General features: G+C 36.9%; 5 protein-coding genes and 1 long non-coding RNA gene across 13 annotated transcripts; 4 read left to right on the top strand and 2 right to left on the bottom strand.

The window, feature by feature from the left end:
* Positions 1-9,186: 9,186 nt before the first annotated feature.
* Positions 9,187-40,734, top strand: gjc2 (gap junction protein gamma 2). Of its 2 annotated transcripts, none has more exons than XM_065267758.1 (2): positions 9,187-9,349; positions 36,698-40,734. In XM_065267758.1, exon 2 carries the CDS (start codon positions 36,727-36,729, stop codon positions 37,969-37,971), a length of 1,245 nt encoding a protein of 414 aa, XP_065123830.1. In that variant the 5' UTR covers positions 9,187-9,349; positions 36,698-36,726; the 3' UTR covers positions 37,972-40,734. The 2 variants fall into 2 exon arrangements, with proteins under 2 accessions (XP_065123830.1, XP_065123819.1); XM_065267747.2 differs by lacking the exon at positions 9,187-9,349 and adding an exon at positions 30,395-30,601.
* On the top strand, positions 18,355-23,517 carry LOC135749214 (uncharacterized). Of its 5 annotated transcripts, none has more exons than XR_010532321.2 (8): positions 18,356-19,049; positions 19,139-19,693; positions 20,241-20,317; positions 20,634-20,721; positions 20,827-20,941; positions 22,881-22,919; positions 23,014-23,070; positions 23,235-23,517. It is a non-coding gene; the product is annotated as an uncharacterized lncRNA (long non-coding RNA). The 5 variants fall into 5 exon arrangements; XR_010532316.2 differs by having other exon boundaries at positions 18,362-19,049; positions 19,139-19,287; positions 19,498-19,693; positions 23,014-23,517; XR_010532318.2 differs by having other exon boundaries at positions 18,355-19,049; positions 19,139-19,689; positions 23,014-23,517.
* A 3,197-nt stretch (positions 40,735-43,931) lies between the features above and the next one.
* Positions 43,932-47,965, bottom strand: LOC135747296 (uncharacterized). The gene is made up of 6 exons (XM_065265913.1): positions 47,860-47,965; positions 46,306-46,596; positions 45,923-46,210; positions 45,318-45,407; positions 44,235-44,315; positions 43,932-44,066 (listed from the first exon to the last, which is right to left on the bottom strand). The coding sequence occupies exons 1-6, from the start codon at positions 47,903-47,905 to the stop codon at positions 44,014-44,016; spliced, it is 849 nt and encodes a 282-aa protein (XP_065121985.1). The 5' UTR covers positions 47,906-47,965; the 3' UTR covers positions 43,932-44,013.
* A 5,116-nt stretch (positions 47,966-53,081) lies between these two features.
* On the top strand, positions 53,082-55,216 carry iba57 (iron-sulfur cluster assembly factor IBA57). Its single transcript, XM_065267712.1, has 3 exons — positions 53,082-53,521; positions 54,023-54,372; positions 54,627-55,216. Exons 1-3 carry the CDS (start codon positions 53,187-53,189, stop codon positions 55,016-55,018), a joined length of 1,077 nt encoding a protein of 358 aa, XP_065123784.1. The 5' UTR covers positions 53,082-53,186; the 3' UTR covers positions 55,019-55,216.
* Positions 55,217-55,336: 120 nt separating this feature from the next.
* jmjd4 (jumonji domain containing 4) lies at positions 55,337-58,698 on the bottom strand. The gene is made up of 6 exons (XM_065267701.2): positions 58,115-58,698; positions 57,741-57,906; positions 57,442-57,567; positions 56,871-57,138; positions 56,536-56,682; positions 55,337-55,778 (listed from the first exon to the last, which is right to left on the bottom strand). Exons 1-6 carry the CDS (start codon positions 58,365-58,367, stop codon positions 55,470-55,472), a joined length of 1,269 nt encoding a protein of 422 aa, XP_065123773.1. The 5' UTR covers positions 58,368-58,698; the 3' UTR covers positions 55,337-55,469.
* Positions 58,699-58,891: 193 nt separating this feature from the next.
* On the top strand, positions 58,892-71,755 carry snap47 (synaptosome associated protein 47). 3 transcript variants are annotated; one of them, XM_065267676.2, is made up of 6 exons: positions 58,892-59,180; positions 59,920-60,443; positions 60,805-61,355; positions 62,937-63,052; positions 69,480-69,673; positions 71,148-71,755. In XM_065267676.2, the coding sequence occupies exons 2-5, from the start codon at positions 59,950-59,952 to the stop codon at positions 69,624-69,626; spliced, it is 1,308 nt and encodes a 435-aa protein (XP_065123748.1). In that variant the 5' UTR covers positions 58,892-59,180; positions 59,920-59,949; the 3' UTR covers positions 69,627-69,673; positions 71,148-71,755. The 3 variants fall into 3 exon arrangements, with proteins under 3 accessions (XP_065123748.1, XP_065123740.1, XP_065123757.1); XM_065267668.2 differs by having other exon boundaries at positions 58,893-59,180; positions 69,480-71,755; XM_065267685.2 differs by having other exon boundaries at positions 58,894-59,180; positions 60,805-61,307; positions 69,480-71,755.
* Positions 71,756-103,907: the final 32,152 nt, after the last annotated feature.

Genomic DNA, 103,907 nt, shown 5'->3' with positions numbered 1-103,907 from the left:
AGAAACATGTTGTGGCATACCTAATTATACGGGAAATTCCTGATTTGCACTTCCTTTTTCTTTGACAGTTTGCACTGCAACATCCTGTAAAGAGGTATAAGCTTTGAAGTAGACACTCTGTTCCTCCGACAATTCTGTGTTGCTTGTTTAAAAGGCTGCAATAGTGTCAGTGTTTCTTGAATCATTTCTTACTTCACACTTGACAGTGGAGCAGTATTACCAGAAAATGCAACATCCACTGGCTCTTATTGCTCATACAACTATAACAAATAGGAAAAACAAAATGATGTGTTTACTATCTGACAACTGGGTAGTTATATTTAGGCATTAAAATAATTCATAAAATAAAATAAAGTTTTATATTTATATATAAACAGCAAATCAGTTTTTTTACAAGTAGTTGTGATATGCTGGCACAAACCTAAGTCTTTTAAGAAGTACTGACTTTCAAAACAGTTTCCCACACACTTTGTGATTTTAATTATGTGTCAAACAATGTATAGCTTGCTTAGAATGCCCAGCAGTGGCAGTAGAAGGATAGAGGGAACGTTACCATCCTCTGCATTCCCCAAAAGGTGACATTGGTGTTTTGAATCATACTTTGTGACCTGACATAGGTATTTCGAATCAAACATTAGTTTCAAATCAGCCATCCCAAGATCAAGATTGCTGCTAAAGAGCTGAATGTGGATCTGTTCCTCGCAATCCTATGAATTTTAAAGATACATATTTTGTGAATTTAACCTGTTTTGGTATAATTATAGTTGCATAAGAAAATGGCCTTTTGTGTGTCATAGAAAACAAATAAAATATTACAAAATGGTTCAATGATTGCAGAAATGTTATTAATTTTAAGGTTTTAAAGTGTAGTCTTGTTTAATATTTTGCAATTCTCTGAGAGTCATAAACATTTCATTAAGTAAATGAGTAAACTATCTTAAAGGGACAGCATGTAGGATTTTAAGTGTAAGGATCAATGTCTTTATTCATAAATATGTTCACGTTGGTGTCAGATGACCTCTGCCAGTGATCTGACTTTTCTTTGTAAGCTTAGAATTTCTTCTCTTTACTTACATTGAAGGGGTAAGTTGATAAACTATAATAGCAGAGAGGGACAAAAAGCACTAGCCTACCAATGCGTTACCACAACGCGCATTTCATTCAGAACAAGTGAACCAGCTGACACGGACAAGGAGATCAGTACATAACGGCTACCGTAGCTGCAACACGCATTTGGAAAGGCGAGGCGCTATAGAGCACTGTTCGTTTGAATGCAAAATACAATTTCACCACTAGATGGGGGTAAATCCTACTTATTGTCCATTTAAATAAGTGAGAAACTCAGCTGAAAACATGTCATTACCTTAACGCCATTACCTTTATGAATAGGAATACGAACAAATCTATATCTCTGTAAAGCTGTAAATACGCAAATAATTAATGCAGTCCTGTCAATACATCAATATTATACATTTCAGTGTGTATAAAACTTAAATGTACACATGGTACAACCACACGTTATGTAAAAATACCAGACTGATCTCACGAAAAGATTGTGTTATAGTCACGAAAAATTTGATTAATTTATTTGTGTCCATGGAACGAAATTCAGTCTTTTTCGTGTCACTTGCACAATTTTTTTATAAATAGTTTCTCGTGTCCGTTGCACGACTATCTTTTTAGTTTCATTTTATGTATTTTATGCATCTCCAATATGTATTATGTAGCGAAAATGATTTAAAAATAGGGGGAAAAATGAGAAATCAATAAATAAATGTCACGTAAACAAAAAACTATTTATAGAAATTTGTGTAAGTGACACGAAAAAGACATTGGTGCTCAAGGCATGAAAAAGCAGAATTTCATGCCATGGACACAAATAAAAAAAATGTTTGTGACTAACACGACTTTCCATGAGATCACGTTGAAAATAACCTAATACGCAAACATTTTTCACAATGAAGGCTGGAAAGTATATTTTATGTCATTATATGTATCTGGTAGATTTGTAAATGTCTGGTTTATCTGGACTCGATCGGGGTTACTCAGTCTACACACTAAAATTATAAGACAAATAAAATATGAATTATAAAATTTTTATTTAATTTAGAGCTTGTTTTACATATTGTAATCACAAGATAATGGTAATGATACATTATTTTATTATAAAAAAACAAAAATAATAAAATATGCTATTGCAATATACACATATGTAATACTTTCATCTGTTTCAACGCAGAGTAAAGCACCATTTCATCTTACACACAATCTTTAATAAAGAAAAGGTCACCACCACCTGTTAAATCCTTTAGTTTAGCTGTAACTGAATGTAAGATGATTGTCTCTCTGAATAATTTATTCATTGAAATCACATGCACATCATTTTTTAAATGATCTATAATTCAAGTAAATGCAGCTATTGAAAGTTATTTGATGAACAGTTATTTGGCAGCAAGCAATGAACTTAACCTTTACTGCATGTCAAGTACTGCAATGAGATTTCTCTTATCTAAGTGATATGAATAACCTTGATCCATTCCAGTTACCAATGAAAATGGCTACAATTATACTGAACTTCACTTATTAAAGGGCACAAATAAAGCCCTTTTCAATTATTTTTTGTGGTTTACCACACTCTACTAAATGTTGTAACAACAACCCAACATGGTTAATTACCCAACAGTTGGGTTTGTTCATTTTTCTACAGTATTTGCATAGTTGCATAAAGTTGCATTTTTCTCAACTTTGTTGAGTCACTGGACATGCCAACTTCCTGTCACCAACAGTCACTGTCAGGGGTGGACTGGGATTAAAAAGCGTCCTACCACACCCTGCTCGCAACACACCATACTGTAGCACACTGGCCCAACACAAATCCTACTTATACTTTTAAGGAAATCAAAAGCATTTGAACTGTCTGCCAATGACATCCTACTAACAATGACATAAAACGGAGTTAAACTTGAGGCTTGACTTAGTTGGGTTTTGCGTCAGATCTGAGGGTGATGATCTCTCACTTTAAGTTTTATAAATCCTTATTGAGAACAAATTTAGATTTTTTTTATTTGGCTGCACAGTCTTTCATGGCTTGCCAATGCATTAGAATGCATTTAATGCGTACAGTGGCGTGTTTACCCACCACGCAAACCACGCAATTGCTTGGGGCCCCACGGGCTTGGGGGGCCCCCTACTGTCCACAAGCGGTTAACTTTTTTAATGATTTTTTATTTAATGATTGCAGAGTTATAAAAAGTCTGCGTGGTAAGCATTCCGCTTTTTTCTTATTTTTTTTTTTAAGATCACACACTGAAGTTACAGTACTGTATTAATTACATCATTTTAAATACATCCTATAAGGAATTTGCCAGCAAAGGATATATCTGAGATAGGCTTAGAAATATTTTTCTGTACAAAAGGGAGGCCTTTTGGAAAAAGTTTGGAAACCACTGCGGTAAAACCAAAACCTTTATGTTTTTGACAGATGATGATTCTTTATTCTTTTGAATAAGACAATGGGCACTATTTGTATTTTTAAACCAAGAATTTTTTTCTTAATGTTGGGGCATGGGGGGCCCCAGGTCCTTGGACTTTGCTTAGGGCCCCCAAAATGGTAAACACGCCACTGAATGCGTAAAATAAGTAAGCAGGACCAAGTGCTTGTGGGAAAAAAGAGGGGGTTGCATAGGTTGGTTCTTCTGTTGTGTCAACCTTCAACAATCTTAACCCAAGGTATTGCCTGTTTGAACAGACATTGATTACATATGAAAGAATATACACAAAATCCTTCAATCCCCCATTTGATCAATTAACTTTCGTTTTAAAGTTGTAATCATGTGGACTTGGAGGATATTGTTTTGTTCTGTTCTTTGCACTCTGCTGAGTCCTGTTCATCCCTCTGTTTTGCTAAATCTTTCATCAACAGCATTTATTCTCTGGAGATTTCATTTTCAACTTGCTTAATGTCCGCTTGTGCACCCCTCTCCTTTACGGCTCGATTATCTGCTGGAGCATCACATTCTGTTGTTGAGGTTTCTCTGTGAAATACCACTAGCTGGTTCTGTAGAGAGGTTCCTCAGTTTCCCTGAAGCGCAACAGCTTTAAGTACAGTCTGTTTTTGATTTACTGTCAGATGCTGAAATCTTCTATCCAGGTGTGGTCCTTACCAAAAAATGTATCTCATGCTGCAATCTCGAATACAGTTTCTTTCCTTGTTGCAATACCTACATCTTCCATATTTGATGTTTGCACTTGAGTGTCTGTGAACTCTCTTGTTGTTCCTCACAGATTTTGTTTGCAAGGCTCTTAGCTGGAATTCCTGTGTTGTTTTAATCTTTGTTGAACGTACAACTAGCTGATTGAAAGCAACACCAATGCTGTCCCAGTCATCACACACATTTTCAGGGCTTTGGAGATCTCTGGTTACAGTTTATTTACAAATGCAGTTTTTAAAGGCGTACCAGTGTCCTTGTCAAAATCCTCACTGTCATTCAAACCAGCATGTTCCAAGTGCCAAGTTTGTTTAAAGGGATCTTCAAACTCTGGGACACTTTTACCCCAATAAATCTCTGCAGGTTTTAATTCAAAAACAAAAATGTCTTTACAGCTTCCTATCCCGCATCAATGTTTTCTTCAGACTCACCAATTTTGATTTTGACACTTTCAGTTAGCCTGTTTTGGTCACTGTCCCTCAAATTGACATTGAGAATTACTGCTCCATCTAATGGGTGTAGTGCGTAGATTTTGTGCAGTCGCTCAAGAACTTGCCAAACCTTCTGTGGATGCTTGTATACATCTGGCAGTTGCCTTGATCATTTGTCAATCTGCTCAGGTGTTGCTTGCTGGTATGTTCTACTGTATGTGAAACATATTTCTTGACTACTTTTGTCACTTGACTCTCCATTCTCCTTATACTCCTCCTCATTTTCAACTTCAGTCCTTCTGTTTTTGACAATCGCAGGAGCGAGCCTGGTCATAGATCTGCTCTTTGGGACATTATCATAGGTGTGAATAGGTGATTCAGCCTCCCTATCTAATTGACCACTTTCACAGTGATTATGTGGTAGCTCTTAGCTGAGTCATGCTGTTGATTTTCAGTAACTTGTTGTTTAATCAAATGCTTGTTGCAACTACTTGTTTCTTTAGTTAATTATGAAACAGTATTTTGATTCAATTTGTTTGGAAATCAAATTTAGCAACTTCTCATTGTGGTTTAACGGTTGCTTTTTATATCTTTCTTTCCATTGTGCAGTTGTTCAGCTAATGCTCGAACCTTAGCCTACTCAGCTTCAACCTGACGTTCAAGTTTGTCCGTCTTATACTTCTGTAGGCGCTGTCGAATTAGTTTAAGCAAAATCACAGACCATCCATCTTTCTTGGTGTTTGTGCTGTGTCTTTCGATAAGCCATTTTGGCCCATTGTCCACTCTCTGAGTGCTTGATATTGTATTTTCTACAGATGTCATTATGGGATGTCCTTATCTCCAGCCTTTTTTCCAAATATGCATTCAGATTTGCAATAATCTGATCAATGGTTACATTTCGAGGTTCTGTTCCATGTTCTGTAGTTGATCTCAGGTGGGTCCACAACCATTTATTTCATATGGTGCCTTTTCATTGCATAGTAGTACCCCCCCCGGGTCAAGTCGTGTCAGGTCATGTCAGCTTACTTCACTTTGGCTTGGTTAGCTTTTCCATAAAGTTTAGTATCACTTTAGAGTGGGAGGGATTATAGGCGTATGCCTACTGCTGTGACATCATACAAGCGAAAGCATCGTTGGAATGCTGTACATCCCCATACATTTATTTCTCAGTCCGCCACAAAATCAAAATTGACCACCACAAATAGATGTTTGCACATCGCGTTTATCACTACCTCACGCACAAAGGTAAAGCTATTTTGTGCTTAGCGTTACACTTTAGCAGTGGCTACAATTTCTAAATGAACGGATTAAATTGTTTAACAATTTCTACAAGCTCCAGAAAAAGGACCAAGTCTAAAATTATAAACAATGCTACACTATGAACATCGGTCTGCTTATTTTTGCTTATTAAGTTGTTCTTTAAGAGAGCTAAAAAGTTTCACTCACCAAATGAAGATTTTTAAGACAAAGCCATCAGAGAAGCTGCTTCCACAAACACAGTCGATTTATCTTCAGTAATCTTCATCTTAAACTTGAATCTTCAAAATTCTTCTGGTCTCTTCTTGTTGCAGTGATGAGTGCTCTTCTTATCTGTCTCTCCTGGCTGGCTTCGCCAAACTGTTCGATTTTCTTGAATTTGGCTGCACAGTCTTTTATGGCTCGCCAATGCATCACAATGCATCTAATACTTAAAATAAGTACTGTAAGCAGGACCAAGTGCCTGTGGGGAAAACGGTTTTAATAGAGGTGGTTACATAGCATGGTTCTTCAGGAGCGATGTTGTTGTGTCAACCTTCAACAATCTTAACCCAAGGTTTTGCCTGTGTGAGCGGACCTTTATACATGGTACACAAACAAAACAATGGCACCCTTTGGAGAGCCACTAATACTTTAATCTCTGAAGTGACAATGACACCCACAAATAACCTACGAGAATGTTACCCAATAATGACCTGAGGAGCTAATAGATCAAGACACATCAAGCTTTACGTGATCTCACTGTCAGCAGCATCTTTTTCATTTAACACATTTTAAGTTATTTGAACAAACTATAATAAACATATTAAACTACTATTACATGTATTCAGTATTGTTTTCGTTTTATGAAAAATATTATTATGTAGTAGATAAGACATGAGCAAATAATATGAAATTATTTGCTTATTTAATAAAAAGATTATTTAAAACATAACAAAAGTATGTGCAAACACATTATTAACTATTATAAACATGAACTAATAAGCAGTTTATATCATTTATATTCTGTACTGTAATCGCTTTTTTAAAATAATTTATAGTAGCAGAATTAATACTGCCCAACAAAGGCTAAGTGCAGTAACTACACAAACACTGAAAAACTGAAAAAAATGCCCTTAAAGTTTTTTACACCAGCCAGTCAAAGATGTTACTGCAATTTTCGCACACACATTTCTATGAAATGGGACAAAATTGAACAAGGAGACTATGTCACAAGACACAACAGATCTCACAAAGCCCATTTTAACCCTTAACTAAATTTTGACCAAAATCCTTTTTTAAGTAAAATTGACTTCTTTTTTTAAAGTACAACTTACACACTAAAATCTAATAAAATCTACTTAATAATGTTAAAAAAATATTCAGGCGCAAAGATTGTGGGTATTCCTTACAGCATGTCCAAATAAATTAAAGCTCATTTTACTTGAATGTTTTAGTTTAATGGATTTTATACGCTTAAGTTAAAAGAACTAAAGTTTTTGATTAAAATTGACTTAATTATTGTAGGACTATGTGCTGTTACTAAAAAACAGTTAAATAATACAAGAAAATCTATCATTTATTTGTATCATGTATTTATCATCATTTTACTTATAAATGATACAATAAATTACATAAAATGGCTGGAATTTGCGCTCGTCTCGAGAAACACCCGACTTCTTTTATTTGATTGGTTGAAATTCTTGCTCGGCATGTAATTTGATTGGCTGTGAGTCTGGCTTCTGCACTCTAAAAATAGCTGGGTTATTTTTGACCCATAATGGGTAAATATTGAACAGAACACATGCTTGGTTAAAAATGACCCAATGTTGGGTTGTTGTTATGAAACCATGGGGTTTAATAACCCAGCAGTTGGGTTAAAACAACCCAGCATTGGGTCATTTTTAACCCAGCAATGTGTTCTGTCCAATATTTACCCATTATCGGTCAAAAATAACAATTTTTAGAGTGTGTGAACAGAAACTCCCACCTTCTTTAATTTTGATATGTCAACGGTTTGACACTGATGTGCGCTGTCCACTGCACTAAGTGAGTGTGTTCTTTGAAGCAGCAAATCCAGCAATAACAGCAGTGAGTTACAAGTGAGTCCAAAGAAAAAAAACAGTATTGTAATGGTTATTATTATTTACCAGCGCACTGGCCCTCATTTCCACTGGGAAAACTCCCAATGCAAGATGGTCAATCCACCCATGGTCACGGTTACCTGCCGCCAGAGGTAGCCAAACTTCTAATGAATGCGATGCCTCACACTGCCGTTGCCACTGGCGGTGTGCACACAGATTACCAAGGTGTTTCAGGGTCTTAACAGTGATTGGCTGTTACCTGGTGTAGAAAGGGCCCAACCTTTTTGCCACTCTCTGCTGTTCTTAATGCTTTCTCCACTCTGTTGTCAGTCCCACAATGCACCTGGTGAGTGTGAAGCTGAACAGCCTTATGAATGAATAAAAACTGCTCATTTCACTTTTGATTTCTTTACTGATTTGTTCAGAAACATTGGGAGAGAAACTTTGTTCTCTTCTGTTTTGTAAAACTGGAAGTAATTATTAATGTCATCAATGCCCCATTGTTTGCAATTGTACAATCTGCCACAATACCGGGTCTTGTCTGCAGTCAACTTTAAATTGCCACTGATGTTAAACAGCTTATGTCAGTTTTCTTCTAGGTTCTACATTGGGAATTGCAGGATTATGTATTTACCGTATATATGTAATTGCCCAATAATGTAAGTAAATGCAGTTATTGAAAGTATTTAATTGAGGCAGAACAATTTGGCAACGCCCTTAAAATAGCATAATGAACCAAGCGCAACGAGCCACTGACTTTAGACTAGTTTTTTTTGGTCAGTGGCGCAATTGTTTTTTGAAACTGCAAAATAGCATCAGGGATGGTTTGCGCCGCAACATGCCTCCTTTTTCTCCTAGTTCATTCCCTAGTTTGCCGACGTGCGTCTGTGGAGGGAAAAACCTGTGCGCCGGTGCAAAATACGAATGATACATGCGTCACTGACAAAGTCAATTGCGCTGGGTGCAAGAAAGGGCCCTATGTTTTTCGAAAGATTTAACTATGATTGTATGATAAACTGTAGCATACTGACAAGTATCTGTAAAAACATACGCTGTACAGCTTTCTTTAGTAAGACCTTCCTACATTTTCAGTTCTCCTATCGGCTTATCGCTGGCTTCAAGGTGTAGCAAAGAAAGTAGCGCAGTGACTGAATCTGGATGAAGAAAGCACAATGAAAGCCACACACAAAGATGGCTGGAGAACAATGCATCTATTGGCCAGTGGTGTCTCCTGAGTGTCACTGCTTGTACTTGGTGGTGAGGGGTTTTGAGAAAAATGATCCATTGTCCATCTTTTCACCCTGCAATGGTGATCGAGGTTCAAAATCCATTCCTGGCAGTTCTACAAACACATATCCTGTTGATACTGATCTGCCTTCATTATGGAGAGGTAGGTTTACTTTTCGGTCTATTTGTCTATGTTTGATGTGCATGTCAACTAGTGTCTTTTACAGTTGTTGTTGTTGTTTTTTTTTACGTGTTAAATCATTCTGGTGATGCATTTTTTTTTTTAATGCACAACTCTAGAAGACTATATAAATCTATTTACTTTTAGTGTAAATGTTATTTTTCAATGCAACTAGATTTTGAAATGTTTGGAAAATACTTCATATAAAAACTTGAGTCAGTTCTGGCATGCATATATGATGGTTGGAAAAATATGCTGTCACAGATCAAGAATAGATTAGATCTGATCCATCTCAGGCTTACGTTTGTCACTGTGCCCAGATTCACACAACACAAATTCACAAGGATCTTTGGTTTCATTCATTTCCTGTGACTCAGTAGCACTTGCTATTCTCCTCTCGCTCTCTTTCTCCTATACGCTTTACAACAGATTTATACATGTTGTAGACTCTTTAATTCAAACAATTTCAAGTGCAAGGTAGGATTTAAACCCATGACCTTCGTTTTGGCTAACACAATGCTGAGCTACAAGAACAAATAATTAGCTTGTTTAAGATAGAAACTCTTAAAAGATAATGTCTATAAAACATATTTCCCAAGTGGATAAATCAAGGTCATGGCTTCAAATGCCAGTAAAGACGCAAAGTACAAAAATGTATACAGTGAGTGTGTAGTCATGTTCTTAATATTCATAGGGAAATCTGCTAAGTGCTGTATTCCCATGACTTTATAGATCATTTTTATGAGGTGAGATAACAAAAGACTTTAAGTTACTACAGGACATTAACCTACCTGTCACCTAAATTCTTTGTTTTTTAGGGTTAAAAATTGACAAAAAATATAGGCTACCAACTCAATGCAAAAGGAATTTTCAAAGTTTGGCAGATAGCAATAAACGTTTTGCCTGTTAAATAAAAGTGCAAAAAATAAAATAAAATCAAACATAGTATATTAACAGGGTAGAGTTAAGACTGAGCTGTTGTATGGGGTGTTACCCACACATTTTTATATATATATATATTTTGTTTTATTTATTACGTTGCTGAGGTCTACATATAATGTAATGCTATGTATCAAAGCAATTAGTGTATTATGACCTCTCTCTCATTCACAAGTAAATGCCCTCTTCACATGTGAAATGAGTGACATCATGTGCAGTGGTTAGCAGGCTTTTGTGTTCACTATTCTTGTGGCACCCATAATGGGCATACTGTAATTTTTGCACCACTGTCTTTGCACATTTCTCATGCATATATTTCGAGCATGAATTGCACCCTGAAGTGCCCCATCTTGAGACCAGCACAGATCTTTTTATACCTCTTTTATCAGGTAGCATTAGCAAGGTAATAAAACAGTACTGTAGATATGACACAAACTCACATACTGTCACACATCATCCTGTATTGACTGCACCTGTCTTCATTTTGTTCTAATTAGTCTTATCCACCTGCACCTGTTTATCTCCCTCATCGCCCTGTGTATATATACTCCCTGTTTAGTTCCTAACTTTGTCAGTTATTGTTCATTGTACGTTCCTGTGTATGCCTTGTTGTATGTTTAAACCTCAGTAAAGTATTAATGTTATTTGTATCCTCGACTCCTCGTCTTCCTCACCTGGGTAATGTTACACATACATTTTGCTACATACAGTACATCACATTAAATATTTATTTTTTGCTTTATTGTATGTTTTAACAGCTTAAGCTAACCCAGTATAACCTTAAATAGCAACTGGTGTAAACATCAATGACATAGCCTATATATAATTGCATGCATTGTAGCTGTTTGAAATGTCTTTCTTTAGAAATGTATTTATTTTTTACATGCTTGGTTTGCATTACGTGCTATTAATATGCTAGTTACTAACCTGTGTAAGCAAAAGGCAAGCTATATACATAATGTTAGCTAATAGTGATCCCCAAAAAGCTATTGTTTAGCCAACATTTGTTATCAAGGTTTATAGCTGTTTGACAATAATGTGTTTTTGTTTGACTTTACGTGTTCCAAACCCTGTAAGAAATAACTCATGTGTTTAATATTAAATACAAAAAATGCAGGCATGTTGTTTTGTAACTTATTTGTTACATCAGTAATTTATTAAGACAGTGGTTCCCAAACTTTTTCAGCGTGTGGCCCCCCCTTGTGTACGGTGCATTCCTTCGCGGCCCCCCAAAGAAAATTTGCGACAAAAAACTGTTCTAAAACTCAACATTTTAATAAAAAAACATTAAATTATACCAAAAAGTGGTGCTTTTGTTTAGTAGCCTTTTTTAGGTTTAATTACACAGAATTCATGATAAATTAATGTATTTCATAAAATGTCATAAAACTGTGGCCCCCCGGCACCATCTCACGGCCCCCAGTTTGAAAACCACTTAAGGAGATTTATTGTGGATATGTGGCTGATAATTTAATTTTAAAAATCTGAATGACTGTAAAAAAAAGGTGTAGAGAGATGTAAGGAAGTCTCACTTATGGATTCTTCTCATTTATATTATACAAGCCTGCCATCTAGTGGTTGAAGTAATAGATAAATAGATAATAATAGATAAATCTGGGATTGGGAAAGATGGGATGTAAAGCATGTTATTCGGTTTTGCCTTATTTGTGCAAAAAAAAAAAAAAAAAAAAATAGTTTTAATAACATAACATTTCCTGAGGTCTCATGTGTCATTTGTCTACCATAAAGAACCATGTACTGCCCTAGCTCAATTTGTAGAGTATTGAGTACTTGGGAAGTGACTTTTGCATTTAAAGCAACACTATGTAGTTTCCATGTAAAAATGACTTACAGCTCCCCCATGTGGTTGAAAAGTGCAACAGTGCCTGGTATCAGACACTCTTCTGCAGGCAGGGGGAGGGGCGGGGCTGTGTTTCCTACCCTCCACCGCCACTTTCAGAGTGTGCTTGTAGCAGCTAGGAGGCTGCTTAGGTTGCAGCAACAGTACAATTTGTCCAGTTACAAATTGTTCTATCACTGAAATAATTTTAGAGACATTATTTAAAGGTACAAAAACTACATAGTGTTGCTTTAACCCATCCTAGTGAGTGGTAAACACATGCACTGCAAGTCGTGAACACACACCCAGAGCAGCTATCTCTCCAGCGCCTGGGAACCAATTAGGGGGGAAAGATGCCTTGCTCAAGGCCAACCTGCTGTTCATGAGAATCGGTTGCAAGCCTGAGTCTTTAACCATTAATGCCTCCCAATTGCATTTGCCCACATTGCATTGCAAAGGTAATGGGTTTAAATCCCATGGAGTACTTAAGAATTGTATCGTTTGAATGCACTGTAAGTCACTTTGAATAAAAGTGTCTGCCAAATGCACAAATATGTATTATACTTTCTCATTACTGTAATATAACCGTCAAGAGACAAACATTTGCACGTGCATGAAATACATTACTGCATAAATGCCCTACACTTAAATATTTCACAAACTAAGAGAATTAACTTAATTAGCATCATACAGTACCATGAGCTGTTCAGTAAACTCTCATCGTGAGACTATGACCTCATCAACATGTATGATCGCCTGAGCATAATGATCTTGGTCAATGATGGCAATTATTACTGTCAGAGCTGAAGTGGGGAGGCCGGGGGCATAAGTTGGCCCAGAACACTGGGGCTCTGGCTCTGCTTGTACAGACTGGGGGCCTTTGAGGAGGAGATGTGGTCCTGTGTTGCCATGGCAACTCTGATGACCGAGAGTTTGGAGAATCTCTGAGGCTATGCTTTGCCCCCCACATGACATGGAATTTTTGACAAGATCATGGGAAAGATTAAAAACCGCAGGCATCCTAAAGTTAAGTGTTGAAAACAACTTGATAAGTGTGCGCATCTGAATTTATGTTCCTGCATCTGTATGTTTTTGTGTGTTTGCCGATTGCACATAGCATGAGCAAATTAGAGTGGTTGGATGCTCATTTAGGTATATTATAAGGGCCATTATTAAAGGATCATGACAAATATAAACATTATGCATGAAAGCATTTTAGAAGGGAATCATTTCAGCAACACATTTTAATAAACAATAGGGCAGTTGTAGTCTAGTGGTTAGAGTATCGGGAGAGTTGCCGAGAGTTGCCGGTTTGAGGTTCACGACTGGCCGGTTGCGACTGTAGCGCCCTTGAGCAAGGCACCTTTACCCCAATTGTTCCCCGGGCGCTGCAGTGACAGCTGCACACTGCTCCGGGTGTGCATGTGTTCACTGTTCACTGGATGGGTTAACTGCAGATATTACATATACGTTACCATACAATGACAAATATGTCACTTTTACAATGTTGCTTGATAAAGCAAAGGTCATAATCTTGCCATCATGAAATCAAAATTGAAAAATTCTGGCTTTCAGTGGAAATTTGTTGTGGTTTTGCAACTCAATTCAACCTACAATTTTAAGTTTTGGCTTGTAAAAAGTTGACATAACTTATAAAATCAAGTTGAAATTGTTTAACCCATTTTTTTAGATATAGTAACATAAAACTATATGTTGGTTTTTACAAAAATGCTGAATATTTTTTACACTGTTTCTATCGAAAAAATTCCAATTTATTCAAAACTTAGTCTCTTCTACCAATATACAGATCAATGATTTTTATGACATCATTGTGCACTTCAGCATCTCATAAAAATTTTATGCTGTGAGGTAAACTAAACGCTATTGGCTACTCCAAAAGGCGGAGGAGCCTTTTAAAATGTCCCAGCCTAACTTCCTGTTACGGTATAGAAATTACGCCAATGCGTCAAACAAAGCTGCACATTTCAAGGCATTTTTTCAAGATTAAATTCTTTAAATTGTGCAGTTTGTTGAAGAAACACATGCAATTACTTTTCTAAGTGATCTGACTACTATTTTCGACTGCTGGATAATAAAACACACTCATAAACATTCAGTGCTGGGTCAAAATGGGATAAACTAAACCTGTTTGTAGGGCTGTGCAAAAAATCGACTGCGATTATCATGTGCGTGTCATCAGTAAAGCCGGTTCCGTGATTAGAAGTAAATCGCCATCAGCTGCTTTCAGATGGAGCGGCATTTATTACACAGACCCATAATTCACCGAGAAGCTAGGCAAAATCGCATAGAAAATCGGAATCGATTTTCCTCGATTATGAACCCGATTTTGCCTAGCTTCTCTGTGAACTACGGGTCTGTGTAATAAATGCCGCTCCATCTGAAAGCAGCTGATGGCGATTTACTTCTAATCACCGAACCGGCTTTACTGATGACACGCGCATGATAATCGCAGTCGATTTTTTGCACAGCCCTACCTGTTTGGTTGTAATTTAACCTATTTTGTAATTTTCTGGGTTGTTTTAACCCATAGTTGGGTCAAATATTAAAGGTCCTGATCTTTCTGTGTTTTTAAAGTTTTTAAAGATCGTGTTTACAGTGCGCAATATAACACGTGTTCATGTTTCACTTGTAAAAAATACATAATTTTTCACACAATTTACTTATCTCTATACTGACTGCCGTGACCTTTAAAGGGGCCATGGCATAAACATTTTCCGTGTTTAAAGGGGCAATAAGTAGGATTTTAAGTGTTTTATTAATCAAAATAAATGTCTTTATTCATAAATATGTCCTCGTTGGTGTCAAATGACCTCTGCCAGTGATCTGACTTTTCTTTGTAAGCTTAGAAATTCTTCTCTTTACTTACATTGAACGGGTAAGTTGATCAACTATAATAGCAGAGAGGGACAAAAAGCACTAGCCTATCAACGTGTTTCCACAACGTGTTTTCATTCAGAACACGTGAACCAGCTGCAACAGACAAGGAGATCAGCGATTACATAACGGCTACCATAGTTGCAACACGCATTTGGAAAGGGGAGGCGCTAGAAAGCACTGTTCGTTTGAATGCAAATTACAATTCCACCACTAGATGGGGGTAAATCCTACTTATTGCCCCTTCAAGTGCTATGATTGGGTCCCCAGTGCTTCTATCAACCTAGAAAATGTGGAAAAAATCAACCAAGTTACTTAAGCACTATTCGGACGGGATTAGTTTTCCAAACGACGTTTGAGTTTCAGCGTGTCCCCCAGGACGTCTGTGATTTTATGTACCGATTCGGACGGGATTAAAATGATGCAGGCTATTCCAGAGATGGGAGTGTCTGTTTCATGCATTTGGGCGTTGCAGTAGCACGTGCTCTGGATACGCGTGTTTGTTATGTTAAATATTTTTCTTTAAATGTAAAATCATGACAGAACATGTAATTTATTAATTTAATTTTAACAAATCAAAATAAAATATACAAATCCTACTAAAGTAACATTAGCCTACGTGTTTTATATAACTGTCTGCTTATAACAAACACAAAATAATGAAGAAATAATGATTAATACAATTTAATATCTTTATTAATTAACATTACCATTCCGGAGTTGAACAACTTTGAACGGAGTTTCTTATAATGTTAATGATATATCAGTGTTTAGTCTTAACAGTGTATGATATTCAGCTCGTCTTGATTTAATTACTTTATTTTGCCGAATGCGAAAAAACATCCATATCTGAATGAATGGGACTCAGGAAATACAATATAGCCTAAGCGCATTAGTAAGACCTTACGGCAGATCAAGTTGGCCAAAACACGAAATGAACCGCGTTTTCAAAAGATATTGCGGGCAAACACAGACATTTGCATCCGGACGGGATTAAATATCTCAGAGGACCTCTGAGTTCGGCGAAAAACAGTAGGTAAATTGCTCTGGAATTTTTACGGAGGTCGTCAGAGAAAAACACAGACATGGGCGATTCGGACGGGATTAAAAACACAGAGGACCTCTGAGAAGCACGATTTTCTCAGAGGTCCCCCTGTAAAACTAATCCCGTCCGAATAGGGCTTTAGTTTTGGTAAACCATTCTCTACAAGCACATGAAAAAGTAGAGCTCCTTATGATGTCATTAGGAGCTCTTGTTATAATAAAACCACCCCTTAATCTCCACAATTCAACCACAGCACTGCCATTTCGTACAGAAAGAAAGAGGGAGAGAGAAAATAATTCACAGCACAATTGAGTTTCAATTGCAACAAACCACCATCATTGTGAACAGTGTTTGCACTTCATCTGCTCATTTGCATTTTAAAGGACACACCCAAAACAGCACATTTTGCACACACCTACAAAGTGGCAATTTTAACATGCTAATATAAATTATTTATATGGTATTTTAAGCTAAAACTTTACATATGTCCTCTGAGAACACCATAGATTTATTTGAGATCTTAAAAAAAGTCTTGTGACATGGCCCCTTTAACATGCACTCAGTAAATATAACCCAAAGGCTGGGCTTTTCTGACCCAACGGTGGGTTGAAAATAACAAAGCATTTTTGAAAAGAAGGGACTCGAATGACAGTGAGTCTTGTATGGGCAAACACTGTTCTAATATTCTTCAGAACATGTAAATATATTATATTATATATTTAAATGCTGATGTCTCTAAAATGTCATATTACTGTTATTATTAAATCCAGCTGGCTATCCAGTTATGCTCTGCTGTTTATAAAACAGCGTTCTCTTTTTAACTGGGCCAAAGGAAATGGAAAATAGACTATTATCTGGAAAACCTCTCACATTTTTTTTCTCTCATCTGACATATGCAGATGTTGAGTTATGACAAAATGTTCCTAACTACCAGAATATTCTGGGAGATATATATCTGTTCTGATTCTATTTTACAGTTAATTTTTAACAGGAGGTCATGTCTGAAATACGATGATAAAACAGTAACAAATCAGTCTTATGAAGAAATCAGTTTCAAAATAACATTTTACATTTTTCAATTTCCACATTCATAAATCATTGGACTGAAAAATAATTTTTCCTTAACAAATCATATTTCCTTTTCTGCTCTGTGAGGACTTCATCTTTGTAAAAAAAAATAGCTTATACTTACTGAAACAACTGGGGAAATTGTGTTTGACCCGGTGATGAGAGAGACCTGTCGGTAAAGTAAAAAGGTCACGCATGACGTATGCGAAACTACGCTGTTGTATGTGGAATGGTACCAATTCATGTCTTTGTATCAATTTATTGTTTAAAATGGTCCGCAAGTGTAACGCCTGACCTTTCGAATAATATGTAAGGTTGCGGTGGCGCGTCACACAGCTACACTGTAAAAAAATTCTGTAGAAATTTCAATGTTATTGCATCTGGGTTGCCGGTAATTTACCGTACATTTAAATTTATGTTATTTACTGGCAAGAGTTTGTTCAAAGTTAAATAAATTTTAAATATTAACAAGTCTTTATCTTTAGAGAATAAAACTATACAATAACAGCCTCATGCAAAGCATTCTGGGAACCAGAAATCATCATCAACCTTTTTCTGTTTTTTGCTTCAGATTTTGTTTCCCAGAATGTTTTGCTTGATGCTGTTTTTTTATTTACTCTATAAAGACAAAGACTTGTAAATGTTTAATGTTCATTTAACTTTGAACAAAATGTTGCCAGTAAAAAACAAATTTAAATCTACGGTAAGTTACCGGCAACCCAGCTGCAATTTCTACGGAAATTTTTTACAGTGTAGTTTAATTATTTTATTTTTTGCGCAAAAATGATGATAATTTCATTAGATAAGACCCTTATGCCTCGATTGGGATCAGTTAGAGCCCTTTGAAGCTGCATTGAAACTGCAATTTTAAACTGCATTAAAATTGTGAACGGTTAAGGTCCACTAAATTCCACTATATATAGAAAAATCTTGGAATGATTTTTTCAAAAAACTTCATTTTGTTTCGACTGAAGAAAAAATAACAATAAACATTTTTTAATTAAAAGGATTTTAAATTTGTATGTGGTAATCCTTTAACATCCATGCTATTGTTGTTTATGAATAAAAATGTTTTTAATGCTGACAAACATACATTGTTGTATACAGAATTCTTACACTGTAAATAATTTTCGTTGTTTTCACAGTTTTTTACTGTTTTTCTCAACAGTTTCTTACTGTATAAGTTGTTTACAGTTTGTTACTATAGATTTGTTGTTTCCACAGTATTTTAATGTATTTTCAACAGTTTTTTACTGCATAAGCTTTGTACAGTAGGCTACTGTAGTTTTCCAAGGCATTATGGGAAATATTACTCTGAATACAGTATTACCAACCAACTGCAAAACACAATGACAAACGTCTATTTATATCTTAAATGCTTAATTTTTTTGTGAGATATTTGGTTTAATGTCTGTTTTCACATCAGATGCTCGGTGTGTTCCTTTAACATAAATCAGGTGCCTTTTCTGAGGCTTTAATGAAATCACCAGCCAATTCAATAGACATACCATCAGTTCTTAATATTGTTGCCTCTGGGTCACAAAATGTATTTTTAAGATTAGTTTTGGCGATAATATATATGTATAATCTTCAAATAACAGTCGATTAGTTAAAAAAGCGCTAATTTTAGAATTTGATTAAACAAATGCGGAGGGTTCAGGCGCGAGTCGGTCACGTGATGTGCTCCTCAGTTCTGTCAGTAGGGGGAGTGGGAGAACGCGTGTGTGTCTTCGTATCTGTTCTGCTCATCTAGCGCGTATTTCTTTATTAATATCTGCTGGGTGAATATTAATACGTATATGCTAACATTAATTTTGTGACCACAAAATGACAGCGAGCTATTATACGAGATATTGTGTCGTCGTGTTTGTCTTCACTCACTTCATCATTATCTGGTAAGTGCTATATGCAATATCTGGTATGAGACTTTATTGGCAGTAAAGGGTTCTTTCGGCTAAATTTTACTTAATTTCTGTCATAACAGCAAACAACTTCTGCAACTACACAATGATTGTCTGCCTGTGTGCAAAATAAAGCACGTTCACTGTGTAAAACCCCGCGCAGGACATTTTCAAATTAACGGTCAGGGCGAGTCTGAGCTTATCGTGTTGTGTTGACAGAGACTTTGCTGAGGTAAGTAAGAGAAAGAAATTAATGTGTTAAATAAATAACGTTATAAACTTGAATTATGTTGTGCCAGAATACGTTGTTTAATGAATATCTGTGGAATAGGTTTAAAATAATACATTAATGACTGAACGTGAACTTGACTGAACATTATGGCAGCTAGAAGTATTGAAAAGACGTATAATAGATTTAACAATGTTTTATCTTCTTTATTAGTGTATGTAAATCTGGGCTACAGTCCACGACAAATTTTCTACGGTAGTTTTACGCCTGCATGCTGGTCCTTTCGTCTATCGCGGGGATATCATCACTTCAGCGGACATCGCACTGAAGAGATCCTTCCTGTGCTTGCGTGGCGGTGTGTTTGTGTGCTCACTTGGATTGAGACCAGCAGTGCTTTTTTAAACAGTGGGTGAGTACTAACTTATTATTGTGTAGTTTCATAAAAGCCTTACTCTTTTCAGTCACATAACTTTTGTTCATCTGCTAATAATAGGACTATCCATACACAAAGATGTATTGTGGATTTAAGTAATATCTGCGAATATTTATGTGAAAATGTAGCCTATTAGTGTTCTGCTGACATGAGATCTGAAAATGTGTTCTAGGACCTGATATGGATTAATCCAATGATCAACGTTTTCCTTTGTATCCCTGTTTTGTATACGCTGCCATTACATGATGGTCTTATGTCCCGGGTGATCGGGAGAAGTCACGTGGTTCAATTATTATTATTTTTTTACGTGGTTCAATTATCTGTTAATAAAATTTTTTTACCATGCATTTAGCATCAGGCAAAGCCTGCAATCAATCTATTAAGACAGAAACAATATCTTACTTATTATTATGTTGTTATGACAATATCATGTGATCATCTGAGTTAGAACAAAATCTATTCATTTTCAGGTATAACTGTGCAAGTGCCCTGAATCATTCTGTTGAAATGTTATGTGTTTAAGATTCTTTATGACATCAAGATGTGGTTTGGGAAGGACCTTCATCTAAATCTGAAGACAGGACATACTGGCTCAAAAAGGTATAATTTTTTTTATACCCAATTTGAAATGTTGAACAATTACTTTACTTTACTTTACTGTACTGGACTGGTCAAGCGTTTGGTCAGGAACTGCCTATACACTTGAAAAATGCACAGAACTGGAACAGCACATCAGTTGGGAGCACATTAACAAGGATGAAATTTATCCAATAATTATTTTAATATTTATAGGTAAGCAACTACTTGCTGAGTGTATTTAATGAGTGTGTATTAATCTCTTACAGCTCCCATACTTAGTACAGTATATTTTAATCAGTGTGGCAATAACTTGTGTTTTATTTTTATGTTTACACAGGTGTTTCTGATATGGAGAAAAACCCTGCACTGCTCATTTTATTTCTTCATCTTGAGAATACAGCAAGTTTACCTTTTGTCTGGAAAATGTAAGTTTTGAGTTTGGCTAACAATAGAGGTTAGATTTTGATGCAATTTATTACTCATCTCTTTAACTTGTATTTTTAGTTACTCAGTACATGTTATTTTCACAGGATTCAGCAAAGCTAACACCAACAACAATTTTTCATGGCACTTTAAACCACCTTGATGTGAGGAGCCAGCATCAGAATGGATGGTGTCAATATCCTGAAAGTGGAGGTAACAGAGGTACTGTATCTCTTTTTTGTCTCCTTCAGTGTAGCATGTCCAAACCCATCATTGCACACTAAACGTTAAACATTTTTGGTGACTACAAAAGACAGTCTATAACACTTCTAAAATTGTACAAACAACGTATTTCTATAAATTGTTTTGCCATAACAAACCTTACTTAGTGGTAATTGGTTCGTATATAGTTTTGTGTAAATTTGTTCATTTAACGTCTTAAGTTTGGAATGGTCTATACGGAATTAGTTTTGTGTTTATTGATAATAATTATTATAGTTAACACATTTATTTATTTCATACACCAGTTATTATTAATGGGTAGGGGTGTGACGGTCATTATATAACCGTGAGACCGACGGTTATAGTTGAACACCGTCATTAGAACTCTATAACCGGCAAAACCGTGTTATTAAAATATTTTTAAAAACATTTTTTATCAAAGAATTTTAAAATACTAATTAAAAACAATTGTTAACAGTCTGTGTTACACGCCCCCTCATGTTCTCACGCAGTGAAAATACAGAGCGGAGCAACACTGACAACGCGCTGACATACAGGACAAACCAGGTTACTTTTCGGTTACTTTTGAGATTAAACATATTAAACAAAGTCTCACCTTTCAAATCATCTCTTCCGTCAGTACACTCCGCTTTTCAAGTTCAAATCCTCCCATGCTAACCTACTAACTCTCCTGAACGCACATTCACTGCTTGCTGTTAATTTTAAAGAAACGTAGAGCAAGTAGCTAATCAGTGCCTAGTTTATTCAAACGCCGGGTGAGCACTGTGCAGCGCGTCTGTGGAGAGCGTTTGCTGCGCATGGCCATTGTGCTTTTACACCGGTTGCGTTTGCAGCGCATAGTGTGCAGTTTAATAACAATCTGAAGTTCACATTACTTTCTTTTACCTGCATTTATGAGCAAAACCTCTTCAATACGCTTTAAATCCACATTGTTTTTGTGCTGTTCTGTACTGACAGATATATATAGACACAATTACAGACATAAAAAGCCCATGGCACAAATTTGTTTCTCTAAAGATTATTAAGATAGATGATAGATAGAGGATTAATTTATGCTGGGCAGAGAGTGACAGCGCAGTCTTCTTGCAATAGTGTGTTTTTTAAATATTTCATTGCTTTCTGTTAAATTGTTCAACATTATTACTGTTTGAAACACACTTGGCATAACATTCATGATTTTATGGTAAAATGACACTTTCCCGTCAATCCACGAGCATTTAAACGAGCAAAACACACCCCACCGACAGTTATGGTACGAACCGTCACATTTGACTCATGTCATAACCGACATCACCAATTCTGAAACCGGCACACCCCTATTTATGGGTAATATTTGTGTCATGTTTTAGTCACTGAAATGTGTAAAATCGTGCAAAAATATTTAATAGTCTACCTGTGGTCTATTAAATATTATTTATTCAAAATGTAATTCTACTTCGCAGTGGTGGCTGGTGACTTCTCTCCTAAGTGGTGCAAATTCAAAATATGTGTTCAGAGTGTAATGTGTGTTGCTCATCATGTCAAAGTATGAGTTCGTTGTGTCATGTTAACCATGTGCATCTTGCCTTATGTGAAAATACGTGCCTGCTGTAAAAGCGTCAGAAGGGTTTATGATTTTATGACACTCACTTTCACAAAATACTCGCAAGACACTAACTTAACACTAAACTCTGATTACACATGAGATTTAGCGAGATCGTTTATAATAAACCCCTTTGAAGCATCTGCAGCAGACACGCATTTTGACATGATGCGTGATACACATAAGTTTACATGACGCGCTAAATACATGTTGTGACAAGCTTTGCATCGTGCACCCTTGAAAAAGAAGTCACCAACCAGCACTGCGACTGGGTTATTTAAGCTTTCAGTAATGTTATTGTAACATTCTCCGTAATATTTTCTCTGTTCTCTCAAGGTGGATCTCGAGACTTGGCCATGTTCTAGATTATAACTGGTGAGCTCAAAGTACATTATTGCTAAAAACAAGCATTTTAGATGATAAGTTAATTTTTTGACTTATTATTAATTTGTTTTATCATTTGTTACAGGATTATCACAAGTGCTGTCGCCCCTGCTGTATATGACGCCCCCACCACCTACACCAGGTGTAGGAAATGTCGGTCCTGGTGTGCCGTTGTCCTGCAGAGTTTTGCTCCAGCTCTAAACAAACACACCTGAACAACTAGATCTGAAGAGTCACCAGAAAACTACAGGTAGGCGAGGTTTTATCAGGGTTGGAAATGAAATCTGCAGGATTTCGACACTCCAGGACCGACGTTGCCTACTACTGACCTACACCTTCATCCTGCCACCACCACCCATACTACCTACAAAAAACTGTATTGTAATTATGCTTTTCACTGTATTGTATGATGTGGTTTTCTCATTTAGGGTAACTACACTATGGCAACAATTGGATACATTGATTGCTGACTGATTTTGTTATTTTTTCTTTACTTTTTGTTTAAAATCTAATCATTTTTTTTGTTATTTTTGTTAATATTGTTACAAATATACAGTTAAAACTGCACAATAAATTTTCTGCTTTTAAAGATATAGTTGTTGTCTTTATATTTAACATCAACCAATAAAATAACAGTATTTAATTTAATCTAAAAAAATACAGTAGTATATATTTTACACTGTAAAATAAATAACAGTAAAATTGAAAAAATACAGTAGTATATATTTTACACTGTAAAATAAATAACAGTAAAATTGGAAAATACAGTAGTATATATTTTATACTGTAAAATAAATAACAGTAACATTTCCAGTATAACAGTAAAATGCTGTATGTTGGATCTTACAAAAAACAGTATAATACTGTACTTCATTTTGCAGTATCCTTTAAACTACTGTCATTCTTTCTACAGTAATTTTACTGTTGTTTGAAATACAGGAACTACTGGATAATTGTTGCCAGTAAGTTACTGTTAATTTGACAATAAACTTTTTACAGTGTACTTCAATTCCAGATGGATAAAATCTATTTTCATTTCCTATTAATATCCTGGTTTACTCAGAAATCCATTGGATTATGAATTAAATATTGATTGTTGGCCATGATGAATTTAACAGTTCTTGTTTTAGGAAGCATAAGTCAAATAGTCCCTTTACCAATAAATAAAAGGTTGCATTCTTCCTGATCCCGTTTTTTTAAACCCTAGTTAGTGTGTAATGCCAGGCAATACATTTTCTTCAGAATTCGCCTTTCAAAGCCTACAGCGAACGGCCGGTTTGGACTACAGCCCTCTACTTCCTGCTTTAATGACGTCAGTAGAACAATTTTTTGACTAAACTCTGCCCACAGGAATACATCAGTTGCCAGCTAAGCTAACGGCAAGCTAAGCTGCTATTGAATCACAACACACTAAAAAAACTACACAATCAGAACTCGTTACGTATTTCTGAAGAGGGACTTCATTGAACAAGGCTATGCACAAGGCTATACACAACAAACAGCGCTATACAGATAAGTAGATTGTGTGAAAAATACTGCATTTTTTACATGTGAAACATAAACACAGGTTATCCTGCGCACTGCAAACACAATCAAAGCTTTAAAAACACAGAAAGAACGGGACCTTTAAACTCTAAGGTCACAGATCTTGGATATGAGGATGCATTTCAAACCAGTGACCAAACTTTTTATCACGTTCCAGAAATGTCCTTTCATACTTGATTCAAGTGCTAGCTGAACAAGAGACCTCACTGAGAGAAGTATCTCTGGCAATGTTGGCATAAACCTCTGGGCACTTGTTCCAAGTCACCTCAGTAGACTCATGTTTTCATCAAACTCTATACAAGGGGCATTGACTCAAAGGCAGGCTCAACGAAAAGATGTAAACAAATGAGACTGACACTACACAAACTGCCTATAGGTTAGCCCCTACGCTTGCTAATAGGTCCAGGCACAGCGTCTGAGTCTGTGTGCATTTGTCTGAGATAGACAGTATGGTCTTTGGAGTTCCTTGTGTGTTGTTTAGATGGGTGTCTTCAGTCACATGGACGCTTCTTAATCACATGGGTGAACTTGATCTTTTACATAACCCCAGACATATGTGACCACCAATACCATCAACTTAGGGGAAACTACATTAGAGCGAGAGAAAATGTTCATTTCACACGGCAGTTTGAAATAATGAACAGTATTAAGAAAACACAACCAAATTTAAATTAAAAAGACAGTATTTGTTGTGACTGGGATTCAACCCACAACTTCCTGCCCTACCAAGTGACTTACAAACACATCTCTATGTAGAAGTGTAGATCATGTTATATAAAGGTCAAAGATTTTGCAGCAATGGCATCTGTGCCTTCATATCTTAAAGAGAGGACACATGGAAGGGTAGCTGGACCCTAAATGCTATGAAGGTCAAGTAGAGATGATCATCTTGAGAATGACCCAACAGATTCTGTCATAAGCACACTGGCATGGCCTCAGGAAGACAGACACCGAAGGCTCAGCTGAATGGGTGCGCTGTAGATGTCCAATAGTAGCTTTCTGCTCACTGAACATACAATGCCCTCTTACAACACCATGTCTAAAGCAAAAGTAATGGTGGGCACTCCCCCTAGACAACTGTGTGTCTTCTTCAGAGCACTGCTGAGTAAAACTAATTACAGAAGACATTGTGTAGTGTATAAGCTACAATTTACTATTCTTCTACTCTTACACTGTCTATAAAACTATCCCTTTTCAGTCATTTTTGAGCCTTGATAGGTATTCAACACATTGAACTGTGGTACCTTTTGGGGTACGATATTATACAGACCTATTGTGTGCCTTTAAAGTTCACATAACACACCATTTTTGCCAATCTAATGTTAATCTTGGTTACCTACCTATATAGAGTAGTATTTCATCCTTCATATGTCCAAAGAGTCTTTCATGTTGTCAGATCATTAAAAGACAAGAACGGCCATTTCGGGTTTTGCCAGAAAAAGCCGAACACTTGAAGGATTACGGTGGGCGGAGCTGAAGAGTTATGAGTATGTGCAGCCTTTGGATACTAATCAAACTTAAATAAAACTATATCTTACAGTCAGATCGGCCTTACACATATGATCCAGAATTGGATACGGAGTCAGTAATTGATCAACAGGAACAACAGCAGCAATGATTACAGCAGGACGTCTCTATCTGGCAATTAATCCTTGTTTGTTTATCCGCTATTTTGATTAAAAAAATGCGTAACCGTTGTAAGTGCCAACTGAGGCGGAAAATGTTTGCTGTTGTTGGTGTTGTTTATATTACAAGCACGTATGCGGTGATTGCAAACAAAACGTGAGATTTTGATTTACTTACGCCTGTGGTTGCGACTCCTAAACAGTGTCTTTTAAAGTTCATCAGTTGTAACAAGTGGCAAATCCGCCATCAAACTGAGCCTTGTTTGTAAAGCAATCCTCTCCGAAATGCAGCCAGGGAACAAGCATAAACCCATTCGCAAATACGTTGCTATCCGGGAAAAATGAACTGCATCCTGTTGTCCTAAGACATGGAAAGTTAAATAAGGTTTTTTTCTCCTTACATTTAAAAACCCTTCTTTTGTCAAACCATCTTGATAAAACAAAGTTGTTGCGTGCTGTGTAGTGATACCGATGACTTCTACTCAACGGAGCAATGCACGTTCTCGCTCTTAACTTTTCTGCAGGTAAATGCACTTAATAGGAATATGGGGTCAATCAGTCGTAACGGATACGCCCGTTCAAAAAAAACTTTCCGAAACTTGTAGGAAAGAGGCGGCTTATGTTTAGCATGAGGGTTACAACTCCTAAACTGTTAATAAGTCAGAATGCATTAACCCCCCCCAAGACCAATTTTGTACCAGTAAAATTTGAAAGGTACAACACATTTAAATGTACCTTTAAAGGTACACATAAGTTACAGTAATGTACCCAAAAGGGTTCTAGCATAATCTAGAAACCAGATTATCACAGAGCACCAATATAACATACAATACACTGTCAGAAATAAAGGTACAAAACTGTTCCTTTTCTGTCACTGGGGCTGTACCCTAAGTTTCTGTTTGGTACCTTTACAGGAATACAAAACAGAATACAATTTTGGGTAGATTACCGTACCTTAAGGACCTACATTGTTAGAAAAAAGTCAAAATATGTACCCTAGCTGTCAGTGGGGCAGCACCTTTTAAGAAGGTAATTGTATGGACCATTAGGTACAGATATGTAAACATTTAGTACCAGTATGTACCTTTGAGATACTAATATGTATTTTTGAGGTACTAATAAGCTCTCTTTAGTCCCAGCATGTACTTCTGAGGTACTAAAATAAAATCCTTAGGTGCAAAGCTGTACTTTTTGAAAGGGTACAGCCCCAGTGACAGAAAAGGTACAGTTTTGTACCTTTATTTCTGAGAGTGTATAGGGACATGTTAATTGCGCAATTTAAAATAACACTGTGCATTCTGCAAGTGAACCGTGCCCGAACACACCTCTGCAAGTCGGCCAGGGTGCGATTAACCAAACCACGCCCGGGAACGGTACAGAGAGAGAGATCACACAAGTCAAACGAACCAGGCTTTGGGGGTGAAACGCTCTTGTGCAGTTTGGTTGGGATAATGTGAGCGTGCCTCTAATTTTCCCAGGAGGTCTCCCATACAAGTACTGACCAGCCTCAACCCTACTTAGTTTGAGTGGGCAGCAGTCTTGGGCTACAGAGTGATATGGCTGCTGGTATTACTTAAATAAAAAATAAAAAATAAACAACCCAGCTTGGGTTATATTTAATATCACACAAACTATATGAACTACAATATTATATTCCTACAAAAAATAAACAGAAATGGAACATGAGAAATACTAATGAGTTAATCTTACCAAACTGAGAGTCCTAGAAGAACAAAAAGGGCAATTTTCACAGACCAAGAAACCAGCTACATTAATACTTACAGAGCTGCAGAGCTATTAAATTGAAGAAACTGTCCAGACATCAACAATCTCTTCAGCACTTTACACATCTTTGGTTAAGTGGTTCCAAGAACATAGCTTTTGAGAAAGAGCAAATTTAAGTCATGCCTGGAGTTTTCTAGAAACTGTGACAACCAGAAACTTAGGGAAAAAATATAACAGCCTGACTAAAGTTGACCTGAAATACACCTAGATACGTTGCTTTGATATTGACATCTGGTCTTTTTATAAATATTAGCTTTCAATGTGGATTGTCTGGAAAGAAAAGCTAAAAATTACTTTAAAATTACTTTAATATGGATTATATTGTGTCTTTTTAAAGGAATAGTCAAACTGAAAAATTGAATACAAAACTTAAAAGTATAATAATAAAATACCCCATAACTGAATCAGTGTTTAGACCAGTACACAGGGTTCCACGGGTCCTTGAAATCTTTGAAAGTTTGTGAAACTTGGGGGAAAAATTCAAGGCCCTGGGAAGTTTTTGAAAATATACATACATAGATACAGGTCATTGAAAGTGCTTGAATTTATTTTATGCAAGAAGTTTTCTGGAAAAAAATCCATATAATTCCCTGTGTAGTGTAGGATAATATCATTAAAATTCTAGACTTTTTAAGCACGGGTGCTAAACTATTCAATGTTCGAACGTTGATTCATACCAAAAAAGGCTTTTTTGCAAGTTGTATTTAACACATGAAAACGTCTCGGATTATGTATGTAACTGTTGTTCCCTGAAAAGGGAACTCGCGCTGCGTCTCCTTTGCCATACTTCCTGCGTCCCTGTAACGCCGTCTTTGGAAATTTTTCAGATAGCGATATACTTCCTGGCTCTCATGTCACCCTGTCTTTGTCGTTAAGCCTCACCATTGGTTGAATTTGATATACCCCTTCAGACACTCTTACCCTTGGAGGCGTCCCCAATGTGTCACCGCAGTGACGCAGCGCGAGTTCCCTCGAAAGGGAACTGTAACAATGTATCTTAAAAGGTAACACGACATAACCTTGCTCTCCCTTGAAATGTGTCCCCACATTTAGTCCTTGAATTTGAGGGTATTGGACCTGGAAAGTCTTTGAACGGTCCTTGAATTTAAAGTTAACTAAGGTGTGGGAACCCAGAGTACATTTTGGTATTGAAACACATATTCCCACATCCCTACTCTACATTTCAAAAAGAATCAAATTACATAAAGTACACTTCTTTTAAAAAGTATGCTACTGACCTGATTATGCAAAAAGTTGCCTTACAGGGGACATTTTACAAGACTTTTAAAATTATCCCCTTCTGACATCACAGGGGAGCCAAATTTCAATGACCTATTTTTCATATGCTTGCCGAGAATGGTTTACCAAAACTAAGTTACTGAGATCTTTTTCACATTTTCTAGGTTGATAGAAGCACTGGGGACCCATTTATAGTACTTAAACATGGAAAAAGTCAGATTTGAATGATATGTCCCCTTTGAATAGTTAACCTCTTACAGCAAAACATTACTTTATTGTACTATATTCTGTAGTCCACGATACCATACGATTGTGGATTTCATGTATGAACTCTAAATTGCAGTTCACACTGCTGTTTAGTGTATCTGTGATATCTCAATGTACAGTAAATGAAGAAGATGACCTCTCATAAACCCTACCATGATACAGAACTAAACACTCTAGTAATTACCAGAGGAAAATATTATTTTAAACTTTAGAAAAAATATAAACATAAACAGAATCTCCATAAACAAGTCCAAGTGCCCATCGCATGCAGTATAAGAACCTGTGCCAACACCCTATTACAGTGTTCCCTGGAAAGAGAAACCCCAGTGTAAACCTCCAAGCACTATCTTGGGAAAGACACGGCACAGCGCTGTGCGTGTCTCCATCCTAACCTTGGCTCCTCGCCTGGGCAGAACTTCTAAATATTATGACACAAGACATGACAGAGCATACCTGGCAGAAACTTTCTACACTGTGGCAATGCGCTTGGTCCAGCATGGCAACTTATAGTTTTGTAGAGATAAGAGAATGAGGCAAAACCTCAAAAAACCTCAAAAACTCAAATCAAATCCATCTGACAGACGCTTTTAGCCAAATCATCCATAAAAAATCTTACACATTTATTTTGTGTGTGTTCGATTGAATTAAACCCATGACTAACCCTTACTTTTAAACTATAGGAACATTTCAAAATAAACCCTATATTTAGGTACTTACTAATAAGATTTTCATCTTTGAAAAGGTCAGTTTTGGATTTTAAACCAATATTATTTAATTGGGAAATGCACAGCACTGAGCATTGCAATCATGACCCTGCCATATTTTTCAAAGATGCATGTTGTGCTGTTTCACACCAGTGGTCAATCTTGCAGTTTGAACCTGTTTTAAGGTCATTTGCTGTAAGAACTTTCCCTCTCTGTTTTATTCTCCTCGTCTTTCCTCTGCCGGCTGAAGGGAGGTGTTAAACAAGCCAGACTCAAAGAGGACTGCATGAGACAGATGTGCGATATGGGGAGCTCTGTATCTAGCTCAGACTATCGCTGTAACGGCTGTTAGATAACAATGGAACATCATTTTATTTGACTGTGGAGCGGCGGCCACATCATAGAGCTCACCTGAAAGGGAATGTTGAGAGGCCGCCGCGGTGCTGGAAGTTATGGCCGGATGGATCGCACGTCTTCTGGAGTTGTTTCCCTGCTGCAACTTCCCAAGGTCTGTGTGTGCTGTGTCTGCAATGTGAACAGGAAGAAATTAGTTACAGTTCTAAACAAGTTTTTCTCATTAGAAATATTTTACCTTTAATGTGCTTTTATTTTGTAATAATACAAATGATGTGATCATTTGTATTTAAGTTTATTGCTCCTGATGCTCTGTTATCCATAAGTTAAGAATTTCCAAAAAGCCTGTGTGTTTGCAATGCTTTTATTTTATTAAGAAAAATAATATAATTATCTGAGATTTAGTTGATCACAAAAGATTTAATTTGCATATAAATCTTTTAATCTAAATGTGCTACTTGCTTCTAGACAAGTGGTGTGCGAAAATGCAGGCTTTTCATGACCTTGTAGAAAAACAGTTTACTTCTGCTTAAGTGAAAATGTTGTTTGGATTCATCAAGGCATAACATCATGTACATTTTACAGAACAAATATATAATTTCCAAATAACAATAATAAGACATATGTAAATATTTACAACAAAATCACCTAACCAAATTTTTCATATCCCAACATTTGATATTTCAGTTAACTTTTTATCATCTGCATTAAATGTGGATCATTACACTGTAAAAAGTAAAAAGTTTAATCAACTTAAAAAATACTTCAATTGATAACACTTGAAAAACTTGAAATTACACTTTAGGTAAAAATTTAAGTTGATAAAGTACATTTTTAGGTTTTACCAATTGAAGTATTTTTTTTTTTTTTTTTTGATCCAGCTTTTCTCCTTTTTTAATTTTTTGTAAAGCCTTGTTTATTTATTATCTTAATTCACTATTCACTATTTTTCTCAATAAAATTTAAGCACTTAAACACATTTAGAAATAATGGAAATGATGTGGAAATTCAGTACCGCTGGATTTTTTTTGGGTTGTTGTTAACATAGCAAACAAGGTGATTCAAGCAACAATTACATACATTTGACAGACATTTAAAGGGATAGTTCACCCAAAAATGAAAGTTCTGTCATCATTTACTCATTCTCATGTTGTTACAAACCCCCAAATTTATTTTTGTTCTGATAAACACAAAGGAAGATATTTTGAAGAATGTTTGTAACCAAACAGTTAGTGGACCCCATTGACGTCCATAGTAGGAAAAAAGAATACTATGGAAGTAAATGGGGTCCACAAACGGTTTGGTTACAAACATTCTTTAAAATATCTTCCTTAGTGTTCATCACAACAAAGAGTAAATGATGACAGAATTTTCACTTTTGAACTATCGCTTTAAGTTGATATATATGCACATGTGTATAACTTGATAACAGAAAAACATTACTAAGATGTTAGATGTGTACTCTACAACAGGGGTTTTCAAACTTTTTGATAGCAGGTACCCCGACATGGGACCCATTTCCGTCCATATTTTTTGTAAAGAAACATTTAAACTGTGTTAGATAGTTACTGATATTATAAAGACAACAAATTGTTTACAAACTTAAATAATTTTTTTTACAATTTTTGCTTCATCTATTTTCTCTTTAAATATTCTATGGTACCCCTTGGAACCTTCTAGGACCTTCCCCAGTTTGAAAACCTCTGCACTACAAAATCCTGTGACAGAATTCTTCATTTCAGACTCACGACAGCCTAATTACATTTTCCTTGAAAATGACCACTCAAGCAATCACCTATTGTCCCTGAGGTGTCTCAGGCTATAAGGGTCCACGGTCCAATAGTGAGTGCCATCTGTTTCTAGTTATCTTTACTTTCCTCTGTGATACACACAGTGAGCCTATGGCAACCAGCAACTCTCATCTGTTCAGTTGGGATGAGAGATGGCATGTCCCACATCAGGGAATGCCGTGCTAAAAACATTAATAAAGGCTAGCTCATTTACTCTACAGGGAAAAGCAGTTGTTTTGCAAACATTACCAGGTTATAAAAAATACAACTATGTTTGAGATGACCCCTCACTACCACTTGGATTAGAGATTGCTTAATTTAAATTTATTTCCAGTGCTTTTCACAGTTTTGCAGTACAAGGAAATATATTAAATAAATTATCAACAGTATTAATTAAGTATATTACCATAATCAACTGCAAAAAAGACCATTATACTCATAGTGCTATCAAATAAGCCTGTATGTCAAATTATTTATATTTTAATTACTATTTATACAGTGTAAGTGAACAAAACCGTTTCTAACGTTTCTTTAATAAAGGCCCTATTTTGAATTAAACCAATGCATAAATCAGTTAAAATTGTTTTTGTCTTAAATTTACTTGGCAGATGCATAGATTAAGACAGTGTATTAAAGCTACTATTATTATTATTATGTATGTGCCTCAGGAATCAAACCCATTTCCTTTGCACTGCTAATTCCCATTCTCAATTCAAGAACACATCTTGAAGCAAACATAGGTGTCGGTAATATTATACAGGCTCACTAGGGAGTGAGAAATGATGAAAATAATAATATTGTCTGTATCCAAATCTGTTACATTTATGAGTGCCACTATAAAAATTATAAATTACATTTAAACATACCGTAATAACATTTATTCTTTTTATTTACTATTATGCAATACATATATGTTTAGAATGACATCATTTTGGTTTATACTATGCCATCACTTTGTTTTATTTATTATCTTCAGACTCACAGTTACAATTGCCAGATGTTGTTCAGAATGTTTCTCGTCACATTAAACTCATGCCGAGCTTTGACCGTCAAGAGACTTTGTGGCATAGTTCATGTCTTCAGGGTCACATTAGGAAGTAAAATGAACTATTTTATTTTATTTTTTTTAAGATATTGATGCCATGATTTGTGTGTATAATATGTGTAAGGAATGGTACACCCAGGTGTGTAATGTGTATGCTGCTTCATTTCAAGAGAAAAAAGCACTGCACATCATGTTATCTGCCAGGGATGTTCAAAGACATTTTATCTTTACCAAGAGGTCAATGAAAGGCTTTGATAATGAAAAAGTGTTTGGGGATAAAAGTTCAATTTGAAAGTGAACATTACTTTGCCCTCATGAAGTAAATAAAAATGTATAAAAGGGTCTAAAACAGTCTTTAACGTGGAGCACTGTAAACTGTTTAGTTTATTCATAAGTCAATCGCCTCAGTAATTCCCTTTAATTACCATGAATTTACCAGAATTCATAAATACAAAAATGTGCTGTTCATACACGCATTGATATTCCGTCTTTTTACCAGTAAGACATAATTCACACATCGATATCAAAATACCGTTAAACCTGTAGAAAAGCGGAAGTTACCTGTGGCCGGTGTCGCGAGCTCAGCGTTGTATTTTTAAATAGTGATGAGCGAGTCACCCGAAACTCGGATCATTTAACCCGATCCCTAAAATGACTCGAGAACCATGAGTCCTTAGTGACCATTAACCCGAGTCAGTTGAGTCCTCTCAGATTTTGCATTAAAAATGAGAAATTGTATCAAACACAAAGCTCTTCAAATGTTTACAACAGAATTACAACAAATAACTCTACATAAGCTGACATAGGTTCTATAACTTGCAACAACGAGTTAATTTACATCACCAAATGTCGACTGGGGGTACCGAGTGAACCAAAAGCTGCTATTCCGGATCATTATTTCTTGCAGCTCCGAGTCCGAGTACAAAGGGATGCGTGCGCGCGACAATGAGTTGGTCGGCGGCTCGGGGATTCACACAGAGAGTGACTCAACTCATGGAGCTTGAATCCTGGGCTAGGAGAAACCTTGCTCGTGTTGTTAACCCACTGACTCATGTAGGCTAATCTGTTGAAATATTTGACTGGCACAATGTTTTGGGTAGAAGCTGCAAATGTTTAACATTTTTACCCGTGGACCCGTGCAGGAGCGGGCGAGCGGCTCTGTCTGGGACTCACTCACAAGATTAACCGAAGCCTATCGTGGATCTTTTAAGTCAATCTGAAACAGGACACGTTCCTCTCACGTCCAAGTCAACCAAGCCTGACATCTTCTAAATGTGGTGTTGATATATTTGTCGTTATGAAATGAAACTAAACACACCAAACTTTTACAATTTTGTTATTGATAATGTTACCACGGGCATGCATGTTTTTTACGAGTTCCTCAGGTCACATAAGCCCTTTTTTGTGAGCAGAGGAGTCATAAACTCGTAGCTGCACGCGTGATCCGAGTTGCTTGGTTGGCATTAGTACTTAGCGATTGGAATTGGGAGATTTTGACCAAGGGACTCAAGGGACTCGAGTGACTCGCACAACCCGGATCATATTAGTGAGTGACTCAGAATAACCCGAATCCTTAAAAAGATCCGGGTTGACCATCACTATTTTTAAACAATGGCGGGTTATGACTTCATATCCACAGTCCGTATTTTGTCGTTTTCACATCTGTGGCACCCGCTGATGGTCGCGAAGTTGCTCGTGAACAAACAACTTTGCGTTACAGGCGACGTCAACCGGAACCTGAGTTTGCAAGTAGGCTTTACCAAGGACGTCGACAATCCGGCAAATAGATGGTAAGCTGTTTTAAACAACTTGTAGAAGAAATGTAGATGTTAACTTCAGGTGTGCTCAACGTTTAAGCATCATGTGTGTGGAAACGTCCGTAAACAGTGCGGCGTAAACGCGTCATCTGAAAAAACCCGTAATGATTGGGTTGAAGCTTTCAGCGCGGTCTGACGTCGTCCGTTCTAAACAAGTATCGCTGCAGCCCGGAGACTGCAGGTAGGAGGACCTTATGCCGCAAGTGGGAGGAGCTTATGCCGCAAGTAGGAGGGATTTCAGAAATGTACAAGTAGGAGGAGTTTACGCTTCAAATGGGACGGTGGTGAATCCTCTGGAAGTTTGTACAGCCCACTTGCGGCTAAAGCTCCACCCACTTGCTGCTAACCCACCCATTTGCAGCTGGCTCCGACCTCCGTTTATACCCCTTTCGTTCTAAATGCCCGTAATCTATTTTTTTGTTCACACATAGCGCCTACCGGTAAATTACTGGTAATCTTACAACCTCTCTTATTACTCGTAAATTGGCAGCACTGATTTACCAGAAAGGTTCTGTTCACACATGAACTGTTAACTGCAATTTACCAATAAATTACCAGTAAAGACTGTATGTTAAGGTGACAAGATTTTTTTTATGAAAATCGGGACATTTCCTAGTTCAATGGTCAAAATATAATTAAAATCTCATTTGTTGTTATCTATGAATTAAAACAAAAAATATTGAACTGAAGTGATTTTGTGCATAAAACAAGCTAAAAAATTTGCCAATGGGGTAAGATTTTTTGCTCGTTTTAAGCACGAATTGGATATTTTTTTGGTCTAAAAACTGTTAAAATTCTACTGTTTTAACAATTTTTTAATACTTGTACTGAAAACACAAAAAAAATACTAAGAAAGTAATCGTTTTAGTGTTTCTAATTCAATTAATTGAACAATTTCTGTAGCCTAAATTTATTTTTTTTGTTCCGTGCACAAATATGACATACCTTGTCAAAACTTATTCTAAGGTACAACTTCAGCTGATTTCATAGCATTGTAAACGTGAAGAACAGAAGGAATAATGCAAAATGTAAACATATTTAGCCTACACGAAACAAATGCTCAATACCATGATGTGTTCAGTTCACTTTATTGGTTTATTACTTTAATTTAACATGAGTAGTTACCTTAACCCCCGATAACTTTTACTGTTTTCATATCTTGATTGATGATAACTTGATGACGCTTTCATATGTGTCTCGTAGTAAATTTTTCTTCGCTAAATCAGTGGCGCGCAACCAAGAAATCAGTGTAGCTCGCGGCACCCTCTGCTGGTGGAAATAATCATTACATGATTGCTCCGGTCTGGTACCACAAAGGCTACATGCTGATTGGGTTTTTCAGGGTATTTGCTGGTTGTTTTGGACGTGATGTAAAACGGGGACATTTCCAGGGACTGCTCCATTCGTGGACAGAACACCAAAAAAACGGGACTGTCCCTGGAAAACGGGGACGTCTGGTCACCTTACTGTATCTGTCAAAGGGACTATTGCAACTTTACTTGGGAAAAATTGGCTTGATTTTATTTCATTTTATTATATTGTATACAGTATGTGTACACTTTCTCTGCTAACCTTTCTCTCCTTTCCTCTTATTACAGATCATAGGTAAAAAGTCTTTATCACCAACATGAGTTGGAGTTTTCTCACTCGACTTCTGGAAGAAATCCACAACCACTCCACGTTTGTGGGGAAAGTGTGGCTGACTGTGTTAATCATTTTCCGCATCGTGCTGACAGCGGTTGGGGGTGAGTCCATCTACTCGGACGAACAGACAAAGTTCACCTGCAACACCAAACAGCCTGGGTGCAACAACGTATGCTACGATTCCTTCGCCCCACTCTCGCACATGCGTTTCTGGGTGTTCCAGATCATCATGATTTCCACCCCCTCTGTCATGTACCTGGGTTATGCCATTCATAAGATCGCCCGTTCCTCAGAGGAAGAGCGGCGCAAACACCAGAGACATCAGAAGAGAAACCATCACAGCCGGTGGAGAGATGGACACCACCTTGATGAGGTTTTAGAAGAGGAGGATGATGATGCAGAGCCAATGATTTATGAAGACAACACTTTGGATGCACAGGAAGTCAAACCAGATGTGGATAAGGCCAACGGCCAAGATTCAATGAAGCACGATGGCCGCCGTAGGATCGTGCAGGAAGGCTTGATGAGGATGTACGTGCTTCAGCTTTTATCCCGTGCCATCTTTGAGGTGGGATTTCTTACGGGTCAGTATCTTCTCTATGGATTCCGTGTGAAGCCCTCCTACGTCTGCACCAAGATCCCATGTCCGCATCGAGTAGATTGCTTCATTTCACGACCCACAGAAAAGACCATCTTTTTGCTCATCATGTACGTTGTGAGCTGTCTTTGTCTCCTGCTTAATGTCTGCGAGATGTTTCATTTGGGAATCGGCGCCCTACGTGACACGCTTCGTAAGCGTAGAAACCACGACAGACAACCTTCGTATAGCTTCCCCTACTCGAGGAACATTCCTGCATCTCCACCAGGTTACAACCTAGTGATCAAATCGGACAAACCGGGTCGCATTCCCAACAGCATCCTCGCACACGACCAAAACAGTGTGGTTCAAGAGCAACATTGCTCAAGCCCTGATGAGAATATCCCATCTGACCTGGTCAGCTTACACCACCATTTACGCGTTGCTCAGGAACAACTGGACATGGCTTTTCAAACATACAACACAAAAAACGCTCAAGCTTCCAGAACCAGCAGCCCTGTGTCTGGTGGCACAATGACAGAGCAAAACCGAGTCAATACAGCCCAGGAGAAACAAGGTGCTCGACCTAAAGCCAGCACTGAAAGGGTTGGGACAATACCAAAAAATGGAAAGACATCCGTGTGGATATGAATCCACAGTGGTAAACTATTACTTGACTACTCATTTGTGGACCATCATCTTTGGATCACTGTTCATAAAACATATTACCCCTGCTAAACTGCTGTAGTTAGGCCCACTGTCGTTTTAATCCTGAAGTAAAACATACTAGTCTACTTCAAGACCCAAGATTTTGGATTGTGTTCATTTCTGAAACTGTATAAGAACTTGCTTTGCATTGCTTTACCTGTGCTCACCCATTCCCAGAGCATTTCTAACTGTGCATAAAATATATTGTGATGTTTTTTACATTACAATGCATACAAGTGTATTGACCAGATTGGAAAAAACAACAATTTTGACCTCAATTGATCATCCATTTAATCACTACAAAAGAAAGATAGCCGTCATTTCACCATCTAGGTTACTAGACCCGATAGCCTGACGTTGTCATACTCAATTCTATTCCGAATTTGAGTCTGATACCGCTCCATTGGGCTATGATTATGAGGCGTCTGCATGTCTCAACCGAAAAATGCCTCCGCACTCAATTGGATAAACCTATGACCAATCAGAGCAACGGAGTGTGTGACGTATGTTGAAATGACGTCTTTTGCAACAATACGCATTACATTTGCATGAACAATATCGGAGCTTAGCATGTCCCTCCTCTTATTCAGCAGCCACGATTCCGGAAAGAAGCTGGCAACGACCGCTAATTAAATCCATCTCGAAGTGCACGCCGAGTTGCATCGCCATGATACCCATTTCAGTTGCTTCTTTAACTTGGTCCTCCATAAGTGCAATCAACTTTTGCCGAATCCCGTAGGATGGACGGCAAAAACATCTTTCCGATCAACAAATGCCTTGATCGCGTTTCTCAGTTCCTCTTTTAAAATCAATGCTCTCTCGATATCTTTTAGAACAGACTCAATGTCAGAATCCACACATCTGAATTTTACAGCGGCAGCCATTTCGTTGTAAATAGATTCAACAACACGCGCTCTTTGGTGACGTGGTTGATTACGTTACTGTTGATCATCTGTCCATCATCGTATAAAGCCCGCCCTGACAATTTGATTGGTCGACCAGCTTTGGGTTTCCTCAACAGAGAAACCCCAGACCGATCTTCCCGTCCTCAAAATGTTGTGGGCGGGGCTAAGATCGGCTGGCACCCAGGCTATAGACCCGATATAATCCAGCGATGAGTTACACACTTCTAGCCAAAATAAACTTAGACAAAAAATGACGTAACCAAATTTATCTTAAGAGATTTATGATATTCCATCATGTCATGTCAGCAAAGTCAACAATGATAACAAGGCGTTCAAGGTTTATTTTATTTATTTATGGACGATGGTAAAGTGTCCATTAAATTTTGCCTTATTTTACATGTCTGGTCTGTGTTTTGATGACTACTAGACGTCTTTTACAGTAAATGCAAAATTGCCGGCTGGGAATCTTATTCATCTATTCCACTTAAAATAAAAGGCACAAATCACAAAAGAAAGCCAGACTGACTCTTGTTAGTGATTATATTTTAGTGCTGATGTGCACTGTACATTTTACATGTTGGTTGCAGTGGTCTTACTAAATGGTTATGAATATATCTTTATGATGTATTGCTTTCTGGCCCATGCTGCGGAACAACTAGCTTAAGTTTGTAAACATCCTAACTACTGGCAAAATTTATGCAATTCAGATTGATTGTATTCAACCTGAAATGAAAGAATCCAGATTTCAGACCTAAACCAAATGGGTTACATAACTGACATGCTGTTACTCTTGACAGCTGGCTTGTTGACTGTTCCTGCATTGTTTCAAAAGTGACAGCAGCTTCTCAAAGTTATTTAAAATTAAACGCATCTCGGTGTTAAAATATGGTGGCCAAAATTGTTCCATTATAAAGCTCGGTTTATTTGAACATGGGCACATTTTCATGTTTTCCTTTTTCATTTAGAAAGTAGCAAAATAAATGCTGCCTCATGAGATTTCTCACACTGCATTGCCTTTATGCAAAAGGCAATATCAGAATGCATTTCTAAAAATATTTCATACAAGATTATAAAAATCTAATTATGTTGATTATAAATATACTTATCTATATATGAAGAGCTCAGATGTAGAAGCTGCTCAACACCACTATTAAAAATTAGATAATGACATTGACCGAAAATGCTTTCTGTATGCACAATGCAATTACAATTGACCAAATAATATAGCATGTTCGTAGCAGTTGATAACTGTAAATTCAAACTCTCTGTGAAAATCCCCCTTTGGTAAATTGCACCTTAGTCCTGCCCCAGAATTAGACCAATATTTGGAGCAAATGTTGGTATGGTGAGTAATCAAACTTCCTTATTGTTGTCCCTGCATATCAATCATCAAGCATACAATAGTTTTCCTTATAATTACAAACTTCACCCTTAAAGTGGGATGCATGTTTAACTTCTATTTTTTTATAAATTTCTGAAATCTATTATGCAAACATTTTCACCAAGCTGTTCTGTGAAACTTGTGTACTGTTTATATAAAAAAACTTGATATCATGCAGTAGCAACTTGAACTTTCATGTGTAATGCACGGTCAAAATACTCAAACCATGTTTAATTTTTACCACAACTGAAATTTTTATGATTAATATTTATTATGGTTTCAAAGACTATGTGTTTGTTCAAATATTTTTTTTAAATTTAATTTTAGGTTTCCTTGCCCAAAACGTGCCTTTATTGTTGAGATTGTAATGATGTTCTTTAATTTATGAGTCAGAATAATAATAAATTTAGAATTAACTTATCAAGATGCCTTTTGTGAGAGTGTTTTATATCATCAATCAATCAATGAACGCTTAAGAAATATCATGCATTACAGTATGTTGGATATGACAAATTGAATGCAATTTTTAGATAATTTTTATCCGAAAAAAGTTACAAATCTTAAAGGTACTATAATATAATAATTTTGAAATATGTCAAATTATTCAAATGATACATACACATGATGTCCTGTATATCACTGGCTCAAAAATAACGACCTCATAGGTTGTTTGTGCAAGCACCTTATTACGACATAAAGTGACGTATTAAGGGATTACTGTCCCTAGTGGCAGAAGCTTATACCTGTTGTTACGCTTAAGGTACTTTTGCATCTTTTCTTCAAATAAATGTATTGTTTGACCTCGGTACACTTGGAATATTTTAAGTATATTTTTTAAAAGTTGTGAGTGTTTTGTATGCTGTGTTTATTTCATATAATAAATAATTCGGCACGTTATTTGCCCTAAATGCCTGAATAGTAATGTGTAATAAAATACAATTAATCCTGGCGGTTTAAATTGAAAATCTTATCCCCGTTGATGTCATCATGGCAAAATTATACTCCCAAATATCATTTTATACCCTAATATATTAAGTTTCACCTCCTGCCGGTAGAGGCGCTAAATTTAGTAAATGCATCTATTGGTCGTATTTGGTGAAATGGAAAAACTACCAAAACAATCGTATGAGTTGGAGGATAGGTTGCACATTTACTAATAGCTTGTGCCAGACTCACAATGAGTGGCTGATTTCACTTTTAGAAATGTTTATGGATCTGCACTTCCGACTTCCATCATTTCTGGACATACTAATTCTAAATACTAGTGCGAGTATGCAGATATGGGTACAGGGTTTGATTTCCTTTATGTGCACGCATTTATTTGTTTAAATAAAAATATTTTTTTATTTAGTTCAATTTTTTTTTATCAAGGGTTGAATTTGGGGATGGTCCTACTACGAGGACATAATGTAATGCTGATCCCGTGGGGCATTTTAAATTTAAATTAATTTTGTCATCAATTTTTGTTTGTCCTCATGTTGTTGTCATATCATATGGCCTAGAGGTTACTTTTGCATGAACCTTATTTTCAGACACAATTTCCTTCTAGCAGTGTGTTTTGGAAGGGATGAGGGTGCTTGCTGTTTTGATGGTCTGCAGTTAAACGAATCATAAACACAAATCCTTTTTATTCAGACAGGCATCACGGACACTATGTTTTAAAGCTAGACTTTCATTTTAGACAAGTCTGACAAGCCCCAAGCTAGAGTTTACACTGATTCACTCTGTAAGGCTCAATGGCTGAACTCATTCTAATATTTAGAGAATGCTGGAACTCAGTTTTTATGTTAGTGTAACACAATGAAAGTCACCTTGTAAATTCACGCCATTCTTTTGCTCTTTATTTGACTTGGTTCTTGAATAACCGAAAGCATATGGCTCTAGAATTTAAGAATATCTCCATAGATAATTTGACTTTTAACATTAACAACATGCCAGAGGAACTTCCTTTAAAAAGAAAATGGTACTGTGCCTTTTTAATTGAACTAAAAACAGATGACGAAGAACAGACTGACAGGATAGCAAATCTTTTTTAGTGATTTTTTATGTAGAGAGAGCAGTCAGACCGACCCAGTCTCGTGTCCGTCTTATTTCCCTCACTAAAAAGTTCAACATTCGAGGCCTGGTGAGTTCAGTGTCCCCCAAAGAATAAAGACAGGATGTACAGGAAATGCTTTAAATAAACGATGCAATTTCCTGTAATGGCCAAGTCAGAATCAAGCTCACAATTTTGAAAATATATGTTGGTGCTTTATTTGAGGCTAGATTTGAGACTTGGTCTAGTATTATGCAAATTATTATTTTGTGTTTAACAATTAATACATTGGCCAATTTGTAGACATGTATTTTATTTCATTCTATTAATTCTATTTTACATGTTGATGATTTTGATTCAATATAAAAATGTATTTTTGATTCACACTTATGCTACTTCATATTTTTCGGGGTTTTTTTCACACATTCACATGCCCTCAAACACATCAAAATGTTCACCAGAAGGCTAAAAATGATTTAAAAGGTGCTGTAGAAGGAATTGTAACCCAACAGTTGGGTTTGTCCTGTTAATGTAAGCCACCTACACTTTGAGTCTCTGATATTTTAACATTTTACTTAATGGATCAAACTATGTCCACGTCCAAAATTGTTAGATACCACAGATCCAAATTTATAGATCTAGCTCACTAGATCTGTCTCATGTAGGGAAAAATTACTCAATCCGTTACTCAATAGTTAACCGTGTTGTAAGTTAATTCACAAGATACAGAGATGAATGAGAAAACATCAGACAGCAGAAAAAGTGATGTAATAATAAAATAAAATGGTTTTATTTTTAAAGCATCTTCTCAATGGTCTGTCTGACTTCGTCAATAGTTTGATTAACTTTGACGATGGTTGTACAAACTTTGTCTGACTAATAGAAGATTTAACAGGTGGTATTATACCAAACAGCCAGTGGAAATGTACTCTTCACATTCTTGTGACCTTGAGATGGAGACCATTGGACACTCATATCAGCATTAAAAGATAAAACATTAAACAAAATTAATAAAGTTATGTAGAAAAACAAGAAAGAATAAGAATGAATAATATCAAATAAAAATAAAGTGAATGATACAATAAATGAAAGATATAATTGAATTGATGATAAATTTAATGATGCAATTTATAGAACACAAATGTTTCTATTAAAAAAAAACATTTAAAAAACTATGATGACTATCATGCATAGTTACAGATATATTTTAAACAGATCACAAATGGATCACTAGAAAATCACATAGGCTATAACTCAGCAGGTAAATATTTGTTTGTTAAATCTTTATATAAAATGTTGATTTTTTTGTAATTATTTTCTTTTTAAAGGGATAGTTCACCCAAAAATGAAAATTCTGTCATTATTTACAGTACTCACCCTCATGTTGTTACAAACCTGTATACATTTCTTTGTTCTGATGAACACAAAGAAAGATATTTTGAGAAATGTTTGTAACCAAACCGTTTGTGGACCCCGTTTACTTCCATAGTATTCTTTTTTCCTACTATGGAGGTGAATGGGGTCCACAAAGGGCTTGGTTACAAACATTTCTCAAAATATCTTCCTTTGTGTTCATCAGAACAAAGAAATGTATACAGGTTTGTAACAACGTGAGAGTGAGTAAATGATGACAGAATTTTGACCTTTTTTGGTGAACTATACCTTTAAGCATTTGTATCATTATTTCCTCTAGGCGTTTTAGCCTTTCTTTTGTTATCTGAAAAGAAAAACATAAATCTGTCAAAATGTTTGGACAGAACTTTCTACATAATTAATTTTAGAGATCATTAAGTTTAGTTGCAACTATTTAATGTAGCTTATACTGTATGTATCTTTCTGTTTAAAGTTCTAGATTGTAGTGAATCGACGGGTTTGAAAAACTCACCAGCTCTTCTTTCCAAGATAATCTGCAAAAGCATTGCAGTAGGAGCAGTTAACACTGTAATCTCACCAAGAAATATGATCACTACAGGAAAGAAGAAAGATTCAGACAGTAAAAGATCACAGTTTTATCTTTAATTCTTACCATACAGTATTAAATCATTAATCCAGTATGCTGTTAAAGTAAGAGATAAGGGCTCTCTTGTTTATATTAACCAATAAACTTTCTTTTTTTGTTTTTAAAGGGGCCATGTCACAGGACTTTTTTAAGATGTCTAATATATCTTTGGTGTCCCCAGAGCACATATGTGAAGTTTAAGCTCAAAATACCTTATAAATAATTTATTATAGCATGTTAAAATTGCCACTTTGTAGGTCTGTGCAAAAATGTGCCGTTTTGGGTGTGTCCTTTAAAATGCACATGAGCGGATGAAGTGCAAACACTGATCACAATGATGGTGGTTTGTTGAAATTGAAACTCAATTGTTCTGTGAATTATTTTCTCTCTGCACTAAATGGCAGTGCTGTGGTTGGATTAAGGGGTGGTTTTATTATAATAAGAGCTCCTTATGACATCATAAGGAGAGCCAAATTTCAACGACCTATTTTTTCATGTGCTTGTAGAGAATGGTTTACCAAAACTAAGTTACTGGGTAGATCTTTTTCAAATTTTCTAGGTTGATAGCAGCACTATAGGCTAAAAAAACAAACGGTGCTATATAGCACCAAAACAATTGCTTTGGATCGTAACGATAGAAGAACCATTTTAGTGCCATATAGCACCGGTGAAGAACCAGTGAAGCACCAGTGACGCACCAGTGTAGAACCATATAGGGGCCATATAGCACCACATATGGTTCTACATAGCACTATATGGTTCTACACAGGTGCTTCACTGGTGCTTCACTGGTTCTTCACCGGTGCTATATGGCACTAAAAATGGTTCTTCTATCGTTACGATCCAAAGCAACTGTTTTGGTGCTATATAGCACCGTTTGTTTTTTAGAGTGTAGGGACCCAATAATAGCACTTAAACATGGAAAAAGTCAGATTTTCATGCCATGGCCCCTTTAATAAATATTCTTACCTCTTGCTGGAGTTATTGATGCTTCGGAAGACGAATCTCCTTGACATTGTGAGGTGGTAACATTTATTGGTGAAGCGGTTGGAGCTGCAGCTGCAGAGAATGCATATTAGTTCTGGTATAAATTGTTGCAGACTAAATCCCATTACATCATCAACATTATGATACTTGATACCAAGTTACAATTCTAGTCTCTGTTATTATTTTGTTCTATAAATGTTTTTTTGGGTGTGCATATAATTGTGTTTTGAAGACATGAAGCCCCACATTGACATTAAACTCATTAACGGGTAGACTTGTTTTGTGCACATAAAAAAACAACAACAAACAAATGACACGACTGTGGGTATATGATGACAGGTTAAGATGGGTATGCAGTATGATCATGTTATTAAAGGAAATGTTCTGCATGTGTATAAAAATGTTCTGCAGAAGGTGTGAAAAACATTTTCACAAGTGAGATAAACTTTTTACCATTATCAAAGCTTAAAATAATTTAATTCTATATCCGGTGAAATCAGCATTCATGTATGATAGAATAATAACAGAAATCATTTTTAAAAAGCATGAATAGTAAAACATATAGGGTCTTGGAAATAGGGTCTTACCTGAGTATTTGACAGTAAAGGTGTCTGACGTCTTAACTTCACTTCCTTTAATAACCTGACATCTCAATTTTGTGTTGTTGTCTTTACTAAGAAGTGTTGTAGTCAATATGCTGCTTGAGTGTCCCAAGGATGTTATCCGATATCTGGGGTCTGTTTGAAAAGCAACACCTGCCTGATTCACCCAGACCAGCTGTACTTTTTCAAAATCAAAAAAATGACCATACAAATGACAGATGAGAGTCAGAGAGCGCCCTGGTCTGATCTTAGTATGTGTGGATGCTATAAAAACTGAAAGAGAAATTAGGACAGAAATAGCATATGAATAGGAGTCTGAAAGAAAGTGCTTGTTTTAAATTGATCATATATTGAATGAAAAATCTGACCGTAAAGAACATGCAGCAAAACACGAGTTTCTTTTTTTTCTCTGATGACGCAGGGGTAAATTCCATAGTCATCTTTTGTTATGTTTTTGATGTTCAGAGAGCAGTCTGATGCCAGACTCAGTCGCTCGTTGTCACTTTTTATCTTTTCATCATTGAACAGGTCAATTGTCAGTGTACCCCCAAATGTATGCCATGTGATATTAGTGCAGTCAGAAAGCTTTTCATTAGCCGGTAGACTGACATCATCTCCACATTTGCCAAAAACATGTATGTATTCCACTCCACTGGTACCTAACAAACAACAGATGTCGTACAGTAACAAATTATATTAGTTAATAGTTAATGGTGAGACTAAATTGTTTAAATATAGTATAGAAAAAATGAAACAAACAAAAAATCCTTCCTTAAAGTTGCATTAGTGCCAAACAGGTCAAAAGTTTACAATCACTTGACTAATATGTTCTCAAAAACCTTTTGATCTTAGGAAGCATATAAATGTTTAACATTAGATGAATAAGCACAATAACCTTTTTACCCATTACAGCAAGGTAATTCATTTCATTACGACACTAAATTTTTATTTTAATGATGAGTAGCAGCCAGTCAAAGCCCAGCCTTGATGGGGACTTCTTTACTAATAAAAAAGCATAACAGGGTGATACAAAAGAAGCTGGCTAAAAGGTTGATAAAAATGTCACAACCTAGATTTTGTTTTCACTACATAATTCCCATAGATTCATTTGTGTCCCTGGACCACAAAACGGGTCATATTGGATGGGTGTAATGGGTAGAAATTAGGGATGGATGATATATATTGGGGGATTTTCATGCGTGTTTCATCGCCAGTTCCTTGGTTAGAAGGAAATCGCCATCAGCTGCTTTCAGATGGAGCAGCATTTACTACATAGACCCATAGTTCACTGACAAGCTGGGCCATATTGCATTAATTATTGCAGGCAATACGTCCTCGATAATTAATGCGAAATTGCCCCGATTTTAAGCAACTACAGCTCTGTGTAGTAAATGCCGCTCCATCTGAAAGCAGCTGATAGCGATTTACTTCTAATCAAGGAACCGGCTTAACTGATGAAACGCATGAAAATCCCCCAAGATCTATCGTCCAGCTACCCATTACACCCCTCCAATATGACCGGTTTTGTGGTCCAGGGACACAAGTGAATCTATGGAAAATCTATTCTTATTAATATGTGTTGCTAAGGACTTAATTTGGACAACTTTAAAGGCGAATTTCTTAATATTTCATAATACTTAATATTTTTTTGCACCCTCGGATTTTTCCAATTTTATATCTAGGCATAGAAACAACGGAAAAAGTATTTATTCAGCTTTCAGGTAATGTATAAATCTTAATTTTATAAATTGACCCTTATGATTTGCGGTCCAGGTTTTGTGTGTGTGTGTGTGTGTGTGTATTTCATAGTTTTAATGAGTTTACTTTAAATACAAAATGTCTGTTAAACAAAGCCTGCAGTATTTAGAGAAAACAACTTTACTAACAGTAGAAAAATGTATATACGATATAAATCTGCTTACCTTTCAGAAGGAACAGAAAAATCAGTTGCATCAGATACACACACATTTTCTGTCTATTCAGGCTTTCTCCTCTAGTACATCACTCTTTATAAATTATTTGCACCTCCTCTGGTCATTACTCAACTTCCTGTGATCTAACGTTAAATCCTGTTCAAGGCTAGGGTTTAGTGGTACTAAACAAATCTACAGCAATTTACAGCAATTCAAATGAATTAGATGATAAAGGACACGATTCATTTTACCATATGAACCTCAGAGAGTTTCTCTCACTACAGTTCACTTTTCACACTCACTGGGATTGTAGGCAATAGGTAATTAATTGTAAAGCTGCTATTAAACATAATAAAGGCTGCAGTACAAATACATTTAAGTTGAAAATGTTTTTCTTAAGATTTATACAACCCCCAATTATAACGAAAAAGTTAATCTGTGTAGTGTGCATATGTCACGCCTATTGTTATACACCAACGGGATGTGTGAATTGTAAATAGCATGTGTCTCTATACTACCTAGCTAATGTCAATAAAACAGAAATTCACATCACTGAGTTCAACTTATGCTTCCTGGCTGTGTCTAAAATAGCCCCCTACCTGTACATGTGAAGCTATGTCAAATCATGTTGCATTTAGCTAGTGTTAAAGAGGACATTTCACAAGACTTTTAAAGATTTAAAATAAATATTTTATAAAATAAAAAATAAAATGTCCACAATTGGTCCCCACAATGTAATAATTACCAGGTACACACACACACACACACACACACACACACACACACACACACACACACACACACACACACGTACGCACACATACGCACGCACACACGCACGCACGCACGCACACACACACACACACACACACACACACACACACACACACATATTCTATAAACACATATACTTAAAATAAAGTAAATGAAACAATAGCAACATTCCTACAAAATGGTCATTGCTATGACAAATTACCACTTGATGTTTAAATGATCATGAATAGATTTAGTTACTGGTGTCTGTTATACATTTACATTATGTAGTTGTGTAAAATTATAAAACACACATTAAAAGCAGAATAGAAGTGTTACCAATATAAAAGTATTGACATTTTTTGTTAAATTATCACAGAAGTCATGGCAAACTGGAGACCTTTTTCTGTAGTCGAACGCAACACAGTCTCACACCCATGGCGTCAATATTTGACGGCACTTGACCATGCGTCAATATGTTGACGCGGAGGGTATACCTTTCGCGTCACTTTTTGACGAACTGGGGACTTCAATACTATCAGGTACGCGAAATTAAACAGTTGTCAACTGACATTGGGGTTAGGGATAGGTTTGGGTAGGGATGTCATTATGTAAATCTAACCCTAAACCGACGCGAAAATGGTAGAAAATGGTAAGAAAATAGGAAAGAGAATTTCGCGTACCTGATAGTATTGAAGTCCCCAGTTCGTCAAAAAGTGACGCGAAAGGTATACCCTCCGCGTCAACATATTGACGCATGGTCAAGTGTCGTCAAATATTGACGCCAGTGATGGGCAATACAGAAAGCAATGATTTGCCTCAAACAATAGGGTATCTAATACGAGGTCATAAATACCTGAATACTGCAGGCACATTTATAATGTTTTGCTAGTGAATGTGAATGGTGATGACAGGAAATTACAGATGTGTGAGGTGAACTTAACCACAAGGTTGTTAAAGACTAAACTTATCACCTGCTTATGAAATACCAATTGTGTGTGGGATATTATTTTATGCATACGATTTCTCACTTTTTTTTACCACAGTAAAGGGCGATTTATACTCGTGCGTAGGTCCTACGGCGTAGCAGCGACGGCGTAGGTTCCGCGTCGGTTTTCATTTATACTTGTGCGTCGCCGTCCGCGTCGACGTGCAAAGACACGCGAAACCGCTGGTTGGCAGTAATCACGCGTGTAACCACAGTAGCAGCAGAAGTCGTCACAGAAGAAGAAGCTAAGCAAGTTAACCCACAAACGAAGAAAAAATAGCAACTTGTTGTGTATAATTTGAGAAGACCAGCAATGATGTAAGTAAATAAACAGCGACTTATGTTGCAGTTTTAGTTAAATCACTCCTCGACTTGGCTCATCTTTGTTTTCACCGTCTCAACCGGAAATACCTATGACGCAGTTTTTTTTACCTGACGGGAGGGGTTCTGGTGGACCAATCACAGAGCTTGCGGTCCGCGTAGGTCCGACGCGCTGTTAGGAATTTTGTGAGGTGCGCGTCAGGCTACGCAGAGCTACGCACAGGCTACGGATAGCCTACGCCGTAGCTACGGCGTAGCACCTACGCACGACTATAAATCGCCCTTAACACTGTGCTCTTCTATATAAAAAATGTAAGCTTTTAAAAAATTCAACAATTTTAAAAAGTAGGGGAAAAAAATAAAGTAATATGTAACGCAATCCATGTAATGGAATCTATAACAATAAAAAAGTAATTGTATACCATACTTTGATTACGAGTATTTTAAAATGTATAGTAATTTGACTACAAGTACTTGATTTTTGGAATCTGATTATGTAATCCAGATAAGATCTAATCTGTTACTACACAGCTCTGGCTATAGACGGTTTTATGGGACGCACACGTAATTGTCGCGGTTATGCCACTGAACTGAAGAGAACTTCCGGTCTGTATTTATTTATCGTCTGGCTAAACTAATCTCTGAAACTAATCTCTTACATGACAAGTATACCTTGTCGAAAATAAAATGTTTTGATTTGCTAAAGACAAGGGGAGATGATGAGCGTGAACTGTGCGGAGATATTTGGCAGCCAGGCAAGACCTGTAGGTAACATTGTATACATTAACTTTACACAGTAATGTTAGCTCATAGTAGTTTATAAGTGTTAGCCCTGCTGAAAAAAAACAATCGAACCATTACAGAAAATTCTAATGGTTCCCATTAAAATACCAATAGGAACCATTAGCTTTTACCATTAAAACCACTTCACTGTAGTGTGTTTTGGGTCATATTCCATTAGAACTAATAAATATTTCATTAGAACCAATACATAGAACCAACAGAACCAATACATACCATTAGAGAACAACAAAAAAACAATACACTGTATGTGTTTTGGGCCATATTCCATTAGAACTAATAAAATTCCCAATAAAACCATTAGAATTTTCTGTAATGGTTTTATTGTTTTTTTTCAGCAGGGAGATATGATATTTGAATGAGGGTAATTTACTTGTCATTTATTTCCCTTGTTATCAGAAATAAGTTTCAGTTAGTGTTACTGATTCTATGTGGAAGTCTACCGTAAATTGCATTTAGTCCAGCTGTTTGATTATGTTGTTGCTGCTGAAACCATCTACTGTATATAAGAAAATAGGGGGCTATTTCGTACATAGACATTCTTATGACAAGCAATGTATTCCTTCAAAATCAAAATGTTTGCCAAGCAACACAGACGCAGTAGTTCAGTAATACTCTGATGTAACATAAGGCCACAGACGCACTGTATGTTACTGGCAATTTACAATGCTAAAAAGTGTCCCAGCCAATCATAATAAAGAAACAAAACTATAAGAGGAAATTGATCGATTGTGATCTATTAAAGTACAAGTCAAACGTCAGGCTACTGGCGCCCTCTGCAGGTTAAGAAATTAATCCACAATTATGACTACATTTGCAACATATATTCTAAAGCATATATGCCTCTTGAATATATTATTATGCATTTTAACATAGTTTTGACACTTTTTGTAAAATTATTGATATATAATATTATAATATATATAATATATTATATAATAATTTTAAAGGCTAAATGTTACCTTGGTCTATTTTTAATATTTATTACTACAAAATACTTCAAAATAATTGTCTGATTAATCGATTACTAAAATAATAGTCAGTAGCAGCCCTCAGAAATGTACATTTTAAGTATCTTTATAGCGGGCAAGTAACTTTATACTCGGACTACTGAATGACAAATTTAATTGTACCCGAAAACAACCACATGACAATGCTTAATGTCAAGCCTTAGTTCAGGTTTTACGGCTCAGCTCATGAATATTAATGTAGCACTGCGTTTTGCCCAAAGGCTTTAATTTATTAAAAATCATACGGATATGCTCATGAATATTAATAGTTTGCGTGAATAATATTTGTATATACTATTAATAGTTTTAATATTAATACAATATTACTTTTATTCGTTTTTCACAGTTACCTAATTAATATTAATAAGATCAACCTTCACCATAGTATGATCAACCTTCACCATAGTAAGATCAATATACACAGACTTACACCAAAGAGTATAGAAGTACAAGAGGGGAAACTCTCCTTCGTTTTTGGCATCAGTCACTAGGTGGCGCTTCAGTAGCGCGGCCGCCATTTTGGAATGAAACTTCTCACAGCCAAATTCATTCTCAATTCATTCTCAGCGAATCTCACAGCCAAATCAGAAGCGCAGTAGTAAGTTTCTTAAATAAAAATTTTGTTCACTTGCTACACCTACACGAAACGCTGTATTGTCTTGTATGTATGTGTTGATTTGTTGTTGTTATCAGTTGTGGAATCCAATCATTAAATAGATACACATTTGAGGTATTTTTTTCTTGCTTTATTATGTAATTCTATTTTATGCTACTTTACACATTTACTACTATTATTAGTTACCAACTCCACTAGGTATGAAATATATTTTGTACACATTAATCCCCTGGATCCCGCTACAAACATTATAATCTTATAAAACATGATGCATTGTTCTGTCTGTTATCCTATAATTGCCACTTTTGGACAGTGGCTGTGTTTTTTTTAACTTAATCCATTTCGAGCAATTCAGATGTATATGTGTGTATATGTGTATGTCTATGGAGCCTAAATATTATGTGTGGATGAGTTTATGTCGGTGTGTATCTATGTAAAATTAGCCTATATAAAAGTGGAAGACTTGTCTAAATATCTGAAACAAGCTGTAAAAAGGGATTAATGATCACTGGTCTGATTGTATGTTATTCTGTGTAATCATCATTCAGTTTGAATTTGATCTTTTAATGTACAAAGTAGTTGATATTGCCATTACTTCTAGTTGACTCCCGATTCGCTTTCATTCCAAAATGGCGGATTCGTGGGACTGCTTCTGGGCGCTGGTGATGCAATGGAACGTTCTATTGAGTTTCCTCTCTTGTACTTCTATACTCTTTGCTTACACAAACAGAGTAAACGCAATGCAGTATGGGAAGCAAGATGGAGGAAGAAAGGGCAAGAGAACATCAACCCACCTCGTTTAGAGGAACTTTAAGCCTTTAGGCTTTTTACTGTAGCAAACAACACGATGCATAAGGTGGCTTTGTTTGCAGGCGCTTTTAGAGGGGTCCTGGCAGGATCACGCGGACTTCACGGGCAGAGTTTACTTCACTTCTGCACGAGACATGAGACTCAGATGGGAAAACACACTGAAGATCAAACCAAAAACACTACGGGCCACTTTACCTGTTACAGTCTGCAGCACAGGACTCTCATCAATATATCTGGACATGACACCAGCTCATTTCTTCAAGGAATAATCACCAATGACATGGGTCTTTTAAGTGAGGATGGGGTCAAAGCCATGTATTCGCACATGTTAAATGTCCAAGGCAGGACATTGTATGATATAATCATTTACAGGTATTATTTTAAATTATTTACTATTTCAGTAGTTTGACTTTTAACTGATCGCGAAGTCGATGTAATGTTTTAGAGACGCTGGAAATAGTTGCCTTCGAGTTGATAAGGCACTACGCATATTAAGCGGCACGTGACATAAAAGTATCGCGATAGCGCTTTGAAAGCACGGACCTCGATTCACTCTCGCGGTACTTTATTATAATAGTCTGTGCAGCTGTGTAGAAACACCTGGGCGTGACCTTAACATTTATCTAACAGTCCCACCTTGGCCTGTTTGAACTGCAAATAGATAAACAGTTGTAGAACAACAAAATAATAATTTTGAGTGAACCAGAAAACAAAATTACGTACATAATAAAACAAAAAAATACTCCAATTATTTGTGATAACTTGCTTTATGCTGACACATATTATGAAACATGATTTAATGTTTGGGGTATATGCTAAACCTGTGTCAACAAATATAGATCATTGTATATTATAAAAAGTTCTGTCTTTTAGTTTAAAGGAAAACCCGAGTGGACTTAATGGTGTGCTTCTGGAGTGTAATGGCTGTGTACAGGAGTCCATTATGAAACATCTGAAAACATACAAGATACGGCGTAAAGTCAACATCAGCACATGTCCCAGTCTCTCGCTATGGGCTTTGTTACCTCAAAACAAAGATGATATGACGAAGTCCGAGCCAGATGTTAATGCAGCAGAAAACGTGATAGTGTTGGAGACAGACCCAAGAACTGAGCTCATGGGATGGAGACTGATCACCAGTCACGGGGTCAATCCAGTAGACATTATTTCGGCTTGTCACCAGGGTATGACTGAAGAATACCACCAACATCGATATGAAATTGGTATTAAAAACTTTTTATTATTACAAGATGTATTATGTTCCAGTCAATTCCAGTCTCGGTTAACTTGATTATTCTTTCCTGCACAGTAAAAATAAAGAACATCATATAGAAAGCAAATAAATTTTTTATACTTACAAATTCTATTTTGAGACTTTATATAATTTGTATTTTTACAGATTATTTGTCACACAACAGGACTACTTAAATAAATTAACTAATCCTAATTTATTTTGTAATTGGTTTTCTTTTATTAGGAATACCTGAAGGCGTCCAAGATCTTCCACCAGGTGAGGCCCTTCCACTGGAGTCTAATCTGGTCTACATGCAGGGAATAAGCTTCACCAAGGGCTGTTACATCGGACAGGAACTAACTGCCAGAACTCACCACACCGGTGTAATACGGAAACGCCTAATGCCTGTTAGCATGTCTGCCCCGGTGAAAAACATGGACCAAGAAACTGCTCTGATGACTGAGGGTGGAAAACCAGCAGGGAAGCACAGAGCAGGAATCGAACACCTGGGTCTGAGCCTTGTACGCTTGGCTCACGCCAAAGAGCCACTAAAACTTAAATTGTCTGATAATACGACTGTGACTTTACAGGCTAAGGTGCCTGACTGGTGGCCAAAAAACACAAAAGATAAGTGAATCTTCTAGCCACTTCTACTACATTTGTTGTTTTTAAATGCTTGTCAAACTGCTGTTCTTGCATTGTAAAGCATATTTATTTATATTTGGAGTTCAATTAAAACTTAACATGAATCACTATAGCCTTTATTTATACATTTGTTGGCGACATGCTGGATGAACCTTGAAAATAAAATAACTTAATATTATACAACTTATTGTGTTTCTAATCCAAATTGTGTCTGTATTACATATTAAGGAATGAAACATAACATCCCACAGGGAAAAATTTAGGACATGACTTTATCTGAACGAAAGGACAAAAAGGAAAAAGTAGGGTAAAGTTTGTTAACATGTTTCCTGAAAAAAGTCCTAAAAAAACCCTCAAAAGATATACCATTGATAAAAGGATTTATTAACACATTTCCTTTTTTGAACTTGTACAATAATGGTATATACACAATACCATGTATTATACAATAGTACGAACAGCATCTCTAATCTCCTGAAGTAAATCCTCCGGTTTGAAGCTCAGGGATGTGGGGTCCAATCTCTTAAAGTCTTCGTTGCTCAGCATGCTTTCAAATATATATATAACTCTCTGCAAATCAAAAGCTGCATGGTGAGGGCCCAATGCAAACAGATTTTCACCAAGGTGACCTTGGCAATTGTCTGCATTTCGAGGGCATGAATTTAAAAATGATATTCGATTATTTGCAATGGTCTTAAGGAAAGTGGCAAACTCCCCATAATCAATTCCTGTACATGATTTCATGATCACCTAAAAAGAAAACAAAGACTATGAATTATTTAGTGACTCCTAAATTAATGTATGTGAACAATAAAGCTACAAATAAAATACAGGTATATGAATTTCATTGCATTATAACATTTAAAACTGAGTTTGTTAGGTTAGATTAAAAAGTAAGACACTTATTGGTTGTCAAATTTTGGAAAATGTCAATAGTTCCTAATATGAGTTTAATAGTGACCACAAAAATGGATCAGCAAAGCATAAATTGTTAGATGATGGCTTTAGTTACAATATTGTTACTTGATGACAGTCATACATTTGGAAATACTTGTCACTGCATAAACGATTAAAGGGGACATTTCACAAGACTTTTTTTAAGATGTCAAATAAATCTTTGGTGTCCCCAGAGTACATATGTAAAGTTTTATACCATAAAGTAAATGTATTATAACATGTTAAAATTGCCAGTTTTTAGGTGTGAGCAAAATGTGCTGTTTTGGGTGTGTCCTTTTAATTGTAAATGAGCTGATATCTGCACTAAATGGCAGTGCCGTAGTTGGATAGTGTGGATTAAGGGGCGGTATTATTCTGACATCACTAGGGGAAACAAATTTCAATGAGCTATTTTTTCCACATGCTTGCAGAGAATGGTTTACCAAAACTAAGTTACTGGGTTGTACTTTTTCACATTTTTCAGGTTGATTGAAGCACTGGGGACCCAATTATAGCACTTAAACATGAAAAAAGACAGATTTTCATGATATGTCCCCTTTGACACAGTTACCTGACAATGTTGATGCCAGGTGTCCATAGTATCACGCCATTCCTCAATCTCTCTCTGGACAGAGGAAAGTTCCTCCTGTAGAAACTGCCACATGATGTCCAAATTACAGCCATTCAGCCAATTATGATTGATTGAGATCGTATCCTCCTATCATTAAAGAGATTTTTTAAATAATATAGAAACACTTGGAAATCAAAACATTTGCAACCACTTACAAAATGCAAAGACAAGCTTTTGTTATATAATGACTTAATAATTGAAAAAATATATATTTTGGTTAGTCACAGTAAAGATTAAGTAAATTTTGAAAGAAAATGTGAATCACGGTCACTTACCAAATTGTAAACTTGATGATGCCAACCACTTGGAACAAAGATGATCTCGCCAGCTTCTTGAATGATCTCTAAAGGCTGACAGGCTTCTTCAAACTGTGCATATAAACCTTTGTCTTGAAGTACAGGTGCTGTCACATCATAGGCCAAGTTGCCATGACAATCCCGGAGAAACTCCTCTTGTCCTGGAGGGTACAGGAGCCATTTCTTACGTCCGCAGATGTTGGCAGACCAACTGTAAGAGCGAAACACGTCTGCATGGAAAGGTGTCCTGAAGAAAAACAGAGAAAAATATCATCATCATGGGTTAATATAGTAAATAAATCTAATCTTGACATCCTTTATATTAGCAGTGTTTAACTGTTAAAAGAAAATAATAAGAAAACTGCAGAAAATAAAATATTAACCACAAATCTTGCTTAATTCCCAAAGTGCATTATTTTTTTTTACTGCAGAGCTTGTTTGATCTACATTTCACTTGTAACCTTGAAGATGCAAACCACTTGGAACAAAGAAAATTTGGCATAAAGTCCAAATTCTTTCATGCAATTACATCATAAGGCCTCTGATTTACCATGACCCTTTAGGTCCCATGTAGACAAATCGATAATCATCCACTTCAATCGTGTCCCAATATTCATTTAGCCAATCAGATGAGAAGTAGATTGGGGTCTTGTAATTATTGTGGTCAGGAAAGTTCCTAGGATGAACATGAAACAAACACCATTAACATGGAGAGTATTACAACTTTAAATTATACATTTTTCTATACTTTAAATTGTGTTTTAATACTATTCTTAAATGCAACATTCAAATTTCAAAGTGGGTACATATTAAGCAAAATAATGTACAATAGCTAAAAACGAGCTGCACCTGTGAAGATGCCAGTCCTTTAGGTATAAGCATCCTTTGGGTGAAGAATGTCCATTCTGTATGTACTCTCTCCAGTACTGGATAAACTCCTTAAAAGACATGATCTGCTTCGGATTTGAGTTATATTCTTTTGCATTACAGTTTGCAACTGGAACAGGAGCCTCATCTGTTGAAATGAAATTATGATAATTTAAGAAGCAGTGCTTTTTTGTTGTATATGTCTTAGATTCAGACAGTGGTTCTCAAACTTGTTGGCGTTGGGGCACCATCTCACGCCCCCAGTTTGAGAACCACTGGATTAAGAGGAGATCCATTTAAAATGTTCAATTTATAATGCATGCCAAAAAATTGTAATGGTAACATGCTTTGCTCACCAAATTCATGCAGAAGTCTCTGGAAATTGGGTTTCCCTTCATCTGTAACCCAGTTTTTCCTGCAGTTCCAGTCTTCAGTGAATTTTTTGGAGAACATGCAGGGATGGTTAGGAATCAAGTAATTCTTGAAAAATTTGGTGTATGGTATTTCTTTCTCTATATAATCAATAAAATGCGAGGAGCATTGTTGCTGCTGCATCTGTCTGGGCATTTTGACCAAACTACAGCAATTGTGAAAAGTTTCCCTATCCATGTCATGCCAAGATGAAACTCAGCACTGGTTACTTACTAACATAACATAATAATACTATATAGTAGAACTTAAAAAATTAAAAATCAGTGCCTATGAAAATGACAACATAGGCAACTAACGTTAGCACACGCTGCAGAAGCCTCATGCCTCTAATATGACAGGCTTGAGTGGATATGTTTGACCAATAGAAAAGCAACAGTTCGACGATTTAACGGCACGACTAGAATAAAATCTTAAAATTAATACTTTATCATTTTCTATATTCATATAATACTGACGAAATCATTGGTTTTCTGCGCTCGCCTTGTGTCATGGCTAACCGGTTGCCCACCGGAAGAAATACATGTGTGCACCAGTAAAGTAATTGGACCGTTGTTTTTAGAATTAACGTTATTTTGAGTACTGTTGGGAGTAATACAAATAAGTATATTCAATTAAATATTAAATAATTAATAAAAAATAGATAATAATCTGAATAAATTTGACACTTCATCGTCATTAGAGCGGAACTTTCAATTGGTAATCTTTGCACATCGGACTGTAAACATGAGTGAGCCAAACAACCACTGCAGCATTCAGCTGTGTTTACATCGCTCAAACACAGCGAGGAACTGATGCACAATTTCTTCATTAAATCTTTCAAGTAAACACTAATTCAAACAGTAAATGTCTCGTAAGTTACGCGATTGGGATGTTTTTCGGAAACACATGTAACATTAGGCATTTTACGATGTGAATGGATGTTGTTTACGTTAGTGCGTCATATATGTCACACCCTGCCGTTGCTGTCTAAAGGTGAAATTCATCAGAAAGGTATGAAATAAATTATGATCATTGCGTTTGTATGGCTTTTGTTGAGAAAAATCACACGTCACCATCTGCTGTTAAATCCCGTCAAATATAACGTTCATATAACGTTAATAGTAATATACGTGACACTGACAGTCTTTATAACCCATCAGCAAAACTGGATGACCATGGCGCATGTTTCCACTTTAAAAAGCTTTTAAAATCATCCAAAAAGCTTTTGAAAGTGTTGATGGATTCCATAGACTAACATTGTTAGCACATTTCACCCAGGATGTCCTCTCTATTGGACAATAAGTCTGTTAATAATGTCTGAAATGCTAGACTTTTATAAATAATTATAAAAAAAACATCTCAACATAAAGTATAACTGTAATATGTTAATGTAATGGGATTTACAAGTGTTGTGTGAACTGGGGTCCCATAGCCATGATAACCTGATAACCACATGATAGCCACAGCTTTTTTTAATAATGTCTATTAAATCATGTGTAAAAATACCTATCTAGTAATCATGAACCACTAGAAAAGTTGTTTGCATGTTTGGTTTGACTCTTTAGGCATTTTCTTCAAAACATTTACCCCTTACGCACCTAATTTCCAATGTACCCTGAACTGTGCTATTGTATTTAGCCAGGCTGCCAATGGAAAACCTCCTTAATATGTGCACTGATGCTTCGAATTAAAATGTCTCCAAAATGTCCATGTACTTAATACCTTATTGTTTTTACTACATCATTCACAGGTGGCTGGTGAGCCGTATCACCCCATCAAGATGAGCCAAGATGTCCCCATCCATAGTTGGCCTGGCTCTTATTACATCAACAATGAAAAACGTTGGGTCAGCGGCACCCTTTCTTTAACCCGCACAACTCTGCGATTCACCTCTGAGCAGAACCAGGAGAGTCTGGCTGGTTTGCGGCTCTCACGCATCATGGAGATCAAGATGGAGTCCTCGAGCTTCATTTTCAGTTCGCTCACTGTGTTGGAGCAGGGAAACATTAAGCACTGGTTCAGCTCCCTTAGGCCCTGTCGTGCGACTGTTTACCATGTGCTGGAGCACTTTTGGAGAGAACGGCTGCTGTCACCCACAGCACCCCAGGGAGCCGAAGCTCCCCTAAGTAAAGGCCAGGAGCTGATCAACCTAATATCTGGAGCTCAGCGGAGGCTTGATGACACTGGAAAAGTTCTGTACCACCAGGGAGAGCAGTTTGACAACATGATTCAAGGCCTGGACAAGATTGATTCAGATCTGAATGTGGCTGATAAGTAAGTTTTGTTCAGTAAGTTATGTTTGAGACCGGAAGTTAACTTCGGGCCAGACGTGTAACCGCGAAAACGCGCCTGTTTCCGATGATACCATCTATGGATAATGAGTACATACTTTTAGATAGCAGGGTGAGAGATTAGTGTCATAACCAGTGAATGAATCATGGGTAATATATCAATTATGCAGTATCCACAATATGTGTACCTTGTTTTTCTTTTTTATTTAAAGTTAAGTGTTTATAACTAAATTAACTAATTGAGTCAGAGTGTTCACTGTTATTCATGTTGTAAAAAATATGGAAATGTTAACTGTCAAGCTGCCCATACACTTAATGATAATCTGTTTATCTTTTGCATGCAGACTACTCACTGAACTTGAGTGCCCGTCTTGGTGGCCTTTTGGCAGACTACCATGGAAGTGCCATCAGGACGCCAAATCTGAGGCAGCTGCCAAGTCAGCCTACACCAAAGGATCAGGCAAGGGCCAAAAAATCATAACCAGCATTCCAGCCATCGTCTCCCATGGTGGGAACTCTGGGGACATGAAACCAGGCAGCCTGACGGTGTTGGTCTCTTCCCTGGAGGTTCGAGAAGCAAACGGACAACTCCTCCATCGCTTTGAGAGAGAAGAGGTGGACGATATCCGCGTACACAACCCCTACGAGATAAGCATCCGACAGCGCTTCATCGGCAAGCCTGACATCTGTTATCGAGTTCTGTCTGCCAAAATGGTGGAAGCTTTGTCTGTACTAGAGATGCAGTACAAGAAGAAAATTGAGTTTACCCGGGACTACGCCGCGTTTCAGATGACCCCAGCGACGACACCAGGCAGCCCGGATGGTGCAGGAAACATCTGGAGTGCAGGTACAGAAGGAGGGATAATTTCTTTGAGTTTCAAGAACATATGCTACAGTAAGTGCATTTTGATAACAACATAGATGACATATATAATAAACATATGAACAGTTCAGATGCAAAAAAAGTGCATCTGATGTGTTTTCTGGTAAATAAGCATTTTTTTATCAGACCCTTTATGGATTCTGCCAACAAACTGGTATTTCTGAATAGCCTGAGGCCAGGATTAGGTGGATTTGAAGGAAAGGTGTTTGATGAACGACGTATAATATATGTATATAACATATCTACCTTTCCATAAATATATAATATCCATAATATCAGTTTTTACCAAAAGTTTTTAACCATAATGATTAGGGATGCTCAGATCGATCGCCGTGGACAATTGCATCCTCATGCCGACGTTTATTATTTGCATGCGTTTTAAAGATTTGATAGTTTAAACTTTCATTTTCCTCACAGCTGCTCTCTTCTGTGTACATCCAACGCGCACAGCAGCCTGTGATCAGTGCACGTGAACAGAGCGATCTCTCTCTCACGTCTTAAAGCTACAGTAACCTAATTCATCTCTCGATAAAATCACTCTTTGCTCTTCACCGAAGAACTGTTGTACTTTTTATGAATGTGTGTGTATTTAATTCATACAGTTAAGACTGTAAAGTGTTTTATTTTCATTACTTTTAACAGAAATAAACCTTTTTAAAGACATTAAATTTCTCTTTGAAGAAGAAATATTTGTTGTGCTAATTTATTTGATCCCCTATTAAAACAATAATATACCCAATTACTGCAAGTAATATAACAAAGGCAACATCTGTGGTATTACTTCATCTAAAAAAAATGTTAACAGTTACAGTCATGAAAGAGCTTGAATATCAGCTTGAAAAATCATTGGCATTGGTATCGGCCGATCAAAAATCCTGATCGGAGCATCCCTAATAATGATATCTCAGATGTCAATATTTGGTTGCTTAAATAATAGTGCAAGGTCTCTATTTAAGTCTTTTTACTGTTTTGATTATCCATAGTTACTGTAAGTAAACAGAGCTTTTAGAATTGTAACATCCATAACAGAAAAATGTGACATCTATGTTTCTTTCTTATAAATGCGTATGTGAAAGTTAAAAAAATATTATTTGTTCTTTGAAGAGCCATTCTCTATTTCATTTGTTGGGTATTATTGCTTCTGGTATGTGCATTTTAGATTCTTTATTGTCATATCCATGAAACATGTATATTTTCTATTCTTCACAGTTGTTGTTGTTGTTTTAATGGTGAAGACCCTGTATATAAAGAAGTATGATCATTTATATCTGCCACATGGTGGCAGTCAAGCTTCAACATCTGATTTTAGTATGATGTGAACCTGCTCATCATGACATTTTCCCATTTTTATTTCTCCATTGTGAGCTTTTTTAAATGCTTTTATCAACATGTTCAGCTATATTATCTACTTATGTTCACTTTAATGTATCAAGGCATTTCATACTCTCATACTTTTATCATTTTTGTCTCTTATACTTAGTATTACCTAAGTTGCTTACAAATCCTTTGTAAGCAACTTATTCTTATTTTGATTCTTATATATCTTACTGTCATTCGCTGATATGTCTGTGTTTTTCTATCTTCTGTCTTCAGGTCATGGGCAGGAGACAGATGTACCAGTGGAGGTGCCTGCTGGTGAACTGACTCAACTGCAGCTACAAGTGCTGCAGCCCACTGTAACCGAAGCAGAAGCACAGGAGCTCAAACAGGTCAGCTGTAAACTATTTTTTCAAAATAATGTTGAGCAGTCAAATACACTAGATGGCTATAACTACTTGTTAACATCATGAGCAATCTTGCTAGCTCCTTCGGTAAGAATTAAAAGTAAACACAAATCTGAGTTGTACATGACCGCATTACACATCCCCTGGCCCGTAGTTTAGTATTTAATGTCACAGGAATGGGCCGTCAGCTCTAGGCATTCCCCCACCACACACAGATACAAATTCTCAGTATCATCGTCTCCAGACGACTGCAGTGCCAGCTGTAGTAAAACCCGCGGAGCACTCAGCTGAGGTGTTGCATGGTACGCAGCAACCAGACATAAACACTGACGCAAAAACCTTAAGCCATTTTTCACTGAGTGCATTATTATGGGGTTGTGCAGAACAGCGCTCTTTGCGTTGAACCATTTCAAAACACAATATTAGTACTTTGAGCAGAAATAATTAATGGTTGGTCAACCATCGCAGATATCACTTTTCAAGATGGTTTTGGGGTTGAGAAACACTAAAAACAAACATGTTAAATGCCATGAAGATATGGTAAAGACGTTTTTTAAAGAGATGAGGTCTTGTCTTTGGCAGGGCAGCATGTCTTACAGAGGCCTGTAATGCATATACTGTTTATGTGAAATCTTTCAGTCTCAACAAAAAGGTTTAAAGAGAAGAGAACATATATAAAATTACACATTTTTAAAGATTATTTCAACAAGGGACAGTCAATACATAATCACAATGTTGTAGGCCTTAGCCGTTTTAATGATATTGTTTAAATATTTCAGGATGTCTTTAAAAAGTGTGTCCAAGATTACAATAATGGTTTGAGTACACTTTATACTTCTTCACATACCCTACAGCGAAGCCTAATGCGAACGTTTTAAAAAATGTAACAACACATTGATTCTGTGCGGACAGCAAGCACTGTGATTGGTCCTCTAGAACCCCTCCCTCAGGTCAAAATAATCTCTGTCACATTTCCTCATACACATTTCTGCTTGTGACCGTAAAAACAAAGATGGATCAAGTTGAGGAGTGATATTTAACAACTCAAGCTGCAAAAAAATCTTTACTTCCATCACCGCTGATGCTTCTCCAACAATGTACACTTTAAAGGATTAGTCCATTTTCTTAAAAAAAAATTCAGATAATTTACTCACCACCATGTCATCCAAAATGTTGATGTCTTTCTTTGTTCAGTCGAAAAGAAATTATGTTTTTTGAGGAAAACATTCAAGAATTTTTCTCATTTTAATGGACTATAAGTGGCGCTGTCCCGCTCACGGGACACCTAAGTTTACGTCAATATTTTCCATAAAAATTTTATGTATATCACAACAAACTATATATTGTTGGAAAGGTCTAAGCCTCTAGAATACATATATCAACAGTGTTTTATAAAATAAATTATGAGGGGAGAGTAATTGATTCAATTTTAAAGAGAGTGTGCCCCAAAACATTTATAAATGATAAATGTCACTGTCCCGCCAGCGGGACGCCAACATTTACTTCAGTGTTTTGCATGTGAATTCTTATCCAATCATGACAAACTATATATCATTTGAAAGCTCTAAGAGTGTAGAATTCATTTATTATCACTATTTTGGTAAAGAAATGACATAGTGAGAGCTATTTTCTAAAATGCCACGGGTATACAGGTGGGCCCACGTTGTTGTTATATATTTGTAACACTAATACCCTGTTCCAAACCTAAACAATCATGACAAACTATATATCACTGGAAAGCTCTAAGAGTGTAGTTTTCATATTGCATCACCATTTTGGGAAAATAATGATGTAGTGAGAGTCAGTTTCTAAAATGTCACACTGCCACAGTTGGACTCAATTTGTTTTTGCATATGTATAGCACTACTACCCTGTTCTAAACCTAAACAATCTTGACAAACTATATATTGTTGGAAAGCTCTAGGTGTGTAGTTTTCATATTTCATTACCATTTTGGGAGAATTATGACGTAATGAGAGTCAGTTTCTAAAATGTCACGGGGCCACAGGTAGGCCTAATTTGTTTTTATGTATTTATAAGACTAAAACCCTACTCTAAACCTAAAAAATCATGACAAACTATATATCACTGGAAAGCTCTCAGAATGTAGTTTTCATATTTCAAAGTCATTTGATGATAGAAATAATGTAGTGACAGTTTTTAGTTACATGACCCCACCCCCCATAGGAATGCATATTAATTTTATATATTCATAATTCTAATATCATATTATAAATCTTCAAAAATGTTGATAAACTATATATTGTTGGAAAGCTCTAAGAATGTAGTTTTCATATTTCAAAACATTTTTGCAGTAATAATAATGCAGTGATAGTAATTGAGTAATTTGCGACAAGTGTATGCTGCAAACCGTTGACACCTAGTGGCCGTTGTTGGCAAAACCATTAAAAGTGTGACACACACCTCATTTTTTGTGATTTTAACTTGAAATTTGGATCAGAACTACTTGAGACATATGGCTTCATGTTTGCATTATTACTTTTGTGAAACATTTACATTTTTATAATTTTATTTATAAAAATAATATGTTATGGAATTATTTTTATTTATTAAAACAAATATAAACTGCTATAACAATGTAATTATTTAATATGTTCACCTCCTTTCACCTCTGTGAAAACCCCCAAAGGGTCTTCTTTAAAACAAGACCAAGATTAGGCTTCTAGACCAAAAAATGCCAGAGTTATATTAATTTGAAGATCTATATCACAATTTCACCCCCCACTCTAAAGGTATTTGCACCACCTAAGGGGTTAATAGACACAAACACTTAACAGTTTTAATGCAGTTTAAAAATGCAGTTTCAAAGGACTCTAAACGATCCCAAACGAGGCATAAGGGTCTTATCTAGCGAAACAATTGTCATTTTTGGCAAGAAAAGAAAATGCACTTTTAAACCACAACTTCTCATCTTCTTCCGTTCCTCTGAAGACCCAGCGCGACCTGACGTAATTGCGTAATGATGTAGAAAGGTCACGTGTTACATATATAAAACGCACATTTGCGGACCATTATAAACAATAAACTGACACAAAGACATTAATTATTATCATCCGACATACAACAACGTCGGAGTGGTCCTCTTTCTCCACACTTGTAAACACTGGGGCATAGTTTCGCATACGCCATCCGTGACCTCTTGACGTGATGACGTATTACATGAGGTCACGCTGGCTCGTCACACAGCCGGAGGAAGAAGAGAAGTTGTGGTTAAAAGTGCTTTTTTATTGCCAAAAATTACAATCGTTATAAGACCCTTATGCCTCGTTTGGGATCAATTAGAGTCCTTTGAAACTGCAAATTTTAACTGCATTGAAACGGTTAAGTGTTGGGGTCCATTAAAGTCCATTAAAATTAGAAAAATCCTAGAATGTTTTCCTAAAAAAACATTATTTCTTTTCGACTGAACAAAGAAAGACATCAACGTTTTGGATGACATGGTGGTGAGTAAATTATTTCAATTTTTTTAAAGAAAAAATCAAATCTATCAAAAGTCCTTCACAAAAATGGAATTACCTCGCTTTTTGCTCAAAATTTAGTATTTTTGAAGAAACCTACCCATAATAAGAGGTGATAAAAAGAAAACAAATGAAGGTGGGATGAAACAGTTTGAAAGCAGAGGGTCTGTTCTTTCATTATACATATATTGTATGTTTATTTAAAGAAGAACATTTTCTGGAAGGCATAAAATTTTTGTGAAAATCATGAAAAATGCTGGCGCTAGCTGGCAACTTAAAAAAAAAACGCTGGCGGTGAAAGAGTTAAAGGCACAATATGTAAGAATTTTTCTTTAAAATATCCAAAAACTACCAGCACAGTATTATATATTTTGTTTACATGTGTACTTGAATTATCCCAAATATCTGAAATGTTTTTAACAATGTTTGTATTCAGAGAATTAAAAGGGCTTATTTCGTCATAGCAACTGGCTGCCTGTACACTATCCCACTTATTACATGGCTATTTACCTCACAAGTACGATAAAGAACATTAAAGGGGACATATCTATAATTGGGCACCAACCCAGAGAATGTTAAAAATGATCAACACAGTAACTTAGTTTTGGTAAACCATTGTCTGCAAGCATGTGAAAAAGTAGGGTATTGAAATTTGGCTCCCCTTGTGATGTCAGAAGGGGATCTTATTATAATAATGCCACCCCTTTATCTGCACTATTTAACCATGGCACTGCCATTTAGTGCACACAGAGAGCGAGAGAGAAAATAATTGACAGCACTGTTGAATTTCAATTTCAACAAACCACCATCATGGCAATCAGTGTTTGCATTTTATCAATGGTCCCTTTAAATATTGATTTGATATATTTTATTTAGGGCCGGGACTCGATTAAAAAATTCAAAATTAATCTAATTAATTAGAGGCTTTGTAATTAATTAATCTAAATTAATCGCATTTTAATCTCATATAAATATTTGACCTGAGAACATTAAGAAGTATTTTTACATGGATTTTTATGAATAACGACTGAATACATAAGCTTAACAAAATATTGTTTATTTTTGTTCAACCAAGTCGTTGTACCCGGAGTCCACGCTAGCTGCTGTATGTTTTGCATTGAGATGATACTTGAGGCTCGATGTGCTGCGGTGATATGTGAATTCCTTGTTGCATATCTTACACACAACCATGCTCTTATCGACGCTTACCAGTGATGCGCGGGTCAATGTATAAACAACCCGCCCGCAAATCGGACCGCAAAGAAAATATATACCCGACCCGCTTCCTGGCCCGCATTTCTTAAAGTAGTTTGTTTAATATTGCAGGGTTCGGGACTTCTCAGGTTTTGACTGTCTGTGTTCTGGTACCTATGTGCGCGGATGCCCCACCTCGCGTATAAAAACAACAAAACATAATATACTATATAGCCTATATTAAAATTAAAATATATAAAAATGTGCATAATATATTTTTTAAGTTGCACATCGTTTATAGGTTTCTTAAGTGAGATTCGGATGTGAAAAGCGCTGCATAATGTACGCGCCTTTAGTGTTACCATTGAAACTTAACTAAATTAAAAAAATAAGAGGTGATATATAGCTTTAGCCTACATAAATGCTTATTGCTTTAATGTTGCGAGTTCCTCTTCGACTTTTCTTGCTGTTATGTTTATAATAGTTCATTGTTCAGAGTTCATATTGATGATCTTATAGTCAATTTAAAAATGCTCTTACAAACTGACTCTATTCGTTTAACTTTTTTCCTTTACCTGCCGTCGCTGTTCTCTGTGTGTGTCCTCCGTCAAAGTAGCCTATTAAAATTAATATGAAGTTGATTTTTAAAAGTCTTAAGCACACCGCAAATCAAACGTGCTGCTACAGTATGCTCTAAATGCGCGTGTAAATTTAACTTCTGGGCACTGCCAGGCTGATTTTTTGAAAAGTAAGTGATATAGGCTAGGCTACTCACTGCATGTTTTGGCATTCGGTAGCATATGCATCAATGAGATGCAAGGTGTTGCTTTTAATGTTCTTTTTAATTTATATTCACAAAACCTAACAACAAAACATTGTTTATAATTACGAGACAAATTATTTGAAACGAAATTCGTTTTAAAGTAGCAAACAAAACTTAAATTAAACTCGTAATAAACTAATTAAATTGAAACAAAACAACATTACAACAATATTTAAACCCAACAATACTCAAACATTAACATATAACAGACATTACGATACATGTTAAAATAATCTGTAGTTTGTTGGTAGATGTTTATTGGGCAAAACCTGCGTTGCAAACCTCCATTTACCAGAATAAATCATTTTTACTTTGAAATTGATGCGTTGTCACGTTAAAATCAGCTGTTCGTTTAGGTTCCGTCTACTTTTATTTACACTGCATCACAACCCCGGAGTTCTCGAACTAAAACAGGGTCTGCAGCATTTACGAATGACTCTATTAATAAGTGCGATTAAAATGCGTTAAAATGTTTAACGCGTTATTTTTTGTGTAATTAATTAATCTTAATTAACGCGTTAAAGTCCCGGCCCTAATTTTATTAGCTTATTTTTATAGCGAGGAAAACATTTCAATTTTAGTTTTAAGATAAGACAAGATGTTTAGGGGTCACGAACACACTATTTGGCTTAATCATTTGTAAATATAGCGTCATATATGTTATTAAAAAACATTTATACATATTTTTTGTAATATTAAACTGTACCGTGATTTGAAGCATCCAGGTTACCGCAAGTTATTACTTTTGAGTGGTTGTTTTTTGGGAATAATAAACCTGTAAATGTCGTGACTGTCTAATCAGAATCTAGCATTCCAATGAGCTGTGTAATAAGTTTTTAAAGCCCAGAATTAAAGACATAATCCCCATATATTTATATTTAATTCTCATGAGTTTGTTGTGTGGTGTTTTGTGCAGATGCTACAGCAACTGAAGACTCTGGCCCTGGAGGCTGAGACAGAGCTGGAACGACAGGACGAGGCTCTTGATGTACTGAGCTCTTCTTCTGATCACGCCACCATGAATATAAACAGACACACTCGCCGCATGAGGAAACTGCTGTGATCTCCTGAACTTTTGGTCACGCGATGAACTGTAAGATATATACGCAGGTACACAATAATATAAAAAGGCAAATATTTCCCAGTAGAAGAGTACTTCCGCTTAATAAGTTAATAGTATTCGTTTCATCTTTATGAGTGAGGTGTGGCTATTCAGAAAGCTGCACTTGGTCACTGATTTCTGATAGCAATACTAAACATCAGCCGTAATGCGAGCTTTGTGTTAAAGCAGTGATGCATTTTAGAGGCTAGATAACAACAGTCACCCAATGAGAATGTGTACTCTATGTGTAGCGATTGAGTAAATCACTACTAAACCGTAACATAAAAAATTCAAGATGGTGTAACATCAGGCTACCTTGAGACTTTAATAGCCTTTTGTGTGTTGAAAACAGCATGATAGCATGTTACTCATTTGTTATAAATTTTGAAAGCAGTATGCATCAGAGGTCTTCACGGGTCCACGTATAACCGAAAACCTGAGGTCCAACAAGAGACCCCGAGCAGGTTCGGGTCTAAAGCTGCATCCCAATTCACCTACGAATGCTATGCCCTAATAGTATGTAGGGTTGTATTGATAAATTGCGTGTCCCATTAAAGGGCTAGTTAGGCCAAAAATGATATTAAACCCATGATTTACTCACCCCCAAGCTGTCCGAGTTGCATATGTCCATTGTTTTTCAGACAAACACATTTTCGGATATTTTAGAAAATGTTTTAGATCTTTCAGTTGATTAAATGTAATGTTACGGGGTCCACCCATAGTCCACGAACTTCAAGTCCAAAAAAGTGCGTCCATCCTTCACAAAATAAATCCAAACGGCTCCAGGATGATAAACAAAGGTCTTCTGAGGGTAATCCGCGCGGTGTTGTTGTAGAAATATCCATATTTAAAACATTATTAACGAAAATAAATACCTTCCGGTAGCGCCGCCCTCTTAGTCGCGTCCGCATAAATTTTTTATTTTTAAATGTTAGTTCCTTGAGGGCTTAAACAATGATTGAAAATTGTAGCGGAGGATGAGAAAATTGGTCTTGGACACATTTATATTCCTTATTATTGTCTCTACATTTACCAATGATCACCAAATAGCACATGTTTCTTTACTGTAAATGTTTATAGTATAACATGCACTGAAGCTTTTTATTTTTTAGATTTTTTAATTAAAAGTATTTTCATGTCAAAGAACCCAAATCCAGTCATGGACACGTTGCGGTAATGAAAATTTCCCCATAAATGTGGAAAAAACAACAAAAATTTTTTGTATGATGTCATTTGAAATCATGTGCAAAATATTACATGAAAAGATGTTTGTAACTGTCTGCTTCTTATTTTGATACTCTTACTTTGCATTTACTTTTTTTATCAAAATGTTTCATGACACCTTATAAGTCTAATTTCGCGAGAATCACCCAAGAGCACTTGCGACGTCATGTGACTTAGCGGTAGGTTAATTTTCGTTGAGCTAGACTTGTTAATCAATTTTTAATGCAAATTGTAATGGTACCTTGGTGTCATCATCAGCTAACAAATGGAGCCGGAGGCCAAATTGGTTGCGAGGCCACCGGGGTTTCTTTCTGTCTGCCTGGTGCGTGCCGGCCTGAAGACTGCACACACATCTGTGCCATGTACATACCGGCCACTGGGTCAGGTTGGACTCGGGTCTAACTTTGTCAGGTTTGTCTCGGGCCTTTAAAAAAAAGAAAAGATTTATGCACATAGGTTCGGGAAAACAGTAATTTGGGTCATTTTGGATCGGGTACCCGAGAAGACCTCTAGTATGCATAGTTTATTGTGGTATAGGTGTAGTTGACAATTGGCAATGAAGCACATGTTTACACAATGCTAAAAAATAATAATTTTCTGCATCACATTTTGCATGGCCTCTATTCTTTGAAAAGAAACAAGAAACTGTGAGCGTTATGTTTATATAAAATCTGAATGTTTCATATATGTTTTTTTGTTCGATTATGCACTTTATCTCAGGCGTAACCCTGTGTAATTACATGACAATTACATGCGTGCTGAATTTAAATTACATTGTTGATTCCCATAAACCCATAATGCTGTATTTATTTACTGTATTCTTTGTGATTAAGGCAACTGTATAATAAACTAAAACTTATATTTTTTGTTATCGTTCTTCTATGAGGCCGGGGAATTGATTTGATGATAACAAACTTTGTTTAAACTTAAGTCAGCTTAAACAAAACCACAAAGGAGGACAAACCCAAGCCCCACCCAGTCTTCCCTCCACATCTTGATTCGGCACGTCAAAACATTTCCCGGCTGGAGTCGGAAGCTCTTTACAATAACAGCGCTTGATAGTGCGGAGTGAAGGCTTTGTAAACAGTTTGACACACTTGTGGGGGAACCCTGTCATTACAGCATCCTGTTGGCACAAGAAGTTAAGCATCTGCTCACCACCCCGGCGTGCAGTTTTCACGAGAACGAGAGAGACCACCGTGCGCTAAAGGCGCAGATAGGTTTGATTTGGCGAGGGCACTGGGTCCCCTGGAGTCTCCGATGGAGGAAGACCTGGCAGAATGGGTGATGATGGCTGTAGCGTACAGGGTTGCATTTTGATGTAGTCATTGGAAAGTGTGCTGGATGCAGGAGTCAGTCAATGAGGCATCGCTACATAGTTTTTAGATCCATTTCCTTTGGTAAGGTTTTACCCGGCTCAGCCAAAATATGTTCGACTGACCAGGGAGTTTCTCCTGTGGTCTGCACCCTAATAACCATGTTATCCCTGATCAGGATTCGGTTTCTCGAGAGACATCCGCGATTTTCTCCAAGTATCTCACAGCATTGGTAAGCTGTAGTGTGACTCGAATGTTCCTTATTTGCTAAAAATGTCTTAAACATTCTGTTTACTCGAGGATCCTGCGCATGCGTGAGATTTACTGCTTCACTGCTTTCTTCTAAGTTGCGTGATCAACAGATAGCTAGCGTAAACTCTCGACACATACATTTCAGCTACTTGTATTGGGAACCCTAAAGACACGGAGAGAATGAATACATAGTGATGTGGTTAGAAGCAGCCATGCAATGCGAGGAAGTGGCGGCGGTCTGGGCCAACCACAGTCGCTGTACATGAGATCCGGCTCTGCCTTCCAACGGATGGTGCGGAGACACCAGTGATTTTTACTGGCCTTGACTCACTGGTCTGTTTATATGATGGACTTGTGGTGGGAGAAGGGGTGTCTGTATTGATGGTAAATCAATCAGCTTTAGCCTCAGTCATGGGAAAAGGTTGCTGAGGGCATGAGCTTTGACTTTGTATAGTTGCTTTACTTGACTCCAGAGTACAGTATGGATGACTGTGGAGATCTTTATAGCTTATCGCTTTTCCATTTATATTACTTAAATTTCCAAAAAAAAAAAAATTTATTCTGTACATCCATATTAAAGATGTTTTGATTGTGCCACATCCCATATAGGGGCAGTTTTCCGGACAGGATTTAGATTAAAGGGATAGTTCACCCAAAAATGAAAATTCTGGAAATACTCCCTCTCGTGTTGTTACAAACCTGTTTAAATTTCTTTGTTCTGATAAACACAAAGGAAGATATTTTGAGGAATGTTAGTCAGGGTTCCCACGGTTCCTTGAAATCCTCGAAACTTTGTGAATCTGGGGGAAAAGTTCAAGGCCCTGGGAAGTTTTTGAAAATATACATACATAGATATACAGGTGCTTGAATCTATTTTATGCAAGAAGTTTCCTGAAAAAAAATCCATTTTTTCCTGTGTAAGTGTAGGATAATATCATAGAAATTCTAGATTTTAAGCACATGTTCTAAACTGTTCACTTTAAATGCTTATATCTTCTGCATGTGAATGTTGATTCATACCAAAATGCTTTATGCATAGTTGTGTTTGACACATGAAAACGTTTCGGGTTACGTATGTAACTGTTGTTACCTGAGAAGGGAACAAGACGCTGCGTCTCCCTTGCCATACTTCCTGCATCTCTGTAACGCTGTCTTTGGCAATATTTCAGATATTGATATACTTCCTGGCTCCTGCGTCACCCTATCTTTGTCGTTAAGCCTCAACATTGGTTGAATTTGATATACACCTTCAGACGCACTTACCTCTGGAGGCGTCCCCAAAGTGTCACCGCAGTGACGCAGCGCGAGTTCCCTCGAAAGGGAACTGTAACAATGTATCTTAAAAGGTAACACGATGTAACCTTGCTCTCACTTGAAATGTGTCCCCACAATTATTCCTTGAATTTGAGGGCATTGGACCTTGAAAGTCCTTGAAAGGTCCTTGAATTTGAAGTTAACTAAGGTGTGGGAACTAGGGATGCTTAACGATTAATCGTGATTAATCGTTAGCAGAATAAAAGTTTTTGTTTACATCATATATGTTTTTGTGAACTGTGTATAATAACTTTGTATAAATAAATGTACACACATGCATTTATATGTTTTAGAAATGTTTACATGTGTATATACATTTGTATATTTATGTATAATTTATATTATATATAAATACTTAATATATAATTTTTTTTATTATACATGAAGGTGTTCATATATATATATATATATATATATATATATATATATATATATATATATATATATATATATATATATATATATATATATATATATATATATATATATATATATATATACACATATTTATTATACACAGTTTACACACATATGTGATGTTAACAAAAACTTTTATTCTGCTAACGATTAATCGCGATTAATTGTTTAGCATCCCTAGTGGGAACCCTGGTTAGTAATCAAACTGTTTGTGAGCCCATTTACTTCCATAGTATTCTTTTTTCCTACTCTGGATGTGAATGGGGCTCACGAATTGTTTGGTTACAAACATTCCTCAAAATATCTTCCTTTGTGTTTATCAGAACAAAGAAATGTATACAGGTTTGTAACAACATGAGAGTAAGTAAATGAAGACAGATTTGGGTGAACTATCCCTTTAATCCAGGACTAGGTCTTATTTAATGTTTTAACAATCAAACCTTACAAAAACAATACTGTGGTATACAATGGCACTGATATATTTTAAGATATGTCTGTACAAGGTGTTATTAATTTGAGGCAGCTCAAACATGCATTTTAGTGTGGGACTAGGATAAGCCCTGTCTGGAAAACCCATAATGACTTATTATTATTATTATTATAAGTGGTCATGGCCAAGTCAGCAATATTATTTTAATATTCTTTATATCTAAATATTTTGCTTCTGTTATGTACATCTCACTCACAGCTAGGCATTCAAGCCAAGTCGAACTCCATTGACCATGAAGCATTTGATGCATGTGCACTACAACTGTTTTGTGTTAGTCAACAGTGCAGTTAACTGTAAGTGCATTCTCAAATGACAGGCACACATGTTCACACGTTTACAAAAATGTGGCTTCACACGCACAGTCCGCAAAAACAAGCATACTTTAGCCTTTAGGGTTAGGGATTTGCTATATATCGTGGCTTATAGAGAGGTCTGCTATTACTTTAAGTACGTTTAAATTACATTCAAGCAGTTGGAGGACGCTTTTATCCAAAGCGACTTAGTGCATTCAAGCTATACATTTTAATCGGTATGCATGTTCCCAAGGGATCAAACCAATGACGTTTGCGTTACTAGCGCAATACTTATTGATTGACTTAGCCATATGAATATATACAGTACTGTGCAGTGATGTGTGGTGGACAATGAAATATCCTAGACTTGCATTAAAAGAGGAATGTCAGAGCCAAGTCTAGAGACCAGACTTGGAGCTTTTGGAGGTTTTTTTGGTTGGGGCCCCTAAATAAACACCTAGCAACTACACAGCAACGCATTCAAGAAACAACCAAGTAACCACATAGTAAGCACCTGGCAACCACCCGCAAAATCAGCATCATGGCAAGCACCACTCACAACAAGATCTACTGAAACTGATCTGTGCAGTCTGAGACTTTTATTTTTGTCTGTGGTGCTAATTCGGGCAAAAAGAAATACACAGCTTGCACATGAGAACAGCCCAATTAGAACATGTCTGAATGTGGAGCCTGACTCATGTGTTGGCGGCTCCGGGCTCGCTGCAGGTGTTGTTTCCTCTCACTCTGGTTTGCTATGGGAGGTTTGAGTTACAGGAAATAAGCCTTGTTGCTTAATGTTGGACCTCAGTGAAGAGAGCAAAAACCTTGTGGAAGCCATTTGTGTGGCAGTGCATTCTGGGAAAGAGATAAGTCTACTTAGTAAAACGTGTTTGCCTAAAAACATCTTGTTGCGTATTTGCTGTTGGTTTTGCATCTGGCAAGGCCTCGCGATGAAGCTATGACTTCAGTGTTGTAAGCAGTTGGATAATATGCTTTAAATTAAACGACAGCAACTAAGTAATAAAATAAGCATTTTATGTACACATATATACCAAATACTAATATTATATTTTACATGACTCAACCTCAAACCTACATTTTTGGCACTTCTTGCTTTTTCAACACTCCATTTAGCCCAAAAATAACAGCCTCATGAGGTAAATGTATACCTTGTGATATTTTATACCTCCACCCTGCATATATGCAGGTGGACTGTTGCTGTATTTGCATTGGATAGGCAACCTGTACATAAGGATATATAAGATGTTTTGCCATCTTCAGACTGTTATGCTGGGTGCCACATTGAAGTAAAAGGCTTTTTGGATATGAGTTGATCAGCTGAACCTGAGATCAGTGATCAGGTAAGTAGCATGGCGTGGAATAACACCTTGCAAAGATCTCCGTCTCAGCATGAATGTCCTCAATTTGACTGTAATGTACATTCCTAAACATTGAATGTCCATGCAGAGATGAACACGATATCATGAGCAGTCTGCAGATATTATTGTTATTGTTTCTTTGGTGGTGAATGGGCCTTTAAAGTTTCTTTAGAGATACACTTGTTTGACTGTTGCTAAGCTAATCGCCACACAACCCCAAACTAACAAACAGTGCTCACCTCATCGCAAATATCTTCAATTAGGGCTTTTTTTGCCTGCCAATGGCTGGTGACTTGAGAATAATTACTGGCCATAAATATTTTTTTTTTTCAAACTACATCTGCACTAACAAAACATATTTTAATGGGATTTACTCACCCTCAAGCAATCCGAGATACATATGTCCATCACTAGCTTAAGGTAACAGCGCCATCTTGGACGTGTTTTAGCGTAGTGAGCATTCGTTGCCATAGGTACATTGCGCAGTGACTCTTGTGAATTGTGTGAGTTCAAGATGGCGTTGTTAGAAGCTATTATAGTTCATCAAGTTTAAAATATGAATATTTTTCTTATAAAATCACATCAGTTACCCAGAAGACTTATATTTACCCATTCGACCCATGTGGATTACTTGGATGGATGTACTTAACAGGGTTTACATCAAAAGTTGTTCCCTGATCCCTGTTTTTTACCGTTAGAAAACATGGAAGAGCAAGGACATTTACTAAAATAACTAAAAAATGTGTTTGTCTGGAAGATGATGCACATATGTATCTCGGATGGCTTGAGGGTAAGTAAATCATAGGGTAATTTTGATATTTGGCTGGAGTATCACTTTAAATAACACTATGCAATAAGGTACTATGTATTTATACTGTTTAGCTACATTAGTTAAACTTAACTGCTGATTAGGACAAATTATTTATTAACAGTAACATTAATAGCACTAATTATTACCAAAATCTTTTTAAAGAGGTTGTGTCACTGCGCCGCTATGTTTGCAACGCTTCCAGGTCTTGCTAACAAAGCCCCTCCCTCAGATGATGTCATTCTTTTATGTTTGACAATTGGCTCTTTTTACTAAAAGGCGAGACTTTGTGGCAATATTGACTCTTGCGATCTCCCTATTAAAAGAAATAGTACTGAATCGTCTTGTTAACTCTTTCTCCGCCATTGACAAGGTTTTTTTACCTTAAAATATCATTTCCAAAAAAAGTTTCAGTCGTTCATCCACTCGAAACAGGGTGAACGGCACTTTCACATTTCGCTTTGCAGCCCTCTATCGGCCAAAACCACACTAAAGAAGTTTCCAACCGTCGGGTGCTTTAGGGCAGACCTACAATCCAATCACAGCCAGCTTTGCTGCAGTAGGCTAAATTATTTATGACAGTTGTAATGAACAATTCCGCTTCCAACCTGTAGGGGGAGCAAAGAGCAAAAACTCTTTAGTGTTGCTTTAAGAGAAAAAGCTTCCCTGCCAATGACGAGTAATTCCAGCAATCCGTAATACCACTATTATCTTTCACAATTTATAAAACTCGGAGGTATAGCCCTAGTGCAAACAGCTGTATGGCCGTGTATGTTTTGAGGATAGTTCTGAATCTGATCTCTAGCAAAATTTCTTCACAAAAATGGAATTATATCAGCTTTTTTATCAAAATTTGGTATTTTTGAATTTTGGTACTTTTTTTTAAAGCAGAGGGTTTGTTCTATCCTTTGATATATTGTATGTTTATACAAAGAAGAACATTTTCTGGAAGGCATTAAACTTTTGTGAAAATCATGAAAAATGCTGGCACTGGCTGGCAACTTTTATAAAAATGCTGGCAGGGAAAGAGTTAATCTTAAATATCTTTGTTATTACTGAAATTCTTAATATGAAAATACAATAAAAGCACTTAAACAATTTTTTCAAAGTATGTGACCCTGCCTTTGAAAATCCAGCTGTGTGTGTGTGTGTGTGTGTGTGTGTGTGTGTGTGTGTGTGTGTGTGTGTGTGTGTGTGTGTGTGTGTGTGTGTGTGTGTGTGTGTGCGTGTGTATTTTGAGACTTTATATAAGATTTTACAGACAACAAATAACAGCTTGAATTTGATTATCACACCAGCCTTAGCAAATAATGAATTTTATTTAGTTTCTAAGTAGCCTTCTAAAGCTACATTATACAGTAAGAGCAAATACTTCACACATCCAATTTTTCATTTATACCAATGCACACATATACAGTAGTATGCTCTCTTGACAATGGAAAAAGAATCTATACTCATATATTTTTGCCTTGAAATATGATGATACAGTGGGGCAAAAAAGTATTTAGTCAACCACCAATTGTGCAAGTTCTCCCACTTAAAAAGATGAGAGGGGCCTGTAATTTTCATCATAGGTACACTTCAACTATGAGAGACAAAATGAGGGAAAAAATCCAGAAAATCACATTGTCTGATTTTTTAAGAATTTATTTGCAATTTATGGTGGAAAATAAGTATTTGGTCAATAACAAAAAAGCAAGATTTCTTTCTCTCACAGACCTGTAACTTTTTCTTTAAGAGGATCCTCTGTCCTCCACTTGTTACCTGTATTAATGGCACCTGTTTGAACTTGTTAGCAGTATAAAAGACACCTGTCCACAACCTAAAACAGTCAGACTGCAAACTCAACTATGGCCAAGACCAAAGAGCTGTCAAAGGACACCAGAAACAAAATTGTAGACCTGCAACAGGCTGGGAAGACTGAATCTGCAATAGGTTAGCAGCTTGGTGTGAAGAAATCAACTGTGAGAGCAATAATTAGAAAATGTAAGACATACAAGAACACTGGTAATCTCCCTCGATCTGGGGCTCCACGCAAGATCTCATCCCGTAGGGTAACAATTATCACCAGAATGGTGAGCAAAAATCCCAGAACCAGATGGGAGGACCTAGTGAATAACCTGCATAGAGCTGGGACCAAATAACAAAGGCTACCATCAGTAACACACTATGCAGCCAGGGACTCAAATCCTGCAGTGCCAGATGTGTCCACCTGCTTAAGCCAGTACATGTCCGGACCTGTCTGAAGTTTGCTAGAGAGCATTTGGATGATCCAGAAGAAGATTGGGAGAATGTCATATGGTCAGATGAAACCAAAACATAACTTTTTGGTAGAAACTCAACTTCTTGTGTTTGGAGGAGAAAGATGCTGAGTTGCATCCAAAGAACACCATACCTACTGTGAAGCATGGGGGTGGAAACCTCATGCTTTGGGGCTGTTTTTCTGCAAAGGGACCAGGACAACTGATCCGAGTTAAGGAAAGAATGAATGGGGCCATGTATCGTGAGATTTTGACTCAAAACCTCCTTTCGTCTTTCAGTATGGCAGTGATCCCAAACATACCACCCGGGCAAAGAAGGAGTGGTTTCGTAAGAATAATTTCAAGGTCCTGGTGTGGCCTAGCCAGTCTCCAGATCTCAACCCCATAGAAAATCTTTGGAGGGAGTTGAAAATCTGAGTTGCCCAGCGACAGCCCTAAAACATCACTGCTCTAGAGGAGATCTGCATGGAGGAATGGGCCAAACTACCAGCAACAGTGTGTAAAAACCTTGTGGAGACTTACAGAAAACGTTTGATCTCTGTCATTGCCAACAAAGGGTATATAAAAAAGTATTGACATAAACTTTTGTTATTGACCAAATACTTATTTTTCACCATAATTTACAAATAAATTCTTAAAAAATCAGACAATGTGATTTTCTGGATTTTTTTTCTCATTTTGTCTCTCATAGTTGATGTGTACCTTTGACAAAAATTACAGGCCTCTCTCATCTTTTTAAGTGTGAGAACTTGAACAATTGGTAGCTGACTAAATACTTTTTTGCCCCACTGTAATATATGCAACATATTTTAAAAGTGAAAGTAATCAATCTAGGAAAGTCCCAGTTGCCTTAAAACACTTTCCCCTTAATATCCCATTTATTTCGCAGGGGCTGCAGTCAGGGGCTGCAATATCACAAAGCAACATTTAAATGGTTTACTTGATTCCAAAAGTTATGGAGTTACTCAAAATTAGATTAGAATATTTCTTCATAGCTGTAGGATCTCTTCTCATGTTATGAATTTCCACCAAAACAAAATAAAAACAAGACTGGTGGCTACCTAGACAAGAATTACTAGTGCTTTATTTGCTCTACCAGCAAAGTTGCTCTACTTTATTTGCTCTACTTGGGAACTGATGTATTAAAATGTGAAGCTGACTATTATGTTACAAAGCTATTAGACTTCTTGTTTTGAATTGGCAAATATATAAAACTGAAAAAAAAAACAATCTTAACAGTGAAGATATTTAGATTACATTGCATTGGTTCTTAGAACTTTTTTTGCATACTTCTATTGCATTGTGAAACACCTTTATTTGTAGACAGGCACCACAGGCACACCAAATCAAACTCTGTGTAATAATGCTCTGATAAGTACGCACTAGAGCGTCTGTTTGTATTATCACTGTATTATGTGTTCATTAAAATCCAATCTATACGGCTCCCCAAACAGGTTGTCAGGCAAGCAGCCAGTCCCCACCGCATCAGTATTTTACGAGAGGGCCCCCCAGAAACCCAGGCCCTGCTTGTTTTTAGTGGCCCTGGCTGCAAATGGAAACACTTAGCTCCCACAATAAATTTACTCGGCCTCTGTGATGCCATACTGCACACGGGACCTTCCACCTATGCCGGGCCACAGGGTGAGTCATAAAGCAGCTAGGAGGGGGCTGCACAGTTATCAGCAGAAGGGTGGAGATAAGGTTTCAGGCCAGATCTTCCCCTACAAGGGTGGAGGAGGTATTCTTACTAGACTCTTAAATGTAGCGGTGGCCCTGTGGAAAGTGCTTTGAGCTTGATGTGTGGAGACTCTGGTTTAAGGTGTCGTTTCGTATGGAATCTCTAATAATCTTTACTAAGTAAGGAAAAATGTCTAGGAGAAAACCAGTGAACCAAATGAACACCATGAATCATTCCAAGCCATTTCAAATATCTCCACCCAAAGGGAAACTGCATTGCTCAATGGTTGCTCTTTCGTAGCTCAGATTTGATGGAGTTCTCAGTCGTGATTCATTTAAGTATCAGCTTACTCTGATATATTGGATTTGGGTAAATTTGATGAGAAATGTTGGAGTTCATATTGAAATCTCTAATTATATTGACTTTCGATTGCAGTCAATATAATTACCCACCCAGATTGGGTGTTGCACATGGACAGCTTGAGAACACCCCACGAGCACATACAGCGGAGATTACACGAGCAGTAGAGAAAGAAATTAAAACATAATAAAAAAATACATCTAGAGCAGCCCTGACTAATTCTTAACTCCAAGAAAGCAAAATACACTTTGGGATGCTCTTCCTCTGCCTTTTCACTGTTCAGTGAGTGGCAGGGAGAAAGCGTTTCCCAAAGAATCAATTCATGAGGGTCCTAATTTTCCACCCCTAATGTCTGTTCACTTGTCAGAGCGTCGTCTGTCAACTACATTCCACTTGAGGAATGCACTAATAAATTAAACTCCGTTCCGCTTATCAGCTACAGCCTTGACTTTCAGTATTTTGGGCTTAATTGATTTGTCGCGCACTGGACCTCCCGCCTACCGTGTTTTTGACTGCTACGGTGATCTAACCAGTGACTGATACAACTACCAAGTCTCACAAAATGATGTACCTATATTTAGAGCCCTGCACGGGCCAAAAACTCCAGCCCTAACCCGGCCCTGGCCCGTAGTGTTCAAGCCCTACCCGACCCCAGCCCGACAATGCCTGCAATTTTTTCAGCCCCGAACCCGAACCTGACCCGAGACCAATATCAATCTCTTTTAACTAAAGTTTACAAGATTTATGTTATTTTTAGTTGGTCATGTAATATTAACATAAGGGGGATAACGTTTGTTAACCCTTAGTGCAGAGTTACAAGTATTTAAGACAGATAGGCTAATAAAGGTATGATTCAACTGAACCAATTGAAAGCATTTCAGAGATGCACACACACTAAAAACATTGGGCTAAAAAAAATTTAAATGGATATCCATTGTAATAATTCTGTACCTGATCATTTTGTATTTACCCAGCACATTCCTGGCAGTGCTACATGTCTCAACACTGTTGTTTTAAGCGTTGTGTGTTACAGGGCAATGAACATTCACTCACAGCGAACTCCATCAGAGTTTACATTTCAGCAAGAAGAGAGCGCATGCAGCGATCGGGTGGGACTCGGGAAAGTCCTCTCTGTCTGACAAAGGCCCCTGGCACAGGGCCAGCATGGTAAGCAGAGCTTCCACTGGGCAAAGATGTGAAGTCATTGTCCAGATGCACAGTGAGACGCTCCAAAGAGAAGGGATCCAGAGCAGCACACCCACCTGGAACCGTAATGAAGTTAATGCGGTGCAGACAAGCGGGTGAACTCCAGGCCTGGCAGCGAGGGGCTGCAGGGTTCACACACCATCAGCACTGGACAGAACACAGCTAGACGTGCCAGCGAGACGAAAGACTGTGGCTTGGAAGGAGATCATCTCGACATGGAGCGAGAGGTCGTCTGTGGTGCTTCCATTGTGCGGTGATGAATGAAGTTCGCTGTTCCAAAATCTCAATGAAGATTAAGTGGGAATTCAGTAAGGAAGTTTTAAATTTAAGAATCAGAGAATCGGACCATCGTGTTGGAGACCGCTGTTATAGGTGCTATAAAAGCTTCGTAGTTCATACAACGTGTGTGCTATTACCCAACACAACAAACTATTTAAATTAACAATGCAAAATCCCTTTGGTTCTCACATATTGCATCCAACTTATTGTAACCAAGTCTGAATATTTAAAAGTACAAACAAGATTTCTGTGCTAGGTGGCAGGGGATTTTAACATAAGACTTTAATAGAAAACACCTAAACCTAGACTTTCTGATCAATCTGGCTTATGAAACAAATACGTAGAAAGGTGTATGTAGAAAGTATTAATGTTACAAAGTTCTTTGGATAAATCAATTTATTGTGCTTCTCACTTTTATAAGTCACTCTGGATTAAGGCATATGTTAAATGTAGATCATATGGATTTAAAACAACATAAAAGTAAATGAAAACAGATTTTTATTTCTGAGCGAGCTTTTAAACTTCACACTTTCTTTAATTTTGCAACAACTAAACCCAAAGTTTTGGGGTGACTCGAGGTGACATGAAATTAGGTCAGCGACAAAAAACACCAGGCATGATTTTGTGTGAAATAATGTTCAGACAGAGCCATTCGTAAAATATGAATAATAAAGGAAAATTCACATGCAAGATAATGAGTTCCAATTCCGACTGACATTTTCCGAGAAGCGATCGTAGCATCACATGGTCCGCACACAATGAGAGGATGAGAGTCACAGACATTTTCTTTGGGTTTATTTCTCTAACTGCATGGAATTCGTGGACAACACCTATTTTGGTGGAAAATCTCGCTGCCTTCCAGATCATTTGTCCACGTAAGGCAGTCTGTAGTTTTGAAACTGGAGATGACGGTGCTCCACTGAGAACACAGACCAAGGTCTACCGAGCCATCAAGGAGCGCAGTCAAAGATTCCCAGATGTGGTGAATAGCACGCTCCAGCATGTGTTAAGCAGATACAGATCTCCGCTTCGTACGGCAAACGTGCCAGAGACGAAGCGAGCGTAAACCCGCGACTCATAACAGGTGAAAATCAAAACATTGCAAGTCGACTGTTGATGGTGTGCCTAATGAAAAACAATGACGTCCGTGCGGGACCGTTTTCCTGGCGAGAGAAACGTAAGCGTTCCTAAGGATATCGCCCAGGAATCCCCTGCACAGAAGGGAAAGCACAGCGCAGTCAAAACAGCGTGCCATAATCCCGCAGACTGGTTTCAATTATAGCATAGAATATCAAAGTTAATTACTCCTTTTTTAATGCGCCTTTTTCCGCTTTTCCTCTTCCGCGCCCAGTTTAGTTGGACTGAAAATTTGTGGGTGGAGCCCTCACTAATTGGTATGGAAAACTCGCACCCGTGGTAAACCGATGTTTTGAAAGACTTAGATGTTGAATATTTGCGTGTGCGTTCAGCTTGGTGAAGTTTGGATCCAGCCCATAAGACCTTTAGAAAGTCCTTTTGCCATGCTTGAGGTCTTTCCTTTTGTTCTGTTATACATTTATCTGGAATCTCTGCTTACTTAAAGGATATAACAGACAGCTTGATGAATTTAATACACTTAGTTTAACAGTCTAATGATGAAAGGGGAAAAAGGCAAGCATGCCATAAAAGCTAAACTTTGTTATCAAAAGCTGCTGATTGTTTGCTTTTAAAAATCTCCTTCCTCATTAGCATGCAGCGACATAAGAAGTTGCATTGTTTCTATTGTTATGTCAGTGGAAATAAATTTTGGTGTTCAGCTGATAAAAAATGGGGGTTTATAAAACATAAAATGTTATCAGATGACTTCTTCTATTAATTCAAACTCTTCTCTTAAATATATGGTTGTGCTGTGTTCATTCGGAAAAACTACAATTGTATAATTAGTGAAGTTCTACTTTTATGGGGTGGTTTCCCAGACTAAAATGCATGTGCAATTTTTAGGTAAGGTTTGTTTGTAAAAACTTCTTACATGTCCTAATATAACTAAGGCCTAGTCCCGGTTTAATCTAAACCCTGTCCAGGACACTTCCCCTATATAAATTAACTATGGTATCTAATACACACAACAGATTGATTATTTGGAAACAACATTTTATTATTGGCCACTGTTTGATATCTTTAACTTTTTATTAAACAAATAATTTTTATCAAGTAAACTATATAATGGTCTATGGTACTCAATATATTATATACACTCACCTAAAGGATTATTAGGAACACCTGTTCAATTTCTCATAAATGCAATTATCTAATCAACCAATCACGTGGCAGTTGCTTCAATGCATTTAGGGTTGTGGTCCTGGTTAAGACAATCTCCTGAACTACAAACTGAATGTCAGAATGGGAAAGAAAGGTGATTTAAGCAATTTTGAGCGTGGCATGGTTGTTGGTGCCAGACGGGCCGGTCTGAGTATTTCACAATCTGCTCAGTTACTGGGATTTTCCCGCACAACCATTTCTAGGGTTTACAAAGAATGGTGTGAAAAGGGAAAAACATCCAGTATGCGGCAGTCCTGTGGGCGAAAATGCCTTGTTGGTGCTAGAGTTCAGAGGAGAGTAATCTGGGCAGACTAATTCAAGGTGATAGAAGAGCAACTTTGACTGAAGTAACCACTCGATACAACCGAGGTATGCAGCAAAGCATTTGTGAAGCCACAACACGCACAACCTTGAAGTGGATGGGCTACAACAGCAGAAGACCCCACCGGGTACCACTCATCTCCACTACAAATAAGAAAAAGAGGCTACAATTTACACAAGCTCACCAAAATTGGACAGTTAAAGGCTGGAAAAATGTTGCCTGGTCTGATGAGTCTCGATTTCTATTGAGACATTCAGATGGTAGAGTCAGAATTTGGCATAAACAGAATAAGAACATGGATCCATCATGCCTTGTTACCACTGTGCAGGCTGGTGGTGGTGGTGTAATGGTGTGGGGGATGTTTTCTTGGCACACTTTAGGCCCCTTAGTGCCAATTGGGCATCGTTTAAATGCCGCAGCCTACCTGAGCATTGTTTCTGACCATGTCCATCCCTTTTTGACCACCATGTACCCATCCTCAGATGGCTACTTCCAGCAGGATAATGCACTGTGTCACAATGTTTGAATCGTTTTAAATTGGTTTCTTCGACATGACAATGAGTTCACTGTAGTGTCACCAGATCTCAACCCAATAGAGCATGTTTGGGATGTGGTGAAACGGGAGCTCCGTGCCCTGGATGTTCATCCCACAAATCTCCATCAACTGCAAGATGCCATCCTATCAATATGGGCCAACATTTCTAAAGAATGCTTTTAGCACCTTGTTCAATCAATGGCATGTAGAATTAAGGCAGTTCTGAAGGTGAAAGGGGGTCAAACACAGTATTAGTATGGTGTTCCTAATAATCCTTTAGGTGAGTGTAATTATTACATTTAAATATGTTGTTGATATCCATACATTCCCCAAACTTGTAACTGATGAAGATCTTTAATGACTGAAACATTGAAAGTTGATTTTTATTGAGGGAAATCTACAATGTTTTTGATTTTTTTATTCTGTTCCTGACTGAGATAATGTGGATATATGTACTTTCTATTATTCTTGAGTTTATTTTTAACAATTATTTAAAAGAATCGTGGTTAAAAACAAGTGTGGTGCTGTATGACAAATTAAAATCTTCTAGTATGGCTATTTTTTGACACTATGAACCTTTACTGTGCGTTCACATCAGCCGCGGTAGAGGCGGCAAAAACGGTAGTTGGATGCTGAACAATTTGAGTTTACTCGCTTCATCCGTGCGTGAAATTCTAGTCATTCGAGCGTACCTCACCGCAGGATGCCTATTCACGTCTTCCCTTGTTGCCTCTTCCACATCTAGTGTGAATGCCACATTAGAGTATGATATCAGGGAATGATCAAGGAAGCATATCAGCAAATAAATAACCATAAATTTGTCACAATTGTATGCAAGCCTTTTGATTTTAACTTATTAAATTCAACTGTGGTGTGAACTACAGTTTAATCAATTCCTCTTCCTATCATTCCAATTCAAATTCAGCATCCGGTAGGGCGTGGGCAATTCATCTCATGAAAAGCCCAATTTTTTCGACCTCATTCACCCCTTACTGTTTCCATATAAAAGATCTCAGTTGAATTCCAAAAAGTTGTTTTTGTTTTCTTCTGTTTGTATTTGGTTTCCTTCTCAGTTTATATTTAATTTTTTATTGGGGGACATTTCCAATGTTAAAATTGATTCTTTCCAACCAAAGGTAACATGGACAAGTATCCCATCTAAATAAAAACATGACATGCGTCATGCAGTGGCGATCCCTCCTCTGTAGCTCTGTGGTTTTTGACCCAAAGAAATCTCTATTCTAGTTTAAGGGTTTGTGGTAGCGTCTAATCTACAAATTAAAGATGGAAATTGAGCAAATATTCCACACATCTGCAAACAGGATGGAAAACTGACAGAAAAGGAAAGCAGAGAGAGAGCGAGAGAGACCAGTGGGAGTCACTCAGCTCTAGGAGAGGAACGCTGGAACACCATTGTTTATTTGCCCTCTTGACCTTTTCCTGTCAAACATGATACTTCTACTTACAGAGGACCTGTGGTAGACTTGACCATGAGACTGGCACGGTCAAGCTCTATTTCAAATGCACACTTTCTTAGTTTTATGACAGTTCCTGGTGATTATTGCATTTTCGTTTTTACTGACTATCATGTGGCAGCTTAAGCTCATAAATTACACAACTCTGTCAAGTTCTGCATTTTAAATAGGGGTGCACAGTTAAATCCCGATATACACTATGTGGCCGATAACTATTCTGAATCGCACAGCTGATATTATACACCGCATTTCCTGTACTACGGCTTTTGATCAGTAAGTCCTTATCGATCTGAAATCACTGTTAGTTTGAGTCGTTTATAACATGCATTTAAAAAAGCAACACTTGTCAAACATAATCATTATACTGTACATATTCTTTATTATCATGAAAATACATGAAAAGGTTTGAAGAAAAGCAATATAAATATATCCTTAAGACATTTCCTGGAGCTGCGTGTCATAGGTGCGTGTGTATGGTTCTTCATCTGCAGTGCATGTTGAGTTTCTGCATGAGAGCGCCCTCTGGCTTTTGGATGTAGCGGCATTTCACCATAATTCATTAAGAAGCATAGCAAGCATCATCGGACGATATATCAGTGCACCCCTAATTTTTTATGTGTAGCGCTGCTATCCAAACTGTTTTCACATTCCCAAAAATCGGTGTTAAAACAGTCGATACAAAATAGTAGCTCAATTCCTAGAGCATTGTGCTAGCAATGAAAAGCTCATGGGTTTGATCCCAGGGAACACATACTCTTCACTCTTTCCCCGCCATTGAAGAGTTAACTCGTAAATTAAGAGAAAACGCATCCCTGCCAATGACGATCTGTATTTCCACTGTTATCCACCTTACCCAACTTATAAAACCCAGAAGCAAGCCCTTAGGTCAAACAGTAAGAACTCCATGTATGTTTTGATTATTGCTCTAAATCTGATCTTTATCAAAAGTCCTTCACAATAGTGCAATTATTTCAGCTTAAGCTGAATGTTTGGTATTTTTTAAGAAACGTACCCATATAAAAAGAACAAATGTAAGTAGGGACGCTTTTTTTATGCAGAGGGTAGCGATGGGACGATAACCGGTTTCATGATTAACCACGATAAAATGTCCTGACGGTTAGTATTATCATTTTTAAATTTTATTATCATTACAACCGTGTTTGATTACCGTGATTTTGAAAACTCGCGGTAAATCCTGTCCAGCCAGAATCAGTTTGACGCAGGCGCTCACATGCAACATATATTTTATGGGATAATTAGGGCTGTGCAAAAAATCGACTGCGATTATCATGCGCGTGTCATCAGTAAAGCCGGTTCCGTGATTAGAAGTAAATCGCCATCAGCTGCTTTCATATGGAGCGTCATTTATTACACAGACCCGTAGTTCACCGAGAAGCTAGGCAAAATCGCATAGAAAATCGGAATCGATTTTCCTTGATTATGAACCCGATTTTTCCTGGCTTCTCGGTGAACTACAGATCTGTGTAATAAATGCCGCTCCATCTGAAAGCAGCTGATGGCGATTTAATACTAATCACCGAACCGGCTTTACTGATGACACGCACATGATAATCGCAGTCGATTTTTTGCACAGCCCTAGGGATAATGTATTATATTCATTCACGGTAAACTTATTAGACAGATTTATTTATTTTTTTACCACACAAATAATTTCAGGGACATGAAATATTAAATTATGATTTTCAAAGATAAAACTTTAAATGTTTTTCAGAGTTCTTTTTTAAACATTTTTATCTCATTTTAACAAAACCATGATAATATTGATAATCGTGATAACTTTGGTCACTATAATCATACTATGACATTTTCATACCGTCCCATCCCTTGCAGAGGGTCTGTTCTATGATTTGATATATTGTAGTTGAAATGACTTAATTTTTTTAGGTGTTTTCTATCAAAGTAATTTTTTAAGTTGATCCGATTTTTCACTTTATACAGTGCATGTATGAATGTTTTTTTGCCAAATGGTTCCATAAAGAACCTTTAACATTCAATGAACCTTCCTGTTTCACAAAAAGTTGTGAATTTCTTTTTTTATGGCATCACTGCAAGCGTCTAGCCTGGCTAACACCAGACCTGATCTCACAAATTTTCCGTGGGATAGTCACAGAATTTTTTGCTCATTTTTCCGTGGCATTCTCACGGATCTCCGCATTTTTCTGTGGCCCTGCAACGGACTGTCTTTTTCCGTGGCATTCTCACGGATTGGTTACTCAACTAATTTGTCCTATTTTCTTACCATTTTCGCTTCGGTTTAGGGTTAGATTTACATGAAATGACATCCCTACCCAAACCCAACTCTAACCCCAACGCCAGGCGACAATTGTTTAAAATTTAGAAAATATAAAAGAATAAATCAGAAAAAATTGTATAAACCAATAGTTAAAGTGACATACTAACGCAAACACCAAATCTAACCCTAAACCGAAGCGAAAATGGTTTGAAAATAGGAAAAAGCGGTTGAGTAACCGTATCCGTGAGAATGCCACGGAAAAAGACAGTCCGTAGCAGGGCCTCGGAAAAATGCGGAGATCCGTGAGAATGCCACTGAAAAATGAGCAAAAAAGTCTATCCCACGGAACTTTGTGAGATCAGGTTGCTCATAGAGAATGAGACGTGGTCTGGGAACCACATGTTAATTTACTCGTATTTGATGCGTGGTTTACGAATGCCCAGAGCCGTTTATTGGGCACTACGAATGTCTATCACAGTGGTTCTCAACTCCAGTCCTCGGGCCCCCCCTTCCAGAACATTTTAGATGTCTCCATATATAAAACACCTGATTCAGTTCATCAGCTTGTTAGTGTGTTAATTAAGGAAACATTTTAAACATTCTGTCAGGAGCCTGATGAGTGGATTCAGGTGCTTCATATAAGGAGACATCTAAAATTTTCTTGGAGGGGGGGCCTGATGACTGGAGTTGAGAACCACATGTCAAATGCATCTGTACGTAGCTCATTGCCAAACAATGGTCCCACAGACGTCGTCATCGTCTTGCTGCCCCCTCCCCGTTCTGTGATTGGTTCCCTATTTCAGGCGAAAACTTGGGCCATGGTTTCCATGCTAGACTTGCAGCGTGAATAAATTTGCGCGCAAGGCAGCATGGGAAAAACCCAGGCTAGCAAGCATCTTTATTTTTAAGAATGTAGCTTGAATTGTACTTGCTTTAGATAAAAGCATCTGCCAAATGCATAAATTTAATTTGGTGTTGGTAGCTTATTTTGCAACTGTAATTGGACATATTTAAAAAATGCAACAAAACCATGTGGGACAATTCATTGTATAATGTAAGGTGTAAAAAGTTGTTGAAGTGGAAGAGTTTCGTAAATAAGAGAGATTTGGGACAAAAGCAGGTAGTTGGAGCTGTATAAGATTGAAAAAAATATTTTCTTCTTTGTAAAATTGTTACAGTGTGTACGATGATCAGAAACATTTATTCAGAAAGCTAGTGTTGATTTCATGTTGACTTAAAAATGTAATCAATCATACAGACAGCAGCGGTGTACCTTTGGGATTTTCAAGCGAGACTATTGCAACAGTGCTGCTTGCAATGATGTAAAACATTTTGCTTATTTATTTGTCCAGTTAAACATTTGATTTTCCAATTCTGGAGGTCAAGGCTCATTATCTCTTTAGTGACTTATCTGATATTTTCTGTTAAAACAGCATCATAGGCCCTGATAAAATCAAAACACAACACTCTCGTAATTCCCTAAAAGTCCGGTTTTAACAAAAACGTGCTGTCTGTACAATTCTTGAATTGGCCGAGCAAATCAAAACTGGAACAGATCTGGAATATGATTGCCAGCAGTATATGAAGTAAAGCCTGGGGTGACTTGTAGTATTATGCATAACTGTACTAAGTTATTGTAAAAATGTGTGTGAGGTGCATTGGGTGGCCTTAGTGCAAACAAAAAATGCTACTGTCAATCAATTCGACCTAATATCTACTTGAATCTCTACTTTAATTTTAGAAAGTATAAGTACAACTGTACAAAATGCATTTATAGCTTATGCAAATAAAGATATGTACATGCTACTATGACTAGATATGATTTTAAGACAAACTCAAAAAAATTCTGGGTGACACCAATACAGGCATTGTAGGTTGCTTGATATTAAAGCGTTAATTAAAGGATTAATTGGGGAATAAATAATAATTATTCTAAATACTGCATAGTTTGGTCACTAATAAAATAGTCAAATTACACTGAAGTTGTACTGCAATACCAAGAAGGTGGACTGCATGGGCACAGTTTAAGAAAACACAGGTTTGTATTAAAGTCTATTGCAGTAAGATTCTACTCACACAGTGCAAGGCTCCTATCAAATATCTGGGGGAAACAGGCCCTCTTGAAATTGAAGATATGGCACGCTATAACAAAAAGAAGTCAAGAACCATTGAGTGTGCGACTCAATAAAAATGCATTTATTACGATTTTGACGTGGGCCACTTAAAGTTAATGATACACTTCCTCTTTTCCTGAACATTCAAGTAGGAGAGGCTGTTCTCACCTTATACTTCAATACAGTCTGGACTTAGAAAAAGATGAGGTTATATCATGCAAACAAAAAATTTGCAGTCCTGTTGGACATATTTGTTGTAATACTCTTAAAACTAAAAATGCTACGCAGTGCCATAAAGGAACCATTTGTGGCTGTATGTTTCCATAAAGAACAATCCAAAGAGCCTTTCTGGTTCTTGTAAAGAGAAAGGTTCTTTAGACTACAAAAAAAGAGGAAAGAAATGGTTCTATTAAAAACTGACTAAATGGTTCATTGGGGAATTAAAAATTGTTCTTCTATGGTTCTTAAACCACCACAGAAACCACCACAGAGGTTTATCAATGTCATCAAAAGTATTCTTTTGTTTTGTTTGTTGATCACGAAGTACAAAATAGATGAGGAAAACTAGTATTTCATATATAAAATGGACCAATAATTAACCTAGCAACTACACAGAACACTTTAGCTAAACACAATGCAATGCACAGAAAACCTCTTACAACACTGTAGCAAATACATCACTGAGAAAAATCATCTGTATATGGTTGGTGTGCTAAAATAAAGTTAAATGCCTTAAGAAAATAAGACATCTATTATCAAAACATTTCTAAGCGATTGAGAGTAACTCTGTCAGTTTACACAATCGGACATGACAAAATGTAGTTTATACGATTGCTTGTAATGTTTTCAATACACAGCAAAGCGTGCAGAGACATAGTTTGAATTAAAATGGCACAGCTCTCGTTTGTCTTTCGTCTGGTCCAGCTGGTATCACCTCAGCAGACTGAGAAGGTTCCTGGAACCACTGCTCGTGGGAAAGCAGATCTGCTACTTTTGAGAATGGAAACAAAATTTTGGCAGTCCAGTCCACTACAATACGCTTCGGTAACACAGTGGAAATAAGGTGTAAGACTTAATACTACTAATATTGCATGTAATGCCAGAAGAACTACAATGTCTTCCTGGAATTACGGCGCACACCCACTGACACACGTCCCAGCGGTTGATTTGTAGAGGTTTCGGGTTTCATAATGCAGTAACTTGGACACAATAAGTTAGGTCTGAACAATGACTTTTCCAGAGCAAATCATATCCTTGGAGTCGACAAACATATAGGTTACACGTAAGACTATGACTGCAATGTGTCATAAAAGCAGCAAATATTCTCAATTATTACCCTCGGGGTCCAGCGCAAAGGATAGGGAAAGAAATGTAGTCTCTTCGTCAAGAGACTAATAAGTTAAGAATTATGAGGGAAAACCACAGTTGACACTTCACTTCCAAAACACAATGTAATTTATAATCAACAGCACACTGAGGAGTTCAAAACTGAAGCAGCTTTGGATTTATTATAATGGAAACTGAATGCAAAATTGTGACATTTGGAAATGAAGACCGCCCGATGCATTTTATACAGAAGACTTTTATTATAAGCTGCTGAAATTGGCCTATATGATTTCACACCTGCACAAAACTACTGCATAACCAAATCCAAGTTAGGTAACACTTATGCATATTTAATAGTGGGATACTATTCACCAATATGGTATCTCAAATATATTAAAAATAATTCAATGAATCTGTCAGTGTTTGAATCGGTCCACACAACACGTATTGAGAAATTTGGCCTACCATGTCACGTTGAAGCAAAAATTGAGAAAGTAGGGTAACCATGTCTACTAACATTAAAAGCACAAACAATCAGAGTAAAATGAGGTAAAGTTGGTCAAACCTTGTGCCGCTCCGGGCTGCGTTTACCACGTGTCACTTTACATTTCCTTCTGTACAATCCCAAAGTCACAAGTGAGCGACTGAAGTTTATTTTACAGTTTCCCTAATCATTTCAGTCTGATCTGAACTATTTGTGTGGCACATTTCAGTGCAGATTGTTTTGTGAACCCATCACATTTAAATGTGAATACCATAGGTACACTGTAAAAATAAAAGAGAAAAAAAACAAAAATTTTAGATGTTACCGATTCAATTCAGTTTCAGTTTTATTTCTATAGTGCTTTTCATAATTGTTTAATTGTTTCAAGTTTGCTAAGATTAACAATACTAGCGAGTGTAGTAAAAATATAACTTATGTAAGAGGGTGCTAAGTTAAGCCAATGTCAGCAGACTCCCCGGGGTTAAAAAATCCAATTGAAGCAATTTCTTTAATCAGACTTTCAATTTTTACAGTGAATACCAGTGGTGCAGAGGTGGGTAGAGTACCCAAAATCTGTACTCAAGTAAAAGTACAAGTACTTATACAAAAATGTACTCAAGTAAAAGTAAAAGTATCAATCTAATTATTTACTTGAGTAAGAGTAAAAAAGTATTAGATGAAAAAACTACTCAAGGAGTTAGTTTCTCGTTACTTCCGATCTGATAGAGAAGTAGCGCAAAAGCACTGAATTTCAGACTACTTGGAGGGTTTTCACAAACCTCTCCTTAAAAGTCTCATTGTTCTGCTTATATACAAGTAAAGCAGTCCTAAAATGGGTACATTAACATCACATAACGTGTCATTTGAGAAAAAATCTCAAACACACACACACACAGATGTTTTTCTGACGGTTAACTCTGTATTTATTTAAATGTTCACAACACAAACTTGTCAGCATCTGCTTTTAAACATGCAAACAGTAAACAAAAAAGAACGTGTGTGTCTGTTTGTTATCATGTTTTTATATGAATAGGTTATTTTCATTGCCATTAAAGTGCAATTACTGAACATTAACACGAGCTTAATAAAAATGATCATTTTAGAATTTCATATGGAACTTATCTGTTTGTGCAAATCAACTTTACATTTATTATAATATATAATACATGTTTCTTTAAAATCAAACTTTATTCTTTTATTTTTATTCATTCATTCTTTAGGAAGGATTTAAATAAAATACAATCCCGTTTTTATTTGAATGTATTTTCTACACATTAGTGAGGTGTCCGGATTTGTGTATAAATGCAAGACGTTGTTACGTTCAGTTTGTTTAGTTTTGTGGGGAAATGATATGGAAATGTGCAGATGTGAACGTGCTGTTTGTATGGTTTAACTTACACTAGGTTGTGTCATCGATTGCACAAGAGTGCATATGGCAAAAAAACTCGGACAGTGTGTGAAATGACCATTAATAGTGTTCAAATAGACAATACTGTGACACTTACTTCAGGTTGGATCTTGAATTCCTGTACACTGAGATGTCAGCTCGTTTACTGAACAAAGCATGCATCGCATTATGAAACTATTCTTTTTGACCTCTTGGAGTGAAACCATAGACCGAACTTGAAGCCACGCATAATCTGCCTCCGATATCTCGCACAACGCACATGCGCCCTCATCTGCTTCTCCTATCTACGCGCGGTCTCGCGCGCTAAAGAGTGACCGCGCGGTCGCGCGCTTAAGAGTGACGCAGCTGATTCGCGAAACTTTCGAACACGCCCTATAAACTTTAAAAAATATATATATTCATTAATTATTACCATTTGAAAGAAGCGCAGTAACGCCGCCGAATGTAGCGAAGTAAAAGTACATTTTTTTCACTAGAAATGACCTTGAGTAAAAGTAAAAAGTACCCATCCTTAAATTTACTCTAAAAGTACTAGTTACCCCAAAAATGTACTCAAGTAAATGTAACGAAGTAAATGTAATTCGTTACTACCCACTAGAGGTCTTCACGGGTCCACTTAGATCCGAAAACCCGAGGTCCGACCCGAGACCCGATCGAGTTCGGGTCTAAAAGTTTCACATGTGCCTCGGACATGGGTCGGGTACAATAATAGCGGCATCGGGTCTCGGGTAATTTAAAAATGAATGAGTTATCGTCTCCAACGTAAATCTCTTTTCTTGAAGAACAGCAAACACACAGACTGTAGACACCAGTTTACTTCCTGACGGGCTTGTTGACGTAGACAAGACCGACATTATCATAATTCCTTCCGCTTTGGACTCACAGCCTGTAAGTTAACTCTTGTTAGCATTGCATTGTGAGCGAATCTTTCAAACATGGTAAGGAGCATTACATTTCCGGCTGACGTCAGAGGTATTCAGGCCAATCACAACGTACAGATTAGCTGGACAATCAGGAACACAGCACTTTTCAAATCAATGACTTTTGTACAAAATCAGTGCGTTTGAAAAAGTAAGGGGTATCTGGATCTACAAAAATGTACAGTGTGTGGAAAATAATGTGTTTTTCGAACCATAAACCACGCAAACACATTGTTTATCCCAAATACATAAAATAATGTTGTTTTCTAGCAACGAAATGGGTGCTCATGGAAAGATGAGCGAGACGGAGAAAATGTCCCATCTACATCAGAGTCTGTTTCAGCTTTCTTCAAGGAGACCGCAAGTGAAGCGGGTCCTGAGGTTTTCCATTTACATGACACAGACTCACATATTTAATCACAGGAGTGTAGCGGTGAGATTTCTACGACACAATGCCAAATGACTTTAAAAGACAGCATGAGTTTCCCAGAAGGAATTGTTGCTTTTTCCCAAAATGGTACACTGAATTTACGTGGCTTGAATATAGTCCAACAAACATCTACACTCACCTAAAGGATTATTAGGAACATCTGTTCAATTTCTCATTAATGCAATTATCTAATCAACCAATCACATGGCAGTTGCTTCAATGTATGTAGGGGTGTGGTCCTGGTCAAGACAATCTCCTGAACTCCAAACTGAATGTCAGAATGGGAAAGAAAGGTGATTTATGGTTGTTGGTGCCAGACGGGCCGGTCTGAGTATTTCACAATCTGCTCAGTTACTGGGATTTTCACGCACAACCATTTCTAGGGTTTACAAAGAATGGTGTGAAAAGTGAAAACATCCAGTATGTGGCAGTCCTGTGGTGAATGCTTTGTTGATGTTAGAGGTCAGAGGAGAATGGGCCGACTGATTCAAGCTGATAGAAGAGCAACTTTGACTGAAATAACCACTCGTTACAACCGAGGTATGCAGCAAAGCATTTGTGAAGCCACAACACGCACAACCTTGAGGCGGATGGGCTACAACAGCAGAAGACCCCACCGGGTACCACTCATCTCCACTACAAATAGGAAAAAGAGGCTACAATTTGCACGAGCTCATCAAAACTGGACAGTTAAAGACTGGAAAAATGTTGCCTGTTCTGATGAGTCTCGATTTCTGTTGAGACATTCAGATGGTAGAGTCAGAATTTGTTGTAAACAGAATGATAACATGGATCCATCATGCCTTGTTACCACTGAGCAGGCTGGTGGTGGTGGTGTAATGGTGTGGCGGATGTTTTCTTGGCACAATTTAGGCCCCTTAGTGCCAATTGGGCATTGTTTAAATGCCACGACCTACCTGAGCAGTGTTTCTGACCATATGGTGTTCCTAATAATCCTTTAGGTGAGTGTATTTTGCTGTATTTTGCAAAGCAATTCCTTGTTTTGCATAGAAAATAACAATTAAACTAAACTAATGTTAGTCTGTTAGGTAAAAATAAATGTATATTTATGTTTTTAAATTAAAATGATTTATTTTTATATCACTGCTATTTTGCAGCAGAAGAGGAGACAACCACGCATATGTCAGACGTACGAACTAAATGGTATAAGAAATACCACTTATTCATGCAATGATTTTGGCAAGGTGTTAGCGATGCATATGCATGCATGCACACACCCACCCTTCCTCCCTCTTTATATATATGGTTGTCCCCTCATTTGAACGTGGGACCCCCTAAAAATGTCATTCTTGCTACACCCCTGTAAATACATTTATCATTTGCCATTTGAAGGCAGCATTTAAAATGTCTTTGAATCACAATAACAAACAACTACAAAAAACCTGTTAGATCCGTTTAATTCATGGGATTCAAGGGTTTAAGCGAGACTTTAAAATGGTCATGTAGAACAAAATTATGACTGTTTTGGACTTTGACTAAAACTAAGTCCCAGGGAAAGAATAAAAATATGAATGATATTACATCTTTAAGGCATCGTAAATGTTTAAATCAGTAATTGAATACTGGGTCATAAATTTTAATTGCTCTAATTCGCCAAATCCTCCACTTTGATCTACATTATTCCCAACTTCCTATCTAAAAAACAGATATAAGCCACATTTTCCTAGTTATCAGAGCTTGCACTTGTCCACTGGTGAATTATAGTGATTTCCACCACATTTATTCACAGTTGAGAAATCTTTAAAGTCCTCAAGAATAATTTCAAAACAATATTCAACCCACATTTAATTGACCATATACCCTCTCCGTCCAATAAAACGCCATTAAAATTGTTATTGTCGAGATCTCTCCAACTGGAGTCAATTATAATGTGCTTCAGCTTGAATACAGATGGGAAACATCGCAATGCAGGTCGATTCCTTCGCAAAATTTCCCAGCTGTCTAAGACCCCCGAGCACATTGGTGAAGTACTTTACCAAATCTCTTCTCATTTAGGCTTCTGCTATAGGCTCCAGGTCTCTACTGTCTAACGCTCAACTTTACAGATGCTTATGAACCCAATAACCAGTATCTGCAGATCTTTCCAAAGCTGTCAGAGGTAGATTTACAGTGAAACGATATCCTGTCACATTACTTTATCAGATGCTCATTATTTGAGAATGAAACATTTCGGGAATGAACGCTACCCAGCGTGCATTTAATCAGGATGGAGTTTGTCAAAGGACATCACATCAACCGTACCGTCATGACAATTTGATTTACATTCAACTGTTGAATAGGGAGTTAAAAAAGTTAAAGACTGATGAGGACAGCGAGTAGGCACTTTCCAATGTCAGACGCTACATTTATTATGTTGGCTGGGCTATCTGAAGAGATCTCCCAGCAGCAGGCAGTAATTTATGACTTGCCACTGGTGGTGGAAAAACAGAAGGTGGGCCCAGATCTCATCGGATCGGGACCACACTGTAGCCAATGCAGCTGAGTATCAGAGCGCAGAAGAGCTTTACCTGCTCATCCATCAGGATGGAGAACACATTTCCTCCCCTGCATTCTCTGTGAAGACACATCTCATCCGGTGGCTGCTCAATGGATCTTTGTCTTGCCTCACTGCTTTACTTTTCTATGTTTTTCAGCAGTTTATTGTTACCTGGTCTGGGACGATTAATCGCGATTCATACTAATAATACCTGTCTGAAATGATTCTGAATCACAAAGGTGAAATAATGCACAGCTCTTATATGTCCTATAGCTCTATGATCAGTAGAAAAGTTATTATCCACGTAAAACTACTTTATAACATGCGGTAAATAAACACTCCTCAAACATTATCAATATAAATATTATAATATATATGAAGAGTTTGGTTCCAAAACGCAATAAACGCCATTTAAAAAAATGAGTTACCGCCAAAATCAGTATTGTATCAGGTCAGTATTAAAACGTAAATTCTTAATTTTACACAAAATCCAATATCCGCCGTGTTATTCATGTTATCGTTTAACCCTTTTTCCCAAAACACAATAAACGCCACTCCTCCTTTTCTGCAGAATGCTATAATTCCACTCGACAAATCACAGCGCACCATTCCACGCATTGTAAACAATAATGGAGGCGCGTTGAATATACAGAATCCTTGTTTTCCTCATCTACTTTGTACTTTTCTGTTTTAAACTTTCACATAGCATCTTTAGGTTATACAGTAAATGGGCGTGTTCGCATCCACTTTTGCTAATTTAACGACAGGAAAAATGGTTTGTGCGCCGAGAACATGGTTGAAAAGGATTGGTCCTATTTTTGTAATGAGTAATGGGAGTGTTTTGGGCGTAACCAATGAGAGTCTCAGCTCTCATCCCCTTTAAAAGCCAGTTGCGCTGGCGCTATGTCTAATCCCTATTTAGATGACGGACTTTGTAAACTGAAAAACTAAGCGGAGGAAGAAGATCCCCAGTTTAAGATTAATGTTAAATAATTGTGTTGTTTTTCACTTGTATTGAAATTGTTATTTTTTATTATATAAAACCTATTTTCTTTTAGTCATGGAAGTAAAAAAGCAGGCATTTAATTGCTTTAAATGTATGGCTACCTATCCAATATCATATCAAAATTATTTTCAAGTATGTAAGAAAAGGTTTGTACTGTAAAAAAAACTTTATTTGTAACAAAAAGGAGATAAAGAATTTACAAACGGCTCTCCGCAAGGTTCAGCACTTGGACAGCGTCACAAGTTTTTTTTAAGCATTACTTAAAAATGTTTCTCATCTCAACATATCCACAGGTAGAGAGTCATCATATACAATAAATCCGTGAGGTAGCATTTAAAAAAAACCTTTAAAAACAGATGCATTTGTTTAAAGCAACGCATTAATTTTTTTTACCAGGCTGCAGGTGAAGCTGCTCTTTTTGTCTTCTAACGTCTCATAATTAGTCCTCATTTATGTCCAAGAGACTCAATAATAATAATCTTTTACATTCAATCCTTTAATCTTTCATATTTAAAATTCCTTTTTGTGCTGCTGCGCATTCATGTATGTGTTAAGCAAACCCGCGTTGTCGTCCCGTTTAGGCGCATATTACTAATGCGCTTTTTAAATAACAAAAAAACTGTTCAGTTTGGCAACTAGTCAGACCATTTAAAAAACTAAAACCAGAAGTAAAGTTCGGACCAGACCCGTATCGCGTCACCACACTTGCGTCCGCTGAAACCGTCTATAGAAACGGGGCGTGTCATTATGATTGGCGTTTGGGCAGAATTTTGATACCATGGCTCAGCCTCTGGCTCCATGGACGATTTCTTCTGCGTAATTCCCGGATCCAAACTTACGTTTTTACGTAATGTGACAGCGCCCATGGTTGGACGTTTTAGGCTTTAATTCATTTCAATGGAAGGAAGCAATGTCATGTCGTACATCTTTTTTACAGTCTATGGTTGTTACATACACTAGATTTTTACACTAGATATGTAGATTTTACAAACCTACATATATCATACTAAGTTTCATGGGACACAAGCATTAGTGTGTTTATCATTTATATAATGTTTTTGGTGTTCATTAAGTGTTTTACACAGGGCTTTAAATATTTTAACACAACTTATGCAAATATTGAGTGCAAAACAATCAAAAGTATAAGTAAAGTCGGCCCCCCAAAGCTCCAAAAATTTTCAATGATTTATTTAATAAAAGCATGGCATGTGACGTTTCGAGCTTGCAGGCTTTTCATAAGGATCAAAAGTTAAAATAGGGCCACTTTACGTCAAAAAGCCACAAAAACCGGCATGTGCAAAGTCAATTTGAAATGCCCCACCTTGTTGCAAGGCCTTTACTGAAAGTGGTGTCAGTGGTCGATGAAAAAATGTGAGCATTTAGGCAGGACATATTTTCAACATAACCCACAGGATGTGTTGGAACAATTCACTGAACGCGCTTGGGTTGAGAACCGGCAGGTCATGTGTCGTTGCCCCAGCTTTAAAGGAATGACCTTACAACTGAAAGCAGCATCTCATGGTGTTACATAACTAAATAGCATTTGTGAACTGAATTAGCAAGTCATTTGGAACAGAATTAAGATGATGATCAAACATAAAGACATGATCTTTCCTGTTGGAGCATTGGGGAAACTGTAGTTCCTCATTCACACAAGCAAAATATAAGAGCAAACCAGAAGTGAGGTTCAGAACAGAGTCAGAAAATGGCATTTTGGCTCGGGAAGTGCACGAGGCAGCCAATGGCGCATGCTTCTCATGCTTTAGTGCCCAGAAAAAGTCAACACCACTGAAAGTCCCAGTGCATTGAAAGTTACATTATACCAATTTTGGCATGAAATAAACACTTCTAGGCTTCATTTTCTCTTTAATTTCCAATCATTCATGCTTTTGATAAAACTCAATTGTGGTTTTTGTTACACTATTTGTCAAGGTTGGTGGTCTCATTTTACGTCACAAACTGAGTGACCCATGAGCGCAGGTTGAGAAATTCATTATAAAAAGACCTGTTTAGTCTCTTGTGTAAGCAGAATGAGGTTTTGAGTACCTCATCGGGGGCACCCAGACCCAAGTAGTTTATCGTAGATAAGATCTTTTCAAAATTAGCACACATTATATGGAAATTACAAAAAGGTGCCTTGCATTGTGGGAGAAACAAAGCATACAACCACAAAAGTGTAATGTAACATGCTGTTGGGTTCAGAAATGTGTCTAAGCTTAGCTCGTAAAGCAACCCAACTACATTTGTATTCATATCAACCAAAATTATCAAGTTATGACACTTTGATGGCAAAATTTAGATCTTGTAAATAAACAAATCTAAATATTAACACAATTTAAAAGTAACATCATCTAAATGTAACTCACCCCCTTGAGTACTGAGTACTTGTTAACGCACCAGTAATGCAAGAATGCGCATTTAAATACAACAGAACTGTGTACTTGTCAATAGCATGATAACGGTTAAATCCACAGGCATACAGATTGATATATAGATCAAGTAATAAACGTACATATGCACATCTAATCTGTGGACAGCTGGGGTAATATGACACAGTAAATAAATTCACGCTCCCCCACGCAACTCCAATGAGAAAATCATACGCGTACGACGATCCTGAGAGCTAAGAGAGGCCCAGACAGACCAAGGTCAAAGCAAGCACACAACATCTGGTTCGGAGTTGGCAGCGAAGCATCATGTGTTGAAGAAAAAGCAGAAAGGGAAAAAGGAACATCATTCCAGTGAGCATCAATGGAAGAGAAGGTGGAGGAGTCTTTACTACGGCCCAATGCTCAGGATGGGATCCAGACAGCTGGAGTGACATGGCTGGGGAAGCCCTTAAACCCTTGTATGACTCTTATGTTGAAGGATCTTGTCACTTGTTTAGCATTGAGGGCCGTTAACACTTTGGATGATAAACTGTTACTTTAAAGGTCCCATTCTTCCTGTGTTTTAGAAGCTTGGATTGAGTTTACAGTGTGCAATATAACATGTGTTTTAACAAGTGTGTTGTGATTCGACAGCAGCTTAGCTTGCCGTTAGCTTAGCTGGCGACTGATGTATTCCTGTGGGCGGAGGAATCGGGAAGTAGATTACTGTAGTCCAAACCGGCCATTCACTGTAGGCTTTTTGAAAGGTAAATTCTATTAAAGAAAATATATCGTCTGGCAGTGAACTTTGAGCTTTATCATTTTACAGGTATTATTTATGCTATTATAGCAACATTACACACTAAGGGCCCTATTTTAATGATCTAAGCGCATTGTCTAAAGCGCACGGTCTAAACGGCCGTGTCTGAACCCGCTTTTGCTAATTTAACAACGGAAAAAAAATTTATGTGCCACGCGCACGGCCTAAAAGGGTTGTTCCTATTTTCGTAATGAGTAATGGGAGTGTTTTGGGCGTAACGTGCAATAAACCAATGAGAGTTTCAACTGTCATCCCCTTTAAAAGCAAGTTGCGCCTGGCGCCATGACTAATCCCTATTTAGAAAGCGGAATTTATAAACTGAAAAACTAAGCGAAGGAAGAAGACCACCCGTTTAATATTAATGTTAAAAAATTGTGTTGTTTTTATTTGTATTAAAATTATTATTTTTTGAATTAAAACCTTTAAAAGCCATTTTCTTTCAGTCATGGAAGTAAAAATAGCAGGCTTTTAATTGCTGTAAATGTATTGATTTCCTACATAATCATTATAATCTCATAAAATAATTAGCGAATATGCAAGAAAAGGTTTGTACTTTACAAATACTTTATTTGTAGGAGATAAAAAATTTACAAACGTGCGGAGAGCCGTTTCAGCACTCGGACAGCGCATTACTTAAAACATTTTCTCATCTCGCCATATCCGTAGATACAAAGTCATCATATACAATAAATCCGTGTGGTAGCATT

Source organism: Paramisgurnus dabryanus, chromosome 6, assembly GCF_030506205.2.
Source record: "Paramisgurnus dabryanus chromosome 6, PD_genome_1.1, whole genome shotgun sequence".
Taxonomy (NCBI): Eukaryota; Metazoa; Chordata; class Actinopteri; order Cypriniformes; family Cobitidae; genus Paramisgurnus; species Paramisgurnus dabryanus.
The sequence above is the reverse complement of the archived record's forward strand: the minus strand, read 5'-3'. Positions and strand labels throughout refer to the sequence as shown.

Coding starts and splice junctions, on each gene's coding strand:
- gjc2 (XM_065267758.1), top strand. CDS start 36,727: ATGAGTTGGAGTTTTCTCACTCGACTTCTGGAAGAAATCCACAACCAC.
- LOC135747296 (XM_065265913.1), bottom strand. CDS start 47,905: ATGTGTGTGTATCTGATGCAACTGATTTTTCTGTTCCTTCTGAAAG. Junction 45,408..45,922: donor CTTTACTGTCAAATACTCAG/GTAAGACCCTAT, acceptor CATTCTCTGCAG/CTGCAGCTCCAACCGCTTCA. Junction 44,067..44,234: donor TATCTTGGAAAGAAGAGCTG/GTGAGTTTTTCA, acceptor TTTTCTTTTCAG/ATAACAAAAGAAAGGCTAAA.
- jmjd4 (XM_065267701.2), bottom strand. CDS start 58,367: ATGGATAGGGAAACTTTTCACAATTGCTGTAGTTTGGTCAAAATGCCC. Junction 56,683..56,870: donor ATCATCAAGTTTACAATTTG/GTAAGTGACCGT, acceptor CTTTAATGATAG/GAGGATACGATCTCAATCAA. Junction 55,779..56,535: donor CCTGGCATCAACATTGTCAG/GTAACTGTGTCA, acceptor TTTTCTTTTTAG/GTGATCATGAAATCATGTAC.
- iba57 (XM_065267712.1), top strand. CDS start 53,187: ATGCATAAGGTGGCTTTGTTTGCAGGCGCTTTTAGAGGGGTCCTGGCA. Junction 53,522..54,022: donor TATGATATAATCATTTACAG/GTATTATTTTAA, acceptor TCTGTCTTTTAG/TTTAAAGGAAAACCCGAGTG. Junction 54,373..54,626: donor CCAACATCGATATGAAATTG/GTATTAAAAACT, acceptor TTCTTTTATTAG/GAATACCTGAAGGCGTCCAA.
- snap47 (XM_065267676.2), top strand. CDS start 59,950: ATGAGCCAAGATGTCCCCATCCATAGTTGGCCTGGCTCTTATTACATC. Junction 60,444..60,804: donor GATCTGAATGTGGCTGATAA/GTAAGTTTTGTT, acceptor TTTTGCATGCAG/ACTACTCACTGAACTTGAGT. Junction 63,053..69,479: donor AAGCACAGGAGCTCAAACAG/GTCAGCTGTAAA, acceptor TGTTTTGTGCAG/ATGCTACAGCAACTGAAGAC.